At 42.2% G+C, this 122,393-nt stretch overlaps 1 protein-coding gene across 1 annotated transcript; it reads right to left on the bottom strand.

Annotated features, from left to right (window-relative positions):
• Nucleotides 1-32,242: 32,242 nt before the first annotated feature.
• On the bottom strand, nt 32,243-118,340 carry LOC126282310 (myogenesis-regulating glycosidase-like). Its single transcript, XM_049981966.1, has 6 exons — nt 118,304-118,340; nt 115,861-115,965; nt 92,084-93,072; nt 72,103-72,537; nt 56,359-56,515; nt 32,243-32,442 (listed from the first exon to the last, which is right to left on the bottom strand). The coding sequence occupies exons 1-6, from the start codon at nt 118,338-118,340 to the stop codon at nt 32,243-32,245; spliced, it is 1,923 nt and encodes a 640-aa protein (XP_049837923.1).
• Between the last annotated feature and the right edge of the window lie 4,053 nt (nt 118,341-122,393).

The raw sequence follows: 122,393 nt of genomic DNA, 5'->3' as shown, positions 1-122,393 counted from the left end.
TATATATTTGTCAGCTCCTTTTGGTCTGCTAGACTGTTTATTTTGCGCCATTTGTTGTGTTGTGATGTGGGAACGGTTTCGAAATCAGCGAAACGGACGTTAATTTGAGAGTTACTGAAAGCAGTTAGTGATTTCCCAGCTTTGTGGTGTGTTAAATGAAATGAACATAGGCTCAGCAGGTCCAAAAATTAGTCACCCCCGTGTTCACGCTCACTTGGTAAACTTAGCAGATATCGAGTCACGAGATCAACAGCGAGCGCATTGCCTCCACGGCAGCAAAAGGCGGTAGCGATCGGTGAGACATTTATATTTCAAGCTTCGTTCTACGTGAACATGGGTAAATGCAAAGTCGTGACAGAATGGCAAGAAGGGGCAACCACGTTTGACCGTAACCGTTGCCATATGGTGTGTGCAGTTGCTGGATTTCTGGCCTTTCGCTACGAACTATTTAACTACTGAAACTTCCTGGCAGATTAAAATTGTGAGCCGAACCGAGACTTGAAGTCGGGAACTTTGCCTTTCGCGGGCAAGTGCTCTACCAACTGAGCTACCCAAGCACGACTCACGCCCCGTCCTCACAGATTCACTTCTGCCAGTACCTCGTCTCCTACCTTCCAAACTTTACAGAAGCTCTCCTGCGAACCTGGCAGATCTAGCACTCCTGAAAGAAAGTAGAAAGTATTAAGTTCATTTTCTCTACTTTGAATCCCGAGTTGGAGAAAATACGATTTAATACACTTAAGGTGTGCAACTTAATGAAACCGGCATCCCAGTGGCACAATAAAAAGTGAGAGAGATTGTTGCTATGAAAGGGAAGAAGTCTGTGCAAATCACTGATATCTGCAGAGAGAGGTGAACTAGTGACCGTTGTTTTGTGCATGTCGGCATCAAGTACATTTGTGACTCCTCTAACGATTTTTCCCAGAGCGCTGATGAAGAACGAACTCAGAGCTTCACCTGGGCCAATAGAAGCAGTGAATGAGCGTGGGTGGATCACAAGTGGTCTCTTTGAAAAATGATTTCGACATTTCATTTCAGTCGTAGAGCCGTCAAAGGAAGATACTATTGTGTTGATATTGGACGGACACTTTTCACATTCTCGCAATGTGAATTTATTAACACTGCTCGTGTTAATGTTGCCATAGTCTGCTTGCCTCCCCACTCCACTTCAAAACTGCAGTCTCTCGATGTGTCGCTTATGTTTCCTTCTAAATTATTTTATGCACAGGCATTAGAAAATTGACTATCTAACCATCCTGGAAGGATTACTGGTAACCTGCAGATTGCACAGCAAGGTTGTACACTCCTGGAAATTGAAATAAGAACACCGTGAATTCATTGTCCCAGGAAGGGGAAACTTTATTGACACATTCCTGGGGTCAGATACATCACATGATCACACTGACAGAACCACAGGCACATAGACACAGGCAACAGAGCATGCACAATGTCGGCACTAGTACAGTGTATATCCACCTTTCGCAGCAATGCAGGCTGCTATTCTCCCATGGAGACGATCGTAGAGATGCTGGATGTAGTCCTGTGGAACGGCTTGGCATGCCATTTCTACCTGGCGCCTCAGGTGGACCAGCGTTCGTGCTGGACGTGCAGACCTCGTGAGACGACGTTTCATCCAGTCCCAAACATGCTCAATGGGGGACAGATCCGGAGATCTTGCTGGCCAGGGTAGTTGACTTACACCTTCTAGAGCACGTTGGGTGGCACAGGATACATGCGGACGTGCATTGTCCTGTTGGAACAGCAAGTTCCCTTGCCTGTCTAGGAATGGTAGAACGATGGGCTCGATGACGGTTTGGATGTACCGTGCACTATTCAGTGTCCCCTCGACGATCACCAGAGGTGTACGGCCAGTGTAGGAGATCGCTCCCCACACCATGATGCCGGGTGTTGGCCCTGTGTGCCTCTGTCGTATGCAGTCCTGATTGTGGCGCTTACCTGCACGGCGCCAAACACGCATACGACCATCATTGGCACCAAGGCAGAAGTGACTCTCATCGCTGAAGACGACACGTCTCCATTCGTCCCTCCATTCACGCCTGTCGCGACACCACTGAAGGCGGGCTGCACGATGTTGGGGCGTGAGAGGAAGACGGCCTAACGGTGTGCGGGACCGTAGCCCAGCTTCATGGAGACGGTTGCGAATGGTCCTCGCCGATACCCCAGGAGCAACAGTGTCCCTAATTTGCTGGGAAGTGGCGGTGCGGTCCCCTGCGGCACTGCGTAGGATCCTACGGTCTTGGCGTGCATCCGTGCGTCGCTGCGGTCCGGTCCCAGGTCGACGGGCAAGTGCACCTTCCGCCGACCACTGGCGACAACATCGATGTACTGTGGAGACCTCACGCCCCACGTGTTGAGCAATTCGGCGGTACGTCCACCCGGCCTCCCATATGCCCACTATACGCCCTCGCTCAAAGTCCGTCAACTGCACATACGGTTCACGTCCACGCTGTCGTGGCATGCTACCAGTGTTAAAGACTGCGATGGAGCTCCGTATGCCACGGCAAACTGGCTGACACTGACGGCGGCGGTGCACAAATGCTGCGCAGCTAGCGCCATTCGACGGCCAACACCGCGGTTCCTGGTGTGTCTGCTGTGCCGTGCGTGTGATCATTGCTTGTACAGCCCTCTCGCAGTGTCCGGAGCAAGTATGGTGGGTCTGACACACCGGGGTCAATGTGTTCTTTTTTCCATTTCCAGGAGTGTAGAAACTGTCGTGAATGGTTTTAAGAAAACTGGGATTCTGCCTTACAACCCGGATGTGTTTGGCCCAAAAGACTTTTCGATAGTTCCTAGAGCCTCCTCAGCTCCTGATCCACATGCAAAAAATCATTCAATAAGCACAGCTATACAGCCGACCTTTCCCGTCGCTCATTCTTCAAGTAGTACGCAAATGCCACAGTTAACAGCAGCTAGCCTAAGAGATATCGTAGGAATGCCTGTTATCCATCTTCATCTAAACGACGAGGCAATGCTTCTTTTATTACAGGCTCACAAGATGAAACGATAAAAACTTCAAGAGAAAACCAATCGTAATGTGAGAAAAGGTAAGAAACCGTTAAAAAAGAAAACAATACTGGAAGTATCCAGTGACTCTGATGACTACTGTGATGTCCCATATCAAGATTCAAGCGGAAGCGAGGGTAATGAAGATGATTCGGAGTGCCCCATTTGTTTAAAACGTTTTTCTCAAGACAATCACGGGGAAAAATGGATGCGTTGCACTCAGTGCTTAGTATGGTAACACGAAATGCGCTCAGCAGCAAACCTGTACCTAATATAAATAAATATTGCAACACGTCTTCATTATTATTACCTTCTTTTTAAACTGTTAATATCTTTTCTATAGGACGTATTAACAGGGGATGAAAATAGGACCACTTTTTCAAATTTGATAAAAGTACATTATTTTTAAAGTTTTTTCCTGTAAAGATAACAAATCCTTTCTCATGTATTTTGAACTAAATACCATGTGTAGGCTTAGTTGGTGGAGTTATATAAATTTTTTGGGAAAAATTCATTTAAAGATATGGTATTCAGACGCCAAAAAAGACTGGGTGACGAAATTTGTCGACTTTACATTAATGGTAGAACAGTTGAAACTGAAAAGCGCACATGGTATCTGGACCAGGTGTTCAGAAAAGTACCATACGCGGTAGTGAGTTTCTTCGGTGGAGCTCAGTGCCAATTAAAACTCTTCGCAAAACTAATTAAATATTATAACTTTTGACCACGAGGAAGAATTAGTGTAAGTATTAATTGTTGTGGAACTACGTTTTCCAAAATAAATTTGCAGATAACATTTATAAAGTTTCAGTGTGTGCTAGTCTCCAAAAAAAAAAAAAACAATATGTCAGTTTTTCTTTTCGATAAAGAAGAATTTCCGCTGGCACTCCCAATTGTGACTCCATCAAACTATTTTCCAGATCTCGCAACACTGAAATTTAAGGTCTGGAGTTTTGTGGAAGGCAGATAAACTGAAACACAACGTGGTACTTTCAGCTTACTAGAATTAAAGGTGCCGAATAACTTTGCTGGACAGCGTATCGACATCCAAAGATGATTGTTATCAGATAACAGTACAGCGAGAAATCCGAACGCCGGTCATGAGAAAAGGTAAGAGCCATTGCTTTTCTTCTACACAAACAGGAAGAAACCCACACATATAAGGGACTTGAAACCGATAATTCAAAAGTAAAAGTTAGGTCATCACAAAGAACAGAGACTCAGAAGTCAAAATCAGAGTTGGCAATAAAGATTCAGAGACTTAGTGAAGGACTGCAGTAAATATTAACATAAATTGCTAATATTATGTGCTGTTTAAAAGCACATAGAGACTATTTGAACTCTGAAACAGGTTCTGTTACAATTCCTTTCAATATAACAACGATTCTTGCAGTTGATATTGTTTGAGTGAGTTATTTGATAACAACTATAGACTATATATCTTACATTCGCAAATGGAAATCCATCTGTCACTAGCTGAAAAAAAACCGAAGCTTTAAAATCTACAGTACACGAAGCAGGCTTCTTTGACGTCTCATACTGAAAGTGAGAAGGGTAAGAAAAGATTAGTTTAGCTGGGGAATATTGTTATAAAAGATGACTTAATTTACCTGGGGAATATTGCTATAAAAGATGACTTAGTTTAGCTTAGGATATTGTTATATAATAAGAGTTTTATTTATCCTGTTCACCTGATTTTGAGAAACAACCAAATTTTGATTAACCATATGTGACTGTTCGAATACAAATATCTTGATAGCATATCACATAGAACATAAGTCACTAATTTTTATTATATTGGTTACGTTAATGAGGACAAAGTTAGAAATACGTCCCACTGTGGAAAACAGGTTTAGTTTTTGTTCTGTAAGACGAGAAACATAATTTAATAGTTTTGTGTTATTTTGAAATGTCGAGGGCTTGTTCTACCGTCGCCGTCGTTCCACTCGGTATTGGTTTCTCTGATGACATTGTGCATGAAATTCCAATAAAATACCATCATGGGAGGACAGTATTAATGACTGGCATACAGTGGCGCCACTGTGAATGAACAAACCATTGGCACTCGCTTTATAGTCAGAGTGCTCAAGAATGCAAATAAGAGACATAAAAGGGTATGTCTGCTAAAAGTAATTTATAAAGTGAAGATGCATTGGACAACACTCCTTCCAATATAAAAGGTATTATTAAGTTGTGAATTTGCAAATTGCACTTAGGTGGCCGATAGACTAAATCTTGTGGAATTTACGTCGAAAGGAAGATGCGCAGACTGAATGTACTAATGACAAGTGTTGCTGCTACACTCCTGGAAATGGAAAAAAGAACACATTGACACCGGTGTGTCAGACCCACCATACTTGCTCCGGACACTGCGAGAGGGCTGTACAAGCAATGATCACACGCACGGCACAGCGGACACACCAGGAACCGCGGTGTTGGCCGTCGAATGGCGCTAGCTGCGCAGCATTTGTGCACCGCCGCCGTCAGTGTCAGCCAGTTTGCCGTGGCATACGGAGCTCCATCGCAGTCTTTAACACTGGTAGCATGCCGCGACAGCGTGGACGTGAACCGTATGTGCAGTTAACGGACTTTGAGCGAGGGCGTATAGTGGGCATGCGGGAGGCCGGGTGGACGTACCGCCGAATTGCTCAACACGTGGGGCGTGAGGTCTCCACAGTACATCGATGTTGTCGCCAGAAGTCGGCGGAAGGTGTAATTGCCCGTCGACCTGACACAGGACCGCAGCGACGCACGGATGCACGCCAAGACCGTAGGATCCTACGCAGTGCCGCAGGGGACCACACCGCCACTTCCCAGCAAATTAGGGACACTGTTGCTCCTGGGGTATCGGCGAGGACCATTCGCAACCGTCTACATGAAGCTGGGCTACGGTCCCGCACACCGTTAGGCCGTCTTCCGCTCACGCCCCAACATCGTGCAGCCCGCCTTCAGTGGTGTCGCGACAGGCGTAAATGGCGGGACGAATGGAGACGTGACGTCTTCAGCGATGAGAGTCGCTTCTGCCTTGGTGCCAATGATGGTCGTATGCGTATTTGGCGCCGTGCAGGTGAGCACCACAATCAGGACTGCATACGACCGAGGCACACAGGGCCAACACCCGGCATCATGGTGTGGGGAGCGATCTCCTACACTGGCCGTACACCTCTGGTGATCGTCGAGTGGACACTGAATAGTGCACGGTACATCCAAACCGTCAGCGGACCCATAGTTCTACCATTCCTAGACCGGCAAGGGAACTTGCTGTTCCAACAGGACAACGCACGTCCGCATGTATCTCGTGCCATCCAACGTGCTCTGGAAGGTGTAAGTCAACTACCCTGGCCAGCAAGATCTCCGGATCTGTCCCCCATTGAGCATGTTTGGGACTGGATGAAGCGTCGTCTCACGCGGTCTGCACGTCCAGCACGAACGCTGGTCCAACTGAGGCGCCAGGCGGAAATGGCATGGCAAGCCGTTCCACAGGACTACATCCAGCATCTCTACGATCGTCTCCATGGGAGAATAGCAGCCTGCATTGCTGCGAAAGGTGGATATACACTGTACTAGTGCCGACATTGTACATGCTCTGTTGCCTGTGTCTATGTGCCTGTGGTTCTGTCAGTGTGATCATGTGATGTATCTGACCCCAGGAATGTGTCAATAAAGTTTCCCCTTCCTGGGACAATGAATTCACGGTGTTCTTATTTCAATTTCCAGGAGTGTATAACGTGACAACAGGTGAAGCAAGACTGCATAATATTTCCAATGTTGTATAGCTCTTTTTGTGCCAAAAGATTTAAATGGGTTCACAGAGGCGATAAGAGACCCGCGTTCATCCTATAATTCGTTCCCTATAACAGTCTGGTGTATACGGCGAGATGGCTCGGTGAGACAGTAGATGATAATTCCAGTGTGTTCTGTTCTTTTCTCTTGTTGCTTTCCTTGGATGAATTACAGTCAGGTATATTTTGAAATTGTTAGCCTCTACCGTGCTGACTAGTACATCATTGTGGATAATGGTTTTCAGTTAGTCAGCCTTGTAGTTCATACCGCTACGTGTATCCGAGAATCTTTGATCACGAGGAGCAGATTCTATACATGGTCTGTTAATGGGATCACAGTTCATTTTATGTTTGTAAAAATTGGGTTGTCAACTCGAATAGTTATCACAAAGTAAACTATTAACACTCTGCTATTGCTTCTTTCTATTTTGCATAGGATAGATATTGTAGGAAAGAAATATGATGGTCCAATGTCTTATTAATTATATTCGACTAGACTTTGAACCTTGTAAAATTCTGTTCACTTATAGTTGTCGAGATCTGTACTGAGGAACGTGATTAGGGTTCCTTAAGGCCTTCCTCTGAATATGAAGTCGTAAGGCTTTTATTTGCCTCAGATGTTATTTGCAGCAAAACATGCATCCATTACTATGCATTATACTAGATTAACCTGTGTTTCAGTCCTGCAAATTGCTGGTAGGCAGTATGGAGAGGTAACTGATCTAACACCAGAACCGCAAGTATACTTTGAAACTACTGCGTAGTTATGAAATACTGTTAACTAACTCCATCAGACGAGATTACTTATTTGTAATAGAAAAACCTGTTTTTATCCGTGAAAGCAATTATCTATGGTTGTCTATCTATGGTTATCTGTTACGAAGCTGCCGCTAGATTGGATGAATATACTCTTATTCTATATCCTATTTGAGTTGGCTGTTACGTTGTGAGAGCACTTGACAGCAGTGACAGTGACGAAACTCATCACTGTTGCTGAATGAAGCAAAAATAGTTATTACAACTAAAAGCCTTTGATTTTCTTTGAATTTTTCAGTGTTGTGGTGCTCGACTCTAAGGAATCATCTGAAACTCATCATTTTGTGCAGTAGCTCTATTCCATTTCTTTAATGAAACACCGTTTCGAACAAATAACAAAGAATCGTTATGTATTAAGGCAACATCTGTCAAATATAGTTTTTTGAAAAGTATTTAACAGCCTTGAATCATCACTTGTTCAAAATAATCTGAAATTATAATCCTACGGCGGAATGTGCCGTTTACAGAGGTTTGGAGGACATAAGATCAAATAAGGCAGAAGGGATAGATAACATTCCATCAGAATTTCTAAAATCATTGTTGGAAGAGGCAACAAAATGGGTATTCACGTTAGTTCGGAAAAATATAATCCACACTTTTCCTAAGACTGCAAGAGCTGAAGAGTCCGAGAATTATCGCACAATTAGCTTAACAGCTCATGTATCCAAGTTGCTGACAAGAATAATATACAGACGAATGAAAAACATAGTTGAGTATATATTAAATGGCGATCAGTTTGGCTTTACGAAAGGTAAAGGCACCAGAGAGGCAATTATGACTTTGTGGATGAAGATGGAAGCAAAACTAAAGAAAAATCAAGACACATTCACAGCATTTGCCGACCAGCAAAAAACGATCGACAATATAAAATGATACAAGATTCGTAATTCTGAGAAAAGTAGGGGTAAGGTATAGGGAGAGCCGGGTAATATACAATATGTACAAGATCCGCGAGGGAACAATAAGAGTGGATGACCAAGAACAAGGCGCTCGGATTAAAAAGGGTGTAAGTCAGGGATGTAGTCATTCACCCCTACTGTTCAATCTGTGCAACGAAGAAGCAATGATGCAAATAAAAGAAAGTTTCCGGAGTGGAAGTAAAATTCAAGATGATTCGATTGGCTGGTGGCATTGCTATTCTTAGTGAAAGTGAAGAAGAATTACATGATCTGCAGAATGGAATGAACAGTCTAATGAGTACAGGATATGGTTGTTGTTGTGGTCTTCAGTCTTGAGACTGGTTTGATGCAGCTCTCCATGCTACTCTATCCTGTGCAAGCTTCTTCATCTCCCAGTACCTACTGCAGCCTACATCCTTCTGAATCTGCATGGTGTATTCATCTCTTCTTCTCCCTCTAAGATTTTTACCCTGCACGCTGCCCTCTAATGCTAAATTGGTGATCCCTTGATGCCTCAGAACATGTCCTACCAATCGATCCCTTCTTCTAGTCAAGTTGTGCCACAAACTTCTCTTCTCCCCTATCCTTTTCAATACCTCCTCATTAGTTACGTGATCTACCCATCTAATCTTCAGCATTCTTCTGTAGCACCACATTTCGAAAGCTTATATTCTCTTCTTGTTCAAACTATTTATCGTCCACGTTTCACTTCCATACTTGACTACACTGAAACATCCCCATAGAAAAATTTATGAATAACTGTGCTGATAAGCCTCTTACGTTATTTGATTTTCGAACATCTGAGCAAAACTGAACGTACTCAGACATTTGTCTCTTTACTTATTCTGATCATCACTAAACTGACACACAATATTTTTAGCCCAACGCAATCTGACTTTCAATAATCCCTACAAAAGATTGGCCCTGACTAACAATAACGTATACCTTTCATGAATCACTTACCTCACAAAAATCTTCGTTACTCGTACTACTGCAATACAGCGAGCGCCACTACTGCCAGCTAAATAAAAGATTCAAACTACTGAAGGCACTAACTACTGATAGGCATAGTTAGCAAATGAAAGATTTTGATAGAGAACAAACAATGTATTTACCTTAATAGTGTTCAAAAGTCATAATACATATATCAGTTCATGACATCCAGTCTTACAAATTTACTGTCTCTGATGGGCACACGTCCAGATCATCCGCTCTCAAAACTCCACCATCTCTCTCCCCACGTCCACCACTGCTGGCGGCTCACCTCCAACTGCGCAACGCAACGCGCCGTTCACATCCAACTGGCCAACACTACAATAGCGAATATTCCAACAATGCCAATCAGCCACAGACTGCACACAGCATAGCCAGTGATTTTCATACAGAGCGCTACGTGGAGATACCAACAAAAAACCTAAACAGCCTACTTACAAAGCTAATGCGTTTCACACATGAAAAACGCATAGTTGCAACGTGGTTGCAGGTGTAACCATATTTTATGTCCCTACATGGGCTGGAAATCAAAGACATACCACCTCCATCCAGTAGAACTACGCCTAATAAACCACTATGATGCCTAAACCAACCATCGTATCTACATCTACATCCATACTTCGCAAGCCGCCTGACGGTGTGTGGCGGAGGGTACCCTGAGTACCTCTATAGGTTCTCCCTTCTATTCCAGTCTCGTATAGTTCGTGGAAAGAAGGATATTCGGTATGCTTCTGTGTGGGCTCTAATCTCTCTGATTTTATCCTCATGCTCTCTTCGCGACATATACGTAGGAGGAAGCAATATACTGCTTGACTCTTCGGTGAAGGTATGTTATCGAAACTTTAACAAAAGCCCGTACCGAGCTACTGAGCGTCTCTCCTGCAGAGTCTTCCACTGGAGTTTATCTGTCATCTCCGTAACGCTTTCGCGGTTACTAAATGATCCTGTAACGAAGCGCGCTGCTCTCCGTTGGATCTTCTCTTATCTCTTCTATCAACCCTATCTGTTACGGATCCCACACTGCTGAGCAGTATTCAAGCAGTGGGCGAACAAGCGTACTGTAACCTACTTCCTTTGTTTTAGGATTGCATTTCCTTAGGATTCTTTCAATGAATCTCAATGTGGCATCTGCTTTACCGACGATCAACTTTATATGATCATTCCATTTTAAATCACTCCTAATGCGTACTCCCAAATAATTTATGGATTTAACAGCTTCCAGTTGCTGACCTGCTACGTTCTAGCTAAATGATGTGGGATGTTTTTTTTTCTATGTATTCGCAGACATTACACTTGTCTACATTGAGATTCAATTGCAATTCCCTGTGCCATGCGTCAATTCGTTGCAGATCCTCCTGCATTTCCGTACAATTTTTCAGTTGTTACAACCTCTCGATATACCACAGCATCATCCGCAAAAGGCCTCAGTGTACTTCCGATGTTATCCACAAGGTCATTTATGTATACTGTGAATAGCAACGGTCCTACGATACTCCCCTCCGGCACACCTGAAATCACTCTTACTTCGGAAGACTTCTCTCTATTGAGAATGACATGCTGCGTTCTGTTATCTAGGAACTGTTCAATTCAATCACACAATTTGTCTGATAGTCCATATGCTCTTACTTTGTTCATTAAACGACTGTGGGGAACTGTATCGAACGCTTTGAGGAATTCAAGAAACACGGAATCCACCTGGGATACCGTGTCTATGGTCCTCTGAGTCTCGTGGACGAATAGCGCGAGCTGCGTTTCACATGACCGTCTTTTTCGAAACCCATGCTGATTCCTACAGAATAGTTTTTTAGTCTCCGTCTGGTGACTTGCGGTGTATGGATGTAGATGTAGATGTAGATGAAGGCACACGACCTCTTCTTTAAACGAGATCACCACCATCAATATCATGTCCCCCCGAAACGTAATTGTAGTTGCGTACTAAACACCTGTTTCGTGAAACAAGAGTCGTGAGGCAAGATATTTGTTAACCTGCAGTACCATGCAACGGAAAAGAGTTTCAAACATAACTTCGCCATGTCACAATTACATAAAGTTAACTTTAATTTTATAGCCTAAATAATGGTATAAAGTAAAAATCAGGTCTGTCACTTTTATCTGAAACAGTTGCTCACCTTTATGCATTGTGGAGGACGCTGTGCAATACTTCAGAGCTCATACGGTTTCCTTGTGACTGCTAGGTCTTGCAGACTGCCCTGTACAAACCTTTATATAACGTGCTCTTATCGTCTCATCAACTGCGCCAGTAAGTGAGAAAGTACTTCCCAATCGTTTACGATATGATTGCCAGAAAGTAATCAAGCGATAATCTCTATAAAGTCGCAAATGGATCCTACTTTACTACGATTTCTCTCTTGATAAATCATCTCGATTATGTGATGGCTGGAAAATTTAAAAAGGACTCTTTTTAAGATAATTGCATACAGATAGTCTCTTTGTGCTGGGCCTATTTAATGCAGGGTCGGCGTTGCGTGATAAACTTCTCACGTGGACAACATGTTGCCCGCGTGTGGCCCGGGGCTCCAATCGGCACATCTCGGCTTCGGTCGGTCATTCTCGATATAGTGCGACGTTTCACTTAGCAGTATGAAGCGACACTTTCTCTAAGCATTTGGTGCCGCTCATTTTGTTCGACACGACTTCCTTCCGTTCAGCAGAATCGTGGTGTAAGCCAGGGTGGGCAAACCTCTCTAATCCTCGACAGACATTTATCACCCGTACTTATTATAGCATGACACATGTCCGTAGCAGACCCCGGCTAGAAAACGGTCAATGGTAATAGCATCCGTGAGCGGCGCGAGCAGTAGTTGGTTGACGATAGGCAGTGGAAGCGGTCGCGTGTGGAACAACGAGCGGAAGGACCGGCCGAAGTGAAGTGCAACAAGCTGTAGATTGGGGCCTACTGTGCGAAGCTATGGAGAGGAAGAGCCGGTGGCCGTGGCAGCCACCAAGTGCAAATTGGCTGCTGAGGCACGACCTAACGTAACCTGCTACGAGCCGAGAACACCGGGTGATATACTAAGTTACGATAAACACTAACATTAAGCATTACAGAGTGTGTTTTCATAGAAAGGAAGAAGAAAGAAAGGTCATCTTTAGTTATGTGCCAAACATCTAAGTAATAATTGCAAATTAATACCATGAAAGTTAAGTCCAAAGAAATGTCGGTCAGAGATAACTTTTATGTGGAAGAGAGTTGTAAACGCTACGAAGACATGCAATGCGTCTACAATACTCATTCACGAAAAAGTAAGTCGCTTGCTAGCTATGGTGCTATCAGGGCATACGAGAGCAGCTCTTGCCATAGTTGAGCGAACGGAGCGCGACGAGATTGTTTTACTTTCAAGATTCGTTGTTGCGTGGCGTAGACGCACAGATTTTGTGAACTGATATTCAGACTAGAGACCTGAACCGAGATAGTATTCTGACTGTGTATACCGAGCTGTTGGACTTTATTAACGGAAGTATGCAATATTGGACTCAACATTCATATAAGTGAACTTATAGAAAGGAAAGGACAAAGTTTCAAAAGACTATAACACACGTTTAGTCTCGAGTAGGAGACTTTGACACGAATACATGTAGAAGATACAATTACGCCGAGGGTTAAAGCTGTCGTAATTGTCACGATACTTGAAGCTAACAGAACTGCCAGTGCTAATTAACCGTGTCTACGTGTGGCGTGATGTTTATAAAGTATTTAGCGAAAAGGAACAATAAAATTTTTCATCAAAAGTGGAAAATCAACGTGTCATTCTATGAATATTTTGTAACTGCTCATCAAAAATTAATGAACAGTGACTATTTAACTTGGAAGTAAATTCGTGGACTGTTAGTTGCGACAAGGAAGGTTTGGCCGTACATAATATTACGAATCAAGATAATTAAGACATTGTTAAAGAGTATCTGTGGATCTCGCGTCATACAGAGCGAACAATTTTACTTAGCAACGAACAAACAACGACCAATGCGATCTGCATTTGAACTTTTTGCTCGCTTTTGGTGATGTGGACGATGCGCATGAGGGAAGATTCATCAATTACTGCACTTAAGTGTTAGCCGGACACATAATAACTCAACTTCAAACCATAAGAGACAATCAGAGTGCGCAGTTCGCATTAATAAGGAAACTGTGCGGACTCGCAATCAAACTAATCATTACGCGAGGAACGATTCCTTAAGAGCTTTTCCAGATCTTGTCTCTCGTTAACTGACGGAGACATCCATTATCGCGCATCAGTAACAGCTCCACGGCGTCGACAACACCAGCACTCGGCGGAGAGGGGACGTCACATCATTCTGGCGCCTACAACGTGGCGTCCGACGACGCCAGCTGCCGTCTCATCTGGGAGACAACGCAGCGCCTAAGGATGACAGTCGACGCCTCATCGAGCAGATGACGCTAGCCGAATCATCCAGAAGACGACGTGTTCTTCGTGGACAACAGCTATACATCGTTTGTCCACAGAACGGAAATCAACGACACCGGACGCCACACCGTCAGACGCTTATCCTCAACTACGAGTGCAGAGACAAACGGAGGGGCTGACGCCTCCACAACACAGCCAACTCTTCATGACTTCGAGTGAGCCACACGCAGAACGACGCAGCGCGTCGGAGAGCAGTCAACAGGGAGAACACCAACGCCACAACAATCTTGAATACCAGAGAAAACGTAAGCAATCCACAAAATAAGAGATAATTTGAGTATAGCAGAGTAGATTATTTATCATAGTAGGAATATTATACGATCACTGTGCTTGTGTTTCGTAGTAGTAATAATATTAGTGGGTGAAATAGTGTAATAACTGTGAGCTATACATCATGTCTAAGAGGAACATTAGATTGCGTAGAGATATGGACAAGAGAATTCTCGAATCGGGGGAATCGGAGGAGGAGTTAAGTGATTTATCAGAACAAGAAGAAGGTACTAGAACCATTGTCAATGTAGGAGGTGAAACGTTTACCGAACCTGATAAAGTAGTGTCACCTAGTGTATCGGGTGTTAGAATAAAAAAATAAAGTTGTAGAATTAGCATATAACAATAATTCTGACGCTAAAGAGGAAATAAATCGCGAATGTGGGCTGAGTGTCAAACAGACCAGCTCTGGATGTGTGGACAGACTCAGTGTCATATTGTCAAAACTAAATATATTGGATGATATGAATGATGCAATCAAGGAACAGCAAACTATCTTAGACAAGAAATTTTCAGAACAACAAACATCCTTAGAAAATAGATTTCTGGAACAGCAAACAGCACTGAATAATAAATTTTCTGAAGTAGCCGAACAGCGTGCCATATTAAATAATACATTTTCGGAGCAACAAGCAATGTTAAATAGTAAATTCGTTAATATAGGTGCTAAGATAGTGCAACGGCAAGCTGATATGGAAGTCAAATTCAGTGAACAATTACAGATTTTTCAAAATAGACTTGTCGAACAGCACGTTAAAGTAGCTAACTAAATAGAAGATGTTGAAGCTAGACTTGCCGATCAGAAGGTTAAAGTTGATAATAAATTAGTGAATGTTGAGTCTAGGTTAAGTAAACACGAAAAACAGGAAGTGAAACTTATTGATCGTATAGATAAATTACAAGAAAATGTCGGTAATTTATCGGAACAATGCGAAATAGTCTCAGTAAAAATTAATTTCTTAACGGATAGTAATAGCAATATTACAGATCGTCTGACTGAAACTGAAAATAATTCAGCTAAAAAGATCGATAACTATCTTCTCGGTCAGAGTAAAAAGTTTTTAAGAGGATTTGTCAGAGTGGATCGCGCTAACGACTGTAGATATAGACGATAAAGTGCGATCTACGCTTGAGACCGGACGCAAGTTAGTGATAAAGCAAACACGTAAGAATAATGAGTTAGCAAATTATTGTATTAGTGAATTTAAACAAATTAAAATTAAAGTAATTCATAATTGTGACCATAGTTTTGATCGAACATCCAAGCGTAATGACGCGAAGCCAGAAAATGAATACGTATGTATTCAGTTAAAATCCAACTGCGAAACGAAGCGTCCGCGTATACAATCCAACTTGTATGCTAGTGATGCGTGGGAAATAAACTCACATTTGGAATTGGATGATAAATTGTATGTACAACGGAGTTGTGTTTCTTCCTTAAAGGAAATGAGAAAAATAACATCAACCCGAAGGTATTTATAATCTAGTTTAAGAGAATATTTCCGCGCAGCTGGACTGAATTTAATAAAATATAATTTATTGCGTCTAAGATCATAGGAAAGCTGCATTGTGGGCCACGGAAAGTAGTGAGACTTGTAATAAGTGCTCAGGGTTCGAAAGGCTTTTCTTAGCGAAATATTGGTCCGTAAGTCGTCAAGAACGTTTACGTGAGGAGGTTTACCAACCTGAGTTTTACAACCCTAAGAAAGAGACTTTAAGGGTATTCTTCCCTGAGCGTTATTTTAATAAGACTAGATGCTGGGCTGAACCCATTTCCAGTCGTAAAGTCTTCAGGATATTGAAGGGCAGGTTGCCATTCAATATAAGGAAAAAGCTCGTTCACGTAATGGACAGTGATGTAAAACAATTTTTGTCTGTAATTGACTCAGTTGATATATTAATGGAGGACGGCAGACTATGGCACAAGAATGACAGCAATTATTATAGGAATAATGGAAATAAAAGTCAGTGGAATCAAAATAGGCAGAATAATAATAAGAATTCTACCAACTTTAACGAAAATAATCAGAATTTCATAAACGGGAGCGCACAAAAAGATCGCAGACCTAAGGATAACGAAAACTGGAACTCGAATTATAATCGTCCTAAAGGTGCATTCGTACCGAACAATAATCAAATGCCAGGACAAAGCGATTTCCAAAGAGTAAATGTAGTATCAATGAATAGGAAGAGAAAGTATAGGGAGGGGGGGTGGCGGCAATCGCCAAACCATCAGTGTTGTGGCGATGGCCGACAGAACAACTGTGCTCCTGTGGAGCCACCTAACAAGTCTAGTTGGGGAACAGGCCAAATGAACAATGTAGGTTGGGCCAATACCAATGATACCGGCACGTCCTTTAACCATAATCGACCTATACCATTACCAGATGGGAGAAACCTAACAGTAGACAACGCCGGCCAGAGTAGCCGAGCGGTTCTAGGCGCTACAGTCTGGAACCGCGCGACCACTACGGTTGCAGGTTCAAATCCTGCCTCGGGCATGGATGTATGTGATGTCCTTAGGCTAGTTAGGTTTCAGTAGTTCTAAGTTCTAGGGGACTGATGACCACACCAGTTAAGTCCTATAGTGCCCAGAGCCATTTTTTGAAAAAGTGAACGAGATACATCGAGTCGAAATACACGAATCACCAAGAAACCTAAGTGACAGACGGTCAAATGAGAGTCAGTCATTTTAGGCCTTCCTCGGATGGCTCGTTATGAGGAGGGAGGCAAACTTCACGAGTCCATCTATGTCCTTGAGTATCACAATCACTCCGACATCAGAGACGATTTAGTGAATGAACCAAGGGCTGAAGTTAATAAGGAAGAATATATATTACAGGCTATTGTGGTAGCAAAGATCAATAACATTTCAATAAATATTCTGATTGACACAGGTGCAGCGGTCAGTGTAATGACGATTAATTGTTTAAATATGGTTAGTAGACAACAGAAGCTACTCACTTTGCCAGTGTCAGGATGTACGGTATCGAAGACCTTTAGCCCGAAGCAAAAACGATAATTAAACAAGTAGGGTAGCAGTAGATCTACAAGAAGTTAAATTAGAATGTACTTTCTTGATAGTATCTAAAATGACTACACCGTGCATATGGGGTATGGATTTTTATATGAATATAGTGCAATCCTTGACATTAAGGAAGTGTATGTTAACTGTTAATGATAGGACATTAAAGATAATTCTAAGAAAGAAAAGACTTATTTTAGGGAAATACTGTCAACATTTAATTTTAAATTGCTATCCGGTGAATGCTTTGCATTACATAGATGATGACGGTGTTAAGTCAACTGATGTTGAAGCTAGTATGTTGAGCATTGATGACAAAGTTAAAGAATCAGAATACTTATCGATACAGCAGCAGATAAAATTCAGAGAAGTATTAAGGTTATATCTACCAGTATTTAATAAAAAAACACGGACAATAAAAAACTTCGATTACAACATCTAAACTTACCCACATAAGACTTTCTGTAAGACGACATACTGAGTCCTATGGTCAAAGAGGGAAGCGGTAACGAAGGAAATAAAGAGGATGTTAGATTGGGGTATCATCGAAACTTCAACGTCAGAGTACTCCAGCCCTCTCTTACCGTAACTAAGCATAATGGAGATATACGATTGTCTTAGATGCGAGGGATATCAACAAAATTATCAAACCAGTGAGGACTCGACCATAGAAAATTGAACAACTTGTACAAAAATTTCATGTAATGAAATTTCTGACCTCCCTAGACCTCAGATCTCTTATTGGCCAACAAAAATCTCCAAGGAATCACTAAAATACACCGCTATTATATATTTGGGAAGAAGTTATCAATTTAAAGTAATGCTATTCGGGCTAAATATTAGTGGTGGTGTATTAATGACTACATTGGACAAAGTGGTTGGTCAATATCTCTTGGAACGAGTTACAGTTTACGTAGACAGTTTGTTAAATGCCACGGAAACATGGGCAGAACATCTGGAATAACTAAATCGTGTGTTTGGAAATTATTTGGACTATGGAGTAACAATCAATTTGGCAAAATCAAAATTTTAGAACGAATCAAAATAAGTTTATGGGTCACATAGTCACATCTGAGGGAATGGTACCAAATCCTAAGAAGTTAGATGCCATTAGAAGCTGCCCATGTCCTATAAACAGAAAGCAGTTAAAATCATTTTTGGGGTTAGCGCCCTTTTTCTGGAAATTTATATCCCATCAGTTATTGAATACGGAATGTCCATTACAATTAATACAAAAAAATGTACCATGGCACTGGACTAATGCTTATAGTAAATCTTTCGATGAAATACGTAGTGCTCTAATTAATGCTCCGCTGCTGCACCATCCGCGCATGTAAAAAGATTTTTTCATCGCGAATGATGCAGCAGAGACGGGATTGGGGGCTACATTATTCTAAATGGATGACGAATCAAATGTAGATACGATAACGATAATTGCTTTTGCCAGTCGAACACTATCTAATTGTGAACGTTCATATTGTACAACTGAATTAGAAGTGTTAGCGATAATATGGGCGTTGAAAAAATTCAGGTATTTCGTGTATGGTAAGACAATAGTTATATATTGTGATCAGAAAGCTGTCACATTTCTTATATCAAGTTGAATGTTGCATGGCCGACTTACATGTTGGGCCCTAGTGTTACAAGAGTACAGCATGACAGTTATGCACGTCAATGGTCGCGACAATGTCGTAGCAGACGCATTGTCGGGATTGCCAACACCTAAGTCTGACAAAATGGAAGAAGAAAGCATAGTATATTTTAAGATCATGGTGTTTGAAACAGTTCCATATATACATGAGTGTACTGAATACTGTGACAATTACGAAACCAACATCCAAGAGACAAAACAACGAAGGACCATGGGAAATCTCTGAATCATGTGCACACGCACGCACACACACACACACACACACACACACACACACACACACACACACGCACACACACACACACACACACACACACACACACATACACACACAACACTAACGACTTACTGTTTTCTAACAACACTATCTTTTTACTTCTGTGTAACAATGTCATTCAGTAGTTCGAATAGTATCTTGGCATTTTATACATGTTTCTTTAGTTTATTAATCATAGACTGTTCACACTATCGTCACTTTACCGTTTTGGTTCTGTCACACAAAATAGTTCTCACTCTCTGGTACCCTCATTAGTTCCTTGGTCGCTTTCTATACAGACTTCACTTGCTTTCCCCAAAATAAGTGATCTCGCTTTTAAAATTACTCTCCTATCCGAATCAGTCCTGATTATAGCTTTTACTGTGCTTGTGTGTACATGTGAGTTGTGCTTCTTTCATCACAGAACATGTGAACAAATATTCTAAACAAACAATTATTATTAATCTGGAATAAACACATACTTAATTAATTAACTAAAATTCCCACACATAATCATCTTTAAGATTGTTCTAGCAATAAGTCAGTGGAACATATATTAATTAATTGATTCTTCTTGTAAAACCTATCATCTACTTGGATGACTCAATTAAATTTAATTAAAAATAATTATGACTATTAAATACTAATCTACTAATCTAAATAGAAAACATAAACATTGTTAGTCTTCTCTTGCTTCACAAAGTATCTTGATGAATAAATTAATTATTCTGGACTAACTAAAATACCTTTTCAATTCAAGATGAGGATAAAGTCCTTTTATTTTTCTATGTTCCTCGTCTTTTAGAAGATAACTCCCAGCATCAAGAATCTGAATAATTCAGCACGATCCATTATATAGATTACACCATTTTTTATTCAGTCTCTTTTTTCTTGTCGACATAGGATGGTTGTTTCATAACACAGAATCTCCTACTTTAGACCTAATTACAACACCTATTCTCTAATCAAACTGGTTCTTGCGTATTTTAGCCTTATGTTTTAATCTCAAGTACGCTTTACGTATCATTTCCTGGTGATTTTTTTCCTTCTGGTGTATAGATGGTAAAGTACCAAGCCAGTTGTCATTACTCTGCTTATTGAATAAGATTTCATTTGGTGAATAACCAATCGGTAAGTGTGGTAGTTCATTGTACATGGTTTCAAAACTATCTATCAGCTCTACCCATCGATGGTGCTGTTTGCCCACATGCGTCCTTATAAACATATTTAGTTCTCGAAACATCCTTTCAACTGGGTTCCCTGACAGGTTGAAACGGGCTTGAACACATGAGGCACGCCCCATGTCTTCATTGCTTCAAGCCACATCTTACTTTTGAAATAAGAGGCATTATATGAAATTAACCTCGTCGGTTTACCTACGTTAATTAAATAGTCATCCTTGATTTTTCTCAACATTGGTTTGACATTAGTAGATCTTAACGGATACAAATTTACATGTTTCAAAAATAAATACATAAGAAACACATATTTGAAATTCCCCTTGGCTGTCGGAAAGGGTCCATATGTATCGCATCATACAATGCTCAATGGTTGCTTAGGAACTATGGGATGTAAGACACCTCGAACACAATAATTAACTGGTTTTGCCTTATGACATACCTTACAGTTTTTAGTACTCCTTGAGCTAGCTTTAATTGGTTCAGATAAAAACTTAGTTGCTGTAGTTTCATAACACATGACATGACCCCAACGGACATGAGTAAACCATAACATAGGATCAACATACTTATAAGGAACACAGATTTTTCACTTATCCGTTTCATTTTCCCAGTAGAATAATACACTTTCTTTTATTCTATAATGATTCTTAATTTTATTACTTTTGCCACTACGTAACTCACTTATAACTTCCTTCCACTTACAATCTATCTTTTGCATCCGCTCTACGTGCAAACACATCTCACTTACCTTTCAACATTTGCTACAACTTCAGGGATGGATGTCACAGTGTTTTAATGACTGAATATTTTATTTGAATAGCCAGTATGAGGATATATTTGTTTTTAGAGTAACTTCCAGAGTGTGTTTCTTGAAAGTTAAGGAATAGAGTTCATAGTGTGATAGTGGCTGAAAACTTCTTTGAATAACCAGTATAAAACGACGTCTGTTGTGAGAGTAAATTGCAGCTTGTGTTAGTGTACGTCAATGCATTTGAACATTTGTTTAAAATTAAAGCAGAGATGTAGCATTCTGTAAACGGTGGAAAATTGAATGGCTAGCACTAAACATTTCTGTTTGATGTTAGTTGTCATCAGGTGTTAGCGACCGTAAATACGTTTGAATCTGTGTCTGTAGTTAGAGAATGCGTGCTACTATCTGTTAGTAGTGGTTAACTTAATTGATAAGGACTGTATAAAACGGTTAGTGGTTTGGTAGTAACAGCCCAGGCTGTTGTCATACACCGTCAATGCTCAGTTTGAAGGCAACTGTTCCAGTGAACTACTTCCTGTAAGATCGTTGAAACTATAATCCATTGTTTTCAGGAAACAATAATTACTAGTGCCCATTAATTGCATGCTGAGGAAAATTTTAATATTTTAATACTCTTATATTTTAAAGTGTGTAATAGTCAGTATACTTTTTTTAGCAAAATTTAGTTGGTGCATTGGCGTAGAGTACGTAGTTCTTAGCTCGTGTAAAAAAAATTTGTTTGCTAGTAGCCGTAAGTCCATTTATTATTCGATATAAGTTAATTTTAACAAAAGTAACTGCTACAGTTGGTTAGACATAATAAATTTCACTTTTTGGAAAGTTTTTAAAATAACTGTTGCTCAGTGGCAACTGTTTGTAACTTAGTTTACTAATAAATTGTTATTCTAAAAGTTCAGTGGCTTTCACTTCAGGAGATTCTCTCAGCTTACCACCTCTAAGGTACTACAGACTTTTCATCATGTGTGTAAAGTTTGCATAATGTGGTATTAACGTATACACGGAGACGGAGATAAATATCTATTTATACTTTTATTCATTATCTCTGAATTAATTACATTTTTTAGAAACGTCTTCCTTGTGGGCGTTCACTAAATTTTATGAGCAATAGCATTCTTTCCTAACACTTTTCTTTTTGTACTCTTATGTTCTAACATACTACACCTGCAGTGATTTATACACTCCGATGCATTCTAAATAATAATAACGATCTTTCGTCGTGTTCTGAACTCATTTTCCATGCAAGGACAGCGTACTTAACCTAACGTTACGTCACTGTTCTGTGTAGAAAACGATAAACTGTCGAGGATATTGTCCATACTGCCTACAGACGGTAAAAGATTTCCAGGCATTGCAGTATATTTTCAAAGTTTTTGATGATGTCAGTATTATTGCGCAACCTCTCAACCCGACTAGTCAACTGCCAGTATTACTGCCCATCCAGGAAATATTGTCAATATTATTAGCCGTCGAGGGGACTTTCTGTGTAGAACGCGCCTTATACATTAGGTAAATGAAACTACACACATCAAAAAAAAGTTTTGCATCACCTCGGTTTCCAGAACTCCTGAAGACAGACGTTGACTGTGGATATTGTATCACAGACAAAGTCGCTCTGACTGCTCGGAGATGTCACTAAACCCGCGCAAAGATGTAAACAACCATGCATGGGGAGCGCCAATTAGAAGGAGGGGGTCCGACAGCCGATCAGTTCCAGTCATTCCAACAGGAAGGAGGTACACGGCTCGTGTTGTCTGTAGTTCAACCATGCCTAGACGGTCAATACCGCGGTTCGACCGCGTCCACATTGCTACTTTGTACCAGTAAGGGCTCCCAACAAGGGAAGTGTCCAGGCGTCTAGGAGTGAATCAGCGATGTTGCTCGGACATGAAGGAAATACAGAGAGACAGGAACTGTCAAAGGCATGCCTCACACAGCACGCCCAGGGGCTACTACTGCAGTGGACGACTGCTACCTACGGATTATGGCTCGGAGGAACCCTGACAGCAACTCCACCATGCTGAATAATGCTTTTCGTACAGCCACAGAACGTCGTGTTATGATTCAAACTGTGCACAATAGGCTGCATGATACGCAACTTCACTCCCAACGTTCATGGCAAGGTCCATCTTAGCAACCACGACAGAGCGGTACAGATGTGTCCAACAAGATGGCGAATGGACCGCTCAGGATTGGCATCACGTTCTCTTCACCGATGAGTGTCGCATATGCCTTCAATCAGACATCGTCGTAGACATGTTTGAAGGCAACACGGTGAATCTGAACGCCTTAGACACACTGTCCAGCGAATGCAACAAGTGGAGTTTGCCTGCTGTTTTGGGGTGGCATTATGTTAGGCCGGCATACGCCGCTGGTCGTCATGGAGGCTCTGTTACCGCTATTCGATACGTGGATGCCATCTTCCGACCGATAGTGCAACGATATCGGCAGCATATTGGCGAGGGATTCGACTTCATGGACGACATCTGGGGAATTTCTTCAGGATAACGATGTGGCTCGAAGAGAGTGGCCAGCATGTTCTCCAGACCTGAACCCTATCGAACATGCCTGGAAGAGGCTGAAAAGGACAGTTTATCGACGACGTGATCTACGCCGAATCGCCGTTGAGGTGTGTGACAGTCTGGACCAACAGTGCCTTGATGATGTTGTGGATAATATGCCACGACAAATACATGCATGCATCAATGCAAGAGGACGTGCTACTGGGTATTAGAGGTACCGGTGTGTATAGCAATCTGGACCACCACTTCTGAAGGTCCGGCTATATGGCGGTACAACATGCAATGTGTGGTTTTTATGACCAATAAAAAGGGCGGAAATGAAGTTTATGTTGATATCTATTCCAATTTTCTGTACAGATTCAGGAATTCTCGGAACCGAGGTGATGCAAAACCTTTTTTTGATGTGCGTATATGGTCCCAGAGGCCCCTTCAAGTCTGACATCTGTGATGTATATGTACAGAGATAAGCGCCAAGTGAACATTTGTAGCAGCGGCAGGATTCGAACCCAGAGCTCTTTCTCAGATGCGCTAATCACTGTTTTGCATAACTACCCTCCCGCGCCTCCCTCCTCGATCCAGGCGACTTTCACATCTTGGTCAGCTTGGAGTGGACTCAGCCGTGAGTGGGAGTTTGGATCGAGGAGGGAGGCGTTCTAGGGTAGTCCGAGGAGCTGTGCAAAGCCGCTCTTCCAGGGTGGGGTAGGGATTAGCATGTTTGCCTTGTAAGCAGGAGATCCAGGTTCCAATCCCGACGTCGGTACAAATTTTACCGCTTCACTCTGTGTATATTCATTAAAAATTAGGTGCGTTTTATGAAGATTAAAACAGTGTCCTATCTCAGCATCGCATAGTGGGTCGTTTCTGCAACCTGTCTGGCATTAGCAACGCTGAGGCCACGGAGAGCAGTTCGTAATGAGGCGTGGGGAGAACATGTCGAGTGGTGGCGGTTGCAGGCTGCCTGCGCCGACCCACCCCTCCGAGGAGCTTCCATAACGACAGAGCGCAGTTCTGTTGCACTCTTCTCGCCATTTCAGCGAACCATTGTTTCTAGTTAAACGTGTGTTATTGACCTTAGATGACCATCACGAGTCACTTCTTAAATTTTTTACGTTTCAAGACAGCATATGAGCGTTCTCTGTGGTGCCCAAGTATTCGGTGGGCAGTTTCCCCTGCTGACATCCTCTCCTGCCATGAAGTGGTAATGAGCAGATGCCCTAAGATTGGAATGACGCTCATAGGCACGTTGTGACAAGGCGCGTTGTCTGCTTCATGCCTGAAGTAACATTCTGACTAGTGAAATCGAAGTTTACTTATATCTCTATTAGAAAGGTGGCTGTATGATGCAGTTCCCTACGATCAGAGAAATACGGAGAATCAAGTTTCCAACAAATGTTGGAATTCTTGAGAGTTACACAAACAAATGCGTAAATCATTTGTGAATCTAATATGTACACTAGAGACATGAAAAGGTAATTTCTGATCAGCTCTGTACTACATCTGAATTTCATGTACAATTTCCTCGAGTTATTAGGAGACACATCGAGGTGACAAATGCCATGAGATACCTTCTAATATCGTGTCGGATTCCATTTGAGCTTCGTAGTGCAGAAACTCACCGCAGCGTGGAGCCAACAATTCGTTGGAAGTCTCCTACAGAGATATTGAGCCATGCTGACTCTATAGTCATCTATAATTTCGAAGGGATTGGCAGTGCAGGATTTTGATTAAAAACTCACCTCTCCATAATGTTCTATAAATGTTTGATGAGATTAATGTTATGCTAGCTGGCTGGCCAAACCATTCACTCGAACTGTCCAGAACATTCTTCAAACGAGTCGTAAATAATTGTGACGCAGTGATACGGTGGATTGTCATCCGAAAAAAATGCATTGTAGTTTGGAAACATGAAGTCCATGAATGGTTGCAAATGGTCTCCGAGTAACCGTAGATAACCAGGAATCAGTCAATTGCGAGTAAATACAGCACAGTACACACCGTTATGGAGCCACCACTAGCTTGCACAGTACATCGTTGACAACTTTGGTCCACGGCTCGGTGAGCTCTGCGCCACACCCTAATCCTACCATCAGCTCTTACCAATCAAGAGCGGAACTCAACGGACCAGGTGACAGTTTCTCAGCCATCTACGGTCCAACCGCCATTGTCACGATCCCAGGAGAGGCGCTGCAGGCTTCGTCGTGCTGCGTGAAAGGGCGCTCGCGACGGTCGTCTGCTGCCATACATCATTAACGCCAGGTATCGACGCACTGTTGTAATAGATACGTTCGTCGTACGTCCCACATTGGTTTCTGCGGTTATTTCATGCAGTTTTGCTGCTGCGGCCATAATAACGTCGGATATTTTTTTACATGAATCATGTGAATGCAAATGACAACGCTGCCAGTGCACTAACCTTTTATCTCTTGGGTATGCGATACCACCACCATATCGCTATCAGATGACTTGTCACCTCAGTGTATACAGAGTGATTCAGGAAAATATGCAATATTTTAATATGTTATTTTACAAGTAAAACTAAAGAAAAAGTTCTTATAAACATAGGTCCGCACGTGTGTAGTTACGGAGTTACGGCTGATAAAAGATGTTGCCTGAAATTTAGCAACTTCGCTAATATGAAGCCATCACAAAACTGTACGAGGTTAAAGTAAAGCACTTATTTTGTTGTTACTGGTCTGGTGAATCTAATAAAACATGTACAATATGTGTATTTGTAGTAGTTCAGGTATACATGCCTACATCGCAAGTTGAAGATGAACAGATAGAGAAAGTGTATGAGGATATTGAAAGGGCAATGCAATATGAAAAGGGGGACGAAAATCTAATAGTCATGGGCGCCTGGAATGCAGTTGTAGGGGAAGGAGTAGAAGAAAAGGTTACAGGAGAGTATGGGTTTGGGACAAGGAATGAAAGAGGACAAAGACTAATTGAGTTCTGTAACAAGTTTCAGCTAGTAATACCGAATACCCTGTTCAAAAATCACAAGAGGAGGAGGTATACTTGGAAAAGGCCGGGAGATACGGGAATATTTCAATTAGATTACATCATGGTCGGACAGAGATTCCTAAATCAGATACTGGATTGTAAGGCGTACCCAGGAGCAGATATAGACTCAGATCACAATATAGTAGCGATAAAGAGTAGGCTGAAGTTCAAGACTTTAGTCAGGAAAAATCAATACGCAAAGAAGTGGGATACGGAAGTTCAAGGAATGACGAGATACGTTTGAAGTTCTCTAATGCTATAGATACAGCAATAAGGAATAGCAAAGTAGGCAGTACAGTTGACGAGGTATGGACATCTCTAAAAAGGGCCATTACAGAAGTTGGGAAGGAAAACATAGGTACAAAGAAGGTAGCTGCTAAGAAACCATGGGTAACAGAAGAAATACTTCAGTTGATTGATGAAAGGAGGAAGTACAAACGTGTTCCGGGAAAATCAGAAATACAGAAATACAAGTCGCTGAGGAGTGAAATAAATAGGAAGTGCAGGGAAGCTAAGACGAAATGGCTGCAGGAAAAATGTGAGGACATCGAAAAAGATATGATTGTCGGAAGGACAGACTCAGCATACAGGAACCTCAAAACAACCTTTGGTACATTAAAAGCAACGGTGGTAACATTAAGAGTGCAACGGGAATTCCACTGTTAAATGCAGAGGAGAGAGCAGATAGGTGGAAAGAATACATCGAAAGCCTCTATGAGGGTGAAGATTTGTCTGATGTGATAGAAGAAGAAACAGGAGTCGATTTAGAAGAGATAGAGGATACAGTATTAGAATCGGAATTTAAAAGAGCTTTGGCGGACTTACGGTCAAATAAGGCAGAAGGGATAGATAACGATCCATCAGAATTACTAAAATCATTAGGGGAAGTGGCAACAAAACAACTATTCACGTTGGTGTGTAGGATATATGAGTCTGGCGACATACCATCTGACTTTCGGAAAAGCATCATCCACACAATTCCGAAGACGGCAAGAGCATGACAAGTGCAAGAATTATCGCACAATCGGCTTACCAGCTCATGCATCGAAGCTGCTTACTAGAATAATATACAGAAGAATGGAAAAGAAAATTGAGAATGCGCTAGGTGACGATCAGTTTGGCTTTAGGAAAAGTAAAGGCACGAGAGAGGCAATTCTGAGGTTACGGCTAATAATGGAAGCAAGGTTAAAGAAAAATCAAGACACGTTCATAGGATTTGTCGACATGGAAAAAGCGTTCGACAATATAAAATGGTGCAAGCTGTTCGAGATACCGAAAAAAGTAGGGGTAAGCTATAGGGAGAGACGGGTCATATACAATATGTACAACAACCAAGAGGGATTAATAAGAGTGGACGATCAAGAACGAAGTGCTCGTATTAAGAAGGGTGTAAGACAAAGCTGTAGCCTTTCGTCCCTATTCTTCAATCTGTACTTCGAGGAAGCAATGATGGAAATAAAAGAAAGATTCAGGAGTGGAATTAAAATACAAGGTGAAAGGATATCAATGATACGTTTCTCTGATGACATTGCTATCCTGAGTGAAAGTGAAGAAGAATTAAATGATCTGCTGAACGGAATGAACAGTCTAATGAGTGCACAGTATGGTTTGAGAGTAAATCGGAGAAAGACGAAGGTAATGAGAAGTAGTAGAAATGAGAAGAGCGAGAAACTTAACATCAGGATTGATGGGCACGAAGTCAATGAAGTTAAGGAATTCTGCTACCAAGGCAGTAAAATAACCAATGACGGACGGAGCAAGGAAGTCATCAAAAGCAGACTCGCTATGGCAAACAAGGCATTTCTGGCCAAGAGAAGTCTACTAATATCAAATACCGGCCGTAATTTGAGGAAGAAATTCTTGAGTATGTACGTCTGGAGTACAGCATTGTATGGTAGTGAAACATGGACTGTGGGAAAACCAGAACAGAAGAGAATCGAAGCATTTGAGATGTGGTGCTATAGACGAATGTTGAAAATCAGGTGGACTGATAAGGTAAGGAATGAGGAGGTTCTACGCAGAATCGGAGAGGAAAGGAATATGTGGAAAACACTGATAAGGAGAAGGGACAGGATGATAGGACATCTGCTAAGACATGAGGGAATAACTTCCATGGTACTAGAGGGAGCTGTAGAGGGCAAAAACTGTAGAGGAAGTCAGAGATTGGATTACGTCAAGCAAATAATTGAGGACGTAGGTTGCAAGTGCTACTCTGAGATGAAGAGGTTAGCACAGGAAAGGAATTCGTTGCGGGCAGCATCAAACCAGTCAGTAGACTGATGACCAAAAAAAAAAAAGTAGTTTTCTAAAACATCCGGAGAAGCAAAGACGTAATTTCGTAACTTTTTGAACTTATTAACTTCTTGGCCCCATTTGCTCTTAAGTTCTAGACAATTGCTTAAAGTTTTCAACAGAAGTTGTAGAGAATTTAATTTTGGAAAAATGATGGTGATAACCTTAACTGAAGCTATAGGACTCTGTAAGATAATGTGCTTTATTGATGGAAAGTAAACAAATTTACTTGTATAATAATCTTTGCTTCTCTAAATGTTCTGGAAAACTACTGCTGATACACGTCTGGGACACGTTTTATTGCATTCACTAATAACAATAAAATAAAAGGAAATCGTGCTTTACTTGAAACTCGTATAGTTTTGCGATGGCTTCATATTAGTGAAGTTGCTAAATTTCAGGCAAAATATTTTTTTAGCCGTAACTCCGTAACTAAATATTGGGGGACGCATGTTTATGTGAACTTTTTTCTTTAGTTTCACTTGTAGAATAACATATTAAAACACTTGCGTATCTTCGTGCATCAACTTGCAAATACACTATGTGATCAAAAGTATCCGGACACCCCCAAAAACATAGGTTTTTTATATCAACTACTTTGTGCTTCTACCTACTGGCATGTGCTCCATATCAGCGACCTCAGTAGTCATTAGACATCGTGAGAGTGCAGAATGAGGAGCGCCATGGAATTCACGGACTAGAACGTGGTCGGGTGATTGGGTGTCACTTGCCACATACGTCTGTATTAGAGATTTCCACTGTCCTAAACGTCCCTAGGTCCACTGTTAGCGATTTGATAGTGAAGTGGAAACCTGAAGGAACACGAACAGCACTAAAGCGTACAGGCCGACCTCGTCTGTTGACCGACAGATACAGCTGACAGTTGAAGAGACAGACATCTATCCAGACCATCACACAGAATTTCCAAACTGCATCAGGATCCACTGCAAGTACTATGATACTTAGGCGGCAGGTGAGAAAACTTGAATTTCATATTGGAAGGGCTGCTCGTAAGCCACACATAACGCCGGTAAATGCCAAACGGTGTCTCGCTTGGTGTAAGGAGCGTAAACGATTGAATAGTGAAAAACGTTGTGTGGAGTGACGAATCACGATACATAATGTGGCGATCCGATGGCAGGGTGTACGTACGGTGAATGCCCGGTGAACGTTATCTTCCAGCTTGTGTACTGCCAACAGTAAGATTCGGAGGCGGTGGTTCACGGTGTGGTAGTGGTTTTCGTGGAGGGCGCTAGCAGCAGTTGCGGTTTTGCATGGCAATATCACAACACAGGTCTAAGATGTTTTAAGCACCTTCGTGCTTCCCACTGTTGAACAGCAATACGGCGATTTCATCTTTCAACACGATCGAGCACCTGTTCATAATGTGCGGCCTGTGGCGGAGTGGTTACACAACAATAAAATCCCTGTAACGGACTGGCCTGCACAGACTCCTGACCTGAATCCTACAGAACACCTTTGAGATGTTTTGGGACGCCGACTTCGTGACAGCGACAGAGATCGATACCTCTCCTCAGTGCAGCACTCCGTGAAGAATGGGCTGCCATTCACCAAGAAACCTTCCAGCACGTAAGCCTACGAGAGTGGAGGCTGTCATCAAGGCTAAGAGTGGGCCAGCACCACACTGAATTCCAGCATTACCAATGGAGGGCCCCAAGAACTTATAAGTCATTTTCAGCCACGTGTCCAGATACTTTTGATCACATAGTGTAGTAATGGATGTATTCCTCACTTTGCGATTAATTTACATCTTATGCCACGTTGCTTTGATTTATAGCCACTTATGTGGTTAATTCCTCCATCAAAGTGTGTAAATAACAGTTTATTTGCCGTCACGGTTGCACGTCAAATATTTCCTAAACGGTTTCGGCCTGCACAACCATCTACAGATCTGTAAAGATAGTAAAATATACTTAGTGCGAGACATTTATACCTATTACACTATGTAGCTAGTTATTATGGAGCTAATCAATAATGTTTGTAATCCCCTTATTCATCTCAGGAGTAGCTGCTACTGCCACTCACGTGGCCATGAACTGCAGTGCGAGTAGAACTGAGTTGGTGATGGAGCGCGGCGGGGGCGCGAAGGAAGGGGGGGGGGGGGGGTAGCAGAGGGAGTCCTAATTCACTGATGATGGTCATTAAAGATCGAAACCGGTAATCTGTTAAACAGAAAAGATTGTGATCATAGACGAAAATGAAAGGAAACTTATTACATATACGGGTCACTGTGTTTTTTCGCGACGATGTCGCAGCTTGTGAAATTTAGAGAGAGTTTTATGCAGTGAAACTTGGTAGATGTTCTAGCTCATTAACGCGGAATAGATTTACGATGGACAAAAAAAGAAAAACAGTTCCAGTTTTGGCCACCAGTGGGGAATCTGGCGCTATGAAGGCAAGAAAGACGCATAGAAATGTTTCCACCTGTAATGGGTTAGGAACGGGACGTGGGTATAAACGTCAAACACGTAAGGAATGTTTACTATTGATTGAACTGTTCACCGTTATAGATTGCCAAATGAAGTCATGGATGTCACATCATCATACGAATACAAACAGTGCATTGAGGCACATTTGACCCTGTTGCCAAAATTTGGAGCTAATTTTGCCCAGTTTAAATCGCTTCCGCAGTAACACACTAGTATATCTTACCACGTTTGGATGATTACAGCCCATACTGGACCTGTGTGAGTAGCTGCGCGTACATTTCTGCCACGCTCTATAACTCAGCGTAATGGGCGTATTATGTGTGTGACTGAACTCTGGGAGTATTTTGCCCTAAATGGAGTGAAAAGATTTGGAATGGATCTTATAGCTAATTCTTACCTTCTCCTGTACTTCAAGTAACCCACCTGAAAATTAAATACGTGCATTATATGCTTAAAATTTCTGTAAAATTCTTCGTAGATGAACAGCAGTAGTCATGTTTTATCGGAAAATATAAATTATTCAGTGTCAGACTTAAGGCTACGTTGAGTAACATTGTGGACATGTGTTGAATTAATATTTCCTCCACAGCTTACAGTGGAAGCGTTACTTCCCTCGGAGTCTGTGGAGGAGTTAATGTTGAAAGAAGAACAAAGCACTAAATTATGAAGTGAAATGGTCGCAAAGGATATCACAGCAGGACAACAGAAATGCGGAGGCTGAGGAAGGTTTGTAAATAAGAGAAAAAGACGACGTCACTGAACGGATGTAATTTGCGGTTACCAGTGGTACTGCAGTGGTACTGCCGTATCAGTGAAGACTACGTTTTATCCATAATGATTACATATACATGTATTCGATGAGAATTAGGAAGAGCTGATTCTGGTGAAGTACGGAAGAGTGTTGAGAGGAGCAGGGTATTTTCGGATCCAGGTGGGACCCTGTATGGTGGGGTGCTCTGGGTCGGCCTCGTCCCTCCAGCTTCCCCTCGGCAGGTAGATGTCGCGCATAACCGAGTCGTGGTAGAGCACCGGAGCCACTAGCAGGTCCTCCCCCAGCAGGAACTCTGGAAATCAATTCAGAGTGAGGACACAGAATAGCACATTGCCCTTCAGCTGTGACGCTGTTATGAGCACTTGATTATGAACATAAACTTTGCAACAGCTGAAAAATGCGCAAATCTGGAAGCGGCACAAAAGTACTAATGCGTGATGTCAGTGTGCAATGATAGCTATAGACAGCAAGGGAAGCTAAACATAAAGTTCAGAGAGTTCAGAAGCTAGATCTGACCTGCTGAGTTGTGAAACAGTCAAAACGGTTTTGATACTAGGCAAAGTGAGAAACTGGAACAAAATGGTCTGCCCAAATGCTCTTTGCTCAGGATGGAACTGGAACGAAACTTAACAAAATAAAGTTGGCAGCACTCAACTGTCTGTGGGAGCTGTTTCAAAGAAGTAAATCCCGCCACATTTCCTACGTTCGACTGTAGACTTTGAGCCGTGCGAGGCTCGTGTTGCCACCATCACGTAATTTACACCCTGTTTTTAACGTACTTCCACCTCACTACCTTAATTTAAATTACTACTGTCACTGAGTCGCTGCTTTGCTAGCAGTGCGTATCGATATATCCCCTCTCACAGTATCTTTCTCGACTGCTATTACTTCCCGGTCGTTTTCTGTCGTAAGCTAGTTCGGCTCGCGAGTTCTGTCTGTCAGTCAGTTGGAACGTGTCTGGAGCGCAGTCCGGACCTGCCAGTGGGGGAGTTGCAATGCAGCACTAGTGCAGTAGGGTTGGAAGAGTGAGGTCTGCGTCGACATGGCTCGCCCGACCATTGCCACCACGCTTCGCTTGAGCCGGACCACGATCTCGATGGATCGTCAGTAGGTCGTCCTACCGCACGACGTGTTTTTGCTCGACGGTCGTTCATGAGTCGGCTATGTGTGTGTATGTGTGTGTGTGTGGTAGTTACTGTTGGGTATCGTTCAGATATTCGTGCAAGTGTTTGTCAGCTTATGTGTGTAGTTGGCATTATATCCACTGACGACTATTTTAGATGTTCTCGGCACTCTGACGGCAGTCGGTTGGTTCTTGCAGACCAGGGAGCATATCTGCGCGCGATGCAGTCGGCTGGGTTCGCTCGCGGTCCCTGCACAGTGTCGGGGCGTGTGTGGAGCTGTCTGATCGCTACGAGCTTCGTGGTTCACCGATCTAGGTCGTCGAAGTTGAGTAGTGGTTTCAAGCACCCAAGCCACGTCCATTCATGTTGTGTGGTTCATTTCGGTGGTTCGCTGTTGGGAAGGTTTTCCTGTGAGCAACACCAAGTGTTTCTATTGCTGAAATTTAGCCGTCATACGGTGCAATTCACTATTTTGGTCGACTACAATTCGAGTGTACCAGCTGAATTTTCTGCCTTGCGGCCGTTAGTGTTCCGGTTACGTGCCCTGGCCACTAACGTAATTTCATGCAGCGTCATTTCCTCACGTGTTGTCGCTGTCCAACATTGTGTGTAGTTTTGACAGCTTAATACATATTTAATTGTGGATAATCACGTTCGTAACTTTTGGTGTTTGATTTCTCATGTACCGATTGGTGACAAGCAAGTCGTTTTGTCGGTCGGTCCGTGGCTGTCGCCTGGTTGGCTTCCGACGGATCAAGTGTACTTGGCCTCACCAACTGTCTCACCTAAGTGAACGAGAGCAGACCGACCTCCCTGGAGGCTTCTGAGTACCGTTTTCCTTATTGTACTCCTCACCGGTGTTTGACTGTCTGTATATAATCTGTCACAGCCAATGATTTAAAAAATTCTTGATTTTACTGGATTTTATGTATTTTTGGATTTTAGAAAATCTGTTGTGGGCCTTTAGACACTGAAATCCTTATTCTAAAAAAATAATAAAATAAATTTGAAAAATATGTAAAAATCTGCCAACCGGTTGCATAGATTTTCTATACAGGTTCACCAGGTTTCCTCACCTCTAAGGGCGACATCATCAGAAGGTAAGGTAATTACATGATGAACATATCTTCAGAGATGAACAATGATTACCTCAACTTCTGATGAAGTCACCCTTAGAGATGACGAAACCTGGTCAAGGCATATAGAAAACCTATGAAACCGGTCCTCCCCCCATGAACCATGAACCTTGCCGTTGGTGGGGAGGCTTGCGTGCCTCAACGATACAGATAGCCGTACCGTAGGTGCAACCACAACGGAGGGGTATCTGTTGAGAGGCCAGACAAACGTGTGGTTCCTGAAGAGGGGCAGCAGCCTTTTCAGTAGTTGCAATGGCAACAGTCTGGATGATTGACTGATATGGCCTTGTAACACTAACCACAACGGCCTTGCTGTTGTGGTACTGCGAACGGCTGAAAGCAAGGGGAAACTACAGTCGTAATTTTTCCTGAGGGCATGCAGCTTTACTGTATGATTAAATGATGATGGCGTCCTCTTGGGTAAAATATTCCGGAGGTAAAATAGTGCCCCATTCGGATCTCCGGGCGGGGATTACTCAAGAGGACGTCGTTATCAGGAGATAGAAAACTGGTGTTTTACGGATCGAAGCGTGGAATGTCAGATCCCTTAATCGGGCAGGTAGGTCAGAAAATTTAAAAAGGGAAACGGATAGGTTAAAGTTAGATATAGTGGGACTTAGTGAAGTTCGGTGGCAGGAGGAACAAGACATCTGGTAAGGTGAATACAGAGTTATAAATACAAAATCAAATAGTATGGGTAATGCAGGAGTAGGTTTAATAATGAATAGGAAAATAGGAATACGGGTAAGCTACTACAACCAGCATAGTGAACGTATTATAGTGGCCAAGATAGACACGAAGCTCATGCCTACTACAGTAGTAAAAATTTATATGCCAACTAGCTCAACAGATGACGAAGAAATTGAAGAATTGTATGATGAGATAAACAGGTAGTGAAGGGAGACGAAAATTTAATAGTGATGAGTGACTGGAATTCGAGAGTAGGAAAAGGGAGAGAAGAAAATATAGTAGGTGAATATGGATTGGGGCTAAGAAATGAAAGAGGAAGCCGTCTGGTAGAATTTTGCACAGAGCATAACTTAATCAAAGCTAACACTTGGTTCAAGAATCATAAAAGAAGGTTGTATACATGGAAGAATCCTGGAGATACTAAAAGGTATCAGATAGATTACATAATGGTAAGACAGAGATTTAGGAACCAGGTTTTAAATTGTAAGACATTTCCAGGGGCAGATGTGGACTCTGACCACAATCTATTGGTTATGAACTGTAGGTTAAAACTGAAGAAACTGCACAAAGGTGGGAATTTAAGAGATGGGACCTGGATAAACTGACTAAACCAGAGGTTGTACAGAGTTTCAGGGACAGCATAAGGGAACAATTGACAGGAATGGGGGAAAGAAATACAGTAGCAGAAGAATGAGTAGCTCTGAGGGATGAAGTAGTGAAGGCAGCAGAGGATCAAGTAGGTAAAAAGACGAGGACTAGTAGAAATACTTGGGTAACAGAAGAAATATTAAATTTAATTGATGAAAGGGAAAATATAAAAATGCAGTAAATGAAGCAGGCAAAAAGGAATACAAACGTCTCAAAAATGAGACCGACAGGAAGTGCAAAATGGCTAAGCAGGAATGGCTAGAGGACAAGTGTAAGGATGTAGAGGCTTATGTCACTAGGGGTAAGGTAGATACAGCCTACAGGAAAATTAAAGTGACCTTTGGAGAAGAGAGAGCCACTTGCATGAATATCAAGAGCTCATATGGAAACCCAGTTCTAAGTAAAGAAGGTGGAAGGAGTATATGGCGGGGCTATGCAAGGGCGATGTACTTGAAGACAATGGAAGACGATGTAGATGAAGATGAAATGGGAGGTACCATACTGCGTGAAGAGTATGACAGAGCACTGAAAGACCTGAGTCGAAAGAAGGAACTGGGAGTAGACAACATTCCATTAGAACTTCTGACAGCCTTGTGAAAACCAGTCCTGACAAAACTCTACCATCTGGTGAGCAAGTTGTATGAGAAAGGCGAAATACCCTTAGACTTAAAGAAGAATATAATAATTCTGATCCCAAAGAAAGCAGGTGTTGACAGATGTGAAAATTACTGAAGTATCAGTTTAATAAGTTACAGCTGCAAAATACTAACGCGAATTATTTAAAGACGAATGGAAAATCTGGTAGAAGCCGATCTCGGGGTAGATCAGTTTGGATTCCGTAGAAATGTTGGAACACGTGAGGCTATACTGACCTCACGACTTATCTTACAAGAAAGATTAAGGAAGGGCAAACCTCAGTTTCTAGCATTTGTAGTCTTAGAGAAACCTTTTGACAATGTTGACTGGAATACTCTCTTTCAAATTCTAAAGGTAGCAGGGGTAAAATAGAGGGAGCGAAAGGCTATTTACAATTTGTACAGAAACCAGATGGCAGTTACAAGAGTCGAGGGGCATGAAAGGGAATCTGTGGTTGGTAGGGGAGTGAGACAGATTTGTAGCCTCTCCCCGATGTTATTCAATCTGTATATTGAACAAGCAGGAAAAATTTGGAGTAGGCATTAAAATCCAGGGGAAGAAATAAAAACTTTGAGGATCGACAGTGACATTGTCATTCTGTCAGAGGTAGCAAAAGACTTGCAAGAGCAGTTGAACGGAATAGACAAAGTCTTGAAAGGAGGATATAAGATGAACATCAACAAACGCAAAACAAGAGTAATGGACCGTAGTGGAATTAAGTGGGGTGATGGTGAGGAAATTAGATTAGGAAATGAAACACTTAAAGTAGTAATGGAGTTTTGCTATTTGTGGAGCAAAATAAGTGATGATGGTCGAAGTAGAAAAGGGTATAAAATGTAGACTTACAATGACAAGGAAAGCGTTTCTAAAGAAGAGAAATTTGTTAACATTTAGTATAGATTTAAGTGTCAGGAAGTCGTTTCTCAAAGTATTTGTATGGAGTGTAGGCATGTATGGAAGTGAATCATGGACAATAAATAGTTTAGACAAGAAGAGAATAGAAGCTTTCGAAATGTCGTGCTATAGAAAAATGTTGAAGATTAGTTGGGTAGATCACGTAACTAATGAGGAGGTTTGAATAGGATTGGGGAGAAGAGACGTTTGTGGCACAACTTGAGTAGAAGAAGGGATCGGTTGGTAGGACATGTCCTGAGACATCAAGGGATCACAAATTTAGCGTTGGAGGGCAGCGTGGAGAGTGAAAATCGTAGAAGGAGACCAAGAGATGAATACACTAAACAGATTCAGAAGGATGTAGGTTGCAGTAGGTATTGGGAGATAAAGGAGCTTGCACAGTATAGAGTAGCATGGAAAGCTACATAAAACCAGTTTCAGGACTGAAGACCATAACAGCAAAAAAATTAAAAACGGTTGGTAGACTTTTACATATTTTTCAAATTTATGTATACGGCTGCTGCAAACGTCAGCCAGATTCAAAGCAATAAAAAGTAAAACACAAAAAACAAAAAACATTGCGGCTTTCTGCCTTTGGAAGGTAATGGTATGGTAATTTCCTGCATGTTGTTTATGTTTGTCTATTCACCCTTGCCTTGAGGCTCTCAGCCTCGCTCAGTATGTATACGTCATTTCATTTGGAATTTTAACGGCATGTTTCTACCACTTGAGATTAATCTTGTTGCTTGAAGATATCTTGTTTGGGTACCTTCAGCCGTGAAATAATTGCCTCTTAGAATATAGTTCTAAAGGTTCAGCTATGTGCCGTTTTGGTTTAAAGGTGTTATTAAATTAGAATAAATTAAAATTATGAGTGAACCTGACCGACACCTTATTTGGCCCTTTCCACAATCCTAATCACCTGTTCTGCGCAGAGGGTTCAGCGGGCGTTTCAGACTTAGAAATACACTACTGGAAATGGAAAAAAGAACACATTGACACTGGTGTGTCAGACCCACCATACTTGCTCCGGACACTGCGAAAGGGCTGTACAAGCAATGATCACACGTACGGCAGAGCGGACACACCAGGAACCGCGGTGCTGGCTGTCGAATGGCGCTAGCTGCGCAGCATTTGTGCACCGCCGCCGTCTGTGTTAGCCAGTTTGCCGAGGCATACGGAGCTCCATCGCAGTCTTTAACACTGGTAGCATGCCGCGACAGCGTGGACGTGAACCGTATGTGCAGTTGACGGACTTTGAGCGAGGGCGTATAGTGGGCATGCGGGAGGCCGTGTGGACGTACCGCCGAATTGCTCAACACGTGGGGCGTGAGGTCTCCACAGTACATCGATGTTGTCGCCAGTGGTCGGCGGAAGGTGCACGTGCCCGTCGACCTGGGACCCGACCGCAGCGACGCACGGATGCACACCAAGACCGTAGGATCCTACGCAGTGCCGTAGGGGACCGCACCGCCACTTCCCAGCAAATTAGGGACACTGTTGCTCCTGAGGTATCGGCGAGGACCATTAGCAACCGTCTCCATGAAGCTGGACTACGGTCCCGCACACCGTTAGGCCGTCTTCCCCAACATCGTGCAGCCCGCCTCCAGTGGTGTCGCGACAGGTGTGAATGGAGGGACGAATGGAGACGTGTCGTCTTCAGCGATGCGAGTCGCTTCTGTCTTGGTGCCAATGATGGTCGTATGCGTGTTTGGCGCCGTGCAGGTGAGCGCCTCAATCAGGACTGCATACGACCGAGACACACAGGGCCAACACCCGGCATCATGGTGTGGGGAGCGATCTCCTACACTGGCCGTACACCTCTGATGATCGTTGAGGGGACACTGAATAGTGCACGGTACATCCAAACCGTCATCGAACCCATCGTTCTACCATTCCTAGACCGGCAAGGGAACGTGCTGTTCCAACAGGACAATGCACGTCCGCATGTATCCCGTGCCACCCAACGTGCTCCAGAAGATGTAAGTCAACTACCCTGGCCAGCAAGATCTCCGGATCTGTCCCCCATTGAGCATGTTTGGGACTGGATGAAGCGTCGTCTCACGCGGTCTGCACGTCCAGCACGAACGCTGGTCCAACTGAGGCGCCAGGTGGAAATGGCATGGCAAGCCGTTCCATAGGACTACATCCAGCATCTCTACGATCGTCTCCATGGGAGAATAGCAGCCTGCATTGCTGCGGAAGGTGGATATACACTGTACTAGTGCCGACATTGTGCATGCTCTGTTGCCTGTGTCTATGTGCCTGTGGTTCTGTCAGTGTGATCATGTGATGTATCTGACCCCAGGAATGTGTCAATAAAGTTTCCCCTTCCTGGGACAATGAATTCACGGTGTTCTTATTTCAATTTCCAGGAGTGTATAAGAGGGCATAGATTTGAGAAACAGGCAAAATTTCTAGTGAGAGGAAAGGTCAGAGGACTTGAAGGTATGAAGATGAAGAAGAATTGGCTTTTCTTCCACCCTCGGCATAGTGTAGTTCCCGGGACAATGCACCATGACACGCGACTGAAGGAAGGCGGAGACCCTTTCGGCCTACAGGAAGCATCACAATAGCGACGCACGAGGGTACAAACCTGTTTAACAGACGCCAGATTCTGACAGAATTATTGGACATGAACTGAGAATATGTGTTAGATTTGATTCAAGGGAAGCAGAGAATGAAATAATATCGATTAAGTAGCTAAAATATAGCTCTGGGTAGGTTGAAAACATAAGGAAGAGAAATAAAGACCGTCCGTTCAAAACGAACATCTTCGCTTTCCTCTGAAATAAGGCTCTGCTGCTGTGTGGTACTGAATACAGTTTTGCTCCCCCTGAGTTCATATAGTGTGTTAGTGGGCTTCATGCATTCATGCATATGGCCCACAGCGAGTTTACATGGTTCCAAGGGAGCGCTCCTCATTGCCGAACTCATGAGTGTATGGCAGAACAATAGTTTGGAGATAAAACATAGCCCTCGAATTACTGTCCGAAAAACTATTGATCCAGTGGTAAATTTGTTTTTAAATTAGTACCGTGCGTAAAAACTTGTATACAAGTATTGTAAAACTGATTGTGTGTTTTTCATTTTTGCCGTGTTCCAAACATCTAAGGTCTTGACACTTTTCAGGACATAGAACTGTAAAGTAATACTGTTAGCTGAAGTTGATCTCCGACAGTTCCTTGTAAATCAAACACAGTACGCACGTGACTCACTAGAGCGCTTTGCGTTGCTGATGCTGGAGATGTGGTCTGGAGGTGTGTAGCGACTGCCACTGAGTGCGGCGCGCGTTGTAATAATTTACCTGGCTATCCGCGAGTGGATTTTCTTGGCGGGTCACGGATATTTGAGGCAGATTCTTGAATACCTGCAGTTCCCACAGTTGCGTTAGTGGAGCACAACCTCCGGAACGTTCTGCAAAGGGCTTCGTTCAGCCAAGTTCGTCGGTTTGTGGCGAACCAATAGTACTCTGGCAGAACAGCCCCTTCACGACAGATACACCAAAAGTTTTCTCGAACGATTTTAAAGAAACTATTCGCTAAAAACATTGTTTTTTCACTTCAGTTATGGCTTTATATATCAACTTCATGAAGTACCTATAATTTCGATAATGATCGTAGTTTTTGTGATATTTTCCACGTAAGTAACACACTGCGTAAAATTCGAAAATCTCGCCATGAAAAATAGTGGTGGGTTTGAATTTGTGTTTGATGTATATTGGCTCATATATTATAGCGTATGAAATTTACGTAACATACTGAAATTTTCTTCAGGTTTGGGAGGAGCTGTCTATCTATCACCGTTCTCGAGAAAAGTGATGTTATGTATCAAACTCATTTGCGATGCACGTTACAAGAATAAAGCGAGAATGAAATACTCATAATACCCATTATATCTCAGAAACGGTTTGTGATATCAAAATGAGATTTCGGCAAATGACAGCACACAAAGACAAGTTATTGTTTTTTCATATGGTGGACAAGCGGAATTTTATTATCTACTGCGATATACGAGTTACTGCAGACTCTTTACAATGGAATGTTGTAACTATTTAGGAGTCATCGGTAGATGGTTAAATGAGGATTAGTGTCGCCTTATAGCAAGATAAGTGAAGAAATGACACGTTTATATTTATTCCGAGAATGTAGTTTTTAATATGCTTTTGACTTGATTTGTCATGAGTTCCTCGTTTACGAAGCCACTTCTTCAAGATTCTGTCGCATCTGCAACTTCATTACTATATTAGCGAGGTAACAGTGAGTAAACTCTCTCTTGTTCTGAAAAAGGAAGCTAATTTTAACATGGCAACAAGAGAAATTTAGGTGATGCTCAAAATTCATCACTTACATCATTGACAAATGTCTGATTTTCAGGGTGCAGCACGTTTTAGTTGCTACATGTATAAAAAATGATCACATCGAAAAACTTATTGAAGTGTACCTTGACGAACCTTGTTTTTGAAAATTGACACATAAACATTACACAAACAAGAATGTAAAAAATATGGCACAGAAATAAAAGGTAGAATCATTTCTACACAGTGTTTCAGCTGTCGACCAAAGAGCTATAATGAAATTACAATGAAATCCAGACCTTTAGCTGCTTACAGGAGTTGATAAATATCAACGGGGACAGTGGAAAATGTGTGCACCGACCTGGACTCGAACCCGGGATACCCTGCTTACGTGGCAGATGCTCTATCCGTATTTTTTTGGTTGATTTCACTTTGTTTTATATTGTTAGTTGAACTTGTTCGGGGCGAACGTCCAATGACACCTGTTTACGTTCTTCGTTGATCCGTTCACTCAGTTTTTATTACAGAGAGTAGCTAACCCTCTGACTGAACACGCAGCATAGGGCGAATGCAGAGACTTTTCTCTGGCACGCTCCCCGTGAGACCCAAATTCCCAACTTCCTGTCCACCCACTACATTTGTAGCTCCCCTGCTCACTATACTCATTACTCGTGGCAGTCAATCTACCGATTCCCATAAAAGTTCGGGCAATGCGAGCGCATCGGCACTGAAGAATATCATTGCCCGGTATGCCTTATCTGTATGAAGATGTTATCTGTTCTTTCGGGCATGTCGGACATTAGGTTGCATTTATCGCGTGTCTCTCGCCCAGCGCCAAGTCCCAAGAGGGGAAAGAAAGACCACGCAGGTGACACCTGTCTGTGAAATGGTAAAAGAACGGATCACCAAAATTACTATCGAATATTCGTAACATTTGCTGCTGCTGAATTGTTGCACTTATTTCCAACTTCGGATATAGTAAATTAACTTGAAGCAGAAAATTTTCTGTCCACAAATCGGTAAGCATTCAGAAGGCATCGTTCGTGTGATACTCTTTCTTTTCCTCACACGATATCCTGCTAACCACGGGCGAAGGGCTGCAGGTAGATTCCATATTGCTAGGTCTCCAGAAAGCGTTTGACACAGTGCTCTACTGCAAGCTGATAACGAAACTCCCAGTACATGGTATACGGTCCCATACGTTGTCGGTAAAGATACAATACCAAGTAACTGACACTTTATAGTATTTGCACACCTACTCTTACAGCCCGAGTGCCGTTTTTTTAATTATCTGCAAATAAAGTGAACTAAAACAATGCAGCGTATATGACACATCGAAACAATGAATGGAAATACCGCGTAACTGCAAAATAATGAAATACTGAGTGGCTAGATTGTTTTGGATGTAGTAAACAATACCGCGTAAATGCAAAAGCGTGCGCAGCCACACCGCATTGTTTTTGCTTACTAAGTATACTCCAGTGTTCCAAAATTGTTCCTTCTTTCTACTTTCAGCTCATGAAAATGGACAGCGTTTTACATCTCTTCACTGAGGAAGAAACTGTTTCTCAGTTGAACTTAGCGTAATAAAGCGGAGAATCCTTATTGAGAGCAACAGTACTCTCCGTCTCCAGGCCACGAGTGGCCTACCGGAACCATCCGACCGCCGTGTCATCCTCCGTGGAGGATGCGTATGGGAGGGGCGTCGGGTCAGCACACCGCTCTCCCGGCCGTTGTGATGGTATTCTTGACCGAAGCCGCTACTATTCGGTCGAGTAGCTCCTGAATTAGCATCACGAGGCTGAGTGCACCCCGACTTGAGAGCAACAGTGGTAAGGATTATTTTTCTTATTTGCCACGCATTAACAGCGGCCCGCTAAAACTCTTAAAATTTAGTAGTAACAAAGCTGTTTTACTGTAGCGCCACACTTCACTTATTGTGCTCTTTAGTCCTATTTGAATACCAACTTGAGTATAGGTTCTCATGTAAATGCAGAACGAACAACAGCCGAGAACACTAGTAGCAGTGAAGTCAAACGCACACAAGAAGATTTAATTCTGTATATGGTGTTCTCGGTCACTTTTCCTGGGCCATCTAATGACACAGGTAATTTTTTTGTGACTATTAGTGTTATTAATGATATTGTAACCGTCGTTATCTTAAAATTGAAATTTAACTGTGGCCACCTAAATTTTTCGAACATTTCTTGCCTAGAAACTTCGCTGACTGCATCCAGTAATGCTCAAAATGATACAGCAATCACAGTTGCCACTGGAGACGACAGTACTTCTTCACATTTATTGCTTCACGATGGTGCTCATTTTTTAATAGACAATTCAGACAACTTATCGGAAGTTGATAGAAGCAAGGGTGTTGAAGGTGATTGCCAAGAAATTTAGGATGACCTAAGCAGTGACAGAAAAAGGAAATCCTGCCCTGACGATTGTAAGAAAAACGCCAACGGAACTCTGAGAATGTGCGGTCAAGCATATTTTGGATGTAAAAGAAGTCGAAGTTGCAAAATTACTCATAATAGTCCAAGAGAGGCACGAAAATTAGGTCAGAAGTGTACTTCCAAGATGCGTCAAAAATCCGTTCAAAGGAAAGGTCAAAAATTTTTTTGGTGACAGGTAGGCAATTTTTACCACTTTCTGGAAAACGATGTCATGGGATCAGAGGAAGATTTTCGTAATCAATCTTGTGGACATAATCCCAACCAAATGTCCAGGATAGATCACTGGTGAATCCAGGACAAGAGGCAAGCTGGTTTATTAACTGAGAAATGGTACGTGAAAAGCATGAAATATTCAAAAACATTATTTCTCAATACTCTTGGCATTGAAGAATGGACAGTGAGACATTGATTCGACAATTGTACACATGGGATGAGCCCTGATTTAGAATCGTCACGTTCCCGAATAAAACAAACGAGAAAGAAAGGTGAGAAAAACTTCGTAAAAGAAATCCTGTACTGTCTTCCGAAACTGCCATCGCGTTACTCCAAGAGTTCCTCCTCGAAGCTGTATCTTGAGCCTTTTGCACAAAGCAAACAACAGCTGTACGGACTCTATGCCCAAAACTGTAATAAGGAACAAGTTTCACCATTTAGTCGGGCCACATTTAACTTAGTTTTCGAAGAGGGTAACTTTAGCTCATTTTCCCCCAAGAGAAACCTGTGCGTCTTGTAGTTACAGGCTCGGAAACTTGCGTGGAGACATGTGGATGCTAGACGTACGAAGGAAAGAGCAGGCAAGGTTGCAGAAAGATCCAGATAAGAAAGATGCCCATCGCAAGCTGTGCACAGTCTACACCACGGACGTAGACGCTGTGAAAGTAGCACCACTTTTAGAGGCAAGTCCAGTTTGCTATAAAACAAAATTGGCTGTCCATAACTTCACATCGTATAATTTAAAAATTCATGATGCAGTGTGTTACTGCTTCGAAGAAACGCAAGTTGAACTGGTTGCTTCAAGTTTTGCGTTATGTATCGTGCACACACTGTCCAAAAAGATTGAAGAAATTCCAATGACAGTCATTTTCTTTTCTGATAGCTGCACGTATCTGAACAGAAATGTGGTGATTATCAAACTATCTCTTTAGATTAGCAATGGATTCAGGAGTTTTCATTACGCAAATTGTTTTGGAGAAATGCCGTACTCAGATGGAATGTGAATAAGTTCACAGTTCCATCGAGTGCAAAGGAGGTGAAGTTACACTTTGTAGCCTGTATGCTTTGATATCTAAATAGGCGAGACGAAAACCAGGATCTTGCGAAGTTTGTTACCCAGATTTCTCCTGATTCATTAATTATGGTTGTATGACTCAATTAGCTTGGAAGACCTGCAAAGGATGAGCCAAGAGTTACGGACCTGAGGGCGATGCAGTACCGTCCAAACTGTTTTATTTACTAGAAGTGCACTTTCAACGACGTGTGGCAAAAAGCACCAAGAAGTCCGAGAAAAATTTCTGGAAAAGTTTGCCTCCGTAAACTATACAAAGAAAGACTGAAAATCGAGAACACTAAATGGGATCATTTACAACAACATAAAGCCGTCATTGCTGTGTATATGTTTTTGGATAGGGTCCGCCTTTAGCAAAACACAGTTTTGTTTTATAACCCAAACATGTTTCACTGCAGTTGCAGCATCCTCAGTGGGCTTTTATTTTCCATCTGTTAAAGATGGACATACCACTAACCAACCAAGAAATAAGTTTTCTAGAAAAAGGCCCAAAATACAATGTCAACACACACATCACACACAAGACAGTGGAGAATCTTATCACAGAAAGTGAGTACATCATAAAACAACAAGAAAGAAACAATAACCAAAACTTCAATGCAGGTCTGACAAGAGAATTAATCACAGAAGAAATAATATACATAATAAAAGAAAACAAAAACAACATATTGACAGGAACAAAAACTGAAGAAGAAAAAACCTCTGGAAAAATAAAGGACAAACTTAAAAACAATGAGGCACTCATTACAAGATCAGACAAGGGCAGCACCATGATAATAATAAAACAGGATGAATACAAGCAAAAAACCTTAAAATTCCTGGAAGACAACAACATAACAAAGCTAACCAGTGACCCAACACAAAGATACCAGAAAAACACAATAACACTCCTAAAAAATATCTCACACCTATTCACAAATCAGAAAGCAAAATGGTTGAAACAAAAGAACCCCCAAGCACCCACACTGAACAGCCTACTAAAGCTCCACAAGGATGGCATTCCTATACGCCATGTAGTCAATTTCAGAAGTGCACCCACATACCACTTAGCCAGAGAAATTCACACATACATACAGAAACATTACATATACACAAATAACAGAAGCATACGCAACACCGAAGAGCTGGTACAGCAAATCAAAGACATCAACATTCCCACAACAGCCACACTCACATCATTTGACATCACATCCATGTACACCAATATCCCCACCACTGAAACCATCAACATCATCAGACAACAATTAGAAGAACAAGCCAAAATTCCCGAACCCCACATAAAAGAAATAGCTAGCATCCTAAAACTTATCACACAACAAAACTACTTCTCCTTTGACAATCAGTTTTACTCACAAGAAGATGGGCTTCCAATGGGGTCACCAGTCAGTGGAGTCCTAGCCAACATCTTTCTCAATCACATTGAAAATAAAATATTCGAAACAATAGTTAGACCCAAACAATACCGGATAATATATTGGTACCGTTATGTAGATGACATCATATGCCTTATAGATGAAACACCAAGTCGCATCCAACAACTCCACAGTGATATAAACAAAGTACACCCAAAAATAAAATTCACCGTAGAAACAGAACACGACAAAAGGCTAAACTTCCTTGACCTCACAATATACAGACACAACAACCAACACCAATTCTCCATATTCAGGAAAGCGACCACCACTAGCACAACCATTCACAAAGACTCTAATCATCCGATTACACACAAACTAGCCAGCTTCCAATATATGCTACACAGACTAAACAAAACCCCACTCACTGATAACAACTACAAGAATGAATTGCAGACAATCAGACAAATAGCAGTGGAGAATGGATATGACACAAACACTATAGATAAACTAAACCACAAAATTAAAGCAAAACTAAAAAGGACACCCAACACACAAAATCAAAAACAAAAGCCTCAACCTACAAACACACAGAACCCACCAATGAACACACATGAACAGGAAACACCCACAATGACAAACAGATGGTTCACTCTCACCTATAACAACAAAACAGTACACAGAATAGGCAACATACTCAAAAAACAAGTGATAAAAATAGCCTACAGGACAGACAACTCAACACAGAAAAAACTAAGGACAACCAACACAGGCACAGACAAACACAACACTTCTGGTATTTACCGATTAACATGCCAGGATTGCAAAGCAGTTTATATAGGACAGACAACCAGAAACTTTAATACCAGATATACATAACACAAAAGAGCATTAAAAAGTAACAGCTGTCATTCCACATTTGCTGAACACCTCATGGACAAGAAACATAGCCCAACAAACATCAACACGGATTTGAAAATTCTCAAATACAGCAACAGCCCTCACAAAAACTGATAATCGAAGAAAATTACCAGATACAAAAAGCCATAGTAGAAGGCAAACAAATAATAAATGAATACACAGCTCTCTGCAATGGCACTCTGTTCTCTGCCCTCAAAGAATTAACAGACAAAACCAACCTATAGAGATCTTAAAGCCCCTCCCCCACACACCAGAAAAAAAAAGATCCTGAAACCTAAAATCTCTCTCTCCCTCCCTTTCTCTCTTCCTCTCTTTCTCTCTCTGTCTCTCCCTTTTACATACACATACACATACACACACACACACACACACACACACACACACACACACACACGCACACACACACACACACACACACACACAAACAAACACACACACAAAAAAAATATCTCAGTCACCTCTGAAAGGTTCAAAACAGCCGCCAGGAACACCTTCAACTGTTCCACTGTCAGCCATCTTGTTTTTACACCTCCAGCTGTTCCACTGCCAGCCATGTTTTGTTTTTATAGCTGATAAACAGTGAAACAGTGAGTGACAGTGACAGTGGCAGTGGCAACTCAATATTCAGTGTTTGACAGTGATGAAGACGAAAAAAGAGTAAGTGAAACACCATGTAAATAGACACTCACACACACACACACACACACACACACACACACACACACACACACACACACACACATAGAATTAAATAATTTCAGGCATAATAATAACATAGTTCTTCAAATCGTAATTTTGGCTTAAACAATTTATCTACTTTAAGGTATAAGTGGTTGCAGATGACAAACTGTCGGTCATTGTAGAAACACAAGACGTCAGAAAAACCACACAATTTGATAAAAAGGTGTGGATTTTCATAATCTACGTGTTTTTTCAAATATCTATAATTACATTTTTTAAAAACTAATAGCTACATGTATACAAAACAACAAAGAACGTTCTTTATCTTTAACAGATGGAAAATAAAAGCCCACTGAGGATGCTGCAACTGCAGTGAAACATGATTGGGTTATAAAACAAAACTGTGTTTTGCTAAAGGCGGACCCTATCCAAAAACATATACATTGTTAAAGCAAACACGGAAAAAAAGAGCTTCAATACCAAGACGATTATTCTCATTGCTATTTTGACGACATTCCTTATGAATCATCATCATATTGCACGTTGCTATTTCAGAAGTGACAATGCGCTATTGTTCTTTGTTCGACTGTCTTTTCTTGAAGAAATCTATAGACAGTATAAAACCTGTGCTGGCGTAAGCTGGCGCTAGCACATTTTGCGGCATAGTCACAAGAAGATCGATCGACGCCAATGACAGACTCGTCAACGCCCTCTCGGCCGGCAGTATTCAGGATAGCTTCGGTGGACCGGAGGTCCAGTTCGTTCGAGTCTGTACGTCGTGTGAGCTCCAGAGTGTCACCGAGACGGAGTCGCAGACACAGCCTGTAGCTTAGAATCAGGCAGCATATAGCGAACACAATAGTGTTCATAGCTGACTTCGTAAACCTTCAGCATTGAGGCTAAAGTGGACTGTCCACAGCACATGGAAACCTAAGTCACTCTTTATTTATGGTATAAGGAACCCAGTTAATAATTGTGTGCAGTTTGTGCTATAGAACGAGGAAACCGACTATCAACCAACATCCTCTCCTTGTTTCACGTGGTACAGATCTACAGAGACAACGAGTCGACGTAAAAGGTGGCAACGAGGTTTCAAGAAACCCTATGTGACCCCGTATCTTTATCAAGAGAAAGAAAACTGGCGTTCTACGGGTCGGAGCGTGGAATGTCAGATCCCTTAATCGGGCAGGTAGGTTACAAAATTTAAAAAGGAAAATGGACAGGTTAATGTTAGATATAGTGGGAATTAGTGAAGTTCGGTGGCAAGAGGAACAAGACTTCTGGTCAGGTGACTACGGGGTTATAAACACAAAATCAAATAGGGGTAATGCAGGAGTAAGTTTAATAATGAATAGGAAAATAGGAATGCGGGTAAGCTACTACAAACAACATAGTGAACGCATTATTGTGGCCAAGATAGATACGAAGCCCACACCTACTACAGTAGTACAAGTTTATATGCAAACTAGCTCTGCAGATGACGAAGAAATTGAAGAAATGTATGGTCAAATAAAAGAAATTATTCAGATAGTGAAGGGTGACGAAAATTTAATAGTCATGCGTGACTGGAATTCGGTAGTAGGAAAAGAGAGAGAAGGAAACGTAGTAGGTGAATATGGATTGGGGCAAAGAAATGAAAGAGGAAGCCGCCTGGTAGAATTTTGCACAGAGCACAACTTGTTCATAGGTAACACTTGGTTCAAGAATCATAAAAGAAGGCTGTATACATGGAAGAAGCCTGGAGATACTGACAGGTTTCAGATAGATTATATAATGGTACGACAGAGATATAGGAACCAGGTTTTAAATTGTAAGACATTTCCAGGGGCAGATGTGGACTCTGACCACAATCTGTTGGTTATGACCTGTAGATTAAAACTGAAGAAACTGCAAAATGGTGGGAAATTAAGGAGATGGGACCTGGATAAACTAAAAGAACCAGAGGTTGTACGGAGTTTCAAGGAGAGCATAAGGGAGCAATTGACAGGAATGGGGGAAAGAAATACAATAGAAGAAGAATGGGTAGCTTTGAGGGATGAAGTAGTGAAGGCAGCAGAGGAACAAGTAGGTAAAAAGACAAGGGCTAGTAGAAATCCTTGGGTAACAGAAGAAATATTGAATTTAATTGATGAAAGGAGAAAATATAAAAATGCAGTAAATGAAGCAGGCAAAAAGGAATACAAACGTCTCAAAAATGAGATCGACAGGAAGTGCAAAATGTCTAAGCAGGGATGGCCAGAGGATAAATGTAAGGATGTAGAGGCTTATCTCACAAGAGGTAAGATAGATACTGCGTCCAGGAAAATTAAAGAGACCTTTGGAGAAAAGAGGACCACTTGTATGAATATTAAGAGCTCAGATGGAAACCCAGTTCTAACCAAAGAAGGGAAAGCAGAAAGGTGGAAGGAGTATATAGAGGGTCTATACAAGGGCGATGTACTTGAGGACAATATTATGGAAATGGAAGAGGATGTAGATGAAGATGAAATGGGAGATACGATACTGCGTGAAGAGTTTGACAGAGCACTGAAAGACCTGAGTCTAAACAAGGTCCCCGGAGTCGACAACATTCCATTGGAACTACTGACGGCCTTGGGTTAGCCAGTCCTGACAAAACTCTACCATTTGGTAAGCAAGATGTATGAGACAGGCAAAATACCCTCAGACTTCAAGAAGAATATAATAATTCCAATCCCAAAGAAATCAGGTGTTGACAGATGTGAAAATTACCGAACTATCAGTTTAATAAGTCACAGCTGCAAAATACTAACGCGAGTTCTTTACAGACGAATGGAAAAACTAGTAGAAGCCGACCTCGGGGAAGATCAGTTTGGATTCCGTAGAAATGTTGGAACACGTGAGGCAATACTGACCATACGACTTATCTTAGAAGCTAGATTAAGGAAGGGCAAACCTACGTTTCTAGCATTTGTAGACTTAGAGAAACCTTTTGACAATGTTGACTGGAATACTCTCTTTCAAATTCTAAAGGTAGCACGGGTAAAATACAGGGAGCGAAAGGCTATTTACAATTTGTACAGAAACCAGATGGCAGGTATAAGAGTCGAGGGACATGAAAGGGAAGCAGTGGTTGGGAAGGGAGTGAGACAGGGCTGTAGTCTATCCCCGATGTTATTCAATCTGTATATTGAGCAAGCAGTAAAGGAAACAAAAGAAAAATTCGGAGTAGGTATTAAAGTCCATGGAGAAGAAATAAAAACTTTGAGGTTCGCCGATGACATCGTAATTCTGTCAGAGACAGCAAAGGACTAGGAAGAGCAGTTGAAAGGAATGGATAGTGTCTTGAAAGGAGGATATAAGATGACCATCAACAAAAGCAAAAGGAGCATAATGGAACGAAGTCGAATTAAGGCGGGTGATGCTGAGGGAATTAGATTAGGAAGTGAGACACTTAAAGTAGAAAGCAGTTTTGCTACTTGGGGAGCAAAATAACGGATGATGGTCGAAGTAGAGAGGATATAAAATGTAGACTGGCAATGGCAAGGAAAGCGTTTGTGAAGAAGAGAAATTTGTTAACATCGAGTATAGATTTAAGTGTCAGGAAGTCTTTTCTGAAAGCATTTGTATGGAGTGTAGCCATGTATGGAAGTGAAACATGGACGTTGAATAGTTTGGACAAGAAGAGAATAGAAGCTTTCGAAATATGGTGCTACAGAAGAATGCTGAAGATTAGATGGGTAGATCACATAACTAATGAGGAAGTATTGAATCGGATTGGGGAGAAGAGAAGTTTGTGGCACAACTTGACCAGAAGAAGGGATCGGTTGGTAGGACATGTTCTGAGGCATCAAGGGATCACCAATTTAGTATTGGAGAGCAGCGTGGAGGGTAAAAATCGTACAGGGAGACCAAGAGATGACTACACTAAGCAGATTCAGAAGGATGTAGGTTGGAGTAGGTACTGGGAGATGAAGAAGCTTGCACAGGATAGAGTAGCATGGCGAGCTGCATCAATCCAGTTTCAGGACTGAAGACCACAACAACAACAACATGTGACCCCGTGTGTACTTGAAGTTTTTCCATGAAGTCTTTCAATAAAGTCTTTTCGAAACCATGTTGTAACTGTTTTCTCAGCACCAAAAACAACACAAAATAGGTAAGTCGTACAGAAGGCTGACAAATCAATACCACGTAAATAACATTCCTGACACTAAAATACCGAGACAATTCCGCTTATCTGCCTGAAGAATGTTTTCTTTGTTTCACTTTTTGTTACGACTCGGAAGATCATTGTAGTGCAACAATTCAAATTTCGGTCCCTGTTGGAACACGTGAGTTAATGCTGATATTACGACTTATCTTAGAAAATAGGATGCGGAAAAGCAAACCTACGTTTCTAGCATTTGTAGACTTAGAGAAAGCTTTTGAAAATATTGACTAGACTACTCTCTTTCAAATTCTGAAGGTGGCAGGGGTAAAATACAGGGACCGAAAGGCTATTTACAATTTGTACAGATACCAGACGGCAGTTGTAAGAGTCGAGGGGCATGAAAGGGAAGCAGTGGTTGGGAAGGGAGTGAGACAGGGTTGTAGCCTATCCCCGATGTTATTCAGTCTGTACATTGAACAAGCAGTAAAGGAAAAAAAAAGAAAAATTCGAAGCAGGAATTAAAATCCACGGAGAAGAAATAAAAACTTCAAGGTTCGCCGATGACAATGTAATTCTGTCAGAGGCCGCAAAGGAGTTGACAGAGCAGTTGAACGGAATGGATTGTTCAAATGGTTCAAATGGCTCTGAGCACTGTGGGACTTTACACCTGAGGCCATCAGGCCCCTAGAACGTAGAAATACTTAAACCTAACGACATCACACACATCCATGCCTGACGCAGGATTCGAAACTGCGACCGTAGCGGTCCCGCGGTTCCAGACTGAAGCGCCTAGAACTGCTCGACCACTCCGGCGGCGAACGAAACGACAGTGTCTTGAAAGGAGGATATAAGATGAACATCAACAAAAGCAAAACAAGGATAATGGAATGTAGTCGAATTAAACCGGGTGATGCTCCGGGAATTAGATTAGGAAATGAGACGCTTAACGCAGTAAATGAGTTTTGCCATTTGAGGAGCAAAATAACTGATGATGGTCGATGTAGAGAGTATATAAAATGTAGACTTGCAATGGCAAGGAAAGCGTTTCTGAAGAAGAGAAATTTGTTAACATCGAGTATAGATTTAAGTGTCAGGAAGTCGTTTCTGAAAGTATTTGTGTGCAGTGTAGCCATGTATGAAAGTGAAACATGGATGATAAATAGTTTGGACAAGAAGAGAATAGAAGCTGTCGAAATGTGGTGCTACAGAATAATGCTGAAGATTAGATGGGTAGATCACATAACTAATGAAGAGGTACTGAATAGAATTGGGGAGAAGAGAAGTTTGTGGCACAACTTGAGTAGAAGAAGGCATAGGCTGGTAGGACATGTTCTGAGTCATCAAGGGATTGTAGGGCAGCATGGAGGTTAAAAATCGTAGAGGGAGACCAAGAAATGAATACACTAAGCAGATTTAGAAGGATGTAGGTTGCAGTAGGTACTGGGAGATGAAGGAGCTTGAACAGGATAGAGTAGCATGGAGAGCTGCATCAAACCAGTCTCAGGACTGAAGACCACAACAACGACAACATGAAACATTTCAAATATTCTAGACAGTTTTTTATGTCTCCTATAAAATTCGTGTTTTGCTACTTAAGCGATATTTCTGATTGAAGACGGTAAGTTTACATAAATGTTGTGACGAACAGGGGAGCAGCAGTCTTTGGCTGTTGGTTGACGAAGCTGTGATGTACGGAAAGGTGTCGTCGTTGAGTGACTGCAGGAGGATATCAGGTATACCCTATATAAAATTTATAGTTAGTGTGAGAAATGGCAGCTAGCTCTGAAGGTAGAAAAATATAAGCTAATGCACGCAAGTACGAAAAACTATCCCGTAGTTTGCTGCTTGACACAGTAATGTTGTTTAAGTACCTGGGCTTAATGTTGCAAAGCAGTATGAAATGGAACAGGCATGAGTTTAGTAGGAAACGTGAATGGTCAACTTCTGTTTTTGGGAGAGTCCTAGGAAAGTAATGCAGATCACATATAGAACACTAGTGCGACCCATTCTTGAGTACGGCTCCAGCATTTGGGATCCCGAGCAAGTCGGATTAATGTGAGACATGGAAGCAATTGAGAGGCGTGCTACTAGATTCGTTACCGCTAGATTCGATAAACAAACGAGTATTATAGAGATGCTACGTAAACTCAAATTGGAATGACTGGAGGGAAGATGTACTTCTAACGAAACACTATTGAGGAGATTTAGAGAACCTGAATTTTCAGATGAGTGGAGAAAAGTCCTCGCACATCAAGCGTAAATTTTGAATTAGGACCGCGAAGACAATATAAGAGAAATTAGGGATAGTATGGAGGTATGTAGACGGTCGTTTTCCTCTCGGTCCCTTCGTGAGGGGAATGGAAATGGCTTGCTACATTTGCAGACGTGGATGTAGAGGAACCTTCTTCCCTTGTTGACACCCGTTCTCCTCTTAAAGTGAGGATGTGTTAACGGTCTAGGCTTCCAGTTACCATTAACCATTCGAAGCATACTTACTGAATGAGTAGTGTGAACAAGGCGTGTTGCTTCGTTCATGAGTGAAGATAGATGTCTCTCTGTTGAACTGCGATGAGAAAACAGGTTTTACATTCAATTCCAGGCAGCTGGGTGTTTAATGGTTACTTTTCGTCAAAAGAGTAGTGGCAAAAAAGTTACCCATGAAAAATATGCAATTCATGATGACAATGCCAACCGTTTTTGCTCAATGTATTGACTATGATGGCTTAATTGGGAACGAAACAGCTTCGCTGTAGAAATCTACATGGCTTCTGCAAGCAGTGGTCGTGTAATCACGAGGGCAGTGGATAGACGGCTCAAGGTGTTTGGTGTATCCAGAATCTACGATGTCGCCTACTAAACAATATATGTGGCTGCGAAATGTATGGACATAAGTGCATCTTATTTATATGTATTTGACGCTGCTAATGCTGATTCCGCATTTAAAATTTGATGATGCCACTATGGTTGCAGTACATTAGGACTTTGTTTCTATGAAACAGAATCAGCATCAGAATCTTATTTATATGTATTTGACGATGATGATGCTGATTCCGCATTTAACATTTCACGATGCCACTATGGCTGCAGTACATTAGGACTTTGTTTTTATGAAACACGTCTGATGATGGTCATTAAAAACCGAAACCGATAATCTGTTAACAAAAAGTTTGTGACCATAGACGTAAGTTGAAGGAAACTTATTACATAAACGGGTCACTGTTATTTCGAGACGATGTCGCAGCTTGTGAAAGTCTTCAAGACTTTGTCTAGAATGTTTTGAAGAAGAGAAAAGTATGTACAACGTTTGTCCCGCCAATCTTGATTCCCGAAGAAACAGAGCAATCCGGGGACACCTGCCACAATTTAACCAATCACAAGACCACAAACTGCAGATGTTCACATGTGAGACCAAAGGTTTGACGGCAGTTTTGGAGGCAATGCGACGCACGAGTTGGACCATCTAGCAGAAGCAAATTTCTGACACTTACACATTGCATATTAATGTTCTGTGCGTTGTATGCAAGTGAGAACAGACTATGTAGAGTGCCTGAAGCATTACAATCACCATATTAAGTTGCATTTATTTTTTGTTAATCTAGCATAGAAACTTTTTTGACTTGGTGGGTAAGGCTCTCGCTGACTATGGCCCTGTTACTGTCCGCGCAGCTCCTTCCCCCCCCCCCTCCTCCCACCCCCCTCCCCCCGGGAGGTTCGATTCCTCCTCCGGGCATGGGTGTGTGTGTTGTAATTAGTGTAAGTTAAAGTTAAATTAAGTAGTGTGTAAGCTTAGGGACTGATGACCTCAGTAGTTCGGTCCCATAGGATCTTACCACAAATTCCAAGTCCTACTTGCTGGGTAAATATAGTACTTTCTAGTGTGAGAAACACATCTAAGAGGGAGACCAAGTACATGCTAACGGAGAAAAGTGAGATGGTAGAAGTGTGCACAGACTGTGATGGCATGAGACGCGTCATACCTGAGTCTATAGTGAGAGCTGTTTCGTCGGTGGGGTCGAGCCACCAGATGGGCAGGTTAACCGGCGTTCCGTCCTTCACCGCCTTCTCCATGAGTTCCACGATGCGAGGCCCGTACTGAATGTGTAGGTCTGTCATGTTGCGGCAGATCTCCAGCGTCTGTAACATGGGCAACAATGAAACGCTATAAAGCAGTGGAACCCCCCTGAGAATAAACTCTTCACCATACAACGTGGAATAAATATTCACTAAGCAAGACAATTTTCTGTTACTACCTATACTACCGCGAAATACCACAGACATGAACTTTTTCAAATGTAGGGTTCCTGTTGACCTCCACTGCAACTGTGAATCGTACTTTTATCTGTGGAAAATGATTCCTGACAACGCAATCAAATTGGAAGTAAGTCTCTTCATGCAAAGAGAGACTCCTGTATCTGTATAAATTGCAGACTAGGACATGGAAGAATAGTTGGCGCTGAGCTTTTGGGCTTTAGAAGCATCTAAGGTATCTCGGTTGTCTAGGCTGCAACAGTAAATTGTTTTCCTAGTAAATCGCACAGCAGAGTATCCAAGGCGTTGCAGGAAACAGCCTGATCACATCTAATGAAACGCTTTAAGCAGAACTGGACCATAAACACACCAGTCAATGGAAGTCGGGGCAATAGTGACTCCTAATATTATACCTAGAAATGGAAAACAGATTGACAGTTACACATAATTAAAGAAAACTCTATACCTGAACAAAACAACACCAACGCTATGAAGGCATGGTGACACTCGCGTTCCACCTATTTTGTAGATGGTAACAAACATACAGCTAAAGTTGTACAACAATCACTCTGTCAAAAACTGGTTTGATGCACCTCTCCATGACGGACTCTCCAGCACAAGTATCTTCATCTCTGCATAACTGCTGGAACCTTCACTTGAACTCGTTTTCTATTTACTATCTTTCGTATCCCTCTACAGCCCCTCCCCCCTCCCCCATTTACCCTCATTATCAAACTATTTCTTGGTGCAACAAGATGAGTATATTTCATATCCTATTTATTTCTGTCATCGCCTGTTACTCTTCAGAGTGAGTATGAAAACACGTCTAAGCAGAGTCCCACAGCGGATCTTCCAATTACTTCCACAACACACTATTACCCTTGGTTACTGTTACAAGTGTTCATCTTGTAGCCTGTTTGCAACTGCTATCTATGATGCTAGACGGACCTCCCAGCCCTTTGACACCCCTAATAGGACATTGGCATAAAATAAAGTTCCTGTTCCGTCTATTCTAACATTCATTACCTTTTTCGGGTTTGCCCTTAGCCTTATGTACAGGTCGATTAACGTGCGGGACAGCATGCGACCCTACGTCGCTCCCACTGCTGCCTACCTCCTGTGTACGTCGACTGCTGTAAATGCACCCTGGTTCCTGCACAAATTGTAGTTAACAATTGTCATGATGTGATTTATACCTGATAACTTCAGAATTTCAAAGAGTATATTCTAATCAACGTCAGTGCCTTCTCTAAAAATAATATAAATTAATCTAACCACCCAACATTACTAAATAATCAAGGAAGTATTGTTCAGTAATGCAAGCACTTTCATCTGGAGTTTCTTCGGAACGGGTATTGATATAAGCAAATATTGTCATCCCTGACGATTTTCAATGACGACACGTCAGAGCAAATCATAGGCTGGAGAGAATCTCCATATGCCCATGAACGTAGCCAGGATATTGTCAAAAGCAGGGGAGGGGGTGAGGGGTCCGATTTGCTAAAGAGGGCCCTAAAAAGACTCATGGTTTTATTGATTCTGTAAAGAAAATTTATGATTTTTTTTAATTTTACGTACATACTTTGTTTTTGGGACGCCATCATACAACTAGTCTTTGATATATGAACTTAAGCAAGAAAACATTTTGTAAAATAAATGTATATATACGGTATATCGACGAGGCTTATCTCAATAGGGGCAAGATAGATACTGCCTACAGGAAAATTAAAAAGACCTTTGGAGAAAAGAGAACCACTTGTATGAATATCAAGAGCTCAGATGGAACCCTGTTCTAAGCAAAGAAGGGAAAGCAGAAAGGTGAAAGGAGTATATAGAGGGTCTATACAACTGCAATGTACATGAGGACAATATTATGGAAATGGAAGACGATGTAGATGAAGATGAAATGGGAGATACAATACTGCGTGGAGAGTTTGACAGAGCACTGAAAGACCAGAATCGAAACACGGCCCCGGGAGTACACAACATTCCATTAGAACTACTGACGTCCATGGGAGAGCCAGTCCTGACCAAACTCTACCATTTGGTGAGCAAGATGTATGAGACAGACGAAATACCCTCAGACTTCAAGAAGAATATAATAATTCCAATCCTAAGGAAAGCAGGCGTTGACAGATGTGAAAATTACCGAACTATCAGTTTAATAAGCCATAGCTGCAAAACACTCACGCGAATTCTTTACAGACGAATGGAAAAACTGGTAGAAGCCGACCTTTGGGTAGATCAGTTTGGATTCCGTAGAGATGTTGGAACACGTGAGGCAATACTGACCTTACGACTTATCTTAGAAGAAAGATTAAGGAAAGGCAAACCTACGTTTCTAGCATTTCTAGACTTAGAGAAACCTTTTGACAATGTTGACTGGAATACTCTCTTTCAAATTCTAAATGTAGCAGGGGTAAGATACATGGAGCGAAAGGCTATTTACAATTTGTACAGAAACCAGATGGCAGTTATAAGAGTCGAGGAACGTGAAAGGGAAGCAGTGGTTGGGAAGGGAGTGAGACAGAATTGTAGCCTCTCCCCGATGTTATTCAATCTGTATATTGAGCAAGCAGTAAAGGAAACAAAAGAAAAATTCGGAGTAGGTATTAAAATCCACGGAGAAGAAATAAAAACTTTCAGGTTTGCCGATGACATGGTTATGGTGTCAGAGAAAGCAAAGGACTTGGAAGAGCAGTTGAACGGAATGGACAGTATCTTGAAAGGAGGATATAAGATGAACATCAACAAAAGCAAAACGAGGATAATGGAATGTAGTCAAATTAAATCGGGTGATGCTGCCGGAATTAGATTAGGAAATGAGACACTTAAAGTAGTAAATGAGTTTTGCTATTTGGGGAACAAGATATCTGATGATGGTCGAAGTAGAGAAGATATAAAATGTAGACTGGCAATGGCAAGGAAAGCGTTTCTGAATAAGAGAAATTTGTTAACATCGAGTATAGATTTAAGTGTCAGGAAGTCGTTTCTGAAAGTATTTGTGTGGAGTGTAGCCATGTATGGAAGTGAAATATGGACGATAAATAGTTTATAAAACAAGGGGATAGAAGCTTTTGAAATGGGGTGCTACAGAGGAATGCTGAAGATTAGATGGGTAGATCACATAACTAACGAGGAGGTATTGAATAGAATTGAAGAGAAATTTGTGGCACAAGTTGGCTATAAGAAGAGATCGGTTGGTAGGGCATGTTCTGAGGCATCAAGGGATCACCAATTTAGTATTGGAGGGCAGCATGGAGGGTAAAAATCGTAGAAGGAGACCAAGAGATGAATACACTAAACAAATTCAGAAGGACGTATGTTACAGTAGGTACTGCGAGATGAAGAAGCTTGCACAGGATAGAGCAGCATGGAGAGCTGCATCAAAACCGTCTCAGGACTGAAGACCCACATAATCCATTGCCTCTTTGCTAACAAAACACAGCTCAGCCTTCATAAGGTCCACTATCGCAGAGCAGAGCACAAAAATCTTGATGTTGGGTTGAATAACTTATTCTCCTACCACAATCTTGTATCTAAATTTCCGACATATCTGAAACCAGTTCGTGCAGCACGTCAGAGCATCCCATGTCTCTCAATTCCATCTCAAATCCATTTTATTAAAAACCACAGTTTAAGTGACCATATTACGATTAAGACATTTACAGTTGAACATCTTTCTCGCAGCGCAACTTTCAGACATGATATATCGCCGTTCCAGGAGTGAATCGTCTTTGTGTACAGGTACATAGTACAAAATGTCGAACGCTAGCATCCTTCCAATGTAAATGTTCTCGAAATGTTATGCAAAACAACATTAAAACTAATTATTGTCTGCCCGAGAAATAAATAATTATTATCCCAATTAAAGGTAATTACTGTCACGAAAGCAACGAAAATATAATTTTTAGTATAATTCTTTCAACATTCTAAAAACCTTACAGATTAAATATTTTCATAGAACTCCTGAAAACGCTTCACGCTTCAGATATTGCACTGTTAAAAGCGCGTAAATAGATTACGAACGAATGTTGCTGGGGGGGGGGGGGGGGGGTGGCGAGAGTAGAGTGCGAATGGAGGGTGCACCCAGCTCGGACGAATTCAAGCAGCCCATTGAAAAAGAGTTTTAGAAAAGAACGCTCTACTGAATGCGCAGTCACCACATAACCATACCCTTTGGCTGTCCACAAATCCTTCCCCGTCGATTGATATCGGAACTGGTTTTGGTTAGCGAGTACCGCCCGGGTGATCAGATTTGGCTATAGTTTGCCATTTGGGCTTCTAATGGCAGAATTTCGTGCAATTTTTTGAAGATATGCAACTACCGTCGTTTTGACGATATTTTTGCGATCAACGCGACTTTTAGGCCACGCAAGCAAATCCTAGAGTATTTTTTGCACTGCTTTTAATTTAATGTTATTTGTAGTTATGTTTACCGCAACGCTGCCTTGTGAAATACTGAAATATTGCAATCCAAACGTTTTACCAGTTCCCAAATATGGAATTCAGTGTTATCATTAAATTGCTGTAGACGTATTATAGTAGCGCATACATATCTTTAAGATACCGTAACCCTAGAGACGAAACAGTATTGGTTTTTCTAATCGTTCTTTTAACAGACTTACTTGTAATTAGAAACTATCACAACAGCACATAAAACAAAGCAATAAATGTCAGTACTTACATTGAATTCAATTATATCAGCTGCTTGATCTCATTTGTCGTTTTATTAATCAGAGCATGATTAACAACACAACTGAGCTCGAATAAGGCCAACAATATGCAGTAGTGGGTTTTGGCTAAAATATTGATGGACGATAGCTAACAGTGCTATCGCTATATCAATAGTTTAAATCTATGGTTGGTCTTGATGACTATCGAAAACGTGTATCTCGTTTTCGTAGTATGAATGAAAATCGTATCACGTTCAATTTCACTTCACTGGAGCTAGATCGTGCGTAATTTTATTTAGGTGATAAGGGAATCCAGACACCCTGGACCTTCCCCCCAACCCCCTCCTCATTCACTTCGTTCTTGATATGCTGCATGGTGAAGGAGGTTTCCACACTCGAGACAGTGCGTTGTAAGGTACCGTACCATATGCTCAGTTCTCTTTGCTGAGCGTCCTCAGTGTAGCCAGATTAATTCCGTGAAGTTTTCTAGTTAGCATTAAACGTCATTATGTGGTGGTTGGTTCGACGAAATAAGTGGGCTGTTCCAAAAGTAAGTTGACTTTTCAAATTGCGCGGGAAACGAACATTCGAATATCGATTTTTTTGTTATGTTGGTAGACGTGTCCCGAACATTTATTCGCCGTTTTCAGTGTACAGAATACTTCGTCTGTTATTAAAAGATAGAAAGGTTAGACGTGTTTTAGTGCGCTTGGCGAGTTTCGATTATTATAAAATATGGAGCAAAGAATTTGCAAAACAATTTTTGTGTGAAAAAGGGAGTCAAGTGCTCTAAAACACTTGAAATGTTGACAGCGGCATACGGTGAATCTCCTCTATGCAAAAAAAAAGTTTACAAGTGATACAAGTTCTTCCAAGTTTGTCGAGAAGATACCAATGACGAACTTCACTCTGGACGACTCAGCACATCAACAACAGATAGTAACGTCGAAGCTGTGAAGAAAATTGTCTGGAAAATCATCGAATTATCGTAATTAATTTGATGAGGATGTTGGTATATCGGTAGGCTCGTGTCATGCAATTTTTTCGGATGTTTCGGGCATGCCACGTGTGTCAGCGAAGTCTGTTCCAAAACTCTTCAACTTTGGTCAGAAGAACCGTCGCATGAGCATCGCTCAGAAGCTCTTCAATTACGTCAGTGATGATCTTGATTTGCTCAAAAGGGTCTCAACTGGTGACGAGACAAGGGTTACTGTTGTGACGTCGAGACCAAAGTCCAATCGTGCCAATGGAAGTATCCCGGTGAGTCAAGAAAAATAGCATGCCAAGTTCGATCAAATGTCAAGCTTTTGCTCACAGTTTTTTTTTTCAATTACCACGGCTTCGTGCATCATGAGTTTTGCCTCAAGGTAGTACGGTCATAAGTGGTACTACCTTGAAGTTACGCGTCGTTTGTACGAAGCAATACTCAAAAAACTTCCGGAATTGTGGAAAAACAATTAATGACTTTTGCACAACGACAATGCACCTGCTTATTCATCGTTGCTTGTGAGAGATTTTTTGGCCAAAAACGAAACGACAGTCACACCTCAGTCACCATATTCTCCGGATTTGGCCCCCTGCGGCTTTTTGCTGTTCCCAGAACTGAAGAGACCGATCAAAGGACGAAAATTTTCAACGATTGAGAAAATAAAAACTGCGTCGCTGGATGTAATCAACGCTGTAGCAAAAAGGACTTATGAGAAGTGCTTGGAGGTTCGAAGAAACGTTGGCACAAGTGTATTGTATCTGAGGGGGACTACTTTGAAGGGGCAGGATGAATATTGATGAATAAATAAATATTTTTCCTTCAATTGGCATTATTGAAGTAACGATATAATTTCATTAAGTAAACACCAGGATCAAAAGTTTATCTTTCAGTACCATCTTAATGCCATTGCACAAAGGGCATTATTCTCTTAAACTTGATTGCTGAGTCAAATACATGTTGCATTACTGGCCGATTGGGGGAGTCACCAAACATGTTTGCAGATGCAGTCAGATGCAGGTTTGTTGAATAATTATTTTGGAACAATTTTATCTTTGATACTTTCAGTAGTAAATGACAATTTTCGTCCGAAGGGGGGGGGGGGGGGTATTAAACACAATTACATGCATGGAAGATCAATTGCAGCGTAGTACAAAATCAATGATGACAGGTTTCGAATAAGTTCGCAGAAAAATGAACGTGGATGCAAAAGAAAAACTGCGGGAATTCAAGGGAAGACCGTCGCACCAGTTACAAAAAATGGTATTTGCAAGTTTCAACTAAGATCGGCGCAATTTACAGCATTTTCATGATATTGACCTACTACCTGCTGCACACCAAACTGCACTCAACATAGATTTGTGACTTCAAGGGTAGCAGAGGATGGTTGCGTAACTTCAATCACCGGTACAGAATTGGAAGATGTAAGGTAACGAAATTTCAAACCAAACATCAACTTTACAATCCACAGCAAGCTGCAAAATCGGTTAAGAAATTTTAGATGGGGTAGACATACTTCCTCCACACTTCAGTAAGGAATTTGTTTTCAACTCTAACCGATCGGGGCCGGTCGCGGTGGTCTCGCGGTTCTAGGCGCGCAGTCCGGAACCGTGCGACTGCTATGGTCGCAGGTTCGAATCCTGCCTCGGGCATGGATGTGTATGATGTCCTTAGGTTAGTTAGGTTTAAGTAGTTCTAAGTTCTAGGGGACTAATGACCACGGCAGTTGAGTCCCATAGTGCTCAGAGCCATTTGCCTAACCGATCGGGATTTGAAGAGGAAATGCATCTGAAAGGAACCATGGAAATTAGAGGTATGAAGAGAGTTGTATCAAGATAAACTAACATTAACGCCTTAATGCATTCGTATACAGTTCTGCTGACTGTTAATCTGGGTGATAAACTGCCTAGAATGTTATTTATTGTGCTGCGTGAAATCGGAGGTGCTCAGACCACTACGATTCTTTTCACATATCCGTGATCTTGAAAGGCATCATGAGTTATTAATGTCGCAAGCAAGCAAGAGTTCTGTAGTACGACCAATACCTGGTCAAAATAATTTGCTCTTGCTTGATTCCTGGTCTGTGTACAATAATCACGCCCCTTTAGAGCTAACTGCCTCTCTTGAAAACTGTGACACTGCAATTCATACCTCATTGAACCACTGCAAAAATTACTGCTCTGTATGTTTGCTATTTTAAACTGCGGACACCGACAGGAATACTTCAGTTCTAGAAACATCACGAGACTCAATACCACCAAGAACCTAAAAAATTTGTAAGACAAAACAGATACATAATTATGGAAGCACTCTAATGACGATAGCAGGCAAAGAAAAAAAAATTAAGACACCTGAGAAACGAAACACCCTGACATTTGATTCAACAACATTAATCAATTCAGTGCACAAAAAAGGAGATAAAACAGATACTAGCAGATATAGAGGAGTCTCCCTCATCCCAGCGACCTACAGGGTCACTTCGAATGCATTTTTAAGAAGAGCTGAAGGAATACTTCATCTACATTCAGTGGCGTTTCAAGAATAGTTGAGTAACAGCAGATCATGTGTAGAACAAGTCATAAACTGCGAGCACATCTACATCCACATCCATACTCCACAAGCCACCTGACAGTGTGTGGCGGAGGGTACTTTGAGTCCTCTATCGGTTCTCCCTTCTATTGCAGTCTCGTATTGTTCGTGGAAAGAAAAATTGTCGGTATGCCGCTGTGTGGGCTCAAATCTCTCTGATTTTATCCTCATGGACTCTTCGCGAGAAATACGTAGGAGGGAGCAATATACTGCTTGACTCCTCGGTGAAGGTATGTTCTCGAAACTTCAACAAACGCCCGTACCGAGCTACTGAGCGTCTCTCCTGCAGAGTTTTCCACGGGAGTTTATCTATCATCTCCGTAACGCTTTCGCGATTACTAAATGATTCTGTAACGAAGCGCGCTGCTCTCCGTTGGATCTTGTCTATCTTGTCAACCCTATCTGGTACGGATCCCACATTGCTGAGCAGTATTCAAGCTGTGGGCGAACAAGCATACTGTAACCCACTTCCTTTGTTTTCGAATTGCATTTCCTTAGGATTCTTCCAATGAATCTCAGTCTGGCATCTGCTTTACCGACGATCAACGTAATATGATGAATCCATTATAAATCACTCCTAATGTCTTCTCCCAGATATTTGATGTAATTAACTGCTTCCAGTTGCTGACCTACAAATCTAGAAATATATTCTAACAGTTGTAGATTTTAAGAGGGTGTACGACTTACTCAACGTTTTAAGAGTTAGGATTAGATAAGAAAACAATGCAAACAGTTAAAAAAATTTTACCACTGTAACACCAAAAGAAATATTTATGGGAGAATTCTTTGGAAATTTGTAAATAAAACCAGGAGTAAGACAAGGAGATAACTCGTTGCCTCCACATTTTAATTGTGCATTATGAAACGAAACTTGTTGTACTGTTCCATAACTTTTCTCATTAAATTTCCGATACAGGAAAATTTATAGCGAGAGGTTTCTTACTCTGAAGAAATAAATCAGTTGGTAACAAGCAGGACAGCTTGGATCAAACAGCGTTTATCTATTTCCTGATTTTATTTTGTGTGTGCCATGTTGCTCTACATCATTTCCCTGATGCGACCTGGGCTGTATGAATGAGAAATTATGTGGAGTAGCACTAAGCTTTAGTCAGAGTACTGCATAAATAGAGTGGTTCTTTGGTAGGGTAGTACCAACGCCTAAACGCGAACAAATTTGGCAAATACAAAGCGTGAAAGTCAGGTCAGAGAGGTCGCGAAGGCACGGGTACAGGTTCTGTTAGGTTGGCGAAACACCCCTTCCACCCGCTGCTTTAGAACGTGCAGCGGTTAGGCTATGTGGCCTGCAGGTCACTGGTTTCTGGTTAGCAGCGCTGGGCAAACGTTGAAGACTTCTCTCTCGAATTTTGGTAATATTATCAAAGGTATCAAAATATTTCAAATCTGTTCGTCACTAACGTCTAGATGTTGAAATCATGTGTGAGATTACCAAGAAACCGCTATAAGAGAGTTTATATTCGTTATTTCATTAAATGTCAGTAAGAACTTTGCTTTTATGCCTTGGTCAGGCACGCACAATTGGTCTTAAGATCACGGTCTTATGATTTCTCTGAGCGTAACAGAAGTTAACTTATTTAATGTATTTTAATGTGGTGTTTCTTTCACAGTGATATTTTGGAGGATTTTTTTTTCTGACACGTTTTCTTTGTGTACTTGGTTTCCCACCACGTGGTCGGGTGGTGCGACCATCATGTTAGTAAAGTGCAGTTCAGTTTCAAAAATGTACAGTAGCTTCACTACAGTTTAGTATAGCTCAATTCCGAAATAGTAAACTTGTGTGGAGAATAAGACTCTTAATCATAAAATTTGCGCGTATTAACTTTGGCATGAAACTGTGTTAACGGTCGTTAATAGGAAGGTGGGCCAGATCAATTGATACAAGGCACGAGTGAATAATTATACGGTACTGCATTAGTGCAAGCTAAGGAAGGAATAATCTTGTATGTCAGAATTTTATGCATTTCTGTTGGCTACGCCAACTAGGCCACGTGTGTGAACTACTAGCAGGGTGATAATTATTAAATATTCCTTGTGCCCCTCCCCCCCCCCCATAACTATTTGATTTGCTTATAATGAAGTGCGTTACATAAAATATATGGGTTAAACTCTTATATCTGAAAAGTTTGGATTTTAATCCCTATTGATGAGATGGAGACTTGCAATATTTTCCCGCCATGTGATATTAAGTGTTCTTGCGCCTCCAGCTCAGTAACTTGGAGTTGTTTTGAAACGCAGGATTAAACCAAATTGGCACCCATAGTCAAGTGGACCACTTGCTACTTGTCTTCGGCGCACGTTTTAATGAAATTTGAAATATTTTTGAAATATTTGGACAGATACTCTTCAGCCGTGACCGGGTTCACGTGTAGTGTCTTTTGCTGAACTTGTTCTGCATGACCTATTGTAATTAAATGTAAAATCAACGGGCGGCATGGGCTTAGGTTTAACTGTGTGGCTGCATAAAATTCCATTGCAGCCAGATCTGCGCTTCTCTCTCCCTTTCCACAATTATGTGGTGAAAGTAAATCCTGATTACTAGAGAGAGACCGTGCTGTTGCATAAGAATGGGCAGTATCTATTCCAATAGATACACAGCTAATTGTTCAGATACTATAGGTAGTCAATAAATATCAATTAATCTAAATCCTCTATTGATTATTTCCTCCTTTTATCATTAATAACATAAAGAACGGGAGAGACGTAAAACATCCAAACCTCCCTAGAAATTGGAAAATAGGATTGATAAAAGATCCCTTAGAGATAACAGGCAAACCCCCACAAATTAGACCCTATCTCAGTCGCATGCTGGCCCAACAAATAAAAATAATTAAAAGCTCTATGCTCCCTAATAAACCCTGCATAGGTGCCTTTTGTAGTGATTATATAGATTGCGTTATCTGTTGCCTTCAAATTTTTACTGGTGAGTTAAACACACCAGGTAAAAATTTATTAATACCCCAGCTGTAACTCGCAGGGGCCTGTAATTCCGTCGAGCACACGAGTTTTGTAAACCAGTACTACAGAGGGTAACTCGCAGAAACATTAGTACACGATAAGCGACGGCAAACTTCCTACCCAGTCGAATTTTATCAGCACTGTCGGTAGGATGGTCATGTAAAATTAGAGAAAGTGATTACAGAATGGAGAAAGAACATAAATGCCAAAGGTATACAATTAGGAAGAAAGCCAGAGTAGATCACTGTTGATTGTCAAGCATTTGCAGATGACATGGCACCTACTAGAGATTCACTTGACATTGCACAACAAATCACAGAATTACATCAAAAGCGACAGTAGGATTATAAATACCATTTGAAATGTAGTAGTTCATGACAAATGACAAATGTCAGTAATGAACCTCAGAAGCGTAATGTAAGTAAAAACACAATGCTTAAAGTATAATGTTTCGAGAATGGATGTCATACAACATGAAGGATAAAGCAGCAGTAGATAATATAGTATATAAAATGGAGAAGGCTTTTCAAGCAGCAAGTTACGTACACACCAAAAGAATCTTTATCCTGGAACACAAAGTTGAAACATTATGAGACAATGACCTGGCCAGAAATACACAATGGAGTGGAAGCTTTCCTACTAGCTGAGGAGAGCTGGAAAAATTAGAACAATCTGAAAGAAAAATCCTGAGGCAAATGTTAGGGCCCAATAGCAGCAGTTTACGACGCAATAGAGAACTGCAGGGTGTAACTGAATGTCGATAACAGACGTTGAGGATTTGTAGTGGAGACCAAGATGGTTAAGTTTAGCTCAGTTCTGCGATGGGAATGTACCTCTAAAATGAAACCACCCCAACGCACTTTGAAATCTCCCGCATTTCCAGCGACACTGAATAAGGTATTACGTACGTCATTCGCTGATCACTTCATGTACAATGCCCGCTACAGGTTCGTTCACATGCCATTTAGTTTCGTTTGTGACCTGGTCAGACAGCTTATGATCTTCGTTCACATTTTACTGTAAAATAATAAGCATTCACTACAGTACGAAATATCAGCTGTACGTAAATTTCATCTTTGGCGTGTTGCTGTTGATCATGGTGAACAACATGTTTGCGGAATACGCCTAGGTGACGTTATCGTGAGACGAAGCTCGGCGCAGTAGAAGGTTGTGCCACACACCCGAGCTTGAATAGTCTGTATCCCATGCAGCTGAAGAGACGCGATGACGAGTACCAGAAACCTAGCAGGGAGACTGAATCTCGAAAATGTCCTTAGTGTTTTGCATGAGTAGCAGCTACATCTGTACTACCTCCAGAAGGCACAGGCAATTCAGTCACGAGACTTTTCGTTACGAGCCCACTTCTGCAGGTGGTTCTAACACCGCTGTGTGGACAAGTCAGACTGCCCGAGGCAGATCCTTCTCAAGGATGAAGCCAAGTTCACCAGAAATGGTATTCTGAAATCCCACAGCAATCAAGTGTGGGCTGATGAAAACGCTCATGCTGCACTCCCATCTTCCCCTTGCCCTTTCCCAATGGGATGTATAGATTTCTATCGGTTCCTGGATGGACGTGCGATTCCTTGACAGCATAATGCATGGTCTCTTGGAAGGTTTGCTATTGAATGTGCGTCAGAACTTGTGGCACGATGTCGCACCATCACATTTTTCACGTGAAACTGTTGGGGCAACAGCAGATAGGATGTGCTGGCCCGATTTATTGGCCTGCATGTTCTCTCGACTTGAACCCGCTAGACCCCTACCTTCCGGTCACAAGAAATCCTTGGTGCTGAGACCCCTGTTGTATCTAAGGAAGACTTAACGGTGCAGATTGTGGCTGCGTCAAATGCTGGAGGTCCAGGGATTGGTAATTTTGTGAATCAGAACGTGTTACAGAGGTGCCGTATCTGTGTTCACAACAGTGTTCGTCACATCGATACCTACTTGCAAGTGGGCAAGATGAAAGTAGGCTGGAGTCAGAGAGCAACGTGTGTTGTGGTATTTTGAATGTAGAGAGAAAGAGGTACGTTTCCAGACATGAATTACTATGCTAAACTTAACCGTCTTGGACCCCACTGCAAGTCCCCGAATTTCGTAAAGCGAATTTAGTTACAACCTGTCTACCTGAAAGCTGAAGTTAGCAAATGTAATTAGAATAAGTAAATTAAAATTGCATGGACACATATGCAGGTTCGATATGAAATGAATAACTAAAAAATCTTAGAATTGCTAAACAATTGCCAACACGAAGTCACATGGCTGAAAAAAGTAGGAAGAGGTGTCGAAAATGTAGAAGTAAAAATGGGCAAAATGAGTAATAAAATACTTTTTAGATAAGCAATGGAGAAGACAACTTTCACGACAGCAGAAAAGAAACAACTGAAAACAATGTACGCAAGAAAAGAAGGGGCTACATTCTCAATGAAAGAAAGAAGTGTTGGCCCAAAGGAAACTGCTGTTGACAGAAAAATAAGTGGCAGAAACTCTGATTTGTCGCAGCTCCTAAAAAGTTTATTCCATATTAAAAATAGGGCTGTATTAGAGCAGCATCCAAGTCGTCGAAGTGTCTTCTAATCAGGCCATGTTTAATTCATGTGAGAGGTGGCGCCGGTCTACGATGCGATTTATATATGGTCTATCATTGTCATGTTGAAAGGGAAAATCAAGTAAGAATACACTGAAACATCACAGGTACCACATCTAATGACCGTCGCGCCAGTGTAAAAACCGGTAAACATAGATATCATCTACACAGGCTGTCCCAGGAGGAATGGTCGATATTCAGGGATATGACTAGAACAATCATTCGAAGCAAAAAGTCTGGTAAATGTGAGCAATGTAATGTATACCTTAAGAGCTACGAACACTTGTTCACCATCAATACTGCGAAACAATTGTCTTTATACTGCAAGCTTTTAGATTTCCATACTTTGAGAAGTAGTGGTATGCAGCATGAGCTCTAAAGTTGTGTATAGTTTAAGACTTGTTCATCGCGGCTGCAGTGAAACACATGTCTGCTGAACAAATGCCGGCCGAGATGACCGAGCGGTTCTAGGCGCTACAGTCTGGAACCGCGCGACCGCTACTGTCGCAAGTTCGAATCCTGCCTAGGGCGTGGATGTGTGTGATGTTCTTAGGTTAGTTAGGTTTAAGTAGTTCTAAGTTCTAGGGGACTGATGACCTTAGAAGTTAAGTCCCTTTGTGCTCAGAGCCATTTTGTTGAACAAATACTCAGCACTTAAGGTTGCATTTTGGAGTCCATGTTTACTCGACAGCATTTCCTTATTTTCGTCCATACTTTCTCCTCTCAAAATATGGAAAACGAGGAACTTGCAGTAGAAGAGGAATACATGTTAAAGTCTATATGTACTAGACGTTTTCGCTTCGAATGATCGTTCCTGTCGTATCCCTTATTATTAAACATTGCTTGTGGGACAGAATGTAAAGCCCTTAGAAGCATCTAATGACCACACAGAGATCACATTTACCTCTTCCATACACCAGCTCAGTCAAAATTTCGTAGGGAAAGAGAGATCTACAGAGTAATACTATTTCTCCAGGAGTTAACCGCATTAAAACATGTAACTGTCATTTTCAAATTTACCATTATCCATTCATTAAAAGAAGGACCTCCCATTGCTTTGATAATTCAGTTTGTGTACTGAGCACTCCCCAAACTCCGTCTCATGACGAGACGGCCAATCATCCGTATGCATATCACAGTACTACTGAGTGATATTACTACTGTCGTCACAAAAAGGTAGTCAGTTGTAGGGGAGGAGTCGCGAACTTAGTTTATAGGATAGCAGATGCCAGTAATCGGAGCATGTCTTACGTTCATCTCGACACTCTAGAAGCTGGGACTACAGACGCAATTGGGAAATAGTTCAGGGACCGAAATTAGAAAATCATTAAACCATCTAATTACCGCTGTATGACCTATTAGTGCTCCTCCATCGGAGGCCACTGGGCGACATCCAGGCTCTATTCGGACCACATTTCTATCCTGTCTAGCTTACCTATCTCAAACAGTACTCAAACCCTTCCTACTCTCCATCATGATGTTATTTGTTATGTACGTATTTATAGCGATAACGGGTTGAAATGAAATTGGATTTCCATATCAGTGTGCTTAACTGTATGTACACATCACTCGATCCCAGTGACTCTGCAACTGGACTCTAATTTAATGACCAGGAAATAAATATTTGGTGTGCACACAGCGCCATACACATGAGATTCCAACGCACCTCGTTGTCGAAGTTCCATGGCGCGAGGGAATACTGCACCGCTGGCATGAAGACGTTGGTCTGCAGCCAGCGAATGAACAGGTCACTGGATGGACTCTCGCCGTGGTAGCCGTTCCCACCCACCATGTCCGGCAACACGAAAGGGTGACCGACGATGTTCATCTGTAGCAGTTTGGGTATCATCGAGTAGAGACCGTTCTGGTCGCCCCAGTTGCTGTCGAGATCGACCATGCGGAAGAAGTGAGGCAGCCGCTGGCTCTGGACACTGGCGCGCATTTCGACCAGGGGCCCGAACTGAGAGGCGGTACTCGCGTACTGGTCGGTGAAGACGACGGGGTTCAGTTCGGCGGGCTCGAGCACGGGCAGCTGCGGCAGCAGGTTCGTCTCGCCGGCGTCGAACTTGAGCGAGTCGATCCCCGTCTCATTGAGAAGTGCCTGAAAGTAAGATGGCAATTTAATGTCTGTGGGTATGAAGAAAATGGCTGCTTCGTGCGTGTAAACTAAAATCACATGTGGATAACAAAAAAAGTTGTCGAAATGTGTGTAGGTGCATAGTAGAAACAATAAAAAACCTTAACTTTTGACACACGGAATATAGTGTGAAGGTATACACGCATGATTGCATAAGGAGAACAGAGAAAAGTCTAGTGTTTTACGGCATGGAGAGTTTTCTAGAAACCGAGTTTGATCGTCGTCAAGTTGAACACATTGAGAGCACGATGAATGGGTCAATATTTTAGAATTTCTTGGTAGAGGCAGGTAAGGTAAAGACATTTGATACGTAAGCTAAAGGCATCAGGAAGTTTCCTTAAAATCCGATGTTTATCAGATTAGATTAAGCAAAAAACTGTACGTTCTTTTGCTGTGAGCTGTAATACCATGAATGAACTACGCTTAAAATTCAAGTCGTTGATTAACCAAAGCTAACGTCTAGGTTTTAAACGTTTTATGGGAAATACAAAAATAACAAGAAACGTCTTCGTGGCAGAAATAGCGAAATCTTATTTAACGTTCAGAGAATGCCTGTCACTAGAAATATCTTCTAATATCTGACGATCCATTTTTTCCTTGCTGTATTATTCCGTACAGAAATTCCGAATAACGGCACTTGTATTTATTCGTGGGTGACAAACATAGCTCCACTCTAGTTGTATCTGAGCACAACACTAATCATGCACGCGGATAGCAGTAGAAATTAAGGACGTTCTGGAGCTGACTGTATGGTAGCAATTTGTTGCTGTGCTGGCCTTGGGAATTTACTTAAGCTAAAACGTACTGACGGAAGAACAAGAAGAAAATGCTCCACATTGCTCAGACCTAAACTGGAATCGTAAGCTGCGCACGAATCTTCCTTGAACACTAGTGCAAATACTGCTCCTACAGATAGGAAACACACGCAATCTCGAAGTAGGACTTTCTAAAATAAACATGAATTATTTGAAACTATAAGCGAAAGGAACGTAATAAATGGCTAATGGTGGAATTAATACGAATAAATAATACAAGGCGTTTATTTCATTTGTAAATCTCGAAATTTGACTGTCGAACATCGATGTAAATTAAGAGATGATCACACTCGCGAAGTATTCGACTGCTTTGTAGCGATACGCATTCTGTTTATACTTCGAAAAATGTCAGTATCCCACCCGCATTCTTGTTTCTTATTGCCTTTCTCTTTGTAATGATAAGCTTATAATCTAGACATTAGCTTTCGTTGATCAACAGCTTGTATATTAAGTTCTGTTCATTTTACAGTGTCACATCGTTGCATTGTTTTTAAATGAAATACAATCTGATAAACATCGGTTTTTCAAGAATATTTTCAATGCGTTAACCTTACCTATACCCTTTCAGAATTTGTTAAGTATAAACCCATTCTTGGCGCTCTTGATTTGTTCAAAGTGATGCGCTGGGCTGACTCCACTGTATTGGACTGTCATAGCTCACTGCCTACGATCTGTCACTACCGACGAACCAAAATATTTTATTTACTTGTCTACAAGAAGCAACAATACAAAATAAATACTATTGTAACAACTTATGTAAGCGACGATACTTGGTCTAAAAGGTTATCAGGTTAAGCAAGATTTCTAATTTGATCGATTCACCTGACACATCTTTCAGAACTAAGTTACTATGAGTTGGTACTAAAAGAATATATAATTCATCATGATGTAAGCTTAAAATGTTGCTGTTCCGCATCATTCTGATGAAGCACGGCTAACGGTTGTCGCTACAAAATTGTCATCTACGTAAAAATATGGCCACGTCATATAACCACAGAACGAAAGTTACCGCAAAGTTTTCTACGACTTATAACTGCAATGTGGTGTCTGTAGAAGTTTGACTCTCTGTATTTTATCAGTGCTATCGCCTCGTGTAATATACAAGAATTTATCCTTGGTCTTGTCTTTTTACCTATTTGATCGTCTTCTGAATTACCTGTTTCGTCGCTCAAAGCTACCAACTTGTCTTCATTAGTATACATTTATCCTGTATAGTCACGTGAAATTTTCAACACGCAATTGTTCTTCCAGTTCATCAGCTTCCCCCTTCCTTAATTCTGTCTTACTCCTATTTCTTTACCTTAATTAGCATTTCAGAACTAGCAAGATATGACTTGAGTTCACATTTGTCCCTGGAGAGGTACTGGACTTTGAAATCTAGTTTTCAAGTATTTGTTTTATCATTATATAATCTGAGACCTTCCGGTGTCTCCAGGTCTGTTTCATGTGTACAAATTACTTTCCTGATTCTTGTTTGTAATGACTAAATAATGCTGTGTGGAAATTGATCCCAGGCAGATACTCCTTTCAAACTTTCAGTTTAGTCATATTATCCATAAATTTTTCTTTTCTTCGTATTACTACTGCCTAATTCCAGTCCCACATCAAAATTAACTTTTCCTCTCCCTTAATTATCTGATAATTTCATTTATTTCGAGATGTGTTTTGTCGATCTTTTTACCATCAGCAGAGCTAGTACCCAACCGAACTACTCTATGTGGGCTAGTAATGCATATGTTTATATGTATATGTATATAATAGCTTTCCTGCTTCAAAAATTTATAATTCATTTTTAGATTTAATTCTGAATTACCCAAGTAAAAAGAGAAAGAATCGTGATTTTATACACACCCACAAAAAAGAAAATAATACCACGACGCACGCCGAGGGAATTATCCGAATGGGACGTAAATCGGTAGATCTGATGTACGTGTGCGCACAAACAAATTAATATATCAGAAAACTGCATGATTTATTCAAGAAATGAGAAAATGAAACGATGGTATGGCGCTGATGACCGGGAGTTCTCACCTGTAGGAACTAGGCTGTCGAGTTGCAAGTATTTTCAGTTGACGCCTCACTGGTCGACTTGCGTGTCGATGATGATGATATGATGATGACAACAAACAACACCTATTCCCTGAACGGAGAAAATCTCTGACCTTGCCGGGAATCAAACACGGGCCAACTGCATGGCACTTCGATGCGCTTATTTATTCAAGAGGAAGACCTTCACAAGTTGCGCAAGTCAATAACAGCCTTGACCCCCCTTGTTGTGTACATTGTTCTGCGTAGTCAGCGCGTAGAGAACTTTCCCACTAGAGCACGCCCCGCTAAGCACAACAGCGCAGGCGCAGCGCTCGTCCGTCTCCGCACTACGAGATGGCGCTGTCTTAGAGACGAACCAAATTCTGCTTCCGCCGACCCGCATATTAATATGCAACGCAGCCAATGAAATTGCTGCTAACGTAGAACCTTTTCTCCTCACGGATCACGCTCATGCAGTGATACGTGAACGCACGGGGTATTATAACGAGTGTAGAGACCTCCGAGTAGTCAGTCTGCATTTAGCTGCACCTGTCTGTACTAGTCTGCATTTGTCTGTACCAGTCTATAGTCAAGTTTCAGTCTTTTCCTAATAAGATTATCATATTCTTGTACATAGACATGAAGAGAAATGTATAGACACTTTGTCAAGTATCAGAGATGTGAGAATAAGATTAACATACCAAAACCCAAAGGAAATTCAGATTGTCAATTGTAAATAGCATCCAAAACCAAGTTAAGTTATTTTTATATTTGTTATTATTTTAATAAATGTGTGTGAAAATTAATCAAGTTCTGTTTAAAGTTGGTCACCATCAGTCTACTACTCTAAGCGTGCAAGTGGCGTTTCTATCGTCTGACCTAATGGCAGAAGATAAACACGCCACGATAAGACCATGAGACATATTGCTGACACTCGCCTACTTTGTTAGAGCGACTTGTCAAATAATCTGATGGTGTGTGTACCGACGGTCTTACAGTATGCACACCACACTCCTCTAGCCTTATGAAGCAGTTATTCGGCTTGGCATTGATTGGTAGAGTTGTAGGACATCATCCGTAGAGATATCATGCCAAATTCTGTCCAGTTGGCACATTAGATCGTCAAAATCCCAAGATAGTTGGAGGGCTCTGCCCTTATGTTCCAAACGTGCTCCATTGGGGAGGGTTCCGGCGACCTTGCTGGTCAAGGTAGGGCTCGGCAAGAACGAAGGCAATCAGTAGAACCTTTCTCTTGTGGAAATGTAAACGCAGGTTAGGTTGCTGTGAAGGGCAACAAAACAGAGCATAGAATATCGCAGACGTACCACTGCACTGTAAGGATCTCGCATTTGACAGCCAGAGTGTTCTGCTGTGAAGAGAGCTGGCACCAGAGCCCATCACTCCTGGTTGACAGGCCATATGGTGAGCGACAGTCACGATAGTATATCATCGCTGTCGAAGTCGTCCCAAGGCACATCCTCGGCCTGGAATTTCATTCACTGAACTGTCTACAGTCCGCCTGGATAGCTGAGTGCGTAGTCGGCCTTTGGCTGTGGAGCGGTGCGGTACGTCCCGGCCGCTCCGTGTCGCGTTTCCGGGTGTGTTGGTTGTTTACCGCGCCGGCGCGCTAGTGTTACGTATTGCCGTCACGTTCCTGACACACGATGGCTCTTTCCTATCGGAAAGCCACGATCAAGCTGCAGTTCGACACTACGTACTCTAGACCCAAGGCCCACGAAGTAGAGCGTTTTTTACGCGATGTGGTACATGTTGATCCTAACGAGCTGATCGGTATCCACTTATCTATTGTCTCCAGCGTCGTATATCTCAAGTTCACTGACGACGAAGCATGTGACAAACTTCTCAGACGCTCGACGGCAGGTTATCGGTTCTGCCACTCAGACGGAAACGTGGGTGTGGTGACGCTTGAACGTGCTGGATTGGGAATCCAAAATGTGCGCGTGTTTGAGCTCCCTTTTGAAGTTCCAGTGGATTTGGTCACCCTTGCTCTTCGACCCTATGGAACAGTTCTCGGCCACACGGCCGAAAAATGGAAGACCTTCGACACCTACCCCGTCCTTAACGGGGTGCGACAAGTCCGTATTGACCTGCATCGCCATATTCCTTCGTATCTCACGATCGCTGGTTGCAGGGCAATAATTATTTACGACTGTCAGCCGAGAACCTGCTCCGGTTGTGGCCAGACGGGACACATGCGTACCGAATGCCTGCAACGCCGTCTCGTGCAGACACCCTCGACCGACCAGATTCGTCCGTCGACACCGACCTCTCTGCCGATTACGTATGTTGCGGCGGCGAGACGGGAGACGCCAGCTGTATATGACGACCCCACTGTATTGGTGCGAGCTTTGGAGGACCCTGCAGTAGCTTCCACGGAGCCCCAAGCGTCTTTCAGTGCTGATGCTACTGATATCCTTTCGTCGGACCCCGGCGCACCGTCACAACGGCTCGCCGACGGCGAGATGGAAGTTGAAGCACAGGATGCAGCGTCCTCCCCTTGCCCTACGTCGGAAACAGAGGCGCGGCAGCGTAAGCAGAAATCACCCAAGCGTCATAAGAAGCGGCGCAAGACAACCGACGACGTAGAACAGCCCGAGGCGACACCGCTGGATGACGAGGTGCCTCAACCGCTCCACCGCGCTGACACAGGCGACCCTACCGTCTCACACGGTTCGACGTCTTCTCCCACTACCGCTGGGTCTGGACCACATGGGGATGCGGGAGATCACCGCAGCTCCGACACCGGGGATGCACCCTTGCCTCCGTCTGCCTCTCGAGATACAGTGGTGTCAACGTCCCTGGGCGACTGGGCGCAGGAGATGGAGTTGCAGGATGCGTTTCAGGACCAAGACGATGCACCGATGCCGATGGCAGCGTCTACGCGGCCGGCGACAGACGCCTAGGGCGGCATGAGCACCTCTCGTCGCTGCCTAGCACTTCGCAAGACCGGCGCTCCACGTCACGACTACTGCCCTCCTGTCATACCATGGTCACCTCCCGAGACTTGATGGACCAGGCATACCGCCTCGCCACGATCAACGTCAATGGCATTACATCTGATGTCAAGACCCGTATGCTGAAGGATACGTTACGCGCTGCGGATCTGGACGTTGTTTTCCTTCAAGAAGTCCGATCAGGACTCTGTCTCGATGCCTACGGATATGACGCCTACACTATGCCTGCAGATGTGGGCGGCGGAGGTACGGCGATTCTACTGCGGGAAGGGAAAATGGCCACTGATGTCTCCTATTTACCGTCGGCCCGGGGGGTCGCACTCACAATTGGTACAGCACGTCTGGTGAACTTATATGCTCCTTCAGGCACCGACAAAAGGAGAGAACGACGCACCTTTTTTGCCGAAGATATAGCCCCGCTCTTCCAGGGCAATACCGACCACTTGGTAGTAGGCGGCGATTTTAATTGTGTGCTCCGCCCATCCGACCAGGAGCCACACTATACCACCTGCTCGGCGCTCCAGGCACTTGTACAGGACTTGGCCTTGTTGGACACCTGGATCATCCAACACGGCGACCGTCGAGCACACACCTACTTTACTAGTCACTCCGCGAGCCGTTTGGATCGAGTCTACGTCACCCGCGGCCTACGATCGGCCGTTGTCGACGCTGAGATGTGGCCGGCAGCGTTCAAGGATCACCTCGCATATGTGTGTACTCTCACCCTTCCCCGCCAGCGCGTCCGCCGAAGTAGGGGCCCGTGGCGCCTCAATGTGGGCCTTCTTGATGAGATAAATTGCAGACGCGCAGTCGAGTCCACATGGAGCAATTGCCACCGGCGTTTACCCGCCTACCGTTCTGTACTTCAATGGTGGTTACGGTGTGCAAAACCCGCACTGTGCCGAACATTAGTCAGCTATGGACGCGACCGAGCGCGCTGGCATACTGCGACTACTGATTTTTACTATACTGCGCTCCGCGAACTGGCTGTACAACCGCCGTCGCCAGAGCGACAATCAGCAGTACAACGCGTCAAGGCACAATTGCTTCGTATCAACGCCGCACGTCTTGCGGGTGTGCGGGTGCGAGCGAGGACGACTGATGATGTTCGTGGTGAACGACCTTCCCTCCACCATATCATTCAAGAACGCCGAAGACGCAAGAGGCAGCTCATTACCGAGGTTGAGACGGAGGATGGGCGACGCGTTGACGCACAAATGGATATCGTCCGAGCGTTCACACAGTCATATAAACTTCTTTACGAGAGGGAGTCCCACATGAATGTAGGGGTCAGGGAAGTCCTATCTGACCTACCAGTCTCTCGGAACCTACAAGATGTCGCTACGCTCTTGTCGGCGGTGACTTTGGAAGAACTGCGAGAGGCTCTGTTGCGTGGCTCTCCCAACAAAACGCCTGGCCCTGACGGCCTCCCTCTTGAATTTTACAAGCGGTTCTTTGACCTCATGGGCCCAATGTGGGTCAGGATGTACAGTGAACTCCTGGACGCCGATTTTCAGGTACCATCTGACTTTACTGAGGGTCTCTTGATCCCTGTGCCCAAACCCGGCGGAGGCCGTCGCCCTCTTGATTTTCGCCCGTTGACAATGCTAAACACTGACTATAAGCTGTTGACACGCATGCTCCGTGAGAGGCTCAAACCTACGGTAATGGCGGCCATTCACACTGATCAAACCTGCCTCGGGGGCGACACTAATGTGTTTACGACTTTAAGCACCTATAGAGACGTGGTGGCGCTCATGCAAACTTGCCGCCTCCAAGGCGCCCTTATTGCGCTGGACTTCGACCATGCTTTCGACCGCGTTAACCATGGTTTCCTGCGTGCTGTTATGGAACACATCGGTGTCCCACATCTGACGACGTCTGCTGTGCTTCGATTGATCCATGGGGCTGTCACGAGGATTATGATCAACGGCTGTCGGTCCGCCCCCGTCCGTGTCAACAGGTCCGTCCGGCAGGGTTGTCCTCTTTCTGCCATGCTCTTCGCCGTTGCCCTCGAACCAGCTCTTCACGGACTACGGCGACGCTTAGAAGGACTTACCCTCCGTTCCGTAACCTTTCGATGTGGTGCATACGCCGACGATGTGATGTTCTTAGCACGGTCTGGTGACGAAATACACACGGCGTTTTCCTGGCTCCACCAGTATGGGGCGGTGGCAGGCAGTGTGCTCAACCTTCGGAAATCACGCTACATGGAGGTAGGACGAGGAATGCCTGCAGGTCTGGCCGTACCTCTGATAAAGGTCCCGATGCTCAGGTGTTTAGGGATATCACTCCATCGACAAATACAACGCACGGCGGCCTTTACGTATCGTATGGTCTTACGACGACTCCGTTTAAAGGCTCGTCTCAATAAATTCAGATCATTGAACATTTTGCAACGCGCCCAATACGTCAATGTGTACATGGCTTCTCACCTTAACCATTACGCCCATGTACTGCCGATAACGGACACGATGGCTTCCAGGATACAGGCAGTGTTTGGACACGTGGTGAACGATGGTGCTGTTTTCAAGATCCGTTTTGTTACGCTTACTTTACCCTTCGACAAAGGCGGTGTTGGACTCACTCACGTCAAGCACAGAGCGCTGGCACTGTATCTCCGTTCCATGAGGCGACTCTGGCTTTCACCAACAGCCAGTCTCCCCGGCCTACTGATTGAAGAAGTGGCCCCACGTATGCTGTACCCACCGGTACCAGTTGGACATTTATCGCCCTCGCTGTCACATATTAGAACGTTTTTCGTAAAGCATAGCTATGTGTTGCGGGTTATATCGGAGACACGGAATCCGACAGCGAAGACTTATTATAGTGCTCTCCAGCACTGGACTCCGAATAACGACATTGTACGGCGCCACCCTACGGTCGACTGGCCACGGGTATGGCGAGCCATCCACGCGCCGTTCCTGTCTACTTTCGTGCGGTCGACGTGGTATGTGGTCGTTAACGAGAAACTTCCAACCCGACAACGGCTGCATGCCATTCACCTAATTGACGACCCTGTGTGCCCCCGTTGCACGACGTTAGACACGGACGAACATAGACTGAACTGTGGCCCCGCGCGTGAGTGCTGGAAACTGATCCGCCAGATCCTGGCTTTCCTGCTCCGCCGCCCCTACGTTTCGATTTTACCCCAAGAACTCTTTCATCCCGACGCTGTCTATTTCCCTATGACCCGGATGAATGCGGTTAATTGGGTACGAGGAATGGCGATACACTACATACACCGCGATGGAGACAAAGACGTTCTCGATTTATGGTACTATATGATCGACGAGTTTCTGGTCTTAACGAACAGACAGGATTACCGGAACCTTTTTACGAACTATTTGGGTTCGTCATTCATGGACCCACCACCCAGCTGGGGTGTGCCGGGTGTGAGAAGACATTAACTTGTAGATGTGATCTTTCCACGATTCCCCTATGGTAACGGAAACAGTCTCTGACTGTGTGCAGCGGCCCCGGGCGCTCCAACGATTGGTGGCTGGTGATGTCCAATGTAATGACGACCGCCCGTTCCTGGCCGCCCGCCTAGCAATGTGACCGCGGCGAGCAAGATGGCCCTTTTTAGTTCACTTTATTAGCAACTTTTTGCCCATGGCTGAGTTGTTTTTTTTATGCATTCTCAAAAAAAAAAAAATGTAGCATCACTGACCTGTAAGAAGATGATTTAGCACTTCCAATTTTTTTTCCTCACATTCGCCTTTTGTATTAAAAACAAAAAAAAAGAACTGAAAGAAAATTTCAAGTAGCATTACAGTGAAGTAAGTGTTTTCCTCTTTATAATTTACAATGATGATAAATAAAACTATATTTTTTGATCTGTTACTTAGCAATGTGAAAAAAAAGTGGTCACTGCGACGGAATGCCATGAACAGGGGCCCGGGTTCGATTCCAGCTGAGTCGGAGATTTTTCTCCGCCCAGGGACTGGATTTTGTGTTGTCCTCATCATCATCTCATCCCCATCGAAGCGGAATTTGCCAAAGTGGCGTCAGCTAAAAAGAGTTGCTCCAGGCGACCGGTCTACCCGACGGGAGGCCCTGACCACACGACGTTTCATTTCGACTGTCTACAGTATGAGTCCCGCTTTGAAGACAGTCCCGATGGACAGCGAAGACCGGTCTGGAGACGCCCCAACATTGGTGGGATAGCAACCTTTTCCTCGTCATAAGATCTGACAGCTAGAAGTGATGGTCTGAGATACCATTTCATTTTGTAGCAGGACACGTTAGGTTGTCATCCGGGCACTCTTACAGCTCAGGTATCCTGAACTTACATTTCAGCAAAATAATGCCCGCCTGCAAACGGCGAGAGTTGCAACTGGGTCTCTTTGTTCTTGCTAAATCCTACCTTGGCGAGCGAGATCACCAAATCTGTCCCCAACTGAGGACGTTTCGAGTATTATAGGCAGGACGATCTAACGAGCCATTTGGATAGAATTTGCTACGATAACTCTCGGGAGGACATTCGGCAACTCTACCAATTAATGCCAAGCCTAATAACTGCTTGCATAAGGGCCAGAGGTAGACGAACAAATTATTGACTTGCTAAAGTGTTAAAGCTCTGTGTCTTGTATGTATAACCCAATTTTCCTAATATACTTATCATTTGTTTGGCTGTTCCTGTTGATCACTATTACAGATTTTCGTCCCATTCGGATAATTCCTTCGTGATATGTCTCTAACGTCTCCTCCACAAACACACATCCTGAGGTTCTTTATATATTAATACTACAATATTATCTCTGAACTCACAAATAAATAGTCTTTTTCCAATTGAATAGCTTTATAGGCTGGAAATAAAATCCAATTGCATGCTCGCGTAAGTTACGTATTCTGAACTATTATTTTCGAACTGATCCCAAACGACTGCGAACTCCCTTTGGAACGTAGCTACCGGTTATTCATGAGAAGGGTTGTGCGAACAAAATACTTTGACTACCGTGAAGTAAAATCAGATAGTGAAGTGGCCAGTTTATACTAAAAAATGTGTCATTACGATGAACTGTAAATGTGTAGGACGCACACCTAATAGAATAAAGGGGTGGGGTGGGGGGAGGGGTAGTGAACACACAGATATAACTACATCAGCAATGATCACGAGTTCGCTTAACTCACAGGAGAGCATCATGAAAATGTCTGAAAACAGAACTGGTAGATCCTTGAAGACATGTACCAACTAGCCCATGGAAACCACCTTACAAGGTTTCAAAACCAGTGTGAAATGAAGAATCCAGAAAGGTTCTTGAGGTGGCTATGTATCACTACGGTAGCGATCGTGAGGACAAGATTAGTTGAAAATGGTGTGTTCGCTTATATGAAACTTCCTGTCAGATTAAAACTGTGTATCAGACTGGGACTCGAAACTGGAAACTTTGCCTTTTTCCGACAAGCGCTCTGCCGTCTCAGTTATCCAAGCACTCAAGTGCAGATCACGACAAACCATAACTGTTTCACTCCCTCCAGTACTTTACCTCCTACCTTCCCAACCGCACAGAAAGTTCGTCTGCCTGCCTTACGGGACAATCACTCCTGGGTGAAAGCGTATTGGGTAGACACAGCTCAGTGCAATATGAGTTATAGGCCTAGTTTCCAGAATGAATTTTTCACTCTGCAGTGAAACCTGTGTTGATATGAAACCGTATGGGGGAAGAAAAGCAGTGACAGTGTTGCTGGTCAGTTGACCTAGGGTAGCTCAGGGAGGAGACCGAGTGCATTTATTGTTTCCACAATGAAGCAACAAGTGCGAAAATCTGCTTTGAAGTTTCCTTTTTGTTTAAGGATCTTACTGCTGAAAGTCGTGGACGTACGTATTTAGTTACATTATTATGCTCAGGGAATTGCAAAATGCCAGTCCATACAACTAGCCATATCTAGCGAATATGTAGGGAGTGAATTGACGAAACTAACGGGAAACAAAATGCTACAACACTTAGACGGGGATACAAGCACGAGACATCACAGGATCTTGATTGCCGACACGATAAAAACGACACACACTACAGTCTATAGACCAAATGGTGCGCCGTTGCGAGTCACTCTTAGTGAGTCCAACAAAGGCATCCTGAAGCACTTCCGTGGCACTGCACAAAGGAGGCCTGGAATAGACGGCCGTAGGAACTGCACACTCAAAGCAGTGCCGGTAATGCACCATTGTAAAATAAATAATAGGCAGGAAAACCACGACGATCCAAACATTTCAATGGAGGAGCGCAGATTCCGCAGACAGAAGCGGACACACTCCAAACACTTCGGAAACAGATCCTTAGACTTAAGGAAACGACGATGACACAGACGGAGCGAGAGATCCAGGTGTTAGAACAGAAACTGAATAGAATTAGAGAAATTCTAAAAAAAAATTGAATACATAGAAAATGCAGCGTCTGTAGAAGAAGGTGGCAATTTGAACCGAAAGACGCTGACGTTATTATGACACTGCAGACAGGAGCCGTCGAATCCGCGGACACTACTAAGGTGCAGGCTATGGTGAACAGGATTCCGTGGTCCGACGATATCGGTATTCATTAAATAACATTCGGAAGTTCGTTACGAAAAGACTACCTATGCAATGTTATAACATTACAGCACTCAATATAAACAATGTTCAATCGGGTCTCAATATCCGGGCGTTAAAAGATTATCTTTTCGCTGAACATATAGCTATTATTCCACTCTAAGAAGTAAGGTCGTGTAAAGTAAAGAGAATAAGTAATTTTGAGGCAGTTGACGGTTCTTGTGGCACTGCAATTTTGTTGATATAAGACATTGTGTATACGATAAAGACGACTGTGGACATCGTAAAGGGCACAGCATTGCAGTTGCACGATACGTTACTTGCCAATCTATATGTGCCATCGGGAACAAATAGCAGAGCAGGCAGAAACTACTTATTTACCGAAGACATAATAATTATTTTAGCAAGCTCTCATTACACAACGACCTTAGGCGGAGACTTCAACTGCGTACAACGAGGGGAAGGCCAGGTCTCAAACTATAATAACTGCGAAGAATTGCAAACTTTGACGAGTGGAGTAGAGTTGGTAGACGCCTATATGACACCGCGCCCCAACGTCACGACCTACGCTTTTTAGCTAACACTACCGCGAAGAGATTAGATAGAACGTACTGTCAAAGCGTCTGATGTTTATTGTAACCGGCACGAAATTATTGCCAGAAAGTTTTTCAATCACTGTGTTTACCATATTGGGAACAACCTTCCTTGCCAAACAGCCTTTAGAGGGCGTGGTGCGTGACACTTGAACATCTGCCTTTTGAACGAGGAAGCACTGAAACAGGCTATTTTAGAATTATGGAACCAATGGAGCTCCAGGCAGACACGCTATCAGAGCCGTGCGTCTTAGTAGATGGAATACGTTAAACCATAAATAAAGTGAAATAGTGCGCCAAGGAAAAAGGGAAGTGGGATACATCAACTATCGAACTACATGTATCTCAAAGATTTAAACGCGAATCACGAAGCCTTGCAACAAAGCTTTGTTAAAATAAACGGGTTAAAGAAAAATAAAAACATATTCTTAAGTCGACAATTCTTGTATGACAGACTAATCTGAGCAAACAACAATTATAATGTTCCTTCGGAACTTACTTCTCGTATTATGTGGAATACAGAAGAAAATCGAGCAGAAGTTAATTAAACGTCTAATTGACGAACAAAATATGTATTAAGATGCACAGGTGACCACAAAGCAACACGTAGGATATCATTTTACCAAATGTTATGCGGTACCGAAATCCTGTTCTAATGCCACTCCATCTTACATGCTCAGTGAAGTAAGGCGGGTTAAAAACGAAGGACTATTAGAACGTTTTACTTCCGCAGAAATGCGTTTAACAACCCACGCAGCACATGAAAACAAGGCCACAGGAATATATTTCCCTAGACTCTCATGCTTTGATGGTTGGATGGTGTCGGCGCCGGAAGCACAGAAATTCTCAACGAAACAGTTACAAAATTTTTCTCCCCCCGCAGTTTTGCCGCAGGGCTGTTGGTATTGATGTAAACAATGGTTTCAATGGCTCTGAGCACTATGGGACAACATCTGAGGTCATCAGTCCCCTAGAACTTTGATCTACTTAAACCTAACTAACCTAAGGACATCACACATATCCATGTCCGAGGCAGGATTCGAACCTGCGACCGTAGCGGACGTGCGATTCCAGACTGAAGCACCTCGGCTACAACGGCCAGATAGATTATAAACAATTAAAAGATTACTGACCGACTGACCACCTCATTAAATACCCGTTTTGAAATTCTAACGTGTCTCTTAAAGACAGATTGAAATTGTGACTTGGTGAATTTTTCACGTACTGTCTGTCGTACTTAACGGATTTTTCACCTCGGCTCCTTCGGGTTACTCAGATTTCATTGATACTGCTTAGAGCTTGTTAACGATTAAGAGAATCGTAACAATTAGGGGGATTTCTATTAAAGTCGAGTTTTGCGTAGCTTCTTCCTGAGTCGGTGTCTTCATCTCGAAGCATTCAAGCTTCCTCAGAGCAACTGGTAGACGGAAGACGTGTGACTGTGGAACATGAGCTTGGAGGCTAAGAGAACCGTCGCAGTGTCTCAGTTTCGAATCCTGATTCGGCACACAGTTTTAATCTGACAGGAAGTTTCTAGGATAGACTAAACGCACCAAACACAGGGGCATACAAGCAGTCAGCCCTCCCGCGTTCCATAACATGGGACTGCGCTCGGTACCTTCCGCCTTGGGCATCAAGGTGATCTGCAGAGAATGTACGTAGACGGAGAATAAATTTTGTTTGCAGGGATAAGAGAATACGCTCATGGGACTTATTGCTTGAAATTCATCTCCGTGTAACAAATACAGCGAGAGTGACAAGTATAACATTAGTGGGATAAGTAATGATTACTAATCATATGAAATATCTCATTATTATCTAGAAATAATAGATTTTGTACACAAAAGTAACAATCAATTCTAAAATTGTTAAGTATGCCATACTTTAATAATATGTTCACGCAAAAGAAAAGTTGCATTTATTTGAGAAATTCCTCTACACAAGTCAGCGAACAGAACACAGTTATAATCATGTAAACTGCTATCATGTAAGTAGATATGAAGGCTCATGAAATATTCGTAGCTTCTGTTGTACTTATCCTAACTTGTACGCTTATTTTTCATGTTATGAGTACTATGGAGAGTGTTTAATGTGTTGATTTCATGGATAATTCGTTCTTGATGTGAATTTATAGTTTCTTGTCAATTCGGCTCCTTTGATAGTTTCTGTTTCATGTACAAATAGTTCTTGATACGGCGATTGTTATAGTTTCTCGTGACATAGCTTCTCCATGCACCATACCAAGTTATCCTCAGTTTTAGGTAAGCTTCTATTCTTTGTCGGCAATTACAGAATACATAACTTAAGAATGTCAAATTCCGATCGATTAATACACCTATTTTAATTTTTTAAGGCTATCTAGTGAGGTAATTTGGATCATACGATGACTCACCACTCCAGGTACCTCTACGAGGTAAGTCCAACCACACTCCACTGCAAAATGTAGGGACGTGTTGGATAATTTATTAACAACTGAGTAGAAAGAAATGGAAGTGCGGGAGTATACTGCCAGAAGTCTCTCAGTTGTGTACAGAAAGTTGGACATCACACGGCGTCAAGCCAGTGTGACCTATGTGACTACGAGGGTTGCCCAGAAAGTCATGCACCTTTTTTTTTTCTTCAACAGTTCTTTATTGAACATAATGAGAATTACACACACAAAGGAATTGCTTTATCTAGACACCCTATTCTCCCACGTAATCTCCATCCCGTTCTATGGCGTTCCACCAGCCCCAAAAAAAGGGCTTGTATGCCCTGTCGGTACCAATCCTCGTCGTGGTGGCAGAGCCAGCGCTTCACTGTGTGAATCGTCTCCTCATCGTCCTCAAAATGTCTTCCACGAATGGCATCCTTTAATGGCCCAAAGAAGTGGATGTCCGAGGGGGCAGGCCAGGCGTGTCAGGTGTGACAGCCGTGGATGGCCTCCCCGACTGCTGCAAATCGTGGAGCCCCGCCGAACGCCATCTGATGACCTCACCCTCCGTGCCCAGCGGCTAATTGTACTTCTGTCGGCAGCAAATGCTCCATAGACTTTTCACAAGCGTTTGTGAATGTTCCCCACAGTTTCTTTCTCTGAATTGAGGCATTCAAAGACGGTGCATTGTTTGTAACATACATCACCTACATACGCCATTTTGAAACTGTCCCGCCGCTACGCTATCTGTTGGAAGTTATGGAAACTTGGCGCTCTGACTCAGGAGAACTTCAAATAATACGTACGTAAAGTTTCGCATTCCTGGAATTGTTTACTGCTGACAAAAAAATATGCAGTGCCTTACTTTCTTGGTAACCCTCGTATACAGGGGGAGTCACTTAACATTACCGCTGGATATATTTCGTAAACTACATCAAATACTGACGAATCGATTCCACAGACCGAACGTAAGGAGAGGAGCTAGTGTAATTGGTTAATACAAACCATAAAAAAATGTACACGGAAGTGTGTTTTTCAACACAAACCTAGGTTTTTTTTAAAATGGAACCCCGTCAGTTTTGTTAGCACATCTGAACATATAAACAAATACGTGATCAGTGCCGTTTTTGTCATTGTAAAATGTTAATTACATCCGGAGGTATTGTAACCTAAAGTTGGCGCTTGAGTACCACTCCTCCGCTGTTCGATCGTGTGTATCGGAGAGCACCGAATTACGTAGGGATCCAAAGGGAACTGTGATGGACCTTAGGTACAGAAGAGACTGGAACAGCACATTACGTCCACATGCTAACACCTTTTTATTGGTCTTTTGCACTGACGCACATGTACATTACCATAAGGAGTGAGGTAAACGTACACACGTGGTTTCCGTTTTCAATTACGGAGTGGAATAGAGTGTGTCCCGACATGTCAGGCCAATAGATGTTCAATGTGGTGGCCATCATTTGCTGCATACAATTGCAATCTCTGGCGTAATGAATGTCGCACACGCCGCAGTACATCTGGTGTAATGTCGCAGCAGGCTGCCACAGTACGTTGCTTCATATCCTCTGGGGTTGTAGGCACATCACGGTACACATTCACCTTTAACGTACCCCACAGAAAGAAGTCTAGAGGTGTAAGATCAGGAGAACGAGCTGGCCAATTTATGCGTCCTCCACGTCCTATGAAACGCCCGTCGAACATCCTGTCAAGGGTCAGACTGGTGTTAATTGCGAAATATGCAGGTGCACCATCATGCTCATACCACATACGTCGACGCGTTTACAGTGGGACATTGTCGAGCAACGTTGGCAGATCATTCTGTAGAAACGCGATGCATGTTGCAGCTGTTTGGGCCCCTGCAATGAAGTGAGGACCAATGAGGTGGCCGCCAATGATTCCGCACCATACATTTACAGTCCACGGTCGCTGTCGCTCTACCTTTCTGAGCCAGCGAGGATTGTCCACGGACCAGTAATGCATGTTCCGTAGATTCACTGCCCCGTGGTTTGTGAAACCCGCTTCATGTAGAGCTGCAACGCATTCTCTGTTAATGCCCATTGACAGAATTGCACTCGATGATTAAAGTCATCACCATGTAATTGCTGATGTAGCGACACATGAAACGGGTGTAAGCGGTGACTATGCAGTATGCGCATGACACTACTTTGACTCAGTCCACCGGCTCTCGCAATGTCCCATGTACTCATGTGTGGTTTCATGGCAACAGCAGCTAACGCACCAACTGCACCCGCTTCTCCTGTGACGGGCCTGTTACGGACCCGTTTGCGTGCTACGACCATACCTGTTGCATACAGTTGGCGGTAGATGTTTTGCAATGTGCGGCACATTGAATGCTCTCTGTCCGGGTACCGTTCTACATACACTCTGCAGGCTTCAGCTGCATTTCGTCGACACTTGCCATAGATGAGTATCACCTCCACCTTTTCAGAGTTCGAATACACCATGGTCACAGTTCCTACAACACTACACTATCACAGACGTCTGGTAACACGGTGTACTACAGTTGGTCTGCGTGCGGAGACGAATGCAGAATAACAATAGCAGCAAGCGCTACGTGCGGACACTGCGACAGCTAGACCAAACCACAACAGTGCACTACAGCCACACTCGTAAGCACGGTCGTCATCGTAAACATGTCCCTGTAGATGCTGCTCGCCGACCGTGGCCCGTGTTTGTTACAACACGCAACTGAACGTCGGAGGTTTCAAGCGTCAACTTTAGGTTACAATATCTCCGGATGTAATTAACATATTACAATGCAACAAACGGGACTGATTACGTATTTGTTTATATGTTCAGATGCGCTAACAAAACTAACGTGGTTCCATTTAAAGAAACCTAGGTTTGTGTTAAAAAACACACTTCCGTGCGTTTTTGTATGGTTTGTATTAAACAATTACACTAGCCCCTCTCCTCACGTTTGGTCTGTGGAACCGGTTCGTCAGTATTTGATGTGGTTTACGAAATATATCCAGCGGTAACGTTAGGTGGCTCACCCTGTATATCCAAATAGGGTTGGCCCAAGAACAAGAGGCAGTTTTAGGAACGGAAAAATACGTAATGCGTCAATCAGCTAGCAGTTACGGTGCACTGTGGTGGTGTTCTTCTTTGCAACATGACCCGGAGACAACCTGTGAATGAGCTTACACACGAAGAATCACCAGGCAATTGGAAGAAGGACTAAGTGTGACGAGTGTAGCAAAGGAGTTCGGAACAGGATTGTTTCACGTGCATGGGGAGCATTCCGAACGACGTCACTGCTCTCGGAAGGAGACGAGGTGGTCTTTTCTTTTATAATAGCAGATTCAGTCTCTTCAGCGATTCTTCGTCTAACCTCACACAGTGAGAGATGGGAACATGTAATGTACCCGGGAACCTCGTCGAACACAACCGTTTGATAATATAAGCGATATGGCGCACTGACGCATAATGTTACTTGGGTGTACTCACCTCCAAATCTTTTAACATATTTTCATACACCGCTCAAAGCTATTGTGACGTGCTACAACTCCCCCCTATGCCTCTTTTCAGCGATTCATTCGGCCATGACTCCATTTTTATGCATGTGGAGCAGCTGCTGGAACGAGACAACATTCTGCGAATGGACTGCCTGATCCTCTGACTCTACTTCGGTCGAGCGCCTATGGGGAGACTTATTGGAACCAAAGACCATAAAGCAAGTGTGAATATAGCTGGTGGGAAAATGGAGTGTCTTGCCACAAGAAATTCTTCCTGTCATTCTGGCCAGCGTCAGATCACATTGCTGATTATGCATTACTCTCCATGGTATTGTAATATACAAGGGATCATCATAACTCGAGGTGGCTACAGTGTTATTAGTATCTTTGAAAAATATTGCCCTTTCTGTTCGTCTCATTGTGTAGTTCCTTCACTTACCGTCTGTACTACAGTGAAACCGTCCTTTCTGAGTAGAGTGCAAGGTCCATCGTGATTTATTACATGGCAGTGACACATCACGTGGAAGTCTTAACGAAGACTTTCAAGTGATGTTTTGCTTACCAGTGTAATTACCTTTACAACTGGGTGTGATAGTATACTTCTGGAACAAGAGGTTTGAAGTAGAGTGCTTTGCTACTGATACTATGTTTGAAAGCAAGTTGACTCACCCAGAGACGATTCGACCACCAGGCTGCTGCTTCAGGGTTAGTGAAGTCGACGATGGCACCAGATCCTCTCCACCAAACAGTGAAAGTGCTTCCATCGGTGTTGCTCACAACGTAACCTTTGGCTAATGCGTCCGAATAAACGGGTTCACAGTTCGAGTTAACAAATGGGTGTACCCACAGCGTCACGCGGAATCCCAGTGCGTGAAGATCATTCGTGAGGCCACGCATGTCGGGGAATGCGGTCGTGTCGAAAGTGAAGCTGCCATAGCAGGTCTCCCAGTTGTCGTCTATTTCTATTTGGCTCTTGGAGAATTTGTTGGCAATTACCTCGTTGGCGAGCTGCCTCACCATCGAGTCGTTAACAGATGCTCTGAACCTCGCCCACGTTGACCAAATGGGGTAAGTAGCCATGCCCGCATCCGGAATTGCCGTCGGTTTGCCCAAATAGTTTTCAATTGCGTACACATGCGCTTGTTTCACGTCGTCGAAAGAACACAGATCCCACTCCATAACAATCTCACTTCTATCAATTGGATAAGGAGCCTTATTCTCGGCAATGAAACAAATTGCATCTAGGGACTGATTCGTATTCTGGTCGATGAAAAGAGGCACGTTTGGTTTAATGTGGACGAATCTTCCGTCGGAGAAAAGCCAGTAGCGTACAACGACGGCCTGGTGGCTACCTGCGTTGGGGACATACGGGTGGTGGTCGTACTTAATGCTCTCAATGGGCCATGTCTGATACGTTGTCTCGAGTCCACCATAGATGTGAGCCCCTAGGTGCTTCTGACAAACTGTGACCGCCGTTGTTGAAGACTTGACCCTATGCCGAGCGCTGAGGCAATGATCGGTTCCATGGTGACGACGCAGGGATACTGAAGAATTGTCAAAGTAGAAGTACTCTTCATTGCTGCTCCTCTCATGCCGTGGACTGGGGAAACTCTTGTCACTGTGACCTATGATGTGTCCCACTTCCACTACATGACCATCTGAAACATGTAAATGAGCATTCGGTTTAACAGGTTGAATAGCATCTAAGTGAATTTATGAAAGCTGCAAGTGTATGAAATGCAACAGGAAAAACATGAAATACATGGCACAACAAATTAATGATTCCAGCTTCAAGTTAAAATCTGTAAATGGAGCATTTATGCACTAACCGGTTTCATTATTTTCTGTGTTGACTAAGTGTACAATGTTTTCGTAAGATAGGTTAAAAGTATTACTGGGTATCGGAGGAAGATGAAGAGTGTAATGAAACTGGTTATTCTGAGATAAAATGCACAAACGGATCTAGAATAATATGAAATAAGTGATTCCCAAGTCAAAGCCTCAAAATCCAGAAATTCACTATCAAAAGGCTATTTGAAAACGTATAAACAACAATGTACAAACACTATATACAACTACTGAGATTATCCATGACTTCTTAAAAATATAGGAAACGATAAACAGTTATGTGTACATTGTTTTAGTAGATTACATTGCATGAATAGATCGATATACAGTGGTATTTTTATAGGTAAATCTTTGTTCTTGTTCAGTACAAATATGAAGTTCGAGTCATGTATGTGTTGAGTCAGCGTAGAGGTTGAACTTACGACAGCAGAAACTCAACCAGTGTTCATATCGTTTAAGGAAATGAAGCTGAACATCCCACAGATTAGTAAATGAACTGTCACCGACATGGATTATGAGAAACAAAGAGCCACAAAAGAGGAGTACTATGGAAACAGTTTGTTTAAATTCTACCATGCTATGTCTGTCTGCTGTGTGTCACTATCACGTACTTCAAAATTAATGAATCGACCTCGGGCTATAAGAGTGAGGTAACTTGTAGAATAAGGAGGCTCATCTTGGATCTTCTGAATTAAAATGTGAATACTGTGTTGGTGTATTATATTATTAACATTTTAAATGCGTTATTTATATGACCAATCTGCCAAGTACGAAGTGCAGCTATATAACAGCAACAACAGCAGCATAAGGAGATCATAATCAAGAACAAGAAAAGGACTAAAAATAAAAAGTGAGGTGAACAAGTAATGTTGATGTCCAACAACAAAGGTGGAACTTTTTATTTTTTTTTCCTTTCTTCTAGTGGTAGAGTGTTTTCTTGCATAATCATTAACAATGACAGTCACTGAAAAGGAATCTGACACACTCGGGGTAATACAGGTATGGGAAACATAAGTAATGTCGTGGAATAAGAACAGGAAAGCTTCATTGATGAAGCAGTAGAACAGTAAAAGAACACTGATGAATCATATAAACAATTAAAATAGTTAGATACTAACAATAATAAGTAGCATGTTGGCGTTGTTAATAAAAATGAATAAGATAACGAGAATCAGTTTGCAAAAATTAATGAACATTTTGAAAATCGCAATGGTTCTTTCAAAAAATTTAAGCAAGAAATTAACGATCGATTGACAGAATTGGGTAAAAATGCAGCTCAGATAACCGATACCAATTAAAAATTGCTAGACTAGATGGTCCAGGATGAAAGAAATGGAATTTAAATTTAGCAATTAAGTCAAAAATATCAAAGATGAAATGACAGGAGATAGGGGGAAGAAGAAAAAAATTGCTTACAAAAAAGTGCATGCATTAATAAGTACTGTTGAGAAAAATGAAAATAGTATAATTTGATTTTGGATACTAATTTTGTTACAAAACTGGCACTTGCTGAATGCAGTTTTGTCGAACAGGTGAAGACAGTAGACAATATGTTCATGTAATATTACAATAATAAAATCAGTACCATAGGATGAAGTGTTTCTGTTCTGTGGAATCAAAGTTTAAAAATTGTATAATGGTGTAGTTAACAGAAATCTTGTTACCAATATTGGTACCATATTTTGAACCATTTCAATGGAAAAATTTTCAGGTGAAGGTCGTTTGCAACATGTAGATTGTCTGCAACATAGCAGAGATAATTTTGTGTCTAATACAACAGACATTATGAAAATTAAGTTCTTTAAGAAATTCCTGGAAGGTGAAACATTACATTAGGCTAATCAGTATACTAATGATGATGTAACATATTCATATTTTTGGGAAGGATTTTTAGATTCGTTTTGGTCAGAGACTGGACAAGCTAGAATAAAAAGTAAATTCCTTTCTGGACAAAATTATAGGGAAGGGAATTAGCATGAAATAGTTTTGCAAAAATCTGCTTAAAATTAGTCCATTTTCACCCCTATAGTTGCCTTAAAAAGATGGTTACCAGTTGAAGAAGAGTGGAACCTAGTCTATTGGACAGATGAAACGATAGATCAGTTTTTGAAATATGTAGATAAATTAGAGTTTTGGAAACAAATGGAGAAATACGACCATAGTAGGTGCACAAATTTTGAAAGAGGTAGTAATCAAAATAGGCACAGCAATAATGACAGCAGGATGGAACAGAGACACCATGATGGTAACAATTGTCATCAGAAGGAGCACAATAGAGCAAATGAAAATAATGTTCACTCTGGTAATAGAGAAAATGGAAACAATGTTCATTCTGCTAACAGCTCGAACAGAAATTGGAATAGAGATGACAACAACAACACGAGGAAAATGTGGGGTCTTAATTAAGGAAACAAAAACTCGCTCGACAGTTTTGTTGGTCCACAAGTTGGAGGCTTATGAAATAATGACAAATGAAGCAGAAATTGCACTAATACAAACACACACAAAAAACACTCTAGTGAAGAGGTCAGTAGTTAAGTGACTGGTGTATACACTCCTCTTCATATTATACTGGTTGAGAAATAAGTATGCTTACTGCATAAGACAAAACACGTCTGGCTATGCGGTTCTAGGCGCTGCAGTCCGGAACTGCCTGACTGCTACAGTCGCAGGTTCCAATCCTTCCTCGGGCATGGATATCTGTGATTTCCTTAGGTTAGTTAGGTTTTAGTAGTTCTAAGTTCTAGGGGACTGATGACCTCATATGTTAAGTCCCATAGTGCTCAGAGCCATTTGAACCATTTGAACAAAACATGCCAATGAATTAAGTGAGCACACAGACATTGGAGAAAAGGATGCAGAGGAAGTTTATTTACCTCAATTCTATAACTGGTTAGGGATGTCTTTTGTCAGTTGCTGAAGTTATTGATTTTTGTGATGATTCTGAAATTCAGAAACTAATGGAATAACCAGGTAAGAAAAGAGTTAATATTGTATGAATTTGCAGCAACTTAAGTCAAACCAGGTATTTAAAGAACAATAAAGTAGGGAATGATGTTGTTGATAATATGTGCGGTGATACTGATGATTTTTGTGGTAGTACTAACGATAATGAATACGATGTATTGAAAGTAAGTAATGATGAGTTCGGTAATGAAGAAGGTAAGTATTTTGTACGTTATAAAAAAGAACTGGAGGCATTAGGTGTTAGTGAAGAAATTTGAATTGGGGAAATGATGCTGCAGAGATACCCAACGACTCTGCCAAAGAATGAAAGGATATTAATAAGAATATTACAGCAAATGAAACACTTGATTTAATTACTAGTAAGGTGGCATATATAGATGTGCATATTAATTCAGTTACCGGTTACGAAATTGACAGGAGGCTGCTTTATAACATGTATGAAAATGAATATTTGTATATAATATGCAGTTAGTGAGGCTACTGAGAAAGATGAAAGCTTTAGAAAAGTGATGAAGATCTGTATTCAATTTTATGTATTCAGACTAGTGGCACAAAGTTGAATATGTTATTGTAAGACAACGTAAAGGCAAGTACCATAATGCTGATCTAATTGAGACAAATATGTGTACATGGAATGATGAAATTCTCAGATATAGTGATAATAATGTATGTGTTAATTTAATGAAAGTGTGGCAAGGCATTGAGAATGGTAAGAACAACAGTGATTCTGGAGGTTGCAGTTTTGAAGAGATGGAAGATGATCTGTTATAAGGGAGTTAAGACTGATAAAGCATTTAAGTCAGAAAAGGATAGTGAGGAGACAGGAGCCTTGTCGACAAAGGTGTCCGAATTTCAGCAGTGTCTGAAGCCTTAAGCAAACATTAAAACATAACAAGGACTATTTAGAATTACCTGTATTTGGGGTACAAAGTAAGAGTGCAACTGGGAAGTGTAATAAAGTGTTTGACAGTCACGCTTCAACAACTTCCACAATTGAAGGGGGTAACTTTTATACATGGATGCTTAATAATTCGAGATCATAGTGAGGATCCTATCTCCAGAATGTTATGGATAGCTAGTGTAAACACAGGTTTTGATTGGGGAGAACAGAAGTTAATTATCAATGCACCTGGTGGAGATTGTATTTGTGTAATTTTATAAATTCCACTATATCTTGTAAGGAGGGTAAATTAAATACAAAATTTTTAAAAGACAGTGGTTTTTAGTTATATATTTGCCACAACTAGTCACAGATGAAGCAAAATTTAAAGACTTTGTAAACACTAAGGTTTCAGAAGAAAAAGGATTAACTGATAACCAGAAACGTGTTAAAATCTTTGTTGAGGGAGTATAGTGATGTGTTTAGTAACACTCCAGGTAGAGTGAAACGATATCAGTGCAGTTTACATCTGAAACCACACCAACTATATTTCATACAGAGATATTGTGTACCTGTAACTAAGAGAGCCGCATTTGAGAAAGAGTTGTATAAGATAGAAGTATGTGACATCATTGAGAGAAGTGTCATGCCATATAGCAACCCATTAGTCATTCTTTAAAAAAGAGAGAATGGTTCTGGATTATAGGCATCTGAACAAAATTTTTACATGGAAGGCGATCACTGTGCAGCCATTGAGGAACTTTTATACACATTTAAAAATATTCAGATTACGTCTCGTTAGGATTTAACTTCTGGATTTCATCATGTATCTTTTGTTCCAGAATCTCGTAAATGTACTTCTTTTCTTTAGAGTGGTATATGTTACCAACACAGAGTAGTACCTTTTGGTTAGAACTCACCTCTAGCTGAATTTATAAGAGTACTAGATTCGGTATTTGAACAAGACCTGGAAGGAAAACATACAGTTTATATAGACGATATTTTTGTGACTGGACAAAGTTGAGAAGAGCATTTCGAACGGTAGAAGCACGTATATCAAAAATTTAGGTAAACAGCAATGGCTCAGAAACTCTAGAAACGTTAACTTACTGCATATGAACTAAAATTCTTTCATTATGTAGTTACTAGGGAAAGAATGTTGACAGATCCAGATAAAATTAAAGCAGTTTCAGATTTTCCAGCACCTTGTAACAGAAAACAATTGAAGTCATTTCGTAAACTGTGTCGATTTTATTGAAAATTTGTGAATAGATAGAGATTGGATACATTCAGATTAAGCAATATACTTAAAAATAATACTAATTGGGTTTGGACCCAAGAATGTCAGGAAGCATTTGAAAATGTTAAGAAAGAATTGTATATTCAAAATCTGTTACACAAACCAGGTTTCAGCCTACCATTTTGTTGACATAGAAATAGTAGTGACTATGATTTGAGAGCAGAACTGTTTCAGGAAAAAGAATTTAATGAGGAAGTCATACATCACACAATTCCTTTTGCAAGTGGAATGTTGCTGAAGATGTAAAATCCCACACAGTTACAGAAAAAGAATGATTAGCTGTTTACTGGACATTTGCTAAATTGTGGTAGATTTACAATATGGGGAATTTATTTGCCACAATTTGATTATGAAATTAAATATATTAAAGGTTCAAACAATGCTGTTGTAGATGATTTGTTAAGGATGCTATTAGATAAGAGTAAGGAAAAGTTTGATCAAAATGGGAAAAAGGATCAACATTATAATTAAGAAAGGTACACATGGTAAAAATGTTTTAGTGTGATGTGTAACGGAATTAGAAGTAACCAATACTATGACTGAAACTAGAGGTTAGTAATGAATCATTTAGGAAAAATAGGCTTTGAATTATGGGACAGGAATTATAGAGTATATAAAGGAACGCTTTTCTGGATAGCAGAATTGGATTCTGATAACTGTAAGTATTGTTGACCAGAGGAGCAAGCTGGGAAGTTGACTAAATGTGTACATGAATGTTATGGAAACACTGGTATTAAAAACTGCAAGAACATAATTATTTATTTAACACAGCTAAAAAGGCTAGAAAAGAACTTGTGACAAGTGTAAGAGAGTGAAGGTAAGTAACGGAACTTGTCAAAGTGAGATGCAAAATATAATACCTGGACAACCTAAGGATTTAGCTGATGTGAAGTTGTTACTTTTTGCTGTGGTTGATGTATCCCTCAAATATATGAAATTATATCCTGTCATACAAGATAAAAGCGAGGAGGTCATTGCTAAAATTGAAAAAGATTACTTCAAAAATGTCGGAAAAGTTAAAATTACTCTCTCAGACAAAGGATCACAGTTTGTATCAATGTATTTGAAGTTATTCATACAAAATTCGGGTAACAAACAAATTTTAATTTCTGTTTGTCATCATTCATTCAATCCAGCACGAGACATTACTTTAAATTAGTTGTCTGTGTTCCTCATACTGTAGTCACAAGCATCCTACATGGTATGAACACATCAGTGAATTTGAAGATGTAGTGAATAGCCCGCAACACAGTTCCACAGGATTTTTACCTGTTGAAGGCATGTTTCATAATAAACCAGCAAATATTATGTATGAACTAGTACATTTCTTACCATTTACTGGCATGTCTACTCAAGAGCGTGAAGCAATTATGAGAGAAACCATGAAGAAGAAGTGATAGATATGAAAGAAGAGACATCATAGTATGTTCAAAATTACTAAGTTCTACGTTGGACACTACGTTCCTATCAAATCATATGATGTATATAAAATGTTAAGATCTGTGTTGAAAAAGTTCTTCAACAAGTTTTCATATGTTATAGTATTGCCCATTATGTGACATGAACACTAATGAGTGAAAAATGTTTGTAGCAATCAGAGACCAAAGGACAATATGAGTGACAAAAATGATGAACTACCACTTGGAAGAAATGGGCTCAAAATCTGATGAACACTGGTTTCCGAAGCGGTATATCTGTTGATGTGAGATATAAAGATATTAGTGGAAATGTGAAAGATATTGTAAAATGCAGTTACAAAAACATTTGAGTTCTAAGTAAGAGGACCAAGTTTCTAACTAAGTACATTAATTTTTTTCTGTAACTGAAAGTATTTTGCTATATTTTTTTTAAAGCACTTCAAACAACTCAACATGAACCAAGGTGTTTCCTTCTGGTGGCAATGCATTACCAAACAATTATATTTCACTAGTTAAACTCAGACACGTAAATGTTAGTAAATAAAGGAGTATAATTTTGTGTAGTGATTACATACAGATATTTGTTGATCACAGTATTTTTCGGTTTCTGGAAATACTTAGACATTTTCATGTGAATGTAATTTTATTTCACGGAATAGAGATACAAGTAGAAATATTTGATATGTGTACCATCTTTTGCTTATCCCAAGTATGTTATATGAGGTTTGCTAATAATTTGAGAGATAGTGAACAGCCAATTATTTTGAACATTTTTGAGGAAAGACCTTGGTAAGGTGAAAGTTTGTGATTATCCTAATTAAAATAAAGGAATGATACTAATGCAATTTTGTTTTATATCATGTAATGAAGAACCTATGAATATTCATTTTGTTATACACCAAACCCTGTTGACATAACTGGTTTAATTATTTTGTATCAAAATTTTTCTCATATTTAGTGCTTTCGAAATTTTTGACGGTACATGTAATAAAACGGTTATGGTGAGGAAAAATGCACTAACCGATCTTGAATAGCATGCAATGAATTAGTTCTAAGTTGAAGACTCAAAAGCCAGAAATCCACAACCAAATAACTATACCAAAATGTATAAATGTCAACATATTTAAACACTTTATGTAGTTTCTATGATTATTATGTTCTTGAAAAGATTGACTGTGATAAACAAGTATGTGTACGTTCTTTTAATACCGTATGTTCCAAACGTGATTTTCATGAACACATTCAAATAAGATAGAATTTTATTTGCTACATGTCGATAGAAGTAAATCTCTGTTCTTATTTAGTACGAATATGGAGTACGAGTAATACATGTGCCTAATTAGAAGTGGAAGTTGAACTTTGTTGTATTGTGCAGCGAAATAACTATATCATTTAAGAACATGAAGCCAAGCATATCCTAAACCAGTATATGAAGTTGCATTTAAGAATCTACGATGTACACGGATTGTGAACCTACAACTTTTAACAACGATGAAGAACAATAACAGATGAGTACTATGAAAACTGTTTATTTACATTCTACTGCTGCTACCACTATCTGCTCTGTGTGACTATCTTAGGATGCCAACTCCTGTGAAACTGTGACCAGCCATCCAAATTTAAATTTACTTCGAAATTCATGAATCCACTTTGGGTTTTGAGAGGGCAGTAACGGTTACAAGAGACTTACTTATGTCTTTAAGTCCTTGATCTGTCAGACTAGTTGTTTACCCCCTTTTTAATAGAAGAAATTGCAGCAGTTGAAAATAAGAAAGTGCTTTTTGAATGCAGCACATTATGATTATTTGTTTAACTTGTGCCCCAGACGCGTTTCGCCGTAGTTACAAGCCATGTTCAGCTAGTGTACTGAAATATTACACAGTTTTTTGTGTTTGCAAATGTAGGGCATCATCTGCACATATGGGTTCTATGTCTTGAGTGTCGTTCTTATCTATTTCTTTCCATATGTTGCTCTGCATTGCCTTTTTTTTAACTGTATGTGTGGTGATGTAAGTTCTGTGTGTCCGTGGGGGGAGACGGGCGAGGGTGTGTGTGTGTGTGTGTCGTTTTTAGTTTTTATTTTATTATTTATTTATTTTCACATGTATTTTTCTATGCACTGACGGAGAGAAGGTCGAAACACGAAGGAAAAGCTGTGGGAGTTCAACGGAAACTAGTAGGCGTGTTTCTGTATTTGAAAGATGATTCAAATATTACGCCAGTTGCATAAGGCCTGTGCTAATAGCACCAGTATTTGGATGCTTTAATTAAACGCTGTAACTGTCATGAGCGTTAATTACCTTTCGGATTAGACTTGGTGAGCTGGTGTTAGTTTGTAATGATTTTAAGGCAAGAAAGACGTCATTCACAACAGCTCGCCGTGTTAGAAAGGGGCCGTGTAATAGGTCTACGAGAAGTTGACTGTTTCTTGTGCGATGTTTCAGAGAAACTTGGCAGGAATGTTGCAGTCACTGTACAGGATTGATGCCAGCGGTGGTTGCGGGGATCTAAGGTCGCAAGAAGACCGGGCTCAATACGGTCAGTTGACACTATCGACAGGGAAGGCCATCGTATTTGGCGTATGGCTCTGGCGCATTGTACTGCATCTGCAGCAGCAATCTGAGGAGCAGCTGACACCACAGGGACACAACTAAAAGTTACAAATCGCTTACTTCAAGAACAGCCCCGGGCCAGACCCTGTGTATTCCACTGATCCCAAGCCGCCGTTACTTTTGACTTCCATGTTAACATTCGAGAGCTCACTGGAGGTCATATGGAGCTCTGTCGTGTTTTCATACGACAGTTTTTTCTGCCTCTGGGCCAGTGATGGCCGTGTGTTGGTTAGGAGAAGGCCATTTGAGAGGGGGCCAGTGGAGATCCTGAAACAAACCTGTCTGCTTGCTAGACACTTGGGCCTACATCTGGAGTTATGTGATGTCATTTCATATGAAAGCAGGAGCGCTCTCGTGGTTATCTAACACCCTCTGACAGAAAATTTGTATGTGAGGACGGTGATTCGATATGTTGTGCTGCTATTCACGAACAGCATTCCAGGCGGTGATTTCCGACAGGATAACGCTCGCCCACGAACCGTCATTGTAGCCTTATATGCTGTACATTGTATCGACATGTGGCCTTTGCCTGCTCAATCACGAGATCTGTCTCCAATCGAGCACGTAGGCGACATTATCAGAAGACAACACCAGCATCATCCGGAAACAGCATTAATCGTACATGTGTTGACCGACTAAATACAACAGGCATGGAACTGCATTCCACAAACTGATATCCGCCACCTGTATACCACAATGCATGCACTTTTGCAAGCTTGCATTCAGAATTCTGGTGGTTTCACGGGTTGCTAATATACCAGCATTTCACATTAGCAGTGTCTTTCCTCGCGCTTACATTAAGTCGTGATCTTGTAATTTTAATCCCTTAAAAATCTTTCTTAGACAAATGTATTCCCGAAATTTGATTAGTCACTTAATTCTTTTTTTGTATTGCGACTATTTCCGTCGATGTGTTTTTCTGTTTCTTATTATCATTATTTCTTTTTCTTGTCTGTTTCATTACTCATTATATTCTTGGAAGAGATGTGAGATTTGTCATCATGTAATGAAGTTACTGTCTTTGTAGGGCAGAAAATTTCTGCATCATGTAAGCATACATTTGAACAGAAAACAACACCCACTCATTGCAACTGGTATGAAGTGAAGAGAGATGTTGTCGATCTTTATAAGCAGGTCTGTATTATTGAGAATCATTTTATAATTTGAAGTGTACAGTGAAATAGTGTTTGAGCAATTGTGGACTTAACAGGCAAAAACTTCTAGTGTGGGCAGCCAAATAGCAACTGAAGCCAATCCATCAGGTACTTTGACTGGTTAACAGATCCGTATCTGAATCTTCCCGAGTTACTAATGCTCCTTCGAACCATCACCTCTCTTATAGCTATATTTGTCTGTCCAGCTTCCGTGCTTACTCAGTTTGCATATGTGAATAACTCTTCAACTGAACAGTCTACTGTGATAATTATCACTGCAGCATCCACTGTTTTTGGAACTTCAGATAACATCAGTCCTCAGCCCTTCAGTACCCCACATGTTTTCACACTGATTCTTTCTTATTATTCTTTTAAACTTTAATCTCCTCTTCGTTGTAACCAAACTGGGATCCAAGTCTATACCTTCTAATGTGTACGCCTGAGAGTCTAATACCTGATATCAGAATACCTGTCTCAAGATTCTGCAGTCCAATTGAAATCTTCCCGTGCCTTCCCGTGGTTTCGAATTTTATCTCATCCTCTTGTGATTTTTGAACAGTGTATTCGCTATTACAGGCTGAAATGTTCTCCCTCAAATCCACAATCTCCAATAACACTGTTACTTGTTTCCGTCCCTAAAACAGCGTTATTTCCCTTCATGATTATTATACACACATCAAAAAAGTTTTGCATTACCTCGGCCTCTAGAGCTCCGCAACATGAGCAGAAAATTGGAACACGGTGCCTTCCATGTACGTCGGCCCCACATAATGCCACCCGAAAACAGCAGGAACCTCCACCTTGCTGGACAGTGTCTAAGGCATTCAGCCTGACCGGGTTGCCTCCAAATACGTCTTCGACTATTGTCTGGTTGAAGGCATATGCGACACTCGTCGGTGAAGAGAACGTGATGCCAATCCTGAGCGGTCCATGTTTTTGGAACCATCTGAATCGCGCTGCAAGGTGTCGTGGTTTCAAAGATGGACCTCGCCATGACGTCTGAAGTTGCGCATCATGTAGCCCACTGCGCACAGTTTGATTCGTAACACGACTTCCTATGGCTGCACGAAAAGCGTTATTCAACACGGTGGCGTTGCTGTCAGAGTTCCTCCCAGCCATAGACCGTAGGTAACTGTCATCCACTGCAGTAGTAGCCCTTGGGCGGCCTGGGCGAGGCATGTCATTGACACTTCCTGTCTCTCTGTATCTCCCCCATGTTCGAAGAACATCGCTTTTGTTCACTTCAAGACGCCTGAACCCTCCCCTTTTTGAGAGCCATTCCTGCCACAAAATAATAACGTGGACGCGATCGAACGGCGGTATTGACCGTCTAGGCGTGGTTGAACTACAGACAACACGAGCCGCGTACCTTACTAGAACTGATCGGCTGTCAGCCCCCCCCCCCCTTCCCCCCCTCTCCCCACCGTTTACTAGGAGCAGCTCATGCATGGTTGTTTACATCTTTCCGCGGATTTAGTGTCGTCTCTGAACAGCCGAAGGAACTGTGTCTGTGATACAATATCCACAGTCAACGTCTATGTTCAGAAGTTCCAGCAACCGGTGTGATGCAAAACTTTTTTTGATGTGTTTATTTTCATCTCCATCTACAAACTGCATACCTTGTATATACTGTCTATCTCTTCATCTTCTGCTTGTGACGGCGACGTGTATAGCTGATTTGTTACTGCTGTCGTTGGCTTGTTAACGATTCTGATTAGAATCGTTAATGATCAGTCGTCAGCTATTATACGACAAAAAATTAGTGAAAAATTTAATGTACAGTGGAAGAGGCTTGTATTTGGAGAACTGACTTGCTTTCGGTCATCGATTATTTGATGTGATCTTATTTAAAATCGTCTGTGAATAATGGTTATCGAGGGACTGTATCTACATTTATTTATTCTCTAGGTACCATATATATACCTACATCCATCAACTTCACTGACCAGCATGGCTAACAACCATTAACAAAGGTTCAGGTACAAAAACTAGCCCTCAAATCGCGGTAATTTGAATGTTTACCACATGCAGTGGATAACTCTGGTGAATAAAACTGATTGCTTGACAGACATTTGAGGAATTAGAAGGCTGATGTGCAAATGTTACGAGACTGGTGAATATGTTAACTTGCTATTAACCACTTTGACTTCTCTCTCAGTAGTACTAAATTTACTTGGCATAGCGTCTGTCAATGAATCAGGATAGAATGTGAACTGAGGTGATGCATGATGTGCGGCTTCAAGCTGTTTTAGAATACATTAAGAAGTCAATGAGAATTTATTAGATGATAAATATGAATCACTATTATTCCTATCGCCACAAGGCATTAATAGGGCTCAGAAAGTATATCAATTCATAAATATCATCTTCTATAATGAAGCTACTCATCAATAATTCCGTTCATGAACACACTTATTAATAAATTGAAAGGATAATTACAAGTACGTAAATCACAACAACCGAGCTTTCTGGATTATGGGAGGCCACCATAGAAACGGAGTATAAAGCACTCAAATCACTGGCCTCATAGTATACCGAAAAGTCTACCCTTATTACAGAACTCAGAGGGCAATCAACAGTGCCATTGGCGAGCACGCTGAGCTAGGGAGCGGTTCCAAAATCAACTCCCAGACCGAAAAGATTTCCCCACATGTATAGCTAATCATGGTACTAGGTATAACGTTACTGTTAATGTGATCCAATGCATCAATCAAAAATGTTTTGGCGCGGACATGGAGTTGGGGGAGACCGTGCTTAACAGACGAGAAAGAAGGCCTATCTCAAGGAAATTCAGGAACAGGAAAGTGACGTATAATTCATCATGCGTGTTGGTAGAGGTTCAGTTCACAGTTTGTGCTCGTGATTTGTTTCTAGCGTCATATCGGGAGGCACATGGTGTGTTAAGACACAAAATTCACTCTAACTCTGCAAAAATCCAAATATATAAAATGAATAGGAATTTCTACCCCACATAGGTTTTCATTAGTATCTTCGCACTGTAATCAGCTTTTGAAGAGCACAGCATTATTATTGAAAGCAACTTATGGAAATGTGTTGAAGTTAACAGTGACGTGGAATCGCAATGAAAAGGAAACACAACTTGTCAAAAATATCCAAACATTATGATTCTGAAATTAATTACCAATGTTTAGGATAAAGACAATTTATCATCAACAGGTGTACTGTTAGTATAATAAACACCTACAACAGAAAGGACACCCTCTTTAAAGCCGCTACAGAAACAAAGATATCAACTCATTTTTTCACCAACAGATTAAATGAAAAAGCTGTATCGATAAAAATGCCAAATGATAGAAAGACCATGGAACGTATAATGTAAAAACACAGGTGACAGAAAATGTTAGCGAACCTCTAGGCACAAGTAAAGTAAAATCAATACCTTAATAGCAAAAACGATCCACAAATACTTAACAGTACAAGCATCCACGACCGACTGGCACTTGGCAGAGACCATTTGGTGAAACTTTCTGTTAATCCGGAGGCGGAATACCGACTACTTCCTTAAGATGCATTGGCCTAGCTCTTTTCCTGTCAATGTTCGACAAACTCTATAGAACCTACTACTTGCCACTACTTTCAGTGCTACAAACTACGATCGTGTGGAACCAACTACAAAATATCCTCTCGCACACGTGCATTCACACAAAGACACGTAGAAGGAAAAACTGAATCGAAGTGGGCTATGCTTGGGTAAATAAACAGCGATTACCCTTTTCTTCTTGAGGGGCTTAGTGTGATTGTGGCTGGGTAAAAATGAGAGTGAACCAGACAATGCTCATCACATGATAGACGGAAAGTGCTCGTGACACAGTGAGGAGACAAAAGTAATAATACAGCACCTAGTGCAGTGACGGACATCTTCTCGCCTGGCGTACTGCTGCAGGTCGATGTGCCGTCGACTCATCAAGTAGTTGGAAGCCCCGTGCAGAAATATGGAGCCATGTTACTGTCTCTATTGGCTTCCATGTTTGCGAAAGTGTAGCCAGTGCTGGATTTTGTGCAGTAAGTGACCTCTTATTTGATTGTACCGCATAAACTTTCGATAGGATTCATGGTGGGCGATGTGGTTGGCGAAATCATTAGGCTCGAATTGTCCAGAGTGTTCTTCAAAGCTGTTGCGAACAATTGAGGCCGCGTGACATACCGCACTGTCATCTATAGAGACTCGATCGTTCTCTGGCAACACAAAGTTCCTGAATGGATGAAGATTGTCTCCAAGTAGCCGAACATACTCATTTTCAGTCAATGATCGCTTCGGTTTGACCAGAACACACAGTACATTTCATGTAAACATAGCGAGCTCCATTATTTTTGTCCAGTCGTCTAAGGTCTAATCAATATGACAACGAGCCCAGGAGAGAGACTGTAACCAATGTCGTGTTGTTAGCAAAGCACTCGAGTCGATCGCCTGCTGGCATAACCTATTAACGCCAGATTTCGACCCACTGTCCTAACTGACGCGTTTGTAGCACGTCCTACATTGATTTCTTTCTCACAGTGTTGCTTGCCTGTTAGCACTGACAACTCTACGCAAACACCGCTGCTCTCAATCATTAAGTGAAGGCCATCGGTCACTGCGATGTCTGTGGCGGGAAGTAATGCTTGAAATTCGGTATTCTTGGCATACTCTTGGCACTGTGGATCTCGGAATACTAAATTCCCTTACGATTTCCGGAATGGAATGTTATCATTTTAGGCTCACACTCTCTTAGTTCCGGTCACCCGGCAATAATGACGTCGAAAACGTTTGCACATTGACCACCTGGCAAAAAATTGTATCTTCGCCATTCACTGCCGTTTTATATCTTGTGTATCAGATACCACCGCCACCTGTCTATGTGCACTTCGATATTCCATGACCCTTGTCACCTCCGTGTATTTATTAAACAGAATAAACTGACCCCTTTCAACACGATAAGTAAAATGGTACGTCTATAATCAATAGAACTGGATATCCGTTTGGTCAGCCAAAAGCAACGCTACGGCATTTCGCGTTATTTCCATGACGTCAGCAGCTTCATGGGCCTCCTACGGGCCCAGGCAGTTAGGAAGGTTTGTCGGGTAAGGTTTTGGGGGGAGGGGCAGCAGGCCTCAGTACCTCAGCTGCCGTGGCGTCATCCTCTGTGGACAGCAGCGGGCCGACAACTGCCGTGCAGTGGACTGAAACAGTTAGAAAACACGCTACAATATAGCAGATCGCTCATCAGTTCTATACTGGTGTCATGGGTATGAAGCGAATTTTGCGACAGGTGGAGGAATTAAATGAGGCATTCCCCAGGGAAGATCGCTGCGGTCAGCGGTGTTCGTGGTGCATATTAATACCCTTACGGAAACGTTGATAGCAACGTCAGACTCTTCAAAGTTCATGGAGTTATCCATTATGAAGTATTATCTTGAACGAGATACACAAATATCAGTGATACCTCGATAAGATATAAAAGTGGCGTAAAGATTGGTAACTTGCTTTAAGTGTTCCGAAACGTAACTGGGAACTGCATGAAACGAAAAAGGTAGAGTCCTACAAATACAATTAGAATATATCAAGTCGTACAATCATCTGTGTGCAACGATTTTTAGGGAAGTAAAGTGAAATCCTTACATAGGTTTAGTCGTAGGTAAAGCAGCTGCAGGCATCGGTTGATTTGTACATTACTAGAGTTTTGTGCGATTCTGCCGCCTTTAGGGGCAGTTTCCCACCCAAGGACAAGGGAGGCCCTGGACCTCTGTGCCCTCCTCAGTCCTATTCGACAAGGCCGTTGACTGAATGAGAGTGACTTCTAATTCCGCAAGTCTTCGGCCGCCAATGTTGATTATTAATCAAAATGAAGACCAGAACTCATTCGACTAGGTCACGGTTTTCTAGTCGTCTACGATGTAAATGACGTGCTCAAGAGCCCAAGAGAGGCGATGCCGTGGTGTTAGCAAAGGCACTCCCGTCATCGTCTACTTCCATAGGCAATTAACGCAAAGTTTCGCCGCACAGTCCTGACGGATACGCTTGTCCCACGTCGACTTCTGTGATCATTTCACGTAGTAATGCTTGACTGTTAGCACTGACAGCTCTACGCAAACGCCGCTGCTCTCGATCATTAAGTGAAGTCCATCGGTCACTGAGATGTCGGTGGTGGGAAGTAATGCGTAAATTGTGATATTCTCGACACACTCTTGACACTACGGTCGTCCAAATATTGAACTACCTAACGATATCCGAAATGGAATGCCCAAGCGCCTAGCTACAATTACAGTTCCGCGTTCAAAGTCTGTTAATGGCCATCGTGCAGCCACCATCATGTCGGAAGCCATCTAGCATGATCACCTGAGTACAAGTGACAGCTCCGTCAATGTCTTTCCGTATCTTGTGTACACGATACTGCCGTCACCTCTATATTTGCATATCGTTATCCAATGACTTTTGTCACCTCAGTGTATTTCGATGCGACAAACTCAGATGGAGAACTGAAATGGAGACACATTCTGCAGTACAGTACTAGTCTGCTATTTTGTCGCAGAAGAATCTCGTAGCACCGTGGTGTAGTGGTTATGATACTAAACTGCTGCATGCAGAGTCGTGAGTTCGAAACTCACCTGGACTGAATTAATTTCTATATTCTGTTCGAATACATTCTAGAAGTATTCACAAATTTCGAGACTCATTGTGCTGAAATGTTCTGTAGTTCTATACATACTGTAGGTGTTCTGGCCGGTGGCAGTTCGCTCCGCGCTCTTGTATGTGCAAGTGCTGAATAACCCTTCGTGAAAAGACGTTAGCGTTGGCCAGTCATCTAATTACACCTTCTTCTACGTGACATTATTCTGGTGGAGGCGCTGGGTATTAGAACATGTGATAGCGCACATTATTTACGACACAGTGACTCCCATCAGGCCACGACAGAGCGGCCTTTTACGTGGCCTGAAACACGAGTTCGAGCCATATTCAACAGATTGCAATCTGTATGAGACAGAAGAAGAAGAAGAGGACATTACGATGACAGCAACTGTGTGCCACTACATGAAACATCCTTCAGGGTTCTCTGGTCACTATGTACAAGATCCAAACAAGCGGCTGAAGGTATATCAACTAATAGCCAAAGTTAACAGATGGATGACACCGTGTGTTTGGACAACTTATTTTTCTACTTGGACAGCACTGCCAAGCAATGGTAAGAGAAAAATGAGGAGAAGTTCACAAACTGGGAAGCATTCCAGGCGGAACTGCGCAAGTATTTCGGCGACACACAATGACAGAATTGAAAGCCTGAAGATTAAACAAAGTGCAGGAGAAACTACAGCAACCTACATTCAAGACGTCTTGGAGCTGTGTAAAATAGTGAATCCTAGAATGAAGGAGGAAGATAGAGTTGCACATATCATCAAGGGTGTTGCTGAGGACTTGTATCAAGCCCTACTCCTAAAGGAGGTTTAGGTAGCACACAGCTTCATAAAATAGTGCTAGTATATCAAGCCAATGCATCAAAAAAGAATTACACGCAAAAAGTTTGAAGGAGCTCCAAACATCAAATCGATGTTTGTGATGGAAGAAGCAATTGATTTCACAAGTGTTCGTCAGATAGCGAGAGAGGAACTTCAGAAGGCACTTGGATTGCATGGCGAGCAAAAAACAAAGACGTTTTAAGAGATCATAAGGGAGGAAGTGGAACAGACATTGAACCCAATCTCTCGTCCTTCATGTCCCTTTAAAACGGCGAAAAAGTCGATACCCAGGCGGAGTTACGTTCCTACAATGCCGCATGAGGAACATGTTTGGACACCAAGGAAGAGTGATGTCTGGAGGATCCAAGATAACCAACTACACTCCTGGAAATTGAAATAAGAACACCGTGAATTCATTGTCCCACGAAGGGGAAACTTTATTGACACATTCCTGGGGTCAGATACATCACATGATCACACTGACAGAACCACAGGCACATAGACACAGGCAACAGAGCATGCACAATGTCGGCACTAGTACAGTGTATATCCACCTTTCGCAGCAATGCAGGCTGCTATTCTCCCATGGAGACGATCGTAGAGATGCTGGATGTAGTCCTGTGGAAAGGCTTGCCATGCCATTTCCACCTGGCGCGTCAGTTGGACCAGCGTTCGTGCTGGACGTGCAGACCGCGTGAGACGACGCTTCATCCAGTCCCAAACATGCTCAATGGGGGACAGATCCGGAGATCTTGCTGGCCAGGGTAGTTGACTTACACCTTCTAGAGCACGTTGGATGGCACGGGATACAAGCGGACGTGTATTGTCCTGTTGGAACAGCAAGTTCCCTTGCCGGTCTAGGAATGGTAGAACGATGGGTTCGATGACGGTTTGGATGTACCGTGCACTATTCAGTGTCCCCTCGACGATCACCAGATGTGTACGGCCAGTGTAGGAGATCGCTCCCCACACCATGATGCCGGGTGTTGGCCCTGTGTGCCTCGGTCGTATGCAGTCCTGAATGTGGCGCTTACCTGCACGGCGCCAAACACGCATACGACCATCATTGGCACCAAGGCAGAAGCGACTCTCATCGCTGAAGACGACACGTCTCCATTCGTCCCTCCATTCACGCCTGTCGCGACACCACTGGAGGCGTGCTGCACGATGTTGGGGCGTGAGCGGAAGACGGCCTAACGGTGTGCGGGACCGTAGCCCAGCTTGATGGAGACGGTTGCGAATGGTCCTCGCCGATACCCCAGGAGCAACAGTGTCCCTAATTTGCTGGGAAGTGTCGGTTCGGTCCCCTACGGCACTGCGTAGGATCCTACGGTCTTGGCGTGCATCCGAGCGTCGCTGCGGTCCGGTCCCATGTCGACGGGCACGTGCACCTTCCGCCGACCACTGGCGACAACATCGATGTACTGTGGAGACCTCACGCCCCACGTGTTGAGCAATTCGGCGGTACATCCACCCGGCCTCCCGCATGCCCTCTATACGCCCTCGCTCAAAGTCCGTCAACTGCACATACGGTTCACGTCCACGCTGTCGCGGCATGCTACCAGTGTTAAAGACTGCGATGGAGCTCCGTATGCCACGGCAAGCTGGCTGACACTGACGGCGGCGGTGCACAAATGCTGCGCAGCTAGCGCCATTCGACGGCCAACACCGCGGTTCCTGGTGTGTCCGCTGTGCCGTGCGTGTGATCATCGCTTGTACAGCCCTCTCGCAGTGTCCGGAGCAGGTATGGTGGGTCTGACACACCGGTGTCAATGTGTTCTTTTTTCCATTTCCAGGAGTGTAGTATGTTTCCACTGTGGACGACCGGGGCATGCGGTGCGCTATTGTCGAGAAAGGAGGCGGATGTTTGACGACTTCCGTGCCCGATGACAGCAGACCTATCTTAGCCGAGGCCAACTCCGGGACGACGAAGATGAACAAAAAGATGTGGCTGCAGGACGACGTAGGTCACCATTGCCGCAAGCTGGCCGCTGGAGAGGACGCTCCCCAACACGGCGATCGTCTCCATCGCAGTTTAGAAGCTACAGCCGATCACCTAGCCGCTGAAACGTGGAAAAGGGTGCGACCTTCCTTGGAGGACGCCCAATAGAAAAATCCTCCTCCGTCGATCACTACAATGATAGGACACTACGTCGATATCCTCATGGATGGCCGACCAGCCCAAGCTCTTGTGGACTCTGGAGCGTCATATTCAGTCATTTGGGAGAAGTATCGTCGCAAGTTGCAGAAACCGTATTCGTCGGCATAAAACATCTCTGCTGAAGGTGGCTAATGGGAAATACGTAAAAACTACAGGAAGATGTACCATTCGTGTGGGTGTAAGTGGCCATACACAGCCCTTCGAATTCATCATCTTACAGGACTGTAGTCATGACGTCATTCTCGGATAGACTTTATTAAAGCTTCTCAGGCAATTATAGATTCCCCGCAGTGATTGAAGGAAACATGAGTGAATGTATTTCGAACTATATGGATAACTTTATGTATTCCCGTACGTGCATGACGTCTGCCAACAGTATAACTGTCCTCTTAACAAGGCCCGAATCATTCTATCGGACAAGTGATGAAGAAATATGAATTGATATGACGTAAAATAAACTGGTACAACTTCACTGAAGGAACCAATCAATTGATATGACACATCGTGAGACGTCAAAAAATAATCAGTTTGGTGCTGTAGGGCAGTGCAGCTGCTATATACAGCGTGATTTTTTTCACCGTGGACAAACGATGGGAACTGATCGATGAGAGGATACGGAGCAAAAAAGGTCTTATGAACTTATGCTCGAAAATGCATGGTTTCCATGCTAGAGACGATTTGTTAGCTCATAGATTGTTGCAGAGACTGGGGTATAATACGTGCTGTACCATGCAGCCATAATTACAGTCCATGTTGAAAATGGTTTCTATGTGCCTCAAAGCATGCGTGTACGCGCCGTAGCAGGTTCTGTCTCACACTTTCACACAGGCGAGGCTGCAACCGAAGTGTCAAAGGCAAGACCAATAAGCTGCTCCAGTGTCTCCACATCTGGGCTCTGAATAAACGAGCCCACAACTCGTGGTCGTGCGGCAGCGTTCTCGCTTCCCACGCCCGGGTTCCCGGGTTTGATTCCCGGCGGGGTCAGGGATTTTCTCTGCCTCGTGATGGCTGGGTGTTGTATGTTGTCCTTAGGTTAGTTAGGTTTAAGTAGTTCTAAGTTCTAGGGGACTGATGACCATAGATGTTAAGTCTCATAGTGCTCAGAGCCATTTGAACCATTTTTTTTGCATAAACGATAATTTTGAGATGGCCCCATAACCAGAAATCGCACGAGTTGAAATCCGGTGAACGAGCAGGTCATGCAACTGGATCCCCTAATCCGAACCATCAATCAGGGAAGATACGATTGAGATTTGTCTGGACGTTGAAGGCTAAATGGGCTGGAGCACCATCACGTAGCAGCCACATAATCCATCGAATACTCAGTGGCAGTTCTTCCAGCAGGGGAGGCAAAGTCACCCACAAGAAATGCCGATAGTTCCGGCCTGTTAGGCGACTTGGAAGGAAGGCTGTTCCCAAAATATGGTCACAAGTTATCCCAGCCCTCACATTCCGGCTGCATCTATGCTGATGTTTCGCTGTCACCATAGGGGTTCTGCATGCAATACCACAGATGACTGTTACGAAACTTGAATATATCACTCCACGTAAAGGTGGCCTCATCTGCGAACAGAGTGGATGACACAAATCCTGGAATCGTGATTGCCTGGTGAAGAAACCAGTGACAAAATGGTTCCTGATGTCTAAATTCTGTCGTTAGTAAGCTTTGCACACGCTGTGAGTGATAAGGTTAGTAACAATTGTCATGGAGAAGGTTCCACACGGTCGTCTGGCTTACCTCGTAATGGCGGGTCAACTGCCTGGTACTGACACGGCGGTCTCCTTCCACTATGTTAATTACATACTTTGGAGAAAAGCCCGGTGTCCGAAGATTTCGGGTATGTGATTTGCTGCTTCCTGAAACGACCCTGTCTCAAACAAACTCTGCAACTCTATTGCAAACATTGAAATCTGTGTTCGTTATTCGTGGGGAAAGGTTCCAAATGCAACCATGCTGCCCGCCGCCCGTTGCCATTTCGTACGTAAACACCATCTCGGGAAGCTCTCGATTCGAGTACGGAACCATTGTGTACGGCATTGTATCACATCCACTACAAGGTGAGTCAGCAAGAGAAGTGAATTTTTTACAACATTAGCAATCACTATGGCAGGAGAGAGCGCTAGAGCATCACGTATGTGGAACAGTACACCCTCCAGGAGGAAACCATGCATACGTAATTGTAGCTGCATAGCACAGCGTGTATTAGACCGTAGCCTCTGTAAGAACGTATGACTGGATAAATGGTCTCTAGCATGGAAAACATGCCTTTTGGTTCATTAGACATTGTTTGTTCCATATCCTCTCATCGATCAATCCTAGATTTTGTAACACGCGGTAAAATTCACCCTGTGTATTGTACAGGGAGACTAACACTTGGCTACAGACGGCAGGGTCACGTGGATGCTGTCAGGATTAGGTATTCAGAGATGAAGAGGCGTGGACTGAGCAGATTGTCGTGGAGAGCTACAAAATCAATTTCTGGGTGCGAAGACGACAACAGGGTGGCACAAATATCGAACAGTATACCTGGTAAATGTTGAAGTAGAATTTTTCGTTTTGCTTTAATGAATGTACCGTACAAACACTGTTGCCGAATGGGTTAGCGTCAATTGCCGCAACCAGCACACTACATTACATCTCTCTACACACTCACCTTTGTTGGACAGTATCAGGATCCGGCCGGTGTTCTCATCGTATCGAGCACTAAGGTTAGCTGCTGCGGAAGACACCAGCAATCCCAGCAGGAGCAGCCTCGAACCTGCGTCAGAGAAGTTCATAAAGCGTAAACGGTACAAAGTGTCTTTTCCTGTTGTTCGACTGCCAGACGTTACCCAATCACGAAAAAATTGCTAAGTAAAGGACTTCGATTGCTGAGGAATCATGCTTATGACCAACCTCATTGTTCAAGGTAATTCAGTGTTCCTCTGAGCAGTTAACACAAATGCCATTGTTACTTATAGCTCCATAGGTACCATTTTCTTTGCAGTATCATCGAGCTATAGCTATGAATTATCATTAATGAATGGTCTGTCTTTCAAACCTAAGTATATAGGTTGAACTACCTAAAACTTGCGTAGAAAATATAGCGAAAATGGAAAGTGCCATTGATAGGCGGTTTTCACAGAATGGATTAATTGTCAATGGCTTGTATTGTTAGCCAATAATAGATACTAATACTACTTAGAAAGTGTAATTTCTGTGCAAGCACACAACTCTTTAAATAGAAGAGTGTCTATTGGCGTTAACTAACTAATATTAGGTTAAATGGGGATATCAGCGGTGTTCGTTGCAGGATTCTAGGACAAGTCGTTTACTAGAAACCGTATTTTAAAAACTTTCTTCACCGACACTTGCTTGTGATATTCAACCTGCGTAGTTGCTACGTACGACGTTGTGGCGTTGCCTTACAGTGTGCTTGTCTGTTCCTTGAGTGAATAGCGACCTCGTAGTCAGTTAGTGTGTGAAAGTCCAAGCAGTACGAGAGTCGTGATTGGACGACTGCATTTACCAACGCACAAAAACCCGACATGCTCATGGCATATGGAGGGTGAGGGAGAATATACTTCGTTCTTGTACGATTTATACTGCAAGATATCCAAGTAGATGTCAATCAACTCAATAATTATTTATCACCCCCTTCAAGCAGTTACGTGAAAGTGGAAACAAGTGACGACAAAAGAGGGGAAATAAATGTTGTTGTAGCTGTTGCAGTTGCTCCGTACGAAAGCAGAAGGTAATTCTCCACAATATTGAGAGTGATAGTGATGTTCAGTCCCAATGGGGCACTGATAAGTGGGGCGTTCCCCAAGGGTCGGTGCTAGGGCCACTGCTGTTTCTTATTTATATAAATGATATGCCTTCTAGTATTACAGGTGATTCAAAAATATTTCTGTTTGTTGATGACACCAGCTTGGTAGTGAAGGATCTTGTATGTAATATTGAAACATTATCAAATAATGTAGTTCATGAAATAAGTTCAGGGCTTGTGGAAAATAAATTGATGCTGAATCACAGTAAGACTCAGTTTTTACAGTTTCTAACTCACAATTCAACAAGAACCGATATTTTGATCAGACAGAATGAGCATATTGTAATCGAGACGGAACAGTTCAAGTTCGTATGCGTTCGGATAGATAGTAAGTTGTTGTGGAAAGCCCATGTTCAGGATCTTGTTCAGAAACTAAATGCTGCTTTATTTGCCATTAGAACAGTATCTGAAATAAGTGACAGTTCAACACGAAAAGTAGTCTACTTGGCATATTTTCATACGCTTATGTCGTGTGGTATTATTTTTTGGGGTAATTCTTCTGATTCAAAAATGGTATTTTTGGCTCGAAAACGGGCTGTTCGAGCTATATGTGCTGTTAAGTTCAATAGTCTTGGAATTCTGACATTGCCCTCGCAGTATATATTTTCTTTAATGTTGTTTGTTGTTACCAATATTAGCTCATTCCCAAGAGTTAGCAGCTTTCACTCAATAAATACTAGGCAGAAGTCAAATCTGCATGTGGAATGCACTTCCTTGACTCTTGTGCAGGAAGGAGTGCAGTATTCTGCTGCATCCATTTTCAATAAGCTACCACAAGAAGTCAAAAGTTTTAGCAGTAGCCCAAACACTTTTGTCTAAACTGAAGAGTTTCCTCGTGGCTCACTCCTTCTATTGTGTCGAGGAGCTCCTGGAAGAGTTGAAAAATTAAGCAAATTCCAATGTTACATTGTTGATTTTCTATATTTAAACTTACGACCTGTCGCCTGATTATGTTTCTTATATTTCATTTTATCTGTTTCTACTATCGTGTTACAATTTCATGTATTGACTTGTTCCATGACCATAGAGATTTCTCATTAATTTGGTCCCACGGAACAATAAATAAATTAATAAATATGTCTACACGAACTGGAGGTAGAGAGAATGTACTCTGGGGGCTTGTTACCCGGATTTGACACCTACAGACGTTTTTATGTGGGGAAAGTTGAATGACGTTGCATGCAATGACGTACCGACTACACCAGATAATATGCAACGACGTATTACTGCAGCTTGCTCGGACATCTCCGCTGAAATAGCTAGCACGTGTGAGGCAGTAGTTCCTTACCAGACCGGAAGCGTGTATTGCCGCCGTCGGTGGTCATTTTGAACACAACCTGTGATGGTTAGTTGTCTCGTTACTGGTCAGAATCCACATAACTAGTTTATGCACTTGCGTTGTTCTTTAATATGTGCCGCTGCATTTAAAATCGTGTATGTTTGCACAAAAAATACACTTTCTAATAATTATTAAATTCAGTTGATTGGCTAACCAGCCCATGGCTAACTATCCAGTCAACAGGACTTGCCATTTCCACAATATCTGCGCTGCAAGTTCTAGGTGATTCAATCTGTATATGTGATTCTGTTTCGGGAAATAATAATGCAACCGATGCCATGAGTGAAAACCCCAGAAGGGTAGACATACATTGTTTCTGAATGAATTGTTACATTGTTTCTGAATAAATTGTTATGAATAAATGTAAATAAATAAACGAACATACCTGAATCTTTACAGAAGAAAAGAACATGGTGCACGGTGACAAAAAACAAAACTATAGAGATACAAAGCTATATCGGCATTTGGATCGAAACGCTTTGTGTTATTAGTGTGTTCCAAGAGCGCATAGGAGTGAGATTCTTAAACGTCTCAGTGGTACCAGCTGGATTTCAAAAGTTGTATAATATTTACCCCCAGCAGAAGAAGGAAATACAATCCATCAAAAATGGTTCAAATAGCTCTGAGCACAATGGGACTTAACTGCTGAAGTTATATAAGTCCCCTAGAACTTAGAACTACTTAAACCTTACTAATCTAAGGACATCACACACATCCATGCCCGAGGCAGGATTCGAACCTGCGACCGTAGCGGGGGCGCGGTTCCAGACTGTAGCGTCTAGAACCGCTGGGCCACTACGGCCGGCGAAATACAATGCATCAACGGCGTCCGCAACGATGGACAAAGGCGTAGTAGGCATGCCAAACAATCGAACAACAGTTTGAACATCTGCCAAAAGGAATCCCAAACAACAGGAAGACAGCGTGAACAACTGCCACAACGAAGGAAGCCATGTTTTTCGAGCCCGACCTAGGACGAGGAGTGTGCCGCAACATTCGGGCTGCAGTATTCGCTGACACCACTCCATGGTGTGCAGGAGATTTTGAACAATAACCACGCCTATCATTATCAACGAATTTGTCGTTTTTAATCTGTTACTGCTACTTTTTAAATTAAAAAAGATGGAAATTTGTGGTAAGTTTCTATGGGACCAAACTGCTGAGCTCATCGGTCCCTAGGCTTACACACTACGCTGAGGACAACACACACGCCCATGCCCGAGAAAGGACTCGAACCTACGACGGAGGGGGGGGGGGGGGGGGGGGCGAACCGTTAGGTAGTCCACTACTCTCTGTCCCTAACCTAAGGACATGACACACATCCATGCCCGAGGCAGGATTCGAACCTGTGACCGTAGCAGTCGCGCGGTTCCGGACTGAAGCTCCTGGAGGCGCTCGGCCAACGCGGCCAGCTGTCGATGGTTCTCACCACCATCTTGAGGTGGAGAATTTTGTTGTTTCACTCCCGTAGTTAGTGTATAGACGACTTTTCAGAGCAGCAGACCACAAGGAGCGCAGGTTATATTCCGTCTTTAGTTGGTGATCAGATTAGTTTTTCAGAAAAGGCACTGTTAAAGTTAAGAAACAGGGACTAGTATGTCTGAAGCTTATTTTCAAGGGAAGTACAATCGAGAAGTTGCTGAATGTGTTCTTCACTGTGCTTTATGTCTACTCTCACTTCTTCACACGAAGCTGTAATGTATGTCAGAGGCGCGCTTGCTTATACTGAGTACAGAGATGCGGTTTCTGGAGGTTCCCTACTTGTACATTACCATTCAGTTATTATATTAAATGGTTTTCTATATTTTTTGTCTTCTTTGTTTAAAATATGATGAATTACATCAGAAAATGGACATGTACATAAGTAGGATAGAAAGTCTTTCATAGTAGTAACAAAATTAATTGGGTTAGCTCATACTTGATGCAAATTTATTGATGGCTCTAATTGTATTACGAATTAAGGAAAAAAGTTGAAAAAGGAAGGAAGGAAAAAAGCTATAAATCTAATATTGTAGCCTCCACAAGTTGGTTCCTTACATTGCTGCATTATCAAAAATCTTTTATATATATATTACATGTTTATATTTCTAAGTTCTTTCTTGTACTATAAAGAGCGATTTTCGTGCCATAACCACTCTCTACTCTCTCACAGTATATGTTACTTTCTATTTCTTTCCCACTTCTAATGTTTCCTTCTATATCAGCACAAAAGATCTCGGATATGTTCGCATTGCAAAATTTTCAGGAAAATTTCTGAAGGTACAGATAAAGGTAGAATGAGGAAGCTGGTACCCAACTTTTCAGTCAGAGTATTTTAATCCGGAGCATATTCGCCTCTTTTGTGCTCCGATGGGAGCGTTTTCCCACTGGTATTTTTGCACTCAGTTTAAGCAGGCACTGACATGTATAATATATTTGTGCGAAGTAAAAGTGTAAATATAATAAATATTACGTACAGGGAGGCACACATGCACAGGTAGTGGTGTGTTGAATCTTTTCGACTGTACGACCTTTTTAAGTACATTTTGTCCTTAACATTTTTCTTAACTTTGAACATAATCTTTTCTGAGATAAACAGTTTTTTCGACAGAAAAAGAGTAAACACTAAGTTACTAGCATTTGGTATGTTGCTGCGAAAAGAAGTGTGTGCTCTACACTAACACCAGGAATGTATCAACAGATTTCTGCACCTGAAGATAATGGTGTGAACCAGCGAAACGCATCTTGGAAAAACAAAAAAGCGAATTACGAAGTAAACTGTTTTATTTATATTTACCAACAGTCATAGCCCTCATGGTGCCCGTGCTTTAATGACGAAATATTCAAATGTGTACGTTGTCTAACATTCTCTGAAACTTATCAGTATGTAAAATTCAGCGTGTTTGAATGTCAGTACTTTTCAATTTTTTGGCTAAGGATCAACTGGTATTCCGGTTAGTAGACAACGCCACTATCCCAAGACAATGGATGCCTGGTTATAAAACACATAATTTTAACTCAGCTGCGTGCAGCAGCCCACATACATTCAGGAACAAAGACATCTGTACGAGAGTGAATAATGGAATTAGACTCCAATTCAAAGATTGAAAACAGAACATTATAATGAACTAATTACGATAATGTAACTGATGGCGTTTCCAGGCACGGAAGCCGAAGATATCAGGTATAGTTCTACTAACGGCCTCTTCAAAGACGGTGGAGGAGTGGGCAGAAGTGCGGGTAATTTGGTAATATTCATGCCTCTGGTGCCAGAAACTTCCCCTAAAAGGTGGAAGGATCAGGCACGACAAACGGCGTGAAGATGGAGAAGGTAATGGAAACCAATGCATTCAAAGCAGTTAATGTGAATCTACAGGACATGTGGCCTTTAATGGAGAAAGGATCATGATGATCTCTCCACTGAAGAAAGATTTCGGATTAGCATCCCATTCAGGTCTCCGGGAGGTGACTTGTAATGGCAAGTTGAACATGAGTAGAAGACTGAACAACCAACGAAACGGTAACATTCTTTGTGTAGTACCATGGAATGTTAGGAGCTTTAACGTGACAGGGTATCCAGAAAACATGAAATGGGAAATGAAATGGTTCCGTCTACATATAAAGGAGGTCATTGAAGTGAAATGGAATGAAGGTAAATTTACGAGCCCAGACTAATATACAGTAATGTAAAAACATGATATAATGGGAGAGGGAGTTGCTATGAATAAGAAATTATGATACATAGCGAGTTTGTGTTACTTGTATAGTGAAAGATTTGTTTTCGTTAGAACTGACGGCAAAGCGAAGCCTACAACCATAGATCATGCTAATATCACAAGTGTAAGATAAAGAGATATAGAAAGAACTTGAACGAAATTTTGAAAATTTTGAAAATTTGTGCTAAGTTCCTAAGGGACCAAACTGCTGAGATCATTGGTCCCTAGGCTTACACACTACTTAACCTAACTTACGCTAAGGACAACACACACACTCATGCCCGAGTGAGGACTCGAACCTCCGACAGGGAGAGCCGCGCGAATCGCGAGGCACCTCAGACCTC

This window comes from Schistocerca gregaria, chromosome 7 (genome assembly GCF_023897955.1).
Source record: "Schistocerca gregaria isolate iqSchGreg1 chromosome 7, iqSchGreg1.2, whole genome shotgun sequence".
In the NCBI taxonomy this organism is placed as follows: Eukaryota; Metazoa; Arthropoda; class Insecta; order Orthoptera; family Acrididae; genus Schistocerca; species Schistocerca gregaria.
Note: the sequence above shows the minus strand (reverse complement) of the source record. Positions and strands in the feature narration are given on the sequence as shown.

Excerpts from the sequence above, each read along its gene's own strand:
- LOC126282310 (XM_049981966.1), bottom strand. The coding sequence starts at position 118,340 with ATGACCACCGACGGCGGCAATACACGCTTCCGGTCTG. Across the intron at positions 93,073-115,860 it reads CCTGATACTGTCCAACAAAG|ATGGTCATGTAGTGGAAGTG; the intron begins GTGAGTGTGTAG and ends TACATGTTTCAG. Across the intron at positions 72,538-92,083 it reads GGTGGTCGAATCGTCTCTGG|GCACTTCTCAATGAGACGGG; the intron begins GTGAGTCAACTT and ends TCTTACTTTCAG.